Source organism: Aythya marila (assembly GCF_965140915.1).
Source record: "Aythya marila genome assembly, chromosome: 13".
Taxonomy (NCBI): Eukaryota; Metazoa; Chordata; class Aves; order Anseriformes; family Anatidae; genus Aythya; species Aythya marila.
This window is the reverse complement of record NC_139054.1, coordinates 140,728-284,906: the sequence shown is the minus strand read 5'-3', so window position 1 is coordinate 284,906 and position 144,179 is coordinate 140,728. Positions and strand designations below refer to the sequence as shown.

The 144,179-nt window shown below is 42.3% G+C and overlaps 3 protein-coding genes across 4 annotated transcripts; 1 reads left to right on the top strand and 2 right to left on the bottom strand.

The window, feature by feature from the left end:
• Nucleotides 1-34,898: 34,898 nt before the first annotated feature.
• LOC309883166 (uncharacterized protein) lies at nucleotides 34,899-72,362 on the top strand. Of its 2 annotated transcripts, XM_082771001.1 has the most exons (15): nucleotides 34,899-35,080; nucleotides 53,861-53,943; nucleotides 56,553-56,723; nucleotides 57,198-57,347; nucleotides 59,103-59,144; nucleotides 59,904-59,988; nucleotides 60,831-60,908; nucleotides 62,074-62,140; nucleotides 63,554-63,742; nucleotides 64,207-64,382; nucleotides 64,737-64,898; nucleotides 66,095-66,204; nucleotides 67,103-67,292; nucleotides 67,917-68,034; nucleotides 68,605-72,362. In XM_082771001.1, exons 2-15 carry the CDS (start codon nucleotides 53,864-53,866, stop codon nucleotides 70,323-70,325), a joined length of 3,339 nt encoding a protein of 1,112 aa, XP_082627127.1. In that variant the 5' UTR covers nucleotides 34,899-35,080; nucleotides 53,861-53,863; the 3' UTR covers nucleotides 70,326-72,362. The 2 variants fall into 2 exon arrangements, with proteins under 2 accessions (XP_082627127.1, XP_082627128.1); XM_082771002.1 differs by lacking the exons at nucleotides 56,553-56,723; nucleotides 57,198-57,347.
• A 2,266-nt stretch (nucleotides 72,363-74,628) lies between these two features.
• Nucleotides 74,629-80,880, bottom strand: LOC309883220 (adrenodoxin-like). The gene is made up of 4 exons (XM_082771118.1): nucleotides 80,625-80,880; nucleotides 76,055-76,179; nucleotides 75,376-75,505; nucleotides 74,629-75,127 (listed from the first exon to the last, which is right to left on the bottom strand). The coding sequence occupies exons 1-4, from the start codon at nucleotides 80,801-80,803 to the stop codon at nucleotides 75,007-75,009; spliced, it is 555 nt and encodes a 184-aa protein (XP_082627244.1). The 5' UTR covers nucleotides 80,804-80,880; the 3' UTR covers nucleotides 74,629-75,006.
• A 5,968-nt stretch (nucleotides 80,881-86,848) lies between these two features.
• On the bottom strand, nucleotides 86,849-132,104 carry MSN (moesin). The gene is made up of 13 exons (XM_082770895.1): nucleotides 131,706-132,104; nucleotides 105,992-106,075; nucleotides 97,276-97,371; nucleotides 96,669-96,943; nucleotides 96,153-96,236; nucleotides 95,650-95,796; nucleotides 95,104-95,200; nucleotides 93,856-94,019; nucleotides 93,257-93,387; nucleotides 92,430-92,590; nucleotides 91,844-91,936; nucleotides 91,189-91,422; nucleotides 86,849-90,109 (listed from the first exon to the last, which is right to left on the bottom strand). The coding sequence occupies exons 1-13, from the start codon at nucleotides 131,715-131,717 to the stop codon at nucleotides 89,945-89,947; spliced, it is 1,743 nt and encodes a 580-aa protein (XP_082627021.1). The 5' UTR covers nucleotides 131,718-132,104; the 3' UTR covers nucleotides 86,849-89,944.
• Nucleotides 132,105-144,179: the final 12,075 nt, after the last annotated feature.

Below are 144,179 nucleotides of genomic sequence, written 5' to 3'. Positions count from 1 at the left end.
TCCTTTCTCTTAATCCTTAATCCTTCCTTCCTCTTCCTTCCTCTCAACCCATACTGCAACACAGCAGTATTCTGGGAGAGCCCCCAGATAACACAGCCTACAACCCCAAATGCAACAGGCCGTTCTCTGAGCTTTGAGGCCAAAAAGCACAGCTTTGATTGTGTCCACGTAATGAAGTAAGTTCTTGGTACCAGGTCTCCAGCATGTGGAGGCCTTGTGGTCCTAAGACATAATCCTTAACTTTTCGTGTGTTTTCTTTCCAGTTCAAAGAGCATGAAAGAGCACACAGCCTGTGCTGCAATCCATCAGAGGAGTGTTTTCACAGCATGAAACTGTACTGCCTATGCTGCCTTTTGGCAGTGCTTCCTGATTTATGATATTGTCCAAACAATGCCCAGGCATAATTTCAGAGAGTATTAATTAGCAGCAGCTGAAACAGTGCCAGATTGTGAGCTAATAATTAAGCAGGACAGATGATCGCTGGTCCAGTGCTTAAGCTCACAAGCTGACAATGTTTTGTTTAATAACATAAACATAGCCTGGCAATCAACTGATGGTGCAGGGATGTGATCAGGGCATCATGTACTTTATGTATTGCTTTGCCAACTGGGACATCCAACAGCATCAGGAAACCTTCAGCCTTCCTAAACTGTTCTTTGTTTCTTCTATTTCAGTGATCATCAGCTGCTATATAATGATTCAAGCCCTGTAATATGTGTATTCTTGCCAGAAGCATCACAAAATCAGTTTTACTATGAAATTCATATTGATGCAAAACAAGAGTGTGAGTGATGCACACTGCATGAGGAGCTCAGGCAGGAATGGGATGCTGTGGACATGCCAGATCTGTACAGCAAGCCAAGGAAAGCAAGCCACCTAGGGAACAGGAGCGGGATTTTTACCAGGGAGTGTAGCAACATTCAATTCATGCATCACATGTAGCACTAGTGGTGCCATGCTCAGGTGTTGTTGATACTAAAGAAACTGGGATCAGGGCTGCATGTGATGATGAAATGGTTTTGAAGGCACAGAATCACACAGAATTGTAGGGGTTAGAAGGGACCTCAAGAGATCATCAGGTCTTGGCTGTTCTTCTTCAAATACCCAGCAAGCTACTTTGCTCCCACTGTTAGTAGAGAACAGAAATACATGAGCAGCAGTATCAGGACTGGGAGAGAATCTTTGATTATTTCTAGAATCCAGGCTGGTCCACAAGTGGTGGACAAGTAGTTAAAACTATTTCAGGGTCATTAAGTTAAAAAAAAAAAAAAGTCATTTAAGAAGAAAGACTTCTAATATGTTTGGAAGGGTGTTAGAATCTTTTAAATAGCTCGTCTTCTCTTGAATGCACCAGGAGCTACTCATGGTCAGTAATGTATTCAATACAGTTCACCTGCAGTCTGTAACTTTTCCGTGCCCCCATGTTATTTTCCCTAACTGACTCACTGTTTTAAATTATTTTCTTGTTCCAACCTGTGAACATGTTCTCCACTTCACAGGCAGCTCTCAGCTTGGATGTACTAGTCAGAAACTGACCTGCATTGCAAATACAACTGGCTCATACAGGGCCACTCTGCTTCCAGTGCAATGATCATTACCAGGGAACTGCCATTTCTTCTGCTATTCCATAATTTAATATTTGCTCAGCAAATCTTTGACATGAGTTCATGTTTTCTTATTTATTTCTACCAATCTTCTTCCAGGGAGCATTTATAGAACATGAGGGCAAAAGGAAATCAAGCTCTATTTCAGTTTCAAAAAGGAAGACAACAAAGAAACATCTGCACTCCATGTCATGTTTCAATCCTCACGCCTGGGGTAGGAAGATATGTATGAAAGGAAAGGCACTTTGGCCCAGCATAAGTTGGTTTCCTGATGCACATTCCCTTGCTTACCAAGCCCAGGTTAACATGATTTAAGTAATAGGGCTTCCATCTCCTTACTTTGGGAAATGATGCCAAGATTTTACAGATCTTGCTGCTAGGACACTTTTCTAACTGGGTTTCAATCTTATATGTCCTTTGACACAGTCTCACCCCAATGGTTTCAGATAGAGGCTAAAATTAAGAAGAATGATATGAAATGAAGCCAAGGGAAATGTATTAAGTCATTTTTGCAGAGTACATTCAGAGAACAGGACAAAATGTCCTTGGGAAGACAAAGAAATCGATCATTAATAATATATCTCATGGTGCAGACACCAAAGTTTTACAGCTGCTGTGAAGTCAGCGTGCATTAACCGTAGTTATTGTGCAGTCCTGCAAAGTGAATATAGGCTAGTTGGGATCAAGGTAGACTAACGTCTGTGATTAGAAAGTGTGCCTAGATCTTGTGAAACACCGAACAGGTCTGAGTTCTGCTACTACACAGTAAGTGCCAGGCACCCACACAAAATCTCCTGGATCTGCTGGCTTGCTGGATACACACTGTGTAACTTTTAGGAGCAGGGCTCAAACTCAGTAACAGTGCATTAATCTGACTTTAGGTGTTTGGTGAACTGTTTAATTGCATGAAAGTTTAATGTTAGAGAAATGTTAATGTTAGAGGAAATGTTAATGTTAGAGGAAACCGAAGCAATCACTTCATTGAAAATGGATTACTATTCCAAACCCTGGGCAGATCTGAGTCCAGCAACTTCTAACAGTAGGTGCAGTCATCCCACATACATTCTGCAACAAAAAGAGATCTTAAAACTGATTCAATCCTTCCCACTTTATGTACTAATCAAGTTTAGATGAGAGTAATGCTGTGGGTGGAAGGACAGTCTGGACCAGCAGGCCCTGGTATGCATCAGGAGAGAGAAGTAAGAAGATGGATGAAGAGAAGAGATTTGACCAGGAAGATGAACAACAAAAAAGAGAATACTGAAACTTAACAAAGACAAATTAAATGAAATGGGGATCTCTCAGTGAGTGGAGCAGCAGCAAGGCAAAGGCTACACATGCTGGAATACTGGACTTGTCCTGAACTCCAAACAATCTGAATCACTGTCAATGGTTTTCCTTTGACAGCTTCATCTACAAAACCACTGCCACAGTTGAAGACCTAGGCAGGAATTGCAGATGGGGAGATCCAAGATATCCCCACAGCAGGTACAGTACAGATGGCTGCAAGCTCAGTATCTTTTAGGCAACACATTGGAGTCCTAATGGCAGCGACATGTATAACAAATGAGGTCACCAGGACTAATATTACAACAAATTCCACAGGAATTAATCACGTTTGAACCATAACAGTAACAGAGCGTTGGTTAGTGAATTATCTCTAAGTTTCCCATCTCTCTGGCACTTGCTTGTAGTCCAGTTTCTTTAAATGGGACGTGAATTGTTTTCTTTCATACAAAAGAAGTAGATTCATTTAGCTTAACTGAGATTTATTCTCAGGTAGGTCAGGTTTACAGTGCAAGTCATTCTAAATCTGCTTTATGATATATTTTTGTGAGTTGTTTTTTTTCCTCCTTTCTGTGCAAAATACTACCAGGACCCCATGTAAGCTCCTCCACCAGGCTTATGGCTTTGAGTTAAAAGTAACCTCTTTATAAAAACATACATGAATTACACCATCCTGGTGCTGGAAGTAGTGTCTTTGTTTGTTTGTTTGTGTTTTTTGTTGTTGCTGTTTTTTAAAAGCAGGAAACTCAAATGAAAGACTGTTACTAGTCCTTGCACCAAAAAAGTTTGTGAGATCTCCAGAGGAAAATTTTCTTGAATAAATATATCACATACATCAACATAATATCAGTAAATAGAAACTCTTATGACCACAAGAGTGAAAAACCATGTAGTTGGAGCTGCTTGTGTGGATGTGAGGGAGATCATTAGGTTCAGTAGCTGCACTGACCTCCAGCATTCCCATCCTCCCTAATGATGGATGGCTGACAGACTTTAACAAAGGGATGAGAGAAATAAAGAGAAAGAGAGAGCACTTCGACCACACTCCTGGAAATCGGAGCAGTAGTTAGCCAAGTTGTAGAGCACAAAGAAGGTTAAAGTCAGGTTGGTGGCAATGGGTTATCCAGGGGCTATTTTTCTCAATCTGGCCATCCCAGAATAGCTGCTCTGCTTCAGTTTCCAATACAAAAGCTGTCTCTGTTACTCACATGTAGTAAGCAGGAAACCAGCAGGAAAGAGTGAAGATTCCACAAAAATTCCGCCTTTTCCTGTATTACTGGCTGTGCTGATGCTTTCTCTACTCAGCCCTTGTTTGACTTCTGGGCACCCATCCAGATTCACCCTCTGGCAGGAGACAAAAAGTGCTGTTCATAGACTGAAAATTGGAGCTTCAGTCTTGAGAGACCATTTGGCTGACAGATGTTTCTGCTTGCCTGTCTCCACCATTATTTTTTTCTCCTACTAATTTCTATCCTAGGAAGTGTGTGGCACTAGTGCAAAGAAGGGAGGGGAAAAGCCACAAAAAATAAAAACATTCAGAAAGCCATGAGACATGAGTTCTTAATCAAACACTGTAGGTCCAGTTATGCCTGCAGGGGTGCGTCTATACCTCTGGGTCTGGGTGGGAGTCTGCCTGCAATGAATACTTCATTCAAATCAAAGGGCAGAAGTTACACAATGTCTCTGAACTTCCATTTCACAGAACAGGGAGTGTCAACAGTCCAACTGTTTGCAGAAATGTCTTCTTACAAAACCTGCAAAGTTGTGCCCCAATCCTAAAATGGGTAGGGATACTTCTGCCTGTGCTGAGTTTGTAGTCAGTGTCAAGGTCTTAAGACCAGCAATCTTGCTGATGGATGTGTTAGAGCAGGAGGTCAGTAAAGTATCAGGTAAAGCTCAGGAGGACCTCTGCTTTCTTAGTTCCTGGAGGGGATCAGATCTCATCTTACTTTTCCTTCAGTGAGTCCTGGATGGATTAAACTAATACATAAAAAGAGAGCACAAAGTTCAGTACATGTTGTCTTTGGAAACCACCTTCACATGCACCCTCACAAACGACCTGAAACCCTAGCAGTTTTTTGGCTGCATTTCTACACTCAGCAGTGGATGTTACCATCCATCCTGTTGTTGGCTGTCCCCTGTCCTCCATTGCTTCTTTTCTTCTTGCCTTTAACTGAAGTACACTCTTCTGGAGAAATGACAGGCCATATCACTTCTGCTGTGGCTAAGGGAGCTACTCATGAATGTTGTGAAATAAATCATGAAACTGTGTTTATAAAGAAGCTAAGGAAGAAAGGTGGGGTGTTGATTTGGAAAGTGTAGCCCTTGAAATCCTCTGCTGGCATAAGCATATCAAGTGATACTTTACTTTCTCTGGAAGTCTTTCGTCTGCAGCCACAGCTTTGTTGCAGTCTGTCATCTATGCAAGGCAAGACAGCACAATCTGCCGGTCTGCTTGATTAGTTATATAAAATAGACGAGTGTTTGTCAGGTCATCCGCTGCTACACATGTATAAACATGTACCTATACTACAGCTAAGCAGAATCTGTCACTTTACACAGTTTGTGGAGACCCTTTTTATCATCACTAAATACATCCACTAAAGCTAGACTGTGATCTATTCAGCCTCCTACATCACCATGAAATAATAACTTCAGAGAACAATTGGAAATGCAGGGCTTCTCAAGAGAAAGTGAATACTGTAGGTTGTTGGTTTTCTTCTTATCTCCCCAAACAACCAATGGCATAGGATGGGGGTCCTCCAGCTTCCACAAGAATTGAAAGCAATGCCTTTTAAGGAGATGAAATACATGGCAGCAAGTGGTGTACATGTGTCAGCCATCCAAAAGCCTGAAATGGTGTCCACTGTGCAGATCTACAAAGCTACTGTAGAGCTGTTACAGAAGATAATGCTAGCAAGACTAGGGCAGTGAGAACCCAGCAGAGATTACTGACACCTAAATTTTACCTTATGCCTGTACAAATCTGTCTTCAGATGTGTGCAAGTGGTGCCACCATGCAGTGCCATGTAAACCACCCACTGCAAAAAAATACAAATGTCTGAGGGGAATCGTTACTCATTTGCAAAGATTTAATGATATAACTAAAATCATGACAAAAGAACAAAGAGAGATGTCTGCACCTGCAGCATGATGTTGGTGCTGAACCATGCAGCAGCTGACTTTGTTCCCCACTCTACTCTGCCTTTGCAGAAGAGACAGAAACCCCAGGGAAGGCCACAGTGGCAAGGCACAGGGAACCTGGAGCAGGGCTGACACACGGAAGGGAAGGCACTTGTCTCTGACAGGCCCCCTCAGCACAAATTTCTGACTGGATGCAAAGTGGAAAAGGCAGAGGAAGAAGGGGTGGTTGGGTCTGTACACCATCCACCCCTAGCACCCTACAAGGCCTGAGGCTGCTTTGCTCCTGGACTGCACACAGACCCTGTACAAGATCCTGCAAGAAGGAAGGAGGCTAACAGTGGAAACTGGAAGAATTCACAGGCAGAATTACCCTGGTCTGGGACAGGGAAATTGTTCTATTTAGGACCTGTCATTTATTTTTAACACAGGCTCTTAGATTCATACGCTGTTGTTACCAACTTTACAAAAGGAAGGTGGAGAGGTTTCTTTGCTGCAAGGCGTCTGTGTCTCACTGGGCACAGGATGGGCTTGGGAGGTTTCTAATTCCAGGACTGGAACTTTTTATAGATCTTAATCCAGGAAATAAAATCACATGGCCAACTTCTCCCCTGAGGAACACACTGTGCAGCCCTGGAACCCTAGGTAAAGAGTAACCAGAGGAGCAGAGGGGCAGGAGAGGCACAAACTTAGAGATAGGAAGAATGGTGGGAAATTGCATCTTTTGGTTGGAAGTCTTCAGCTGGGAGGACTATGAAAACTGTACAAAGGGAACATTAAACTAACTAGTAAACTAACAAGTAAAGCACCCTAATAGTGAGATATAAGCTCCCAAGGGAAATAGAAAATGCCTTTGTATTTTAACCATGCACTTTTTTATGTCATTGCAAGCCCTAAGCGATTTTAAATCTATCTCTTGGGCCTTTTAACCCTACGCTAGATAAATCATTGGAGCATATTCTTAGAGAATCACAGAATGTTAGGGATTGGAATGTTTGTTGAAAGAACATCTAGTCCAATCCCCCTGCAGGAGCAGGAACACCTAGATCAAGAATACTTCACTAGTACTGTAGAAACCTACTACAATTTATTAAAACTCCAACTGAGACAAAAGGCTGGAAATACAAGTGTAGTGTAGAATTTTTTTCAGGATTGGAAAGAGTGGCCTTAGAGGAGTGAAACATGTTTGTGCTTGCACACACACATATGCCCAGCCTGAAGGGAAGATACATAAAAAGACAAAAATAGTGCCAAAAGATTTCGATTGGTCTGGGGTGGCCTCACAGCTCCATTCCACCTTCTCTCAAGCTTTTATGCAAATTGTTGAAGCATCTCATCAACTTTAATATGCTCAGGGAGTATGACAAAATCAAACCGTTCTAATCATCATCCTATTTCAGTAGGGCCTACTTTAATGACGGGTTAATTGCCCTTGATGAGACTTTGATTTTCTTGGAATGCCTTAGCCCTTTGTAATTTTCAAGTTCTGGCTTATTCACAAGCATCTTCATGAATAACTGCAGTCCTTCATGAGTAATAAAGGAAGACACAGTCCCACAAGGGAATATGAGCTACATATTTTCTAAGTGTGCTACATATTTTCTAAGTGTGCATATAAGATACCTGTCAATTTGCTTTTTTCCATCTTCAACCTGCCTCCTCTGGAAGTCAATCCAAGAAGGCCAACACCCACTCCAAACTGTACTTCTACATGGGATTTTTTACTCAAGAAATGTTCCAGCTCAATGGAAAATAATCATGGTACCAACAGTTTTCAACAGTGAGCAAAGCCTCTGCTGCTGCTGGTATCCAAATTGGATGGCTTGAGGCTTTGGGCTTTGCAACAAAAATAAATTATAAATACATAAAGATTTTCCTGTGGTTTGGCACATGGGTAGCATTCCATTGATGTATCACAGAAATTAAAGATAGAAAAGACCTGCTGGTAGTTCTAATCCATTTTGCTTGGATAGCACAGAATTTGTCCCTATGGGACAATTTGCATTGTTTGCTTGAGGAAAGTTTTAAATTTCCCAGGTGATGAAGCTTCCACCAATTCTTTTCAGGAAACCATTAACAACCTAACACATCTCACTGTCAAGACATTTTTCTGAGATTCTTCCTATACTTTTTTTTACTAGGTATAGCTCCTAAGTATGTCCTACTGCACTTCAATAGATAATTTCCTTTCCACCTGTCTGCTTACGCTTTCAAATGTTTTTGGTGTGCTGCATGAACTGGGCAGATTAGGATTAAGCATTGTGATCTCCTTATTCAATCCTTTCTTATTCCTTCGTATAAGCTTTTCCCTCAAAAGTCCCAACTGGCAAACTGTTCTCTTCTAGATCCTCCCTGGCTGGCACAGTTTTGTATTGTTTTGTTTTGTTTTGTTTTAGCAAAATGGCAATCAGGATGAATGAAAATCTCATGAGCACGGGAGATAGCACACGCTATTCAGCATTCTACCTTCCTTAGAAAGAGTGTGCTATACCATTTTTTTCTTGGGCTGCATACCCTATATGTTCCCAAGCCATCAGTCATGTTGGCATTTCTTTTATCTTTGACCACAAGTATGTGTTTTAGTGTTGGAAAGTATGCCAAAACTTTAGCAACCACAGCACAAGCTCCTCTTCAGTACTTGTTCTGGTCAAGTTCAATGCACAGAGGAGGTTTCACCTTGATGTTTATGGAACACTTGCTCATGGAATCTAGCCACTCTTTAATTTGTCGCAGTGGATAAAAGTTAACACTGTAGCTCATGAAAAAAGCATTTTGGCAGAAGTGCTGGAGCTGGATCTAGAAATGGAGCAGCATTTAAGTGTCACAGTTGAAGAAAACAGATGAGCCCCTACGTGAAATACCAAAGCTGTTGACCAGGACAAAGCTCATTGGTGGGGCTTAGAACTGAGATAACATTGCACTATTTAAACAGAGCTGGGTGAGCAGTCAGGACTGCAGTCAGAAGATGAATGAGTTAAGACTGAAAGGCTCTGGTGGAAAGCACTTGGAAATTTTAATATTTCAGTGGAAAACTTTCTGAGACCTTAAAGACACTCTCATTCGTCTTGTTTCTTGAGACAAGGCATTCATCCACCTTGTCCCTTGTTCAAAACAGACTAAGATGTTCTTTGTTAAGTGCTGTGATCTGCAAAAGTGTGCTATTCCATTTTGAAAACCATATGCTATCCATGTATATGTAAACTGCAGAAATTATATTTCTAAGAATATCATTTTATTCCACCAAAGGACGTGTCCTTTATTCCCTCACAAAACAGTGAAAGTGGAGTGGAATGGTGAAAATGATTATGGAGTCCCACTTGGTTCTCCTGCTGCTGAGTCTGGTGATGGGTACTAAAATATTCTACAGTGAAGTTAGATGAATTTGCCTGGTAGGGGCAATTTTCACATCATCTGAGAATAGGCTTTGTCCTCTCAGTTATCTGGGGCCTCTCTGGTTGTTTGTTATCCCCTTCCTTCTGTTTCCCTTTTATCCTGGGCCTCTCCATTTGTCTGTTATCCTCTTCTGTGGACGGTTTGCAGGAGGGAACAAACAGGAATAAAGCAGGACTCATGGGATTCCAGTTCAGTGCAGCACTGCCACCCAAATATGCAGCTACATGAGAACTGATAAACAAGCTCAAGACTGACTGCAGCCAAGAACATATACATGGAGTTTGTTTAATATTATCTTTGCCCTCTTTACTGATTTTTTTAGCCTAATGTAACTTCATTATGTGCACAGGAGAACCTGAGGTTTCCTCAGTAGGATTCATGGCACTTCACTAGAAGTCCATAAATATTTTGACAGTTCTAATATAACTAAGGCTGTTTTCTATTGCTGTTCGTACAGTGAACCTCACTTGTATGTACTCTCAAGCGATAGATTTATTAATTCTCCCTGGCACTTCCTAGAAATGAAGTAGCAATTCCTAATCTGGCCAGCTTGCTTAGGGACACAGAAAAAGCTTTTTCTCTTTCACAGAGATATCAAAACTGGATCAACCCAAAGCTGGAAACCTGCATAATCAACTTCTACATTGATTTGTCAACATCAGCCTTTCCATTAAGAAGACAGTCCAATATCATGGCATCTATTGCATTCCCCCATTTCTGTTCTGTTGGTTGTTTTGTTGTTCTTGATGTTTTTAAATTGCCTATTTAATAATGTTTTTAATGAACAGAATCAGAGTAGAAAATGATTGATTCAGCCAGAGATGAAACTATAGCCTCAGCAGACTACCTTTTTTCTCCTGTCACTTCTAGAGATGCTTCAACCATGCTCCAAGCTCGGGAAACCTTGCTAGAAAAGATCAGCTCAGTAGCAAAGTCTTAAGGGTGAAAGTTAGAGAATGTATGTGCTGGCTGCCCACAGTCTCTTGTTTCAGATAAAAGAATAAATAGCCTCCTACCTTATTTTTTTGAGTCTGATTGTGATGTGAATCATCCTTGCAGTGGGCAGCTGAATGCCGTTTCCTCCATCTGACAGGTGAGGAAATGGGCATATGGAGTGCATTCTCCAATGTCAGGTGCAAATCTCAGGCAAGATCTGGAGGAGAACCCAGGACATCTGTCTTTCTTAGGCAGCCAGTGAGGACAAGATGGTGTGAGGTGTACCTCATGCCTTTGCTGCCTCAAGTCTTGCCCTCTCATTCTATGTGCCATTGCTTATACAAATGCATATTAGCATGCCCAGCTAGCCCGGAAACTGATGATTTCTTCAAGAGGGCCTCATACAACTGGGTTCTGTAAAGCCCAAGAGAAAATGAGCTTTGACGCCAAGAGTGGGTACGTTGTCCACAAAGGAGTATCAATGCTGACAGTGTAACCCAAGGACAGTTCACCAGGATGGGATCCCACTGATCTCTCTGTGAATACACTGTTCTGGGAGTGCTCTGCTGGAAGAGGGCCTGAACATGGCCCTCACACTTTTTGTATGTTGTTGAGAGGGCAAAACACAAAAAAGTGAGGCAGAAACCTGGGTCCTACAGCAGTGTGCTGTTTGTCACATCCGTTTCCCCAACACCGTCATGCTCACATCCTCTCACCACAACCCCTTCCTTTGTCTGTGTCATTCTCCAAGTCTGTATTTCCTTCCATTGTTCCCCAGCAACTCCTTGGGTAATACTTGGCCATCCAGTGTGAACTGATGGATGGGCTTTAAACAACAAAAGAGAATAAACATTTGCTTCCCAAAAGATTTCCCCCTCCAAAGTGCTCACACACTCATAAACACACTGAAGTCAGATGTCTGTCTTCTTATGTTCATTGACTCAGGGATAGAGGCTAGGAGTGGGGAGGGAAGGTTCAAAGAGATTCTCATATTGTCCTGTCCTCTGGAAAAGTTGCTCTCCTATTAGAGCTGCCAGCACAGCATAGCTCAGCATTGAGGTCCTGGGCTGCACTTTCCCACTCTTCACCATTTCTTCCCAAACATTAGATGTGAGCTGTATTCACCAAGGTGCTGAGTATCTCCAGACAAATCCTCAAGGTCAAATGGAAGTCAGAGTACAAGAATTTATTTCTTTTTTCTCCTCTCTTTTCCTTCTTTATCAGCAAAAATCATTATGCCAGTTGAAGACAGACAAAAGGAATCAGCTCCCTTTTAACTCCTCAGAAAACTAGGAACACTTGTTCAAACTAAATATTTCCAAAAACCAGAATCATTTGTACCAAATTTCTTTAGACAGAAAACCTGAAAAACTGGGAGAAGTCAAAAGACACTTCATTTTTGAATAGTTTTGTTTCAAGCTACCTAAGATTAATTCGAAAATAAATAGAAACATACAATGTTTTTATTTGTTTGTTTCTAACTGTAAACAAACTGGAAGAAAAATAATTTGGTTTGGTTTGATTTGGATTGGTTTAGTTTCTGAAATGATTTGGCCTTTGTGCAAAAAATAATAAAACAGAAATAAATATGCTGTTGTTTTTGTTAATTTGTCATGGGAGCCACAAAAATCCTTCACTGAGATTGTTTTATTCCTAACTGATATTGATTAACTCTATGGTATCCCACACATGATCCCATATAATGCTTGGGAATATGGGCAGCAGAAGAGCTGCTAGTTCTATCCAAGTGCCAATGTGGTGAGGAAGGGTATCAACATGGCCATCCTGCCACACAAGCACTTACATTATTCATTAGACCCAATGCTCTGGCCTGACTGGTAAGATATTCTCTGCCTCATGATGCCCCAAGACTCGCACAGGGACACATTTTTATTTCCTCAAAAGTATAGTGGGTCTTACTGTTCAAGGAGGGATGCTGGTAATCTTTTATATGTGATCATGAAACTTGAGCATCTTTGCAGAAATCTCCAAGGGATTTTTGGCTTCCTGGAGAGCTCTCAAAGCTACTTCACCTTTGAAACTGTGCAGGACAGTGATGTTAGAGGGAGACATTAAATTTTTGGAGCTCTTCTGTGTTCTTTTAAAGACTGAGTGAGTGAGGTCACAGGCAAATTAACAGGTTTCTGTAAGGAGATCAGGACTGCTTCTAAATATTTACCCTTTTCCTACGAGGGGTTTTTAGCATCCTAACAAGTGACCTCTACAGCAGTGGGTTGAGGGAAATGCTTTGAACGCACCTTGGCCTATCTAATTGCCAGTGATGCTTCGAGGGATTAGGCAGCTTTGCAAAACTCCTCCACCCAATTCAAAGCATTATGACTAACCCTCCTGCATACAGACCATTTCCTCAAAACAGCAATCAGAGGTTGCAGACAGCAGACAAAACCTTCCAGTGATGGGAGACTGGTCATGCCTGAGTGATGTCCTCAATCTAACCAGTTTAGTGCAGCAGAGTGGAAGGAGCATTAAGATGGGTGTGATACCATGCCGTGGAATTCCAGTGTCACTAAGTAATTATTTGTAATAACTCAGAATAACAATTTCCATATGTAGAACCCAAAAACAAGAACTGCAGGTTGGGAGATGCCTTCTCCAGCTTGTTAAATGAGAGCAGGATTTCTATCTCTTCTAAATTAAGATCTATCCTGTTTCCTATTCTGCTCTCCATTACACCACCGACATAAAATCAGCTGAAGACAGATCTGTCAGTGAGTAGAGCTGGAATTTTTGCTAGAGGCTGGAGGGAGTGTTGGCATGGGATGAACTCTCAACACCATGATCATATTTTCCTGATTAAGGAGCTGGGACAGATGCACCTTTCACTTCCAGTGTAGATGAAAATCTTTACTGTCTCCTCTAATATGGCAAGTTTTGCTCAATGAGACTGAGAAGCCTCTAAAAGAACCTTCCTGTATGGCATTTGTGCTTTTTTCAGGTCTAGCCAGAATGTGGAAATTCTGAAACAGATGGAAAGATGGAGGGGAGGTGGGGAGGAGGGACTAAAAAATTAGGACTGAGGGCTTACTGAGAACTTCCATCCAAAGAGGTTTGTGTGCTTCCCCAAATGAAGAAATGAGATTTTCCCTTACCCATCCCTCAGAGAGCTTCTTTGTCCATCTGCGCAGTAAAAGCTAGGAAGCTAAGGGTTAACGCTAACAAGGCTATTTAGCTGAATGGTGTCTTTTTTTTTTTTTTCCCCTCCACCCCACACACACATCCCTAAGCAAGAGGAAGGAATTCCCTTTGCAGCCAGATGGCAGGACATGGGCCAGAGCCCCACAACACCTCAGGCTGGTGCTGACCTCCTCCTGCTGTGACCCCTCCTGCGCCGGGAGCCTGGCCACTGGGACCAGGGACAGGCACACAAATGCTCCTCTGTTCCTTGCCCACAGCCTCATCCTGGATGTAGCCAGCACAAACCCTCTGGCTCCTAGCCAGGCCTCAGGGTTTTTTCCCCCTCTCTCTGCCAAAATAAATTGACTTCTGACACCTTCCCTTATGTTTTCATCCTTTAAAGGGTGGAAAGCTGAAAGCCTGTCTTTGCTGTACACACTTCCGTGCCTTCTCCTTACTCCCCCAGCCAGATATTAAATAAGCTCTTTCAGGGAGTGCTGGGCTCCTGGGTTAATGGTAGGCAGCTCCTTGCGGGCAGGGGGAGTGCACATCCTGCATGCCTGTGTCAGCCACAGCTGAGCCGTGTGGTCCCAAGTGCAGCCTGGCTGCCCCACATCCCACTGCAGCCCACCACAGTGGTTGCCTCTGCAATGTCTGGTGAAAAGCACTGTTTGGAGTGTAGGTGTTAGGCGTGGTGCCTAAAACTGACAGCAAGCAGCGCTTCAATACCTAACTGCTTAGTGTTTGTTCTTGCAAGATTCCATTGCCACTGTTCCTGTAGCAAAGCAGGTCATGGAAAGACATTCCAGGAGAATCAGTTAGTCATAGAATTGATTAGTTATATTGAACTGGCACAGGACAAAGGCATTTTCTCTCTTTGCCTCTAAACATTTCTGTTCCTTCTTTTCATGTTGCTTCTTTGTCATTTCAAAAACAATCACAAAAAAACTCAGACATTCGGAAATTCTTAGAAATGCAAATTTACATTAAAATTTAAACTGTCCAAAAATGAACATTGCAAGAGCACTCAGACCTCCCAGTTTTATCCTGGCAAGTCTTTGCAGTGTCAATTGAGTAATTCTTTCAGCAGGTGGTAGAAAAAAAATGTTTAGGACCTCCTTTTCCCGACAGTGAAATGCAGTGAGCTGGGAGGAAAAGATTGTCTGAGTACACAGTGACAGCACACCCCAGCTCAGCTCGATGAGGAAGATATTCCCAGGACTGTGGTCAATTGCAGGCACAGTTTGTGGCATCAAAGTCTGTCCCAGAAACCTGTCACCCAAGGAGCTGATGTTGCTGCCCTAGGATTTGTAAAGGCATTGTGTGATTGGACTGAACTGAAGCCCTGCATCTCAAATGTCACCCAAGTGACTGACTTTGTTCTGAGTTGCTGTGTTCATGCTTTTGACTTCAGCAGTGCTATTGTCCACATATATCATCACATTTATCGTCACACCAGCCATTTCACATATCCATAAAACACCATTTTAAACCTCTCATCTCATTAACCCTCTAGAAGGTGAGCTGGCTGAATTCACAGGGCTTAGACATCTAAAGGATGCTTTTCATGCCGGTCATCACTTACTTCTCTCTAATTGAAGAGACTGTGGAACAGCTGTGAAATAGCTGTTTTATGGGCCGCCATACCAGCAGGTCTCCAGCTGGAATCAATGACAAAGTTTGGAAATAAATTGCTGACTGCTTAGAGCAGGAGAACCAGGAAACCCAGCCCTGCTCTGAGATAGAAAAACAACAGAAACAGCCACCACCAGTCACCATGTCACATACCTCTCACATCTGTGCACTTCCTGCAGACCCACTCAGAGTGCCTCACTGGAGCATGAACCAGTGCACAGGGAAGCACAGAATTCAGAGGATTTCACACACATCTCAGGGAAAACTTAACCTGTACCAGTCATGAGAAGGGACTGTCTGTTCCCAGCCATGATTGCTTTTCCAAACATGAGCAGAGCAGCATTTCCCAGCCCTGGCTACTGCATCGATTTGTTGCATGTTTTACTCGGCATGCACTGAGCTATTCTGAAGCAATGACTCTTACCCATACTCCTCATAAATCAAATCAATTCACAAATCAGTCCTCTGTATGACTATAGAGAGATTTCATCCACTTTGTAATTTGCATCTGCAATGGACATGAATGCATCTTTTGACTGACAAAGCTCAATTGACAACAATTGTAGAACCAATCACATGTGCAAAGTTGCACCAGTTCCACCATGCCTGTAATATATTATAATACAGCCTATATAGTATCTGTTCTTGGAGCACTTCAGAAGTAAAGGTCAGGTTCTTACCGACTTAAAATGTTCTGAAATTGTAATACATCATAAAATATGGCCAAAAACTATAAATAGAATACTCTCTCTCCATGGGTCTTACTCCTAAGGAAACTTAAAACCCAGATAAAAGAAACCAACAGAGTTCATGCAGACACTTAACAGACATCTCACAGTTTGTCTTTTATGAATAGCAAAGGGGATCTAGCTCATTGTTTCCTAGAGACCTCATGTATTCTTAGTTTTGTCTTGTCTTTAAAAGAAAAAAAAAAGTTACAGATTTGTTAAACTTTGGAATAGTTTTTAGCTAGCTCTTTCTGGACTTTTGACATTTTAAGATAATGATGTTTCTGCAGGTTTGAAAAACATGAGGACTGAGGGTGGACAGGGAGAACTTAATGTAGCTTTCACTTCAGGAAAGTATGCAATCTGGTTCATCCCTTTTTTGACATAATAAAAAGACATAGCAAATTGTGACTGAGAGAGAAACCAAAATTATCTAGCCGAGTGGATTGTGGATCTCAGTGTCTTCTCAAATAAATAAATAAATAAATAAAAGTTATTTATAACAATACTTTACAATCTGAGATAAAACCTGATGCTGACCTTGTCCTATGTCTTTCACATTAGCAGAAACCTAATCTGCTTTATAGTCCCCAGCCAAAGAATTATTCTGTGTTTCCAGAGTATATAAAGTGAAATGTAACAGTTTTTCCTCTTAGAAAGGTCCCACCTTGACTTCATTTAATAGGTCATTGTTCTTTTAGGCAACTAAAGGTTTTAGAGACACACGGCAAAAGGAACCAAAACCAAGTGTCCATTTCTTTGCCCTCACAGCAAAGAAGACCAACAACATCCCAAGCTGCATTAGGAAAAGCATCTCCAGCAGCTTGAAGGAGGTGATTCTTCCTTGCTGCTCAGCACTGGCGAGGCTGAATATGGAAAGCTTTGTCCAGTGAACAGCTCCCCAGTAAAAGAGAGACATGGACATACTGGAAAGAGTCCAATTAAGGGATACAAAGGTAGCTATGGAACTGAAGCAACTGATATACAAGGAGAGGCTGGAAGGGCTGGAGTTGTTCAACCTGGTGAAGAGAAGGCTTAGGGGGTGTCTTATCAATTCGCACAAGTACCTGAAAGAAGCATATACAGAAGGCAGTTTCTTTTCAGCAGTATCCAGTGGCATAATGAGAGGAAATGGATAAAAACTGAAATACAAGAAACTCTACATAAACATATGAAAAACTTTTCTATCGTGAGGGTGAGCAAGCATTGGAATAGGATTCTCAGAGAGATTGCACTATCTCTATCTTTGATGATATTCCAACCCTGACTGGACACAGTCTTGATCAGCCTGCTCTAGGTGACCCTGCTCTGAGCAGGGTATGGGACTAGTGTGATCTCCAGAGGTCCCTTCCAGCCTCAGCTATTCTGTGTTTCTGTGGTTTCCATGTGCAACGCGATATATGCTACTGGTTTCACCTGGTCTGCACTGTCTGCCAACAGCCTGCTTGAGGAAAGACACAGTTTTGAACCCATTCCCTGAAAATAACTTTCCTGATTACCTAACTGTACACATAAGGCTTTAGACTCAGACTGTATGGCAGGCTACAATTTTAGAGACTAGGACTATGAGAAGGGACCATTTTAGACTGTACTTGTCTTAAACAGCTTCTGTCAACATCTGGGAGAGTGAGAAAGGAGTCATTCTCTTGATTGTGTGGAGCATTGAATGAAAACATCACTTGTGTGGGAGCTAGGCAATATTGGTATAGATGTTTGCAATTTCCAGTAATAGAAGCCAGGTGTTACTCTTAACATTTGCAGTATGTTCACATCTCACAGCACTCTCTGAGTTGCATCTGTCACAGAAATTGCACACACAAAAGTTACACACATAGTATAATTTATATGAATGAAGGCTAACAGATCTACTCATGTCCTTGATTATATGTAGTTTGCAGTAATTTTCCCAAAAGAATGAAAAAGGAAAAGGATCGGCCAATAACTCAATGAATTCTGCCTCTTCTACTCTGTATCTTTTTCTTGCATGAGATTAAGAGGGACTCTCTCTTGCTTTGTGCTTATGTGAAATTTAATACTGGCATTACCACCACCCAACCAGTAATGAACTGATTAATAATAAAGGTGATGTCAAAACTAAACAGGATCATCTGACAATTTGTTTAGCTAACAGGTGCAAAGGAGCAAGTCCAGTGTCCAGTGGAAAGCAACTGTGAACGTACGTGTAATCCAATGAACTTGACCTTACCAACAAATCCATTAGCTTTGCCATAAATGCAATCAGGATTGTATTACCAGATCTAATACATGGAGAACTAAAAAAGCACTGTGCGACAGACTAGCATGAAAAAACATGTCTTGCCAGAGTCTGTTCTTGGTTTCTAGTGTAATTTTTCCTATTAACAAAGTGGTAACATTAATATTACAGTACTTAGCTGCACACCACTGTGGTAAGGGCATCTCATCCCAGTCTGTAACAAGCTCAGGGCCCAGAGGTGTGCCACAAAAGATCAGAATGTGCCATCTGGTCTTGAAAAATGAGAAACAAAAAGCTTAAACATATGCAGGGACCTCCATGTCTTCCTGGGACCACATAGCAAGAACACAAAGAAACTCAAACATACATGGAGAGGAATGTCTCCCTTCCTCCCTTTGCATGTGCTTCAGTCAGGATGTTTGTGCAAGAAGAAAGTCAGTTGAACAATAAAACCCGTATGTCAAATGTTGAAGGGAAGTCTGGAGCTGAACATGCCAAAAAAAAAAAAAAAAAAAAGAAAAAAAAGAGAGAGAGAGAGAGAGAGAGACTGAGACCAGTTCATCCTTACAATCAGATTACTCACTCAAATATGCACATCACAACATCCTTTCTTGGGGAAAAAACTGACATTAGTAACCATGTGGTGTTTGGTACTTTGAACTTTTCAACCAAGAATTGCAAAGCACTTCACATACATTGAAAAAGCCTAAAAATATCTCTTTGTGAGGTGGAGCAGGGAGGGCTCTAAAGGGATAGTTCTGTTTATTTTGAGCATGAAAAACACAATTCCATTACAACACAAAACAGAAAGTTCTAATCCACCTGAAAATGGTGCTTTTAATGAATTTTAATGGAATTAGACTCCAAGGCTAGTGGACTAGTGGACTTGAATGTTGCTAGGAGAGTTCTAAGACTCAGTTTTTGAGGAATAAGCTGAATCCAGGGCCAGACAGAGCTTTATCTGAAGATGGAGCTACTCCATGGCCAACTTCAGACCTTCACAAAGATGTAAGTGTGAAGAACTGGACAGAAAAGTTCATGAGAGTCAAAAGATCTGCCATGAATTCTTGATGGCTTCCTGCTGTTAACTGTGGCCGGAAATGCTGCAAGAGCAACTTTTCTCAACACTTTCTTTGTTTGGGATTACATTTATTCACTCCTCAAATAATGGAGCAGGAAGGGAAGTGTTGTGGTCTGAGTCTGGCAAGCCATAATTTGAAACCAGGTCTAGACACTGGGAGTACTGAGTACATCTGAGTACTTGATATTTTTCATCAAATTTTCATCAGATTCATCAGTTTTAACTGGACAAATTTTGGCCTCTCATCTGTCTGTGTGGGAAAAGTTCTTGCTAACATGGTTTCTTTTAGCATGTAGCCCAAAAGTAATTAAGCTCATAATTAAGCTTCCAACAAAGTTCTGGCAATGACAATGCCTGGCAAAATAGTCAGCAATCCTAACTGGAATTGGGTTGTTAGGCTTTTCCAGAGAACAGCACTGAGCATCTCTCAAAGTTCACAACAAGCCCTGCTCATCCTGCCCCCCTCCTCAGCATCCTCCAGCTCCTTTTCATCTTTCTTGGCTGTAGGCAGCTCAAAGAGATGTTAATATCCTGGAAGTGTTCTTGACACCAAGTTTCTCTATTAAAACCAACTCCAGGCAGCAATCAGGTTTGCCACATGCCAGTTGTCCTCATCACTCTCAGGCAGTTTCAGCATTTCAAAGACTGGGGCTGGTTTCATTTCATGTCTTGTGCTCCTGCTGCTACGGTCCCCAAGTTCAGGAAGGGCTGTAAACAACGAAGGAGTGGGGGCTGCATCTTTATTTATCTCATCTGGTAGTAAGTGCCTTGAAAAATGTATCAAGCCAAATAAGGAGGGGAAGAGGCTGGTGAGATAGACATGTGGTGCCTTTCAGATTCTGCAGCTTCCCTGATGCATTTCTTTTCCTTTTGTATTTCTATAGAAAGCTTAAGCAAGTGAGTATGGCACTGGATGAGGAGTAAGCAGCAAGTCCCGTTACACTCCCTGCCGTGGCACTGACCACCAGAGGCTTCTGGCTTCCTTTGTACCCTTTGCCTGTATTTTTATACTCTCTTTAAAATGGTATAATCTGTTTTTTTTTTTTCTTTCTTTCTTTCTTTCTTTCTTTCTTTCTTTCTTTCTTTTTTTTTTTTTTTCTGCCAGAAGAAGCAGTCCTGAAAAAAAGAGTTTGCATGGTGATCCCAGTGTGGGATCTTACCCCAGCTCAATTTAACACAGCAAAATAATGTATATATGTTACCCAGAGATCAGTCCTGTAAGCAGCTGTGCAAGCCATCTCAGGAGGATGGTGCTACCAGAGCATCTCTCAATTGTGTCATGCTAGTCCAAACTCTTTGGGACAGGAACTGTGTCACACTGTGTATACAGCCCCCTAACATGACGTAGCACTGATCTCAGTGGGATCCTTGTATCCTGTACAGCATCACCTGTCCTTCAATGGCAAGGTGCACCTTGCTAATAATGCACACCGATACTAGAGGTAAAACAAGGAACACTAGACCTGAAATAAACATTGACATGGCCTGTTGATAATGAGGAGTAGCAAGGAAAAATGTGGTTCTACTGCAAGAGGACTTGTGACCCTAGCTATTAATAGCAGCCCCAATGAACACTTTGCCGGTCATGAGTGGACAACATTGGGGAGACAAAAGTGTTCGCAGCTGATGACTGGCATGGGAGCTCTTCATGGGGGAGTCTTGAGGCAAACAGTTCAGAGACACTGCTGGAAATGTCTTCTAGTCCAGTATGAACCCACAGGCTGTATTTTATCACAGTAAAGAAACACTGCTTGCCTCAAAATGTGCTTTTTCTATGGAAAAGATAGTTTATATGGCAGTGCCCTGCTGCTAATATAATTCATGTTCTTTCAGTCATATATCCTCCTATCATTTGTTTTTTTTTTGGGGGGGGGGGGTAAGTTCCTTTGGCTGGCACAGCCTGGAGTTATTTCTTTGACTGTGCTTAAGCTGTTCTGTCTTACAACTGAGAACTTGCTGCCACACTGGGAGATAATTTGGTGACCTGTGTAACATAAGCTGTTAGTATCAGGTGGTGTCCCGCATAATTGGTCCTCTCCAGCCCATTTGCCATCACCCTTAAGATGGAGATAAGTGCTAGACCATGGAGGCATTCCTATGTTTTTCTGTTCCCCTCCATCCTCATGAGTTTTTACAGATAAGGTAGATGTCACAGGAAAGCACGTGCTGGAAAACTTCTTGTCAAAGCTGCCTGGGCCAGATTTGTCCTGGCAAAGAAGAGAAGTTGTTTTGTGAATATTTTCGCAGTCCTGGAGTAGCAAAGGACATCTCACTACCACATCTCCTGAGCCTGAACATGCCTCTTCCTCTGGGTGTACAGGCAGGAAACAGTAGCCTACACGTAGGAGAAATTTGGGGTGAAGGTTTGGCTCTCCTGCATTGACTGTGTGACTGCTCTCAGCAGGACTACTTCCACTCCAAATGTGTTATTGCAATGAATAAACGGGAGATGGGTGTGGTTGCAGGGGCTGTATGGACAATAAAAGGAAATGCCTCTGCTCTGCATATGCTCTGCAGAGGGAGGGTGTCTGTGTGTCCAGGAAAAGGGGATGTTGTGCGAGACAGAGTATGGAGGGGAGGTGTCTGCATGAAAACCAGAGGAGAAGGAAGTATTTGAGAGAGAGTGGGTGGGTGGGTGGTGGCCAGGGAGTGGAAACGGGACGAAAGAGTCTGTGTATGGCTGTGAAGGAAAGAGTCTGCTTGAAAGGAACTGGGAGCAGAGGGTTTGTGTGAGAGGACTGCAGAGGAGAGATGAGAGACAGAATGTCTGTGGGTGGCATAGAGATGGATGCAGTGCCTACACTATGCTGCCAAACAGGACACCTTGTCACAGATGCTCTGACTGCCCCTTGCAATCCCATGGGCTTATTTTGCCCCATTAACACAGTATCATCCAATGTCTTCTTCTGAAGTTGCAAAATTTTTGCAGGTTGAGGATGCCAGGGTTCAGCAAGAGCTGTCCATCCCTGCAAATGAATAAGTGTTGCATCTTTTCAAAACTTCCTTGAGGGAACAGGGAGATTTTAGAGTCACTGTAGTACTGGTGGATTAAGGATCATTAGGGGACAGCCCATCCAGAAATGCTTCTCCTGAATTTTGAGTTAATCTTTTTTGAACTATCTTCTTCTTACCAAAGGCATGCTTTCATACAACTTTGTCATTTTGCAGTTCAAGGCTTTGTTTTGTCTGGTTAAAAAAAAAAAAAAAAAAAAAAAAAAAAAAGCTTAGGGTTAGCATCCTGTGGTGCTGATTTCTGATGTTGATGTTTAAGATTGGACACACCTCTAAGCCAGAGTCCTGAATCAGAGTTGGCATGTGCCAAGGAGATTGCTAAATAAAATCAATTCATTTGAAGCTGATAGAGTGAAAATCAAGCATGCTGACAAATATTCTGCAGAGAGTAAAAATATATAAACAGTGAGGTAGAAGAAGGCTGTATTCAAAATTCCAGAGGATCATAGTAATCTGATATTTACATTGATGTCACGTGTTTGGAGTCCTTCTGAAAAATCAGACCAGAGCAACACACATTTTATTTCAGGCCCTGCAGGTGATATCCATGCCTACCTATTATGATTCCAGTTTGCAAAAGGTTTCTGTTTGTTCCCTTGGTGGATTCTAATTGTTCTGGATCAAATTCAAATAGGAGGGAAAATGTTAAAAAAAAGATAAAAATAATAAAAAAATAATAAAATAAAAAAATAATAAAAAAAGGAGTCTTCAAAGGTCCTGAATGTTATGGCGAGCTGGTGATCTCACGGCAGCAATGACCTCAGAGGTGTGTTTGGCTTGGTTCAGATTCACAGAAGTGGCTCTTGACAAAGGTATTTTAACTGGGCCAAAAACATCTGTAAACACACCCATCCAAAAACACATGCTACATACAGTCACAAACACACATCATGTACCTTGCAAAAACTTACATATGCTCCTGACAAAAGACGTGGGGCCTGCAGTCATAGTCAACCTGTCGCTGCTATTTATCACACAGCTCAGGTGCCCCAACACACAGCTTAAATGTCAAGAGTTCAGAGCACACAAGCTCATCAGCTTGTAACTCATGCTGTGTGGTACAGCTGTCTCCTGTGCAGTCCCAGATGGGGGACTATCCCCTATTTCTGTTTGTCTTATTTTGGCAGAAAAACAGTTCTAGGATAAGCAATCTGAACTTCACTGTGCTCCGCACAGTTAATCCATTTTCAACAAGAAGGAAGGTGTTCCCAGTGGTCCATTGGGAACAAGTCATTCCTTTCATGCTAATTCCCTTCATTCAACCCACTTATTCCCCTTTTCCCACAGGATAAGTGGTCCAGGTTCAACAGATTCCAGATGTACTGCAAATGCCAAGGATGCTGCTTAAAGCTCTTTAGAATAGTTTTCACCATTGCTGTTTCATATCAGGAGAAATTCTGTGCTAGCCATATAGAATAAAACTGGTTTTGCATGCTTTTTATGACAAAAAGCTTAAGAACGAGACTTCCTAAATAATACATGCATTTCATCACCAAAGCTTCACTTACATAAACTATAAAACCTATATAAATAGTTCCATCAACTGCACTGCAGTTGACCCTGGCTTGTACTAAGTGAAAAAAGTAAGAAAAAACTCACAATCTGAATTCTGTTTTGTCTTACTCTGGATTTGTACATGTTTAACTCCAGTTAAATTCCCAGTTATTCCGAATCCACATTTCTCTTGCCTAGAGCAGAACTTTGCTCTGAATAGGTCACAGAATACCAGCCCAGGCCTTGCAGCATTTAATAAGGCATGCAACGTGCACATTTCTGAATTGTACCAGAATATTTGTTACCATTTAATAATTCCAGACTACAAATTAATCCAGGTTTATAGATCCACTGCATCAACAGATTAATCAGAGAGGAAACCAACAGAAGGCACACTAAACTTAAAGGCTCAAAGCTATGCAGTGAGAACCCCTGTAGGCACGTCTTTGTCCTGATCCTGTTCCCAGCTACTCGTCTCATTTATGATCCCACTGCATGAGCAGTGGCCTTGCCAGTTCATCAGCTCCCACCTATCTTCATACAGCATAGGAAAGGCAGAGGTACACAATGAAAGCTGCATGTCTGTGCTAGAAACAGATGATTTCTGTTAGTTGAGCAGACATCAAACCAAACCATTAAATGAAAGCCATAGTCCTCTTCAGAGAAAAATGTGGTCTAACAGCCAGTCTTAGTATTTAATATTTGCACTAGTAACTCCATTCACTGTTTTGTCCCTGTTGTACCAAATGTGGCAGACATGGGGAATGGTAGCAGCTATTTGCATATTTCTGAAGTCACATTTATATACATCTGAGTATGAACATGAACCCAAATTCTTGCTTTGTGCATCCCCAAATTGTGAGGAATGCAGATATCCAGATCTGTATTCCCCATCTGACTTCTGTGTTCATGTGTTTGTAGCTCAGCAAATTTGAAATGGCCCCACGCTTAGAAGCAAACAATCCTACAGAAGCCCAAACTGTCATCTAGAGCCAACAGCAGAAGTAGAAAAAATGGTGAGGCTCAGAAAATGCAATACTCAAGAGAAGCTAAATCTCTGGATAAACAGTAGGAGGTAATACTGTAGATTCAGTGTGAAATACTGGCAAAACACCACAGAACCATAAAATAATTTAGGTTGTCAGGGACCACTAGTCTGTTCTGCCTCTCAAACTAGATCCAGCTAGTTCAGATTGCTGAGGACTTCCTTCAGTCAAGCTTGGAATATCTCCAAGGATCAAGACTCTAGAACCTCTCTGGATAACCTTGTCTGTGTTTGACTTACCCTCACGATGAAAAAAATGTTGAATTGAAATTTACTGTTTTGCAGCTTATATCTGCCTGGCATCTGACCACTGTGCATCTCAGAGAACACTGACTGTCTTCTCTATACCCTCTCCTTAGATATTGTAATATTTAGGCAGTCCCACCCTCCAAGTTAGAAAATATGGAACTGAAATCACAGCAATGTGAAAGCAGAAAAGAAAGGAGCTGGAAGGAAGGTAATCAGAGCCACAGAATGATCCTATCCTAGAAGGTGACAAAGAGTGAAAGGAAAAGAATGGAAACCCTAGGCTTTTTTTTCTGAACATTGTGCTCCTCACAATCGTGAATGGTGGTTGCTGAAAACTGCAATAATGATTGAAAAAAAAAAAAAAAAAAAAAAAAAACACAAAAAAAGCACAGGTTGATCCCACAGGGGGAGCCCTCAAAGCCATGCCTGCTTGACATTCTTGGTGCTCAACACATGCAGTAAATCATTTTCACAAGCTGCTGTGCATTCCTCTCCAAACACACACAGGATGCACCGATTGCCTTTTCCTTTCCAAAGGCTAAATCATGTATGCAGGGCCAAGGCTGAAGTTGGCAAGAGGAACAGCCCTGTCTGCGTGGGCAGAGTGCTACCATGGCAAAAGCTCCTACTCTCAAAAGCACATATTTTCCCATAAATGGCCAGTCACTAAGACACATCATGAACTGATAGGGGCGTGGGGAGGAGCCTTTATGTCCATTTATGATGAGGGAGCAGCTCTGTGACATGCTTGGATTGTAGGTGGCTTCATAGCCACTGAAATGCACACAGAGAGAGTTTGGGGTGCTGCAGCCAGCACACAGGGCTTGAGACTATCTGCCAAGTGTTCCTCCAAGGGATGTGGAGGAATCAAACCACAGCCATCTCTGATACCAGCACTGTTCTCCCTGTGGGTCACTGAGTTAATGTGTGTCGAGGCAGAACAGATACCAAGCCTCACCACCTCCTTTGGGAACAGGAAGGTGGCAACCATGGGCAGCACCATGCTTCTCCCTCCAGCTGGGGAGAACAGAGGAAGCAGGGCAGCTGGGCCCCAGGGTCTGCGGGCCTCCGGAAGTTTCAAGGGCAGTAGGTGCTTGGCTGGGTCCGAGTGGCACCATGCCCAGCGAGGAGCCGTGCTTGTCCCGCCACCCCAGCCAGCCAGGGAGAGCAGCCAGGCCCCGCTCAGGGCCATCACAGCCACTTAGTGCCTTGCAGGCCCTGGCAGCATGCTCTAGCCAGTGGGTACAGGAGGTGGCTAACCACCAGAGGCAGGCAGCATCACACTTACCATGCTGTGAGAGCAGCATGGGGAGCTACCAGGGAGTAATTCACATGCAGTCAATTTAGAGACCTTGTTTAGCGCATGTAGGTTCTGCAACAGTGCCCTGAGTGTGGGGACTGAGGAGTGCACTCCACTGACTGCAGCACCACCTGGGTACTGACAGTGTGGGACCACATCCCCTGACGTAAATGAACCACATTTAAGTAGATACAATGTACCAGTATACTCTAACAACCATAGCAATTATTTTAGAAAAAAAAAAAAAAAAAAAGATAGCTTTAACTGTTTTCACTATTTTTCAAAATCTCTGGTGCACAGTGAGTGTTGAAAAGCCTCCCTTAACTTTCTAATATTCAACATATTTTGTCTCAAAGTGGCACGTATTTCAGTGTGTTATTATGGCAGATACCAGACTCACCAAGACAAGGCTGCAAAACAATGCTCATTGTCATCCAACATTTGCTTAGGATGCTTCCATTGAATATTTGACCTCATATTTCCCATGTTTGGTCTCCCTCAACAGAGGTCATTTTGTTTTGAAACTGGGAACAAAATCCCAGTAGGTATTTTCAAGTTCAAGGAAAGTGAAAAGAAACAAACCCAAACCCCCCAGTGTGCAATCTTCTCTGTAAAAATACTGAGGCTGTACTTTTTTCAGACAGCCTCCAGCAAGGAGAGATGAAAGGCAGTTCTCAGGATCAGGTCTGGAAACAGTATTTAATCCAAGGCTACTACATCTTTCATGCACATTACATTACATTGTTACATTGAGGTGCTGAAGGAAAGGTTGGACCTGGTGCTTAGGGACATGGTTTAGTGGGTGACATTGATAGTAGGGTGACGGCTGGACCAGATGAAGGTCTTTTCCAACATTAATGATTCTGTGATTCTATGATTCTAAGAGAAGGATGGAATCTGAAGTGAAATCATTACCAGTGCTTGAAAATTCCCTCTGAGTGTGTCTGTTAGAGTTTTGTAATGCACCTTAATAAAGCTTACTGTCCTCAGTCTTGTGGACCAAGTCACTATGGATTCAGGGCTCCTGGTGGGACAGTTTGCATGAAGAAGACTTCAGCACCAGCTGCCCAAATAGAATCCTCAGCATACCTGTCCCCAGGTCAGGAATCAAAGAAAGTCACTGGTCTCCCTGCATGTAGGGAACTCCTGCATTTCATTTCCATTCAACAAGAAACAGAAGAGCGTGAGGAGAGAGACTGCTGGAGATGTGCTTATCTGAGTGGGGAATCAAGCCCTGGATTTTTATCTTTTATTCTACCTGAGATAAAACAGTTACAACATAAACAGACATACTCCTGTCCTTTCAAACCAGCTTTGTGTCAAGCTTTTTACAGACAGGCAATAACAAGAGCGAGCATGAAGAAAGAGCCCTCCTTGTGCCCTCACTATTAAAGACCAAATGTTCTCCAGTTCCTTCACTCTCCAGTCTCTTTGCACATCAGTGCAAGACTTTAGAAAATACAGCTTTCCTAATCTGGTGGCATTCTTGTCCGAACTTGCAGGACTGCAAATATGAAATACAGGCAAGGCAAAGCCTAATTAATCACATTACAAAAAATCACAGCCCAAAGCTCACTCAGTTTACTCATGTGATTAATGTTTCATTGAAACAGAGAAAAAAGGAGCAACCGATGAGTTGTCCCACTGGTCATCGATATTTGAATGAGTATTTCCAGCTACTCTTATGCTGAACCACACTGGAACTGGCTAGTTCAATATGCATGGAAATGCACAGGACAAGATTACAAAAGTAACAACACCTTGGCCAAATAGCAGGTGCAAGGTATTTTCTAATCCTTTTTTCCTGTTTAATTGTGTGGCAAGGTACACTGAGTGTTTAATTGCAAATAGGAGCACAACTCAAAGTAAGAGATGGTTTTTAAAGATCTTCATGATGTCTGATTGTGTTCGTGCTAGGAAGGAGCATGGGGGTGGTACCTGTGGGAGAACTTTAAATGTATTGTAGTCACATTTTTCTCCTAGTCTAAATTATCCCTTGATTCTTTTTTCCACTCGCCTTCTTGTTTGGAAAAAAATAAAAAATAAAAAACACCTTTCATAAAGCAGAAAATCAGTCCTTTTCCTCTTGGCTTTTGCGGGACCCCTACGGACACATATACATACATACACACGTCTAATATTTTAAAGTACATCTAGTATCCATTCTCCCTCTGGCCCCACCTCAAAGAAAGAGGCCTCCGAAGCATCAGCCCCAGAGTATGATCTCTTCTGTACACTCACATAGGGATGTAGCTATATTTGCACTCTTCCATAGTTCCACATACACTCCCAGGCATATTCCCTTACAGCATCCCCTCCCTTTTTATTGGCCATGGTTCTGTGTGAGATCACAGGCTGAGTGTAAGAAAGGGCAATGACTGGAAATTGCAAACATTAAAAGGTGTTTAATAAGACTGTGGCAAGAAGGGCTGTTATAAAACAGACTTTTTGCCCTGAGGAAGGAAAGAAAAAGTAGTATCTGCCCTTAGGAAACATCTTAATTCAGTAGCCTTCATGGTCTTCAGACATGCCAAATCATTGTACAGACATCCTAATGGTATTTTCAGCTCCAAATGAAGCTACAGCAGAAAAATGAACCAGGCGAACAGGATGCCAGCAAGTCCTGCTAAAGGAAACATGATGTAAATCTGGGAGAGGAATACACAATGAATATAGAATGCATTTTTTCTATAGCAGGGGACAGCTAAACCTTTGGCTTGAGAACAAGATCCAGCCTAAGCAGCCATGTTAAATAACATTGTGTAGGAAGGAGGTGATGAGTCTTCATGTATCAAAGGTTATCATCAAAATTCAGGGCACAGGAACACAGACCTTTGTAAAGATCTAATCCATGCCCTGGTTAACCCAATTTCCTACTCCCAGTCACAGCCTGTGACTTAATTCTTCAAGGGAAGGAGGAATTTCCCTGTGTTTCAACTCACAGACAGTGCAGCACTAGACACAAATAAGTTTCTTAGGTGATCCCTACTCACCTCACTCTGTAAGCGTCAAATACAGACTGATGGACGTCAGTTCATTACAAATACAGGTAGCAATGTTAGCAGTATGGCAAATAGCAGTATGCAATAATGAGTCAAGTAGTATTTCTTCAGCACTGTAGTAAGGAAAGCAAATCCAGGAGCACAGTAAATTTATTTGTTGATCACATGTGTTGGCAAACTCTTTCAAATGGCTTCTCAGATAACAATAAAAAAATAAATAAAATAAAATCCAATCTGTTGAGAAATTTACTTTTAGCCAGCACCAGCCTGCTTCTGGTTGAGTTGCTCATGCCATACAGACACTTCATCATCTCTGCTCATGCAGCAGGGTCAAGAAGTTTGGAGAAAAAAGAAGTTTTCAGCCATGTCCCATAAACTAGAGAAGTATTCCAGGGCTTTCCCCTGCCTTCACAGGAGAATGAGGAATGGACTACACTCTGTTTTGAACCAACTCCATAACCAGCAAAAGAAAGAACTGTATTGTAGTGGAATTGCCTGACTGGTCCTTTATTTTGTAATGTAGATAGGGCCAGTTGTGTGGAATTAGGTCAGACTGAGATGCCTCCAATGTGATAATCTATAGTTTGCATCTTTCCAAAGCACAACAATTTGGAACAACAGTTGCCAGGCAATTTCTCTTGAATATCCTTTTGAAAAAGAATTCCCAACAGTTGCTGTTTGCTTTATTTTGGTGTGGTTTTTGGTTGGTTGGTTGTGTTGTGGATTGTTGGTGGCTTTTTTATTTGTTTGTGGGTTTTTGGGGGGGCAGGGAGCAGTGAATAATTCTAAAAACTTATTCTGAGTTCATTTTGATCTTTTTGCAAATGGGCTTCTCTGTTGGAAAAGGCTGTTTCAGTGGTGCACTGACATTTGGTGCCCCTTTGAAAGACATCAGGGACCTAAAGATCATTGATGCTCTCAGATTTCAAAAGCTGAATTCTTCCTCAGAATATCCAGGCTTGCAGCCGATTTGGTTGTCTTGGAGCAGTTTAATCTTTAAAAATGCTTGATGTGTATTCACATTAAAAAATAAAATACAAATACAAATACAAATACAAATACAAATACAAATACAAATAAAGGAAGAAATAGATTGCAGAATGATTCAGAAAGACAGGCATATGATGGAGTGGAACAACAAAGTCACAAGCAAAGAAAACCCAAGAAGAAATGACCTTCCTTCCTAAATTCCATACCATCAGTTCTGCCTCTTGGAGAGAGTGCCTCAGCATTTATATCACAGTATGATATTTCCTTTCTCCATATCTGATCCTCTACACAGCTGCTGTGATATCATAAAACAAAACAGTCTGAGAAACCAGCAGGCTATATCTGAGCCCACTCTTATGAAGATGTACCACTCTCCAGAAAACGATTGTTCTTGCATGTTTCTAGAGGAGGATTCTAAGGGGAAGGAAGAAGATCCTCTAAGTTTCCTTGAAAATTTAGGAGAAATGTTCTCTTGACAAACTTTGCTGATCTATAAGACACACATATCCTGAAATCCTATGCCCATGCAATGGAAGTAAAATAAAACATAGCTGAACTATCTTAAGTTACCGCCATAAGTATAACAAGCTTAGAGGCTCTTGAGCACCTATATTTAATATAAAGAGTGTTATTCAACTCAGAAGTCAGAGGAACTTCCAACTACAAGGAAAAAATTTTTATGCTTTCTCTATTAGGAAAAAGGTACTAGCACTTTGGAAAGAAATGCTCAATAAATTTTTATCTGGAGATCTCCTTTGGAAAAGGCTGTACTATTTTCATTATAGTATTGTTGCTATAACAAGATAATGGGTAGAATTGTTACAGGATTGCAGATCAGGTACATAAAAATACGAATGGAAAGCACTATAAAGCACTAGAATTGTTTGAAATCTTAAATTTGTCTGGCCCATTTGTACTTTTGGGCCTACAGGAAATGCCTCCAAAGGTATTTCCCATGAGAACGCAAGCCGATAGGGAGGGATTACATGTGTGTTTTTTTTTGTAATACTCCGTGAACATATGCTGGCTGCCTTGTTTTTCTTTTTTTCCAAAAGTATCTCTAAGTATCCTATGCTGAAAAATATTTGTAAGAGTTGTTTAGAGACAAAGCAGTGATGTCGTTACGGAAAAAGATCAACTTTTCAAATCTCGTATTCATAGAACAAACATAAAGATCAGATCACAGCATATCTGGCAGCAAATAAAGCATTCCTCATCTTTCGTTATAGTTTTTAAAAATCACTTGATTTTCCAAGACAGTCTGTGTGACTGAGATGTGGTGCATTTTTTTTTAAGAGTTTAGTTTATTTAACACTGTAAGTATGTGTTTGCATGACTGAACTTTTAATGTGGAAGAGATCAAAATCTTAGCATAGATTAGAGTACATTCTACCTCTTTAATGTATTCTTTTCAGTACATCTCCAGAGAGGATTTTATAGAACAGATATTTCCCCAGAGTGACAGAACTGTGAAAGCATCTGCCCTCGGTACATGTTTACCTTGAAATAGTCTCTGAAGCGGCTTCTTTCTCAACACAAATAGAGTTCCCCTCAGAGACAAAATTTTCCTGCAGAGCAAATTAGAAAGCTTTCTAAATAGAATTTCCTATTAAAAGGAAAAAAAAAAAAAAAAAAAAAAAAAAAAAAAAAAAAAGAGGGGAGGCGGAGTTAAACTTGGTTCCTATTGCTTTTCATGTCTTCTCAATGGTAAACGGTCCCAGATACTTCAGCATGTGAGACATCCACATGGGCAGATCCCACTTTAAGCAGCACCAGTAATGAAGGATGGCAAGGAATTTGGGCATTTACATACCTCTCAACTCTGTTTATGATGGCAAAACATTCCCATGACAGAATCTTTAAAATCTTGGAGTAACGACTTAGTAGAATACCTACTGGCTTTAGCTTAACTTTCAGCAGGACTTAAGTCCCTGCTTAACAGTCTCTTTCAAAAAATTCCAGCCTTATACATTATGGTAACACTAACAAATACCATAATGATAAAACCTATTATCACAATTGTCATTAACTTGCTTCCTTGCAGAAAGATAAAGGAAGAGGTCAAACAAATATAGGAAGGAAGATAAGTAAGCCTTTCTCATAATGAGATAGCAGCTCTCCACCTAGAGCCAAGCATGAAAAGGGAATGATATAGGAGAAGCACGTGTATTCAGTCTGCATTGTGGTAGCACAGTAAGCTCCCTTTGCAAGGTCACCAGTCTTCTACCTTCTATAATGCACAAAGACTTGTTTAAAATATAAATAAATTAATACAGTTAAAAAAAAAATCATACACAGTAAATAAATGACAAAATGTTCCAAGTAGATATTTAATAAGAGAGCTACAAAGGGGAACAATACAGGCTTTGCCAGCACACAGAAGAAAGATGAAAGATCTAGAAGAAATGTTGATAAATGATGGCTCCCCACAAATATTCACCTAGTAATAATTAGAAAGGAAAAAGCAAGAGGATAATCTAGAAATCTTTCCAACACAAGAATCTGCATTGCTAAATGTCTTTCCTCTTTTACCATAACTCCCTTTGAGACCCATTGTATTTCTCATCCATCAGCCCTACCACAGGGTTGTGAACATTACACGTATGGTTGCTTCAAGTAGCAGGGAGGATCGCTGCATAGCAAGTTCTCCGTGAAAGACATAGAAGAGTAGAAAACTGGATGACTGCCAACATACGTTATTTCTGATCCCATGAAATGTGCTGCAGTCATGACTTTTGTCAATACAGGGGAAGCTGTAGGAATTTTATATGCTTTCCACAGTAGTTTCTGCCCAGCAATCATGGTGGAATTACAGAATTAATGTATGGAATTTCTACCTGCTCAGGAGCCCAAGGACACTGTAATTTGTGTCTGTTTTTGTAAGCCATCAGAACTGCCAGCAAAGAGACATGCCCCTCATGGAAACATTATCATCATAGATCCTTGGTCTTCCTGACCAGATACCAGGCATCAGATGCCTTCCTTGAAAGTAGGAACCCACTCACAAGGCCCCTGCATCTGATTGACCCACAGAAAACTGACCTGGTCTGTACTCATAGGCTCTGGAAACACAAAGTTTTCAGATAGACAGCTGTGAAGCTGAGCTGAGCTGCCCAAGCCAAAGTTTTCCCTTAATGGGCTTTTGCCCAAGTTCCATCAGATTTGCCAGAACAAACATGTTTCCCCAAATGTGAACTATTCATCTGTTTCCACTGGGGAGAAAAAAAAAAAGAAAAAAAAAAGAAAGGAAATGGAAGGGGAGGGGAGGGGAGGGGAGGGGAGGGGAGGGAAGGGAAGGGAAGGGAAGGGAAGGGAAGGGAAGGGAAGGGAAGGGAAGGGAAGGGAAGGGAAGGGAAGGGAAGGGAAGGGAAGGGAAGGGAAGGTTCTGCTGGAAAATTTCTGACCATTTCTTTAGTATTTGTATTGCAATAGATTGTAGACAGAAGTAGGACTGGTAGGTTGTGGTTGCAGTCTCTCACCCAAACAGCCACAATCTAACTGGAGAAAAGATGCAAAGTGGAAAGCCTGAAATGAAAGAGGTGAGAAAGCTGGAAGGAGGAAGAGGGGGGGTCAGCAGAAGATCATGTGATACAGAGGAAATGGCTACAACTTGATGGTTGCAAATACACTGATGTGTACCATTGAGCTGTAACCAAAATTTTCCTCCCGAAGGAATGAATGGACTGCTATGTTGGGCCAGATTTTAGGGGACTGTCTATGGAAATATGTAAGGAATGATACAGCAAAGTGGGAAGCCAACTGGTGTTAGAAGCTGGAAAATCAGGTGAGCAAGGCTATTCCGGTAGATCTGGGCATGAAAGTGAAGGAAGAAATTGGCAATACCTTGTAAAGTTATGCTGAGGTGCCTGGACTTGTAGGGACAACTGCTTTCCAGAGCAAGAACATGACCATCTCTGGCCCCATCAGTTCTTGGCTCTTCTGCTCAGTATGCCCACAAAAGCTATCTGTTAGCATGAATTTCTGTGTAGCTTTTTCACCATATTTAGCCCCTGACTCCACCCTTGGGCAATACCCACAGTGAAAAGTGAGTTTCTGCACCACTGGGGATAGCAAAAACATCTCCTAGCCCGCATTCTATGCCAGGTTCTCTTTGCGTTGCTTTGTAGTTTTCCAGCCTGCAACAACTTGTGCTTAAACCCTGCCCAGAAACACTTTCAAGAGGCAGATCCTGCCCTTTTCCTCCAGCACGACTCCTTTTTTTCTCTTTTTTTCTCCTCAGTGCTTTGAGCAAACAAAGGACCCTCAGGTGAACAAGGAGATGGGTGGATTCATCCCAGCAGGATGAGTCTGGCACATGCCAACCCACCACCCTCTTCGCGCTGGGTGAATTTTCCCACTCGTCGCGTTTCTCTGGAGGGAGCGCAGGCTGGGAGTGCCGGCAGACCTCGCTGCAGCTGCTCGCCCGCGGAGGACCGGGTCGTTCCCCCGGGCACCCACAGCCGGGCGGGTGAGCGGGCGAGGACGGGGCTCATCCCACGGGCCTTCCCACCTCCGCCAAGCTCCAGCCCCGCGTCCCCCCGCCGCCCGTGCCCGAGAGGAGCAGGGCGCCGCCCGGCCCCTCCGTCCCTCCCTCCGCCTGCCCGGCCCGCCCCGGCCGCCGCGCCCGGCCAATGCCGGCGCCGGGCGGAGCTGCCCCGCTCGCAGCGGCTCCGCGACTCCGCGGAGCTCCGCTCGCCGCCGCCGCCGCCGCCGAGCGCGCAGCTCCCGCCGCCGCCGCCGCCGCCGCGAACCATGCGGCGCGCCGCGCCCCGGCCGCGGGCATGACTCGGCCGCAGCGCCCCGAGCTGCGCCGGGGGCTCCGCGCGGAGCCAGGCAAGTACCGCGGCGCCAGCGCTGCCGGCTGCCGGACTGGCCGCCCTCCGCCGAGCCGGTGCCCCCCGCCGGCCTCCCGCCGAGCTGCCCGTGGGTCGGGGGTCTCCGCCCGTCCCCCGGAGGTGGCGGCGTCCCTCGAGTAGGTGGGCGCCTTGGAGGGTCCGCCGAGCCGGGCGCGGAGGCGCTGGGGCCGGGGGAGCCGCCGGCAGCCGGAGGGGAGGCCGAGGGGCTGGCGTGCTCAGCCCAGCTGCGAAAGGGAAGGGAGGCAGGGGGAGGCGGGAGAGCTCGGGTGCGGGTGCGCACGTGGAGCCGGGGATCCGTCTGTCGTGGGACGGGTCAGGAAGGAAACAGCCGGAAAATTCCTGCAGCACGCAGTTTTGAGAGCGGTTTTGCTCGATGCATGTTTGCAGTAGGCTTCTCCAGAGTGGTGGCAGAATCACAGCGCTTTTGCCTCTACGTGCTTTTGCAGGAGACCCGTCGAATGAGTTTTACGTTTGTGTCAGGTCATTGTGACAGGCAAAACAGCCCTTGTGTTACTGCCTTGTGTTTTTAGACCCGTGTGTCCTGTGGTGTGAAGAGCATGTGGCGGTGGCTCCAGCAAAGCAGAAAGCGTGCTGGTGGGGAAGAGATGCTCAGCCTGTACTGAGTGGCAGTTGCCTCTAGTGATTCTTTTAAAAGCAGTAAAGCAAACAATAGAGTATCAAACTAGCTTGGAGTTAGGCTGAAATAATGGAAAATAAGGGAAAACCGTAAACATTACTCAAAATGCCAGTTTGAAATTCTGAGAACAAATCATCCAGAACAAACAGTAGCTGAGTGGAACAATTTTCTTTGGAGGCTGTTTCCAGTGGAATAAATAGCAAGTTCAGTTAAACAAACAAACAAAAAAAAAGGTCTGCAGTTAGTTGTAATACTAACAGTGCTTGCCAAGGGCTGGAGAGTGCCCACAACCAAGAGAGACTTGGAAAGATCCATACAATCCAGTGAAGTATTATTGCACCTTTTACTGCCTGTTCTGGGGATGCTTGTAGCTTTTACCTACAAAGCCCTAACTGGAGCAGTTGAGACTGATGTCAGGTTTTCCCTTTCCTTCCTGTCTTCTATTTTCAAAACATCCCTTAGCATTCCTTTTCCTAATGGGACCCTCTGCTGATGCCTTCTGTGTAATCCAAAGCATTGCTGTGATCTATTTTACCTGCGGATACAGAAAGCAAGGGCCTCAAACAGTCTGTTCTTTGCCTCAGCACCACAGCTGGCTGTTAGCTCACGCAGCTAGAGCAGTTGGACTGTGGGTGCCCACTTCTGCAGGAGCTCACAGCTCCTCCATGAATTGTGCTCCCTGGGATGCATAGGACGCCACAGGGCACAGCACCCCAACCTTCCCAGTGCTTTCTTCAACAACCTGATCATCAGTTTGTTCAGCATGGCTTTAAGCTAATTAAGCCACTGTTACTCAATGGGCTTTATATTAATGGCAGTGTTCTGTCACAGGACAGCTGCCCCATTGTCTTGCTGACACCTGACACAGCTCATGCCCAGCTTCAGGGAAGTTCTGGGGTGCGTTTCACAGGTCCCTGGGTGTTCTCCAGGACACACACTTAAAGAGAAGCATTTCATTTGTGAATATGAGAGAAAGTTGTCAGGAGGTCATTGTGATATGCACAGATGTTTGAACACCTCTCCTCCCAGCAAGGTTTGCAGCTAAACAGCTTTCTCCAAGATCTCACCGCCTATACGAACAGTTGGGTTGATTGGGAAATCTATTTATTTATCGCCCTCTAGTGATGTTTTAAAAATTAACATAGATTATTTTCAAGAGGAAAATATATTAAATTTTATTGGTTAAAACAAACTTACATTTGCTGTGAGTCTACTGCTTCAGGGAATCCGTATCAAACACGACACCACATGCTGGGTCGGTGTACAACCTCGTTATTGACAGGCATCTCATGGAGGCAATATTCCACCATTGGACACAGTTGCTTTTTCTTGATTTGTCTTTAAGTGTTGCTGCATTCTAGGTTTTGGCTGAACCCACACACAAATCACTTAATGTGACTAGGCTTGGTCAGCACGGATTGTCAGAAGGGACAATTTATGCTTCCCAGTGCTTCTGCTTTGTTCATTGTACTTCAGCTGGCCCAGAAATGGGAAGCCTGTGGCCTTGTCCTTGAAGATGAGGCTCCAGGACCTAGAACTGTTCTAGACTGTAATGAAGGGATGTGACTCAGACATTTGTAGTCAGGCTGGTTTTGCTTCATAGGAGTGTGAGATGCTGAGCAGTGTGAGGAGATATGGATTCTCTTAGCAGCTTTAAGATCTAGTATGCATTTGTTCCTTATGACTAGCCATGAGGGAACCTAGATTGCCTCATGCTTGTAATATGGGAGACTGATTTTATTTTTTTTTTTAAAAAGGGGAGGGCATTTTCCTTGGTAGTTTGTACATCAGTACACCAGCACTGTGAGACTGTCTTCTTAATATGAAAACTGTATCTTACTGTCAGATGTGAGAAGTGAAGCTGCTGGCAAATTTGCGGCTCTGATGATCCTTCTCCTGGATCCTTTCCCAGTCCCTTGTGGACAGTATCACATCAGTATGTTGTACTCTAACATCCTGCCTACCACAGGTTCACCACCCCTTTGCTCTTTCACCCTCTTTCTCATGCCAGAACCCTCACAAACACCCCAGACTCCTGTATTTGTGGAGTTCAACTTCTTCCAAAAGTACTCATTACTCCATGCTTGCTGGTCTGACCATCGCAGCAAGTAGCACCCCAGTAGCACACATCTCTGTAAATTCCTACAGTGGCACTCAGTCACTCGTACTGTTATTGCATCAGCATCCCGCTTACAGCTGTGTAGTGTCACACATCTGACTGTACCCATCTCAAACAAACACCCTCAGCAGCCTCCAGAGCACCAGCAGCACATCACCCATTTGGCAGCACTGCTCAGGAGACAGCCTGTATCCTCTGGCTGGAAGCTGATATGCAGAGATCATCTAGAGGAGTTACTACAGTATGGTACACAAGTGATCTGCATGGTCACTTTCTCAGATAAAACATGGAAATCTAGCCTTGCCAGTTCCCCGCCTCTCCATGTCGCTCTGGTAAGGGACCTGGCATCTCCTTAGGATACTCACTCTGATTTACCTGTGAAAGCATCTTCACTATGATTACTTATGCCTTGAATAGCATATAGAAAGTCTGCTTAACAGCACCTTCTCCATTTCAGCCAAAGACCAGGCAGTGATGAAAACAAAACAAAACAAAACAAAACACTTTTGTTCATCTTCTTCTTGGCATTTTCTCATGAGGGGTGTTAGAACTGTGGGAGAAAGAACTGGAAGAGGGATGGGTGTGCATGGGCATGGGGTCAATCCCTCTGTTCTTGTCCACACTGTTCTACCCCTTCTCACATTTCTCTGAGATCAAATGGCGGGACAGATAATGACATGAAAGTTTCCAAAACCTGGCACTCATAGTTAGCCCCTCTGAAAACAGTTAGGGTGGAGTCCAGCTTGTGGCATGTAAGAGAGAAACTGAAGCAAAACAGGATGTGTTTGTGATTTAAAACTTACTTTTCATAATTCCTATTGAAAGGCATGGTTTGATTTGGTTTTGAAGTTGGCTGCAGTGTCTATCGGGAAAGCTCAAAAGAGCTTTGTGCATGTATGTTTATGTGTGCATCTGTCTGTGCACATGTGTTTGCATAGGGAAAGCAAATAAAGAGGCTACACATGGCAATTTTTTCCATGAAAAATTAATAAAGCTGATAGGGGCTAACAGCTAAGTGGTGGAAAAGATAAGCACTATCTTTATAGCTCTACTGTAAATTCTGCTGGATAATTGTTTTCTGCTCTGGATTCCTCAAAATCAGAAACATTCTGTCAGATTATAAAGTATTTTTCAAAGACCCACAAAAGCGCTCATGACTGGAGGTATGAGTTTACACATAAACCTGTATTAAACCCAAGTGATGGGGAATGAAGTATAAGAGGCAGGTTAGGAAGCTTTTGGGGTCTTGTGTGCCTGCTAATGTGCCCTATGTTTGTCCTAGTTTAAGATGATAGAGTTTTCATGCTAGTTCCTGTAAAGATTAAGGCAAAAATGAAAAAGAAGTACTGGGGAAAAACAAAGGTGAGGAAAAGTATATGAATCAGAAGAATAATCTTTAAATAGAATGTTTCTCAGAGTTTTCCACTGCCAGTTTCTTTAGGCTGCACCAGAAATACAGGCATAGAGAGTGCTATGTCAGAAAAGCACCACGGCCGCTTGCACTCCCTAGTGCCAGTGCAGGCTGGGTGCAACCTCTGCGTCCCCATGGCTACTTTATGCCTGCCTGTGCTACAGAGCAAAAATGCCTCCCCAACCCAAGCCTGTGCCTGTGCATGGGATATGCAGAGTCATTAATGTATGTAGCCTTTGTCTGATTCATTGGTGGTGCTGTACCCACTCTTATAAATCATAGCCCCTGTAAAGCACTGGCATTGTATCATGGACTTGAGTGGAACAAGGTGTTTTCTGCCTTAGTCATTTCTTCTCCTTGGCTCATCTATGACTTTCTGCAGTAGCCTGCAGCAGTTGCTCCCATGGGATAATTATTACAGCCTCGTGCAAGGATCTTAATGGGAATAATTTCATTCTACTGCTTATCTTTTTCCATCTCTTCTGCCATCCAAAAACTGGAACATGTTCTTTAACACCACACAACTTTACTTGCATTGGTTCGTAGCAAGAGTTTTCTTTTTACTGTAAGAATGTACGTATTTCCTTGTGTGCCTCACTTGGCCAACCATCCTGACTTCCAGGTTATTTGATCTCTGAGCTATTTGTCCTCTGTAATTAGCTTCTCTCCTTCCCTTTCTCAATCCACTAGCATTTCTTTCAGGCTGTGTTTTCAGGCCCCTCCTTCACACCTTCTTTTTTACATGGACCTTAGCCTACCTTTCCATTCCTAATCTTTGCCTAGCTGCTCAGTGATGTCTCTCTTGGCCTCTTTCAGTGTTACACCCCTAACGTCTTCCTGCAACTACAAAAAAAAAAAAAATGGCAAAAATGTGCAATTGTTTGAGCCAAAGTCTGCTTATACTTGCCCAGCTCGTGTAACTTTAGACTTGCAGCTCCACTGAAATTCATGATGTTTGGATCCTCATTTTCATCAACTTCAAAATTCTGTGGGATTAAATCCTGCAATTCAGCACAAACCTAAAATGAGTTTTGAGGAGGGGTTCAACAGGGGATATTACTAGCAAGTGTGTTAGCCGTCCTGTTTCTGACAGGCAGATGAGCAAACAACAAAAAGCAGAAATTGCCTTTCATGGTGCATGCGCTAGAAAAGGTGTTGGTTTTGGCCCATTTTTCAGCCACCAAGCTCTAAGAATGCCATTTAACAACTCCAAGTCTGTATAGCGCTAACAGGATACTTATAAGTCATAAAGGGATTAATGTTCAGCTCTAATGCAAACCAGATGCACAGAGCTGCCTCTTTTCAAGTTCTATTCCAAGGCTAAGCTGCCAATAAAATGATCTAATCATTCTAAATGCATGCGAAACACCAGGCTTAAACTCACAGGCACCAAAGTCTGCTGGCAGTTACCTGTTGGAGAGGACTGAGTTACCCACTGATGCTTTGCTTGCAACAAGATTGATTATTAATTAGGTGGGAACTTGGGACCTTTCCTGGGGACCACCATTCATGCACATATTTTCATTCAGGCTGAGGGAAGGTGGCTTGGAAGTAAGTCTGCTTCTACCCCTAAGAGAAAGCTAAGGCAAATATAAAGCTGATGTGTGTCTAGTCAGTCTCTGTCAGGGATCTGTCGGAGGTCAGCTAAGAACTTGTCAGCTCACAATGAATGTGCGTCCTCTGGGGTGGCAGGCAGAGGGAGAGGTGTGTTCAAGTGGAGATGTGCTGCCTGCTCAGTGGGCCTTAAGTGCTGCTGTCTCATAACTTTTTGTAGTTAACATTTTCACTTCCTCATGCAATTTGTATCTTCTTGTATCACATGCTGAAAACAGGTACTGTGCATTTCAGATGCCGGTAGATAATCTGGTCCCTAGTGGAGGCTGGGCCTGCATACTCAAGCTTAGAAGCTCTGCTTTGGAAAGACTGAAGTAATTCTGTAATTGGGCAGATCCAGCTGTCCAGCTTTGAATTTTTAATTTTTAATATGGCAGGAGGAGGAGTTTTGAACCAGGAGAAGGAAAGAAAAAGGGGTTATTTTAAAGACACAAAGGAATATTTTACATTCTTCTGTTCTTCAGGTTTGGCTGCTCTGCAAGCTTTTCATTTTTCCAAATCTCAATTCAGTGAATTATTTATTTGCATTAAAAAAAAAAAAAAAGAAAAAAAAAAAAAGAGAGAGAGAGAAAGAAAGAGCCTGGTTCTTAATTTACTTTGGCCTTAATGATGAATTTTTATGCTCTGAAATCCAGTAAGCTCCCTCCCAATATTATATATATAAATCTAACTCTAAAATAGAAACTTCTGCTCCGAAGTACCCACCTGCATTAAATGGTTTAACAGGCTTTTTAGAAGCGTGCACCCACTAATTTCCCACGAGTCCTGTAATTAGTCACCTGATGCTAGAGATCAAATGCACATGTAGAGCTATGCAGAGGTTTTCTTTCGAGCTATAGAGGCAAGAAGGTGTTCTTGCTGAGAGGTTCCTGGGGTAGCTTTTGGCGTTGATTCAAAGGAAGGAAATAGATAAGAAAAGAGTCCCTTTACTACTATGAGAGATTTTAAAGTTGTATCAAAACACGTGAGTGAAGTCACTTGCAGTGGGTTTTCACCATGGGCATGAGCACTGCAGGAAAACCCCAACAGGTGACGATGTCTAATCTGTTGTTAGTAAATATTTCAAATTTACTTGGCCCTGGACATCAGAATTACTGCCAAACCTTCAGGACCTCCAAGAATAGATTAAAATATTTTGCAAAACAAGGTTTTACTTTTCCCACTACTTTTGGCCTCCTGAATTGGTGCTAGCAGGGGGAAGTGCTTCCTTCAGTGGCTTAGTTTTTCTGCAGCCCAGATGCACAAAGTACAGAAACATTTCTAAATCAACATTGATATTTATTTTTGTTTGTTTGTTTGTTTGTTTGTTTTTAATCTTGTATTCACCAGTTATCACATCTGTCTTGTACTGGATACCATAGCAAGGAAGTACAGAGCTCCGTTTGGGTACCCAGGTGTTTACAGAGGCACAGTTTATTTTCCTGCTTAAAGCTTTTGGTGACCCTTTTTAGGTACCTGTCCTGCAGCTTGAGTGGCAGCTAAGAGTTCTGCTTGGTTTTAGGACACCCTGGGCAATGTTAGAGCAAGGGACCAAAACCTTGTACTAATCTCCATCCGTGCACGCTCTCTTGGTGGAGGCTGGCACTATGCAAGCAAGGCTGGGTTCAGTAACTGGAAACACAGGTCCAAGCCTTGACAAATTCAAAGTGTTTTGATTTGGGATCCAGTGCAGTGTCATTTAAGAACATGGGCCAATACATCCACTGTTCAGAAAGATCAGCTTCAGTCTGGAAGGCCTGTGGTGTTTCCATGAGGTGTCAGTCCTCTGCGTTTTTCAGGACATCCTCATTCTTTGCCATCTGCTGTAAATGTTGTGCCAGTAATCCTAAGGAAGGAAGGCCTCACAGGCACAAATAACCCATGAAAGCAGGGGAAAAAAATGAGATGGAATAGATTAGCGTGAGTCAAACTAGTCCCCAGTCACCTCTGGGTGGAAAACTCACTTGGCCTTTGGCAGCCAAGAATTGTTTCTCCCAGACCCCTTATATGGGACATTTTAAAATAAACCAGCAGGGCTCCATTTCTTGGAAGGAAAAGGAAATGTTTCAAAGTGTGTCCTTGCAAACTGATTTAGTGCCATCAGGCTCTGCGTATTTTAAGAAATGTTTGCATTTGTTTGGAGCTGCTTTTTAACAGTGAGGAAGAGGGAAGCAATTAGTGAAACAACATCTGAAGATGAACTTGTGTAAAACGTCTCAGATAAATATTTACACCCAAGTTTCGTAGGTCTGAGTTCACATTAAACTCTACTCCATCTCTTTGAAGGGACTTGCATCCACAATAAAATATGGTGCTGTGGCCACTCAACATTATTTTACTCTTCTTCCTCTGATTAAGCTAACTATGAATCTAAAATAGGTCAAAGGGTTAAAGTGGCAGGAGAGCTAAAGATTCTCCATAGCATTGCAAGGAAGTGTTAATGCTTTACCATGTGCCCTTGCTGACAAAATTCACTCCAAAGAGATCATAAAGCAGCTGCACTTCTATTATTTTTTCCCTATCTTCTGTACCCTGAATTTTCACCCTGTTTGGAGCAAAGTAATGTGAACCATTAAAATGTAAATGGACAGACAGGCACGCCCTTACCCGAGTGCAGTAATATGGAAAAAATAGGCTGGATGAACTGGAACAGCATTGCCTTATCCAGAAAACGTAATGGACTGCCAGTGTCTCAGTGTCAGGAGGCATGGGGCAGTTACTGTAGTGTTAATTGAGCTGCGTGTGCACTTCGAATTGCTCCTTGTTAGATGGAATGAGTCATCTCTGTTACAGAGAAACTTCCCCAGTGTTAATAAAGGAGCCTGCTTCTTCAGACAGGTGGAGGATGGCAGATTTTTAGGTATCAGGAATTCCTAGTAATATGCCATGAGATTTGATCTGTTATGATTCTGTCTGCTCACAGATGTCGTTGGTTTGTGCTTTGGATAAGCTCCTTGGGCAGGAACCATGTAGGTCTTGTTTTTGCAATGAAAATGTCACAATAATAACTTTGGGGGAATATGTAACTTTTGATTTTAGGAGAAAGGAGATCTAGTTTTGACCTTTCACAGAAGGAAGACCTAGCTTCCAAGTCTGGCTCTGTCAGTATGTTTCTGCACCACTGTGGACACGCTCCTTAAGTCTTTGTTCTGAGCCTCAGTTTCTCCATTTTCCAAGCAGTCGCTTTGAAGCTAAAGTAGACGTGTAGGATACGGATAAAGAAGTGCTTGGCTGAATAAAAACTGTAGTATGTTTTAGAACCCATGAACTAGAAGGAATCATGGTGAAACAGTTATATAGAGGGAAAAGCAGAAAGCCACTTTGCTAAGGGCATCAGTATCTGGCAAAGAGACTATGCCAGTCCTTGTAGCACTGACACTAGTCTCAGTCCTAAAAGAGCTCCTCACTTGGCCACTTGTAGCAGTAGGTATTCCTCTAGACATTCATGGTTTGCTTCTCTTCCCCTATTCACCTGCCCTGGAGTGTATCTAGAGCAAGCACAAAGGACTCACACACTGCAGGGATGCCCACGTGGCATCCATTTGGGAGCTGGGCATGGGGTGGTGTCACGGCACAAGGCGTGGAGCTGCTCCTACAGCTGCTGGAAACGTTTCTGTCCCTGGAATTAGAAGCTGGGCAGTTGGCACATGAGCGCTATGAGCTGGATGTCTGAGCCTGCTTCATTTTCTCCTGGTTATTCTGAGTTATGGGAAAAGGCTCATCTGGTATCTTGGGGTGGAATATATGACAGAGGTGTGAAGCTTGCCTGCAAAGCCCAGCTCTGCACAGAGACAGAGAATGTGCAACAACTGCAGCTGTGGATAATAAGTTTAGAGGTGCTGTAGGCCAGGCACCAAGCAGGCAAAATACATTAGTTTTCGGCTGGCTTCCTCTCAAAATGAGGTACTTGCTGTCACACTGAGGACTGAGAGGGGATTGAACCCTGAGGGGATTGCTCAGACCAGCAAAGTCTGAGCTTGTTGGTGGGCAGAGAGGTCTCAGCAGCTGGGGAAGTGGCAGTAGACTCTGGAAAGGAATCCAGCTGTGGCATCTCACAGCCCTACTGCTCTGAAGGGTGATCCTGACACCCCTCCCCCCCCCTTGGCAGAAGATAGCCACAGGTAGCAGAGTCCCACTTAACACAGTTCAACCTAACTAGTGATGAAGTTGTAGGAAATAAACTGAACTGTACAGCAACATATTCAGCCCTCTGCCCTGAGATTTCACATGCTCCGTGGTGAAGCCAGCTGCTGCAGTTGTTGACACTCGTGGTCGTCATATGCACTCCAACTTGGGGGAAACTAAGGGAAGGACAAATACAGGAGGTCTTCTTTAAAATGTGCTTCTCTTTCCTCTAGTCAACACTTCCATGAATGTTTTCATCTCCTGCCTGGCTCACTTTGTCTGCATATGCAGGCTCACTCCCTGTTACATGCCTTACAGCATGTGCTGCAGGCACTGCTGATCCACCTTCTGACATCATTCCTGTTTGCTGATGTCAATAGGCACTGCACTTCCACGGATAAAAAATGTTAGGCATAGCATACTTTATGGATGTCTTCTGAAGACACCTACATTAAATGTGCGTAATGCTACTGACTATAGTGGACCAGAAATGATTTACCTCAGCTGAAGATCTGGTCATCTTTACTGGCCTCTGCTCAGTCCTGGAGATACTCAGCAAGGTCTGTGACAGTCTCCTGTCTTTCCATTTCCCTCCTCCTTCACAAAGCCCCTGAGACCTTCCTTACTGCAAACACCAGATCTGGGGTTGTTTTCAGCCTGCCTCTCGAGGCCCAACTTCTCTGGGAATATCAGTGAGGTTACATTCATGCCGGGATGGTGGAGCAGGAGGGAGGGGAGGTCTCAGGCCAGCAGTCTGTGCAGGACACAGCTGGTCCTCTCAAGACCTCCAGGTTCACACACAGTGTGTTTTTTGGAGGGCCTTCTCCCTTCTGGCCGTCAGGCTGTACTGGCCTGCCTGACTGGCAGCAAGCTGGAAGGAAGCTGATTAACAGTGCCTAATCGTGATCACCATCATAACAGATCTCTGCTATATATAGCATCTTCCTCTGACTGGGAACTGGGCAAAGATGGGGAAACCAGCACGGGAACCGAGTCACAGCCCAGGCTTTTGTCTGTCCTGGGACTCCAAACACTTACCTTTTAAGGGATGCTTGGAGGAGAATTAGAGAGGATTTATCTTATTATGGGTAGTAAGCTGGGCAGGAAATCAAGGCTGCAAAGAAAACAAGTCCTCTTCCAAGGGGCTGGTGGAACGGTGTAGGAAAGAGTGTGGCTTTTCAAGCCTATATCACCCAATATCAGACTGGCAGAGAGTTGTATGGGCACACCTGGATGAGATGCAGAGCAGGAACACGTATCTGAGGCTGCTGCCCAGTAAGGAGATACTGGGCATCTTGCAGGGTATTTTGCCATCTAAGGGCAAATAGAGGATGATATCAAGGCAACAGCTGTTAGAGCCCCTGCTAAATCTGCTCCTGGTCATGGGGTTACATTCAAGTCTGCAGTTTCTCAGGTGACAGATGAAATCTGGTAACAAGGGGGAAGGACGCAGCAGCTGTACAAACACAGTACACAAGAGGGTGGAAGGACTGCAGCAGCAGGTAGTGCTGGTGTTGCAGGGAGGGCAGATAGTACATGGCTTCATTTTCCTTCCCGCTGTGCCTGGTGAATTATGCCAGTGGACCACTCTGCTGCACAGTGTTCCTCCTGGTCTTACAACAGTCCTGAGGATTGTGGGAGGATTTTATTTGTAAAGTTATTAATCAAGCACTTTTTTCTCTACACTAATTTTAAATGCAAATCAGCATGATAAAATGACAAGCCCACTTCTTGTTCTTGTAACCTAGTGCGAGATGTCCTTTTTTGCAGTGAGCAATCTCTTCTTTTTCTTTATCTGTCTCTAATTCAATTTTCTAACTAGAAATGCAACTGCAGTATTATACAGGTACTTTGTAAAGCATTCTACATTCACATAAACAAAGGATATAACAGAGCTGAAGCCAGAAGTGTTTCGCATTATCTCACATTAAGATACTTCTGCAGGAATTCTGCTGCTAACATAAACTCATTGGATGGAAGAGCAGCAGCAGTTTTTTTCACATGGATGAATCTAAGCCCAAGCCATCAGTTAATTGTTTCTGCACTCTTAAATGGATTCTTTAATATTTTTAGAGCTAAATAGCCATGTGCTACATTTCTGCAGTAACTTTTGCTTTTATGTGCATTTACTGGGATCAGTTGATTAATAACAGAAATCAGCTATCTACTCTAACACAACATACAAATACTGTGATGAAAGTATCCATAGGAAGAGAGTGTTTCACAAGATCTATCCAAGAGTGAGAATAATATTGGTGTTATTGGCTCTGAGCAATCTGTGATACTCCAAATAATCTAAGACATTGTAGCTGATGTATTGTTCTCTCTGACAGTGTCCTTAGCAATGTAAGCCTCCCTAACTGATCTAAATGTCAGCATGGAATTGACTTGGAGTCCACATTTATGAACACACATATATATATATTTAAGAGGATGTGATACCCTTTCACTGTTTTCACATTAGAAAGTAGACTGTCTAAGACTTTGGAGATTGACATGGAGAGCCAAATCTTCCACATGAAAAAGTAGCAGAAATTAAAAGGTCAGAGTGGTGGGAGAAGCGAGTTTGCTTCGGAATTGTGAGCCGGGTACCTACAGCCATACTAGTGACATTTTGGTAGGGTTGCAATCCTTTTTCTCTGTTCAGCAGTATGCAAAGAACTCATGGTGAAACATCAATATGCTGAAAATAGGGGTAGACCTAAATTAGCTATCTCCCTACATCTGATCATACTGCTTTTAACTCCCCTGAATACAGGAAAGCTAGTCCAGTGTCAGGTGTGAAGTTGGTCTAAAATGCAGTTTCAGAGCTCTTTAAATCCTACTTGTCAGTGTAAGAGCTCAATAAACAATCACATAGAAAGGAACAGAGAGGGAAATGGTTAAGCTAAATTCAGAGCTCATTGGGGTAGATGGACTTCTCATTCACAACAGATTAGATACTGATGGGTGAATGTCCTAGATCTAAAGTCATGTCTTCATTTTTAGACTACGTCCATCTCTAGCAAGGGTCAACTAGTAAAGTCAGTGTACAATACTTCCATTGTCCAGAAAAGGGAGGCGGTAGCAATCATCTTTGCTTCAATAGAGAGCACATGGGATGGACATAGGCTAACTGACTGATCTTCTTCTGTGTTCAGTGCTCATAAAGAACATGTTTCCACTACTAGCTGCAGGGTGGCATGGATGTACCAGGCTAGTTTTAAAGCTGCTAGTTAACCTTGTGTAGTGGCAGAGGCTCTGCAGAGCTCCATACTATTATTTCTACACTGCTATTTGTTTTCAGACTGGCTCGACAATCTGTTTTAGTGATGACATACCCCATGGCCAAAGAACTATCCACAAACTTTTTGATGGTGTATTTTTTCCCTGGAAAATGCAGATTCATTGAAAACAAGCATTTTTATGGAAATACCGCTTTGGAAGTGCCTTCCAGTAAACTGAAAAGATGGCTCTTAGAGAACTCTTCCTACCACAATGGATCTTAAAGCTTTTTGTCCAGCACGTTTCTATGGGAAAACATCCTTGTTTTGTGCCAGCTTACCCACCCTGTGTCATAGTTTCTACTGTTGCAGAAGCCTGTATTGTATGGCTTAACATAGAATTCAAAGTCCTGTAGATCTGCCACATCTTACCATGCAGGTAGTCATAGAATGGCCTGGGTTGAAAAGGCCCTTAAAGATCATCTAGTTTCAACTCCCCTGCACAGTGCAGGGTTGCCAACCGCTAGAGCAGGCTGTCCAGAGCTGCATCCAGCCTGGCCTTGAATGCCTCCAGGGATGGGGCATCCACAACCTCTCCGGGCAACCTGTTCCAGTGCCTTACCACCCTAAGTCCTGGGCTTGCAGATGGCCAAGCCAACCCACTGTCAGTCTTGGCTGTCTAGCTCCCACATTCAGTCAAAAAGTAGGATCTCTGATCCATGCCTTTATAACCTACAGTCTTCCATAGCATGAGAAGCCTGTGAGTGATAGAGATGTGTTTCCCTGCTGCTTTGCACTGACCGATAGAGATGAGACTGACCAGGCAGCTTCCCACTGCTGCTGGCAGAATGCACTGGTCTTGTCAACTTGCACCAGCTGCTGGGGTCCAAGAAAACACATGGTGTTTTTGTAAACATGTGTCAGTGTTTCTGAAACAAATATTTTAATTTATGCTTTGCAGAGAAATTGAACTATTAAAAAAAAACTATTTCTGAATATGAGCTAAACCAGACATTACAAACTTTGACCAGCTATCAAGAGAAGGAAAATCTACCCTGTACTAAGCAGGTGTCATTATTTTTCATCTCCCTTCCACCTTAACTATCTGAAGAATAACATTCAAGCACAGAGGTCAGGGAGGGGTGCGGGGGCATGGAATCTGCTCGTGCTGGCCAATTGAACCGATATTGCAGGCCTTACATGGGTTTGGAATGAGGGGTATTAGACTCACAACTTTCCCAGAGCCAAGAAATACGCAGCTAAAATTGGCAGCTCTGAGATGAGTAATGCACAAACACAGTCCGGAGTGTTGCAAGTGTTCAAGCACTTTCAGAGTATGTTGGGTAAATGAGTATCTGTTTCCGTGGTAACAAAACAGCATAGATTATGGCCCTGTGAGTGTTCTCTAATTCAAGTGCCTGGTTAGTGTGAACAGAGCTGACTTCCAGCAAAAACACTCCCTGGCTCAAACATGACGGAGCACAGCAAAGTGTTCTCTTCATCTGAAAATACTGCTTTTGTGGAAATGTGTGATGCTGTCCCATGTCCAGGTGAGCCCCAGCAGCTCACCAGCAGCAGCCTCCAGGCTCCAGCAGTTCTGAAGGCAAGGAGGCTGTGGCCATGTAGAAAGCTCCTAACTGAGACAAAGGCCTTGTGGTGTTTCATCCATATAGTAAGATGGGATGCAGGTGCTGGAGTTGCCCATTCCATAGAGTGCATGGGAATGAAGTGAGTATCTGGGCCACCTACCTGCTGGTCAGAGATGGCTATGCTGGTTCAGGGATTCCAGTTCTGGTTAGTGAAGAGCATCCATTAGAGGCAGTGCAGTGTGATGTTTCAGATTTGTTACAGGAGTGGTCTCTGAGCTGTTCACATGTATGTTAATAAATAATTAGCCGCAAGTATCGATCACGTTAAAGAAAAACATGACCTATTTTTCTCCTATTGTTGCACCTGTGAAAATGCTTACATTGCATTTCAATTTAATTCTCACAAATGATTTCTTGACATGTTCAGAGATCACCTCAAAGAGCATAGCTTACATTACCACCATCAATTGCTTAAGTTTAATCACAACCGCGTGAGGCAAATAAAAGTACTGCTTCACTTGCTAACAGAAAAATGAATGCACCAGGAAGGTGACTCTCCTTAGTCTTCTTACTATCGTTAACAGCCGAGCAAGAGCAAGAACCCAAGAGTTCAGCCTCATACAACTTTTATCTGTCAGTCCGTAGTGTCAATGACCTGTAAGACAAGAAAAACATTCTAGAGGGCTGATTGTGGTACAAGGTTTCCCTTAGGGCCCTGGTGTAATGAAAGCCCAACCAGACTCCTGCAAAGATTTAGGCTAAACATCTAGAGGCAAGACTAGTCCACCAGTTCTCTGCAGCAGAGCTAGAGCAGAGAAGCATGAACTGAATAGAGTGGCATGTCCTGTCCTGTAATCGTGAGATTTAGAGTGCAGATAATATCAGATGATAGAGAGCTGTCATGTGTGGTTTTTTAATGTCCTTCCATTAGTGACATACGACAACAGATGTTGGTATTAGAAGTCATATGATATTTAAGCAGGCTCCAGAGCACTTTTTACATGTCACTGAAAGAACACGCAAAGTGTTAGGAGACTCTTTCCTCGTCTAGCAGCTTCTTAAAGATACATCATTTACATTGGCTAGCCTATGCAAACCAAAATTGCGTGAAATGGGGTACATAGCTAAGGAAGGAGGAAATGAGCAACTGATTAACCTTACACAGCTACAGAACAATTTATTATTCCTCTACTAAATATGCAAATAAAATATATTAAACATGAGATTATGCCATTCAGCTGTGTCCTTTTCCCTCAGTAAGATGCCACTTGTGTGATCTCGTGGCCATCATTTCAGTGGTGTCCTGCCAAGGAGACTCAACTGGCTGAGATCACAGAGACTCTCGATGAGGATTTGGAAAGAAATTTGCTCGTTTCCCTACAGTCTGTTTTGCATCAGACAACTGGACCTCTGTGCAACCAGTGAGCAAAGTCTTTTATTTGGAGATAGTGAGTATGGGGAATAACTTGTGTCTTGTAGTCACATTTCACAAAAAAAAAAAAAAAAAAAAAAAAAAAAGTTCTGTCTTGATTGAGAGGCTTTCATAGGTAGTCCAGTGGCTGCTGGAAGCAGTACTAGTGAACAGGTCCTCAGACTTCTCTGGAGAAAGCATGGGCAAAGACAAGGCTTCTTGGAGGGCATTGCTGCCAATATTCAGGTACAATCTGGAACCATTCCTGATGGTCAGAAGAAGAAATCCACCAGTACTTTTCCCTCTATCAGCTGTATAGTAAATCCCGACTCTCTAATGTCTCCCATGAAATGTATTCTGAGTAAAATGTTCTCGTACGCTACACGCACATCATATATATCATTGCTACTCTTTACCACCTTATACCACAGAGAAGACTAGTTTTGGGGTGGCCAAAATGATTGTTTTATCTACAGTGTGATTATTACATGCCATAGGATTCTTCAGAGCAGAGGATTCCGTCACTTGCAAAGTTTTTCTGCCGTGGCATTCAAAATGTTAAAATAAAGTCCCTGGCTTAGAGATGCATTAGATCTCCCAGCATGCTTGCTTTATTCATTCAAGAGACCTTTGCAGCTGACAGCCACTCAGGGTTTTCCACCAAGCAACCACACCCTATGATATGGCATGACTGATGCTTTACTGTACTATGTTTTGTAGGAACATTTTATCTTATTAAAGCACTTCTGAAAGGCAGATGTTCTCTTTCAGTATGGACTTTAAAATTATATATATATATATTCATGTTATTTTTATTTAGTTCTGTATGTGAAACTTCCAAGGAAGGAATATTGTTTGGCAAGGTCATATCAAGCAATGAGGGAGAAACTGCTGTCCATCTGTCCCTCAGTCTACATATGTACTCATACATAAAGAAACTACTTGGAGAGCATTAGGGATGTTGCAAAGCTGAGCATTCATACATTAGAAAATGACTTAATTAAATTGCACTTGTAACCCTACTCCAACTTTGAGTTATATGACCATACATTATCTTTCACAAAGCCACCTGTACTTTGGAGGGCTCAGATGGACATGATCAGGTATTATTCAGCAGTCTGTGTTGTAGAAAACCGTTGCCTGTTGAGTTCCCTGGTCTCTTGTCACAGGAGTCCAGAAGCATATTGTAAACTAAATGCGATGTGAGTAAGCATGAGCCTTCTCTGGCAGCTGTATTCCATCCCTCCTCTGCCACAGATTTTCTTCCTTTAGTGTGGTAAATAATTTCCACCAACTTTTGAAGTGGTTACTAATGTCTTGTTCTTAATTTGGGGGATTCCTCACATAAATGCTAGGAGACAGACTTATAGATGTGCTGAGCCCTTGTAGCTCTAGCAAAAAACGAGCAAGGAGAGTGCTTCAAACAAACCCCCTAATCCACCCTTTCTGTCTACACAGAAAAAGCAGATCCAATGTGTAGAACAGTGGGCACCCAAATTCATTGTAATCCTTTGTTCTTGGCCTTTTCATCAGTGAAATGGGGATAATAACTTCCTCTAACATCATAAGAATGTCATGTTAACATGATTAATATAAGGTACCAAGCTCTAATAGCGTAAAGTACTCAGAGATTGTACTAATGAGTTCACATGAAATGACTATTTCTACATCCAGCATAGTTTGAAAAGTATGTGGTTGATAAAAGGAACACACTTTATCCGCAAGATTTCAACTAGCAATCCTAGTTTCTTTTATTCTTTGGATATTCCATATTTTAATATGTTCAGAAGTCAGAAGATCAATAATTCTGAACATAATCTTAACCTCCTGGTACTTAAAGCTCTAGCACAAGCGAATGCTGAAATTAGATATGAGGTAAGGGAAAGATTTTCCCATGCTTACTAAATATGAGGCACTCAAGTGCTGATTTGTTTCCCAGGCTAAAATATGTCATCTTTCTCCAGCACAAAATTCATTTAGCAACTAAAAGAAGACCCGTGACCTTCTGTGTATATGTTGACATATACGTATGGATGGTTATCGGGTCTAACTCACAAGTCTCACCATTACAGTCACCTCATTTACGTGTCATACAAGACTGTGGCTAAGGTGTTAAAAAAGATACACATGTCTTGAGGTTACGTTACCTGCAGAGGATATAATAGTCTATTTGATGAATCTATAAATCATGGAAAATAAAGAGAGAGAGAGAAATCTAATAAGTAAACTCATCCATTCCTTCAGCCCATAAAATATGGGTACCTATGGCATTAAATGCTGTCCATAGCTCTGTTCAGTCCAGTTTTAAAGTGGATTTCCTTGCTCTTCCTTAAAAGACTATTCCACTGTCTACTAGGTAAGAGTGTTAGGAAGTTTTCCTGACCTTCATCCCATGCTTTTTTCTCTGCCTAATTTCATGTCATTACTTTGAATTTTGGCTGTGAAAACTGGAAGTGTTTCAAGGTAGGAAAGATTTAAGTGTCCCACATAAATGGGAGACTTTACAAGTGTTTGAAAAGTAAGTATGGAAGGGAAAGTGTCTCACATCATGGCTTTCAGTGGTGAGGTATGATAAATTTTGGCAAGATAAAAAGAGAAATTGTAGAGTGCAGTAAGCAAATCTGCTTCCAAGGTGGCCAGACTAACTGGAAAGTATTTTTCTCTTGCAGAAGATGAAGCCCATAGTCCAAAGAAGACGATCTACGCCTTCTGCCATTACTAAAGCTCTCAGCAAGTCAAAGTACCATTCCAGGTAAAGGAAATACCTTTCGGACTCCTTTTTCACTTTTCTGCCTATACAGGCTGAAAAGAAACTGCTTTTAAAATTAATTTAACAGTGTCAAGGGCAATTGGTTTGTGGACACATCTGGAAGATTTTCTTTTTTACTGCAACATACTTTAAAAATGCAGTGCAGAGGATGTAAAGTGCCAGACAATGACATGAGCTGCAAATGAGACAAACTTCCTGTGCCATTCTAGCTGGGCAGTCAACGTGTGTTTAGCTGACAGATTCATGGCTGTTTAGTCTGCCATATAACCCGCAGCAAGCAGCAGTATGAGAAGGTGAACAGAGGTACTCTAAGAAATGAAACAACTGATGTCTTAGGAAGTGAGACTGGTACATGAGGGCCTCCTTTGTTCAGCAGTGCATTGCCGTGGGTGAGAAGCACAATTGCAAATTGTCAGAAAGCAGACTTCAGTGCAGAGAGGCTGCATATGGGCCTGCCTGTGTTCTGCAAATGTCCACTGATTTGGGTGAGAGCAGTCATCCCCATCCCCTCAGTCCTAACTGCAGTGAGGGGCTGCAGTTTGGATTAATAGGAAAGGGACCATAAACAGTCCCCAAGTGAGCAGGTGTGGAAGGAGCTGCTCCAAGGAGAAGAAGGCTGCACCAGCCACAAGTCTTGTCAGGAGAACAGGCAGCCCTGGGGACACATCCTGGCCCTGCAACCAGGGGGACTCTCCACTGGGGAACTCTCCACAGGAGACCTCTCTGCCCTCTGCTCTGCCTGCTAGCCTGTCTGTGGGAAGGGTTGGCTTTGAGATTTGGCTCTGTTTCAGATACAAATTCACTTGGGAGTGTGAGGAGGCTGGGAGCTGCTTTGGGTAACAAGGGGAGTGCTGGGAGGTCTCTACGAGAACTGTGTGTGTGGCATCATCTCTGGCCATTTGCTGAGAGAGGTACGAGGATCCATCCTTCCTCTAGGACAATCATGTCCCCTGTCAGAAGACAGCAGCTTCCTCTTGCTACTAGCTTGGGTGGACAGGTTAAGTGACAACCTTAACATGAAAAGCTCCCTCTCTTGCCTGCAGCTCCAGAGTCATCCAGTGTTGTCCTGATGGTTTGCCCATTAAGATATAAAGCACCAGGAGTGTCAGCAGATAGAGCTAGGTACAAACATGCCAGATTTGCAAATCTTCCACTGAAATATCAAGTGCTAGCTATGAATTGAGCTCCTTTGTCCTTACATGGGAACTGAACCCTAGTCAATGTCATGCTCTCTTCCTCCTGCAGCACCATGTAACTACTAGACATAGCTAAGGGGACACCATGCTCCTTTCTGCCTTGCACTAATAATGATCTTATAAATAACACTTCCTGAGGTATTAGTCTAGTTTGATCTTTTTTTTCTTTATAAGAAAAAGTTGATAAAGCTGAACTGCTTTACATTTTGATGCTGACCAGCCCTTCTGAAAAATACACCTTTTATGTTACACCATAGGTAATTGATGCATAGTACATCCTGCTTTTCTGAAACAACTGTCTGAGGTCAATCTTGCGGGATCATTTAAAATAAAGATCAGGACTGATTTTCATTTGGTCATCTCCTAACCAAATTATGTGGCTTCTTTGCTATTTCTCCCTCCTTTAAGTTGCACTAAGAAAAAAAAAAAAAGAGAGAGAGAGAAAGAAACAAATTCTTGACTTTATTTGGCTGAAGAATATCCTCGTGAGGGAGGGAAATTTTAAACATTTCTCATGATGGATTGCTGTAGAAGGAGCTGGTACAATGCCATCTTTGCTTAGGCCACCAGAATATCGGTGAGATATTCTTTTTTGCTGTCCTGCTGTGTAAGCTGTGTAACTCCTCCAGCTTTAGGACATCCACTGCTGAGCTTGTGTGATGATGTGGCTCCCACTGCTCAGTTAATGCACATGGAAAGCTTTTAATAGCAAGTTTAAAGGTGATTTAACTTCTCACTTGCAGTGGCAACAGATGTATAAGCCAAGAATTCACTTGTTGGTGACTGGGGTGAGGAGGGAAGAATGTAGTTTTTCTGTAACTGGGGAATGATTTTCAAAAGCAGTTAATAGCTAGCTTTAACCTCAGTCCCATGAAATCAAAGAGGCCTCGTTATGAGATCAGTGGAAATGGAGTTAGACTAATGATGTCAAAAGTAGTACCCCTAAATTTCATGTGTTTTCTGATTTGCCTGTATAGAGACTGCCCTCCAACTAGAGAAGTATTGCAGAGGGGTGTAGGGATGGCAAGTATCTTTTACATGCACCCTTGCCTGCACGCAAGGTGCACATTTTTGTCTGTGTAGAGACAGGAGGATCTCTGTTACTCTCGATCTACATAAATCTAGGGCCATTTCTCAGAGGTTAGCTAGTTCAGTCGGGATCAGGTACAAAAACAAGGTCTTTGAACAAGACTCAGCCAGGAACTATTGCTTGTTAGTTCAGCACAATCCCACCTGCAGAGTGAGGGTAGACCCAGGAAATGATGGTGTGGGACCTGGTGTATGGTCTGCACTGATGATGACAGGCTGTTTGTTGCAAAACAGTCACCAGTGTTCAGCCACAAAACCTTATGAGAAAAGCTGCTGACAGTCATACAATTTTTTGTCCTCTTCCAGGGAAACTACCCTCTCCTCTTCCCATTCAGACAATGGGCTGCCAAGTTGGATGTTCAGCAGCCCAGGCTCCACTTTCATCCTGGATGAGCGAGTACAGCTAACTGTGGGCTTACAGACCCAGGAGAGACATTTGATCTTGTTCAGTGACATGCTGATCATCGCCAAGTCCAAGTAAGGAATTTGCAAATTTTGGATCTAAAATGTGGCATCTCCCCCTTCCACCTAAAGAAATTCTTCTTGGTATTAATGTTTCACTCCATTTTTCTGAAGGACAAGGTAGTTTTTGCCCCATTCCTCATGGGATTTCTTGAAGAAATCACATGAGGGTAAGAGACAGTAAGTACAGAAAACAGATTCTTGGTCTCACTGTTTCTGCCACATTTTCATGTAACACATGGTTACAACAATAGTTAGCCCAAATCATTACCTGCCTGTGGCTCTAGTGAAACACATTGCCCACAAGTGGAGCCGCCAACACCAAAATCCACTTGCAAAACTTTCCTACAGGTCCTCCACATCCCCAGACATTTAGTTTTAGAGGACTGCTAGTGTTGCTGTATCTGCAGGACAGGATGGTGGCACGAACAAACGTTGGAGGCATAGTTGTTAGAATATGGCCTAAGAAATTCATAATTTGAATTGCAGGTCTTCTGCCAGCCTGAAGCTGAAAAAGCAGGTACATCTGAGTGAAGTGTGGACTGGCACCTGTCTCAGTGAAGTGACAGAGAAAAAGATGAGTCCTGAGAATTCGTTTGTCATCGGCTGGCCTATCATCAACTATGTTGTCACCTTCAGGTATCACATCAGACATCAGACCTCTCTCCAACCAGGCAGCTGCCCAAGTCTTCCATGTGTCAAGAGAAATGATGACTGAGGATGCAAGACCCTGAACTCTACCACAGCCCTTCTCCCCATTGAGTGCATGACTCACATTAGGCAGTGTGGTAAAAATTTAGATCTTGGGAGACAGTCGTATTTTAAAATTATCTGCAGGCTAGTCCATGAGAGACTTTTAAACTAGAGGACCATGCCTTGCAAGTGGTATTGTAACAAGAGCTGGCCCTGCCAAAGAATATACTGGAACATCGCATCCAAATCAGCCATAGCAAACTGGCTTGTGCCATCATATAACCTACATACCTGTTGTTTCAGCACCTGCCAGCAGACATTTCATAGAATCATTGAACAGCTTGGGTTGGAAGAGACCTTAAAGATCTAGTTCCAACTCCCCTGCCATGGGCAGGGACACCACCTACTAGATCAGGTTGCCAAGGGTCTTGAACACATCCAGCCTAGTCTTGAACACTTCCAGGAATGGGGCATCCACTACTTTTCTGGGCATTTCTGTAGATTAGTCCTAGTTTGGGAATTTTTCACTTCAAAGGATGGTTTAGTTACATTAATGAAAATGCCAGATGGCTTTGTTCAGGGATTAAATTCCTTTATGCACCACTAATGTGGCATGGACAGCTTCTGGGTAAACCTTGCTGCTGGAGTCATCTTCCAGGATGTCTCGTGCCCACAACAATAGCCTGTAAAGATGACAAGGATTGTCAAGATAGGTCTGCAAAAGCAGCACAGTCCAGACCTGTTTAGTCCTTGCTAACCCCAACATCAGAAATGCAGGAGAGTGTGAAGCAGGCTAGAGAGAAACCAGATCATGTTCAAATGCCATCTGAAAGGCTATTCAAGTGTTGATCCTGAGCTCATAAAGCTCACCAAAAAGAGTGTGACTTTTTTTTTTAGCTTGGGCTCAGTCTAGCCTGGCCAAATTGAATCTAGAGCTGGTATATCCACAAGGAGCTCAGGTCACTGCTAGCTCAGGCATCTCCACTTCACAGTCTGTTGCGAAACTGGGAGGCCAGCAATCTTCAAGGGTCATTCTGACCTTAGGGGTCTGCTGACTTGGCTAGAAAGACTGATCTAGTGTGATGCTTTTCCTTTTGTGGGGCAGCTGTCCTTGTGGGAAAAGAAATGGGAACCATACCCTACTTTCGCACTTGCTGCCTCATAATTTCCAAGGGTCAGGATGGTCTCTTCTGGGTGATGGATTCCTGGCCTTAGGACTCATGCTCTGACATGCAAGCAGTCATTTTTTGTCTTAGTCCAAACTCAAAAACAGTTGCTATTCCTTCATGTCACTGAGACCTGGGTAACCCACGTTGGCAGCAGAAGCTTCTAAGAACAGCAGACATTGGAAAGGAAATAATAGTAGAAACAAAATAGTAATTAAAGGTCACCACAAAAATAATAAAGGCCCACAAAATGAGTTAACTCCAGAACCACACGAAGATATTTGTTCCTTAACTGAACACATGCCAGCCTGGGCGGGAAATGTAGTCTAGTTTGTTCTTGGGATTTTTTTGTTATGGTTATTATTGTTGTTTGTTGAAATAGGACAGAAGTAGGAAAGGACTGTGCTTTTGTTCCAGGGCTTTGCAGGAAGGAACTTTGACTTACAGCTATATATAAATGAAACTGGGTAAAGTTTCCAAAGGCTGTTACCCACTCAGCACTTGTTTGATGATCTGCCTCCCTTTTTATCTTCAGCTCAGCTGACGTGAAGGAACAATGGCTGTCTGCATTACTATGGTAAGTGACTCTCCTTTTATCCTTCTTCGGGGTGGTTCCTCTACAATACTCAGGAAATTTGTCATTCTTGATATCAGATTGCTCTCTGATTTTCAGCACAGTGAGTGTCTAGCTACTGTTTGAAAAATCTACCTTTGAAGTCTGATTGTAGAATCCATTGGTGAAAGCAAAAGTAGTGTTTACAGTCCAGAAAATATGAACTCCACTAGAAGATATTATTATTGGAGCATCTTTATTCCTTTGGTGCTGGAGGTTGGCTTTCCTAATCACTGTGGAAATGTCGTAACTGGTATTGATTCTTCAGATGTTTTTTTGATTTGATTTAAAGTTTGTATTTCATGGCATCTGGAGGCTCCAGTTGTTTCTTTTTAATGTTATGTTTTTATATGTCATTTCCACGAACATTCAGGCAGAAGTGTTTGTATATGTAGAGAGAGGGGAAAAGGTTATCTCCCGATTCTTGGAGAACAATAACGATCCAAAGAATGATGGAAGGTGTTAAGTTAGGCACGTCTATCTGCATTAGCATTGCCATGTGGAGTTTTCCTAGCCTGTGGCCTCAAAGAAAGATTAATAAGTTAGTAAAAGCACATGACCACTCTGTAAACATTGCATGTTAATAATACTGTTGTAGTTGCTCTGTATTGATTGCAGTGCCAAGGAGCAGTTCTCTTGCATCTCTTGGATTCAAACTTTAGGGTCCTTCTTGAGTTTCCTTAGGAAATTATATTCCCCCCCTCTCTTTCCTTTGACTTTCAGGCATATCAGTGAGATAAAACAGAATGAATATCTGAAGAATCTAACCCTTCAAATCTTTGTGCTGGATGCTGATAGCTGTTCTTCTGTAAGTAAAACTACAGCAGCTGTTGCTGCTACAGCTATCCTTGTTTAAAATTCAAGTCCCACCTGAAGAGATTTTACAGGGTGCATATCTGTGTAGCTGCATACTTCCTGCTGGAAGCCCACTCAGAGGGTTTTGGCTTGGGAAATCATGAGGTATCCAGACCCTTATCAAAGAATACTAAAGTCTTAAAATTATTCTTGGCTGCTGGCTTCTGTACTCCTTTTGCTTTACTTCAATATTGGTGATGCTTTGTGGTAGAGTGACCAGTAATTCCTATTTTCAATGCAGTAAGTGAAGATACTGATCCTGAAAGAATCACTGGCTTACTCTCCTGAATTATTTTACTAGAATATGTCCTGGTCTCTTCATATTTATAGCACTTATTTCTAGGCTTGACACCAAGCTTGGTGGGTCACCTTTACCTTTTAGCAAGTTGTCTTTCAGAGAGGGACCCCAGGCCATTTTGACTTATTAGCTTTATGCCATGTTCACCCTTTGAACTAACAATGGCATTGTTGTCAAATACCAATGTGATCAAATACAGTATCTGAACACCACCCAGTTCTTTTGTTTTCTACAGGATGAAGCCTTTGTATTCTAATAAACCAATGATGGAAATAGCTGACAATAGTTTTCACAATGTATAACCATCACCTATAACAATGATTCCAATGTAGTTCAAATTAATGCAACTGTTCTAAACATTTAGTTTAGAACATTTAGGAAAGACAGACAATAGACAGATGAGTGATATTTTTTGCCAGATTTTCAAGCTACAAGAAACTGCAACCAATCTCCATGCCTTCTTAATGGCTTCCCACATTTTCTCCTTTCCTTTCTAGACCACTGCAGTCAATGTGTCCAATGTGGAAACTGCAGAGAGTGTGATGAAGAAGACACTTCTACAGATTGGACTTCCTGTAAGTGACTGTTGCATAGATTTGCCAGATCTTAGCTAGGGGAGCTGGTAACATCTGGGTTTCAGGACACTGCAGATACACTGTAGATAGGTTTTGGGACAGTGCAGATAATAAGTCTACATTTGCTGTAGTTAACCAGTAAGACATTGATACTCTCTGGACTAGAAGATGAAGAAATTGGTTTGTGTGGATGCAAAAATTTACAAAGACGCTCATGCTTATGTTCCTACATTAAATTCAAACTTTGTAAAGTGATCCAGCATTAGGCTTGAGTCTAGCTTGTCAAAGAATTATTAATATAGCCATGAAATAGTGAACAAATCAGTAATGTTATCAGATGAGTCTTTCCCATTGCAATGGTCCAGCAATTACAGTGTTTGGTAGCTTTTACGGTGTCCAGTAATATAATACCAAGGAAAGGTGTGGAACACGTTGCTAAAATAGTCCTGGAAAATGCTCATTCTCTTTCTGTAAAAAGGAAATCACTTCTATTGTGTCATATGCGTATGTGTAATTATGTGAAAAAGTGTCTGGGCATACTCCATATCATTGCAGTCTTAAGAGAGACATGAATATTTCTCATCTTTCTTCAGCTTGCAGAACACATGATGCCAATACATCATACAAGTATGGCAGTGCTGTGGCATGCTAGGGGATAGGGAAGTAGGGAATAGCTGTGACAGCAAGAACCCAAATATGCCAATCTGTAATCTGACCTGGCAGCCACACCTAAATTCATTGGACTGTTGAGGCTGAAAATGGTACTGCGCTCTGTGTTCTCCATATACAATGTGGGACACCAGCATTCCTGAAAAAGCATGTCGACTTGACTGGTAGTGCTTCTCTGGTTGTGTCAAGGGATTTCTTCACTCAGAGCCTACTGGGTGGACGGTCAGGAAACCATTACATGGCTTTACAACCTCATGGCGCTCAGTCTGTTCTTCTTCTGAACCTTTTCCCTTTCACTCTCTATCAGACAGCATGACCCAGAGCACCCATCCCTCCCATCCATGTGTCCTGCAGTTAGCTATACACTTCTGCTGCTTCTTGGCCTGTTCAGACATTATCTCTCTCTGTTGTTTTCTGAGTAGAATGCAACTCCTTGGATCCTCATCCTGGTCCGCTTCACCTGATATTTTTCTCTTTTCTGTTCTTCAACCACCAGGGCAGGACAAATGACCATCATCTCTGGGTGATCTCAGGAAAAGATGAGCCTGCTTACCCTCTCATTGGTAAGAGCTCTCCCATTTTCTCTTAATTCTAGCACCACAGAAGTAAGTGAAAAATGACACTGGTGTATGTAGCAGAGAAATATCTGAAACAGTGCATTCTTCACATAAAAAAGCAATTGTAGGGGGACCGTATCAAGCTGATGTAGAATGTCACTTGGCTCTTATGGTGTCAGGATACACATTTAATGAAGGTATGTTGACATCTTTGAATATCTTCACACTTACTTCCCTTTTTCAAGCAAATCTGTGCATGTCTGGACCTGAAATCGTGACACTTCTCAGTAGACAAACCAAATTTACAGATTTTTAAGCTGGGTGAAGAATCTCTTTCCTTTTGGTGCTTGTGATGCAAGGGGCTGTAGGTAGGACATAGAAGAAAGCTTGCTCCTATCCCCCTGGCTGCTGGTATGAGCTTTCAGGTTGGTTTGCTTGGTGACTGGTCATTCTGTCCAGCACTTCTTGGAAGGCTTCTGCTCCTTACAGACAGTGCCTGTGGTCTGGGGCAGCCTCTGTCTGCCTTCACTGCCTGTGATAGAGATATACACTGATGTCCATCCAAACATCATCAGGAGCATCTCTGGACACCTTCTCAGCATTTTGTATTGAGGCCCTATGAGAAGTAAAACAAGTCATTGCAGTTAGGTGGCCACTCAGCAGAAGCATGCTAGGTCCAGGGGAAAGCAGTTGAGCAGCTTTCCCCTGCAGACATAACAGAAGAATGCAGAATTTTTAGGTGGATCCACTGGTGATTTGTAAGCTTTTTATGAAGAAGATAAGATATTTGTCTAACTTTTTTGGTACGTATTTATCTTTCATTTCATTGCAGTTCACAAATAATGAAACTGTTTTTTATGGAAAATCTTTATATGGAAGATCAAAGCCAATTTGTTTCATAAGGCTCCTTATAGTTGTCCTCTGAATCTCCACTTTAATCCAATACTGATCTGATCACACAAAGACATGGGCCACCGTAAGCAATGCCCTTTGCAGGTTGTTTATTTGAAAAGTTTGCTTTTCCAAGTTCTCATGCCACATGCTTATTTTTTGTATCTGTCCAGTACATACTAGACTATCATAGGTTGCTGACTGCAGCACAGAGCAATGCTTACAGTATTTTATTAGTGTAATGGGGTTCAAAAGTCTATTACTGAGGACTTGAACCATAATGTTCTGAAGAGCTGCTAATGAAGCTGGCCAGGTTTAATTTGATGAACTTATTTGTAAAGCAATGATCATATATGCACAGAGGCACCCTAGCCTCTTTAGTCCTCAGGTGGAGCTTTTGAGCAACATTGCTTAAAGGCCTGGCTGCAGTAAGAGCCATTGGATGTGGCTGCTTCCTCGCGCCCAGATTTAAATCTGTTTTCACGTCTGCATCTTTACTTGCCCTTTACACACCTCTTTGTTCCACAGGGCACGAGCATCCTTTCAGCATTGCATTGAACTGTCTCCGAGATTCTGTTGACCAGCAACAAGGAACCAACAATAACACCCTGCTGGCTGATGGGTCAGAAGCCTCCTTCCTTGAGCAGCTTCCAAAAGAAAAACAGTGTCAGTTTGTCCTGAAACCCAGGCTCCAAGTTCCATTGCAGCTGAAGAGAGGTAGGAGCTGCAGAAGTGCCTCACGACCAGACAGATTTTTCTGTTTTACGGGGCAGTGCCAAATTCTTCCAAGCATTGTACATGTATCCCAGAGTCACTCTCATACCTTACTGCATGCATAGAGGATGGGATTGCAGAGGGGCTAAAAAATTGTTGGTGCAAATGTTCAGAATTAGCTCTCAGTTCCTGAGTAGCTTTCAACTGCAAGCCATTCAAAACATTGCATAGATGATAAAGTTCCCTAAAGAACAGTGAATGAGTAAGACTTCTGATGACGGTTGAGAGATGAACAAGTGTTTTCACTGCAGTGGTTTCTACCTGCCTATCCCCCTTAACAGTGTATTTATTATCAATGAGATGGTAGAAACTTCTTGCTTTGCTGGGAACTCTGACTCCCCTGCAGGTCACTCACTGGCCAGTAGGAAGGACAATCACATGTATAATGAAGATCTGTTTCCTTTTAGAGTCACTGCAGAAACACACCAAGAGGAAGAAGTCATTGATTGACTGGGCCCTGCGCCGTAGCACCAGCACACCCACAGACAGCCCTCCTTCACAGTCACCTACCACCCCACGGAAGCTCTTTGGCCTGTCTCTATCCTCTGTCTGTCCTGATGGGATCCTTCCCAAGCCAATCATGGTAAAGAGCAGCCTACGCTGTTCATTCTGACATAAATGCGATGCGTTCGGTCAAGAATTTAAAGAAGACAACCAACATTTGCCTGTGGTGTCAGTGGACTATGTACATATACGTTGTCTAAATCTCATTCACTACAAGAGTCCACTGGACTCTCGCTTGCCACAGGATAGGAGTGCCCATGTGAACTGTACATGCAACTAAGGCTCTTGTCCCTGTTCAAGTCATGACAAACCTCTTCTACGTCTGTCCTCTTCCCAGTGCTGACTAGGTCTTACACTAATTATGTGAGGGATAATATACACAAACAACATGATAAAGTATTAGGTTCTTACATATAACTGAGCTTTCTCTTAGGATATGCTGCTCCTGCTGTACCATGAAGGTCCCTCCACTAGGGGCATTTTCAGACGTTCTGCCAATGCCAAGACTTGCAAGGAATTGAAAGAGAAGCTGAACTCTGGAGATGATGTCCAGGTGGACGGAGAGTCAGTCTTTGTGGCTGCAGCTGTCATCACGGTATGTTGGGCCAAGTAACTCAGCTGTCTGAGCTAATCGTGCCTTCCTTCTTTTAGTAAGAAAGCAACATGAGTCTTTACGGGGAGGGATGATTCAAAGCAGGGCAGGGCAGGGGGGTTGCACAAACCATTTCCAGCAAGGCACATTCTCAGTTGACAGCTTTGTCCTCTATGTGCACAAACGTATCTGTCTGACCCAGTGGTGGTTGCTTTAACGTGCAGGTATGTGCAGTGGCCCTCAAGCCAGTGTTTCATTTTGTACCTCCCTTGTACAAAACAGCCTCCACCAGCAGTTCTAGTAACATCTACCTCCAAAGTAACTATGGCTACTGTGCAGGAATTATCTCACAGTGCCAAATACCATGACAGTGCCTGAACTCAGCAATTCAGATGCTAGACACAGTAGGTCATTAAGCCCTGTGGTGACAGCACCGTAATTGTTTTTTGTCCTTTTCGGACACATAGAGGAGCGTGGAGGGAGATGTGGGAGGACTAGTGCCATTTGACTGCAACCACTCTGTATTCCCCGCAGAGAGGCCATGCAAAGGAGATGGCTTGTACAATCTAGGCTCTGAGCCTTCACCCTCTAATCAGACAGCAAGCAAGAGGAAAGCTGCCAAGTCCAAGCAGAGGCATTGTAGTGGATGGGGGATGAAGCTTGGAATAAGACACAACTTTTGATAAGAAAAAGCCTATCTTTTGCATTTAATTTGCAATTAAATGTGGTCACAACAATTCAGACACTAAAGTGCCAAAAACATTCCTACATCTTGTTCTAGTTGACCTAATATAAAAAGCTGTTGACTGGGAGGATATTCAGGCATTTTACATGCAAAACGTATGTTAAGTTGTTACAAAGTCCTCTCATAAAAACAGCAATCCTTATTGATTAAAAATATTTCAGACAGAACTATGCATAGCCTTAGATACCAGTCCTTGGCTTACTGTAGCAGAGATCAACCCTGTTCTGGAGGAGGGGCAGGCATGAGCATGTTCTTCTGCCATAAACTGTAAACACAGTTCTGCAGTGCTGCAAATGAAGAGCTTGGTGGAAGTGGGGAGGGAAGGAGAAATGTATTTGTGTCGCGTCTCATTTTATCTTCTTAATATGAATAAACACTAACTATATGCATCATGAAACCAAAACAAGGAATTCAAAACTGACCAGACTGCTCTGCATATATATATTTAATTCAGGATTTTCTCCGAAATATACCTGACAGTGTTCTATCCTCAGACATGCACGGACTGTGGATGGAAGCTGTGGATACAGAAAATCGGGCACATAAAATTGAAGCTATCAAAAGGTTTGTAAAAGCCTTTGTAAAAGCTTGTTTTGGTGGGAGAAGGCAAAACATAGGGCCCTAATCATAGACTTCATCTTCTGGGAGACTCCTGTTGCTGTTCCAGGCCACAGTAGAGCTGTTGCTGGTTGCTACTGTCACTGGTCAAAACCTTTCAGTGGTCTTTTGTTAACATTTCTGACGCAGGAAAATAAATTTCTTTTCTGATGACCAATTCAAATTACCAGAACCAGCAAACTGAAAAACCACAGTAATTCAGTCACCAGAAGTACATCAGATATTAGTGGAATTAGATCTTTAGCAATGGTAACTTTTTTTCTATGTGCACAAAATAAAGATAATCATATTGGCAGTTAGAAGAAATACGCCTACCAAGATGGTGACTGGAACCTTGAAAACAGCTCTACTGCCTTGAAACTGCTGCCCCAAGCAAGAAAAGTGTATTAGGAGCAAGCAGGATAAGCAGTATATTGAATCTCTTCTTGATAGTGGCTTTTGACCCTTGCTGTTTGACCTGGATCTCCTTCTTGCATTGTCTCTATAGCACAGGACACGGGCAATGGCATTGTCTCATGCGCTGCTGGCATGGAGCTGTATGCAACTCCTTTGGGTGGTCTTTATTTTGTTAAGACTTCTACCCACAAGTTGTGGATATAAGTCCCTTGGTCTCCCCCCCCAGGCTTTGTGAACAGAATGGTTGGGCAATATGAATGTAAAACTGTGGCTCTCACATACATTGAAGAGGGAAATGTCTTACTTTATTATCAGATGAGAATGTCTCAGACTGGTTATAAAAGGGCAGAAAGGGACAAAAGCTTTGGGAAGCAACCTCCAGTACTTGAAGACCAGATTTTTATAGTCTGTTACATTTGCTGTTTTCCTGTTATCACTCTCTTAACAGCCTAGTCAATCAGCTCCCAGACGCCAACCTCATCTTACTCAGACACCTCTTTGGAGTTCTTCATCACATTGAGCAGAATTCTGGTGTGAATCAGATGAATGCCTTTAACCTGGCTCTTTGTATAGCACCCAATATGCTGTGGCTACCTAGTCCCACTGGGCCTGAGGAGGAGAGCAGGTCTACAAAGAAGGTAATTTCTCATAGGTTTGACCTCATGATTGTCTTTACATTTTGTCACTTTTTATGGGCACTGTATTTTGTAGACTAAATGGAAGCATAGTTATCAGTGATATTGTAAGCTGAGTGGCATCAGAGCTTCATCCTTTCCCCTATGCAGTCATGCCCAAGCTAGTGAGTCAATTTAGCTACTTAGGTTATGTAGGGTGGAAAGGGAAGCCGTGGTTGCTTTACCAGGTGAAGTCCTTTATGGACAAGCATGTTCAAGAAAGATGGGGCAGCTGAAGTTAGACACTGCCAGTTCAGCTGAATCTAAAGCTATCCTGCAGAGACAAAGTGAGCAATAAACATGATGGAGTATCAGAGGGGAGGAATGCTTGCTTGTAGTTTGTGAGGTGTTACCAATAGTAAGGAAAATCATAGAATGTTCTGTATCTGGCTCACTTCACCAATGCACATAGTTCATATTCCTTCCACAGGTGTATTTAATAAATAAGTATTGCTGCATCCTTAACAACATTTTGAGCAAATGATTCTGTAGGAAATTGCATCTTTGTCAAAGAAAAAAGAACTTTTGGGGACTTACTTGATTTGCTATATATTCATGAAACTGACTGTAAATTCATGTCTTTGCCAGGTAGCTATGTTAGTGCAGTTTCTGATTGAAAACTCGGCAGAGATTTTTGGAGGTGACATTGCTTCCTTGTTTCAAAGATCAGACAAAAAGGAGTCCAAAAACTCTGAGGAATCTGTGGGTAAGTTGGCCATACTGTATCTTCAAGAAAATGTTAAAATCTTGTAATAGATAAACTCTTCATGCAGAAGAGTTTGTTTCTCCTTCACTGCCAAAGAAAAGCACTGAAAAACAACAGGTTTGGATTTTCTCTTTCCCTGTAAGACATAGGCAAAAAGCAAAGGGAAAACAGAGGGCTGAGGTGTGACACCTCAAACACATCCCTGAATATGGTTGTCTTTCTCTGTGGCTGCTGTTCAATCTATTCCAGCCATTCCAAATTAAAGCACTATCACAGGAATTTAGTGTAGCCTTAGCAATGCCATGTTCCAGCAGTCTTTCAGATTAGTTCTACAGAGCTAAATCATAAGGTTGTATGGAAAGAGATACAGTTGTTGACTACCCTGGGTTGTCAACCCAGAATTTTTGGTATTGTTCCCAGTACTGTTCTAGTCCCTGGGAAAATAATAGATCATCCTTGCTTTCCTGTCGGCAAAATGTGGATGATAATATTTCCCCTGCCTTGATTGTAAGGTGCTGTATGCAGTTGGGAGACATAGGCAGCAGATAAATTTTGTGTTCTCTGCCCTAGGCATAGGCTTGGCTCAGAATGATGATTCCTCCGATGAGCTGGAATTTTCTGCTTGTGACCCAGAAAGACCAAAGCATTGTCTGGTACCTGAAACAGATGCCATTTTTGAACAGTCTAGCAGCTTGTTACTCGATGAGGAGCAAGAAGACTGGGACTTGTTCAGTGAGATCACAGCCTGCTACCAAAGCAAAGTCCAGAATAACACCAGTGCGGATAGCTATGACCTCCTAGAAGAGGAGGGCTCTTTCTGCTCCATTGGCTCAATACGCTCACTCAGCCCAGCCAGGGACCGGTGCTCGTCAGAGCCCAGTGTCTGCCTTAGCTCCCAGCTTCCTGCTCAGAGCCATGAGCCCGTGGCTCGCCAGTCTAGCTGTGATGCAACCATCATGCACAGCCATACAGACTGCATCCACAGGCTCAAGCAACTACAGGTGGAGAGCCAGAAGTTGATTGATGAAGGCCTAAGCCCTGGGGGTAATAAGGTCAGGCAGAATTTGTGGCAGTCACCTCAGACCAGCTCTAGGGTGAAGAAATCCAGCCTGTCCAACAGGTCCAGCTTCTCTAGTCTGTCCTCCACCACCACATCTCCATCTGCCTCTTCACTTAGCTCCTTAGACAGTGCTTTCTCCTACTGCTCAGAGTCATCAGCTGTTAGTCCTACAGATGGCTCGTCCCTGCCATTCATGTTTGGCACATCTGCCAGACTTCATGCTGTGTCTCCCAAGATTGCCAAGAGATCTCCAAAGGAGTGGCACAAGTCTTTCACCTCTCCTATGCCTTTACATCTGTGTGACGTTGACAGTTTCAATGAGTGTGAACCCAAGGCTTTAGACAGCAGCCATTTTGGGGGGGAGAGGAAAAGTTCTGCATCTGTCAGCAGAGCTGCAGTGGGAAGCCCACTAACCAACACTGACTGGGAAAAAGAGGAGAGACAGCTGAGTTCTGCAGGGGGCTCTGGTCCAGGGCTCAGAAGCCAGGATTGTGCCAAGGAGCTAGAACAAACTCCCGAGCCCTCAACTGGCAGCCCAACTGGTGATAAATTCCCACCGATCAGCCAACAGCAGCAGAGGGAGAAGGCAGTGAAGCACATTGAAATCAAAAGCATTGATGACTGCCCTCCAACTCAGGAAAGCCTGAAGCGCACCAAGATAACCTTTTACATGGCCCCAGATAAAGAAAGCTGTCGGGCATCTCCAGTAGAAGAGGAGCGTTCCAAGACAAACACCAGCAGCAGCAACTCACCCAGTAGCAGCAATGAGCAAAGCCTGTCTAAGAGCTTGCAGACTGTGAGAGTCCATATCCCCCAGACAGTTTTCTATGGGCAGAATACCCCCCTTGTCCTGCAGTCCAGCTCCAGGCGACACCACCATGAACCAACAATCCTGTCCTTACAGGCAGAGCACAAAGAGAGTCCCCAGAGTTTCTCCACTCCCAGTGAGCTGGAGAGCAAGCGACTGGAAGTGGTGCAGGCACCAGTCCAGAGTAGGGGCTTCAACACATTCAGCCACACTATCCGTATCATCCTCCCTGCCTCCATTCGAAACACTGTCAGGGAATATTTCAAACACAATGAAACCAAGACCTGTCCCATGGCTGAGGCAGAAGCAGTGGAAAATGAACTTCTTCGGAGCAAGATGGAGTGGCTCAGGAGCCAGCCACTGGCAGAAGTGACCACGGAGGAGTGTGATGCAGTTGCATTTGCAGAAGAGACACTTGTCTAGAGAGATGACGGTGGAAGAACTGAATATTTTTTGTGTATATGCAGCAGAAAATATTCTGTAAGATATGATCAAGGTGTGAAGAATCTAGTGGGCTGCATTGGCAATAAGTGTAAAGTTACTCTAATGTGTATGTAATATAATGTGGGGGTCTACAATTCATTTTGATTGGGCTGGGGGGGAGGGCATCTTGTTTTTCCTTTACATTTTTTTTATACTTCAGAGACTTCACCGACTAGGTGTCAATTGGTCTGAATGCCACCAGACTCCATCCGTGAATTAGCTGACATGTACAGAGTCTGATCCATTTCTTTTTAAAGCAGGAAAGGGAAATTCTGCTTTGTTTTCTCCAGTCACCAATGTGTGTGGATGACTGGAGAACCAGGACAGCAAATACTCTATCAGAATTAAGTTAAAGAATTTAAGCTTGCACAAAATTCTCTACTATTTGCTGTTCATTGTTACATGAACAGCTAGTGCTGTTCATTCATCCAAAAGAAGACCCTTCACCCCCATTCCACAAATCACTGCTTCTCTCTGCTCATCTTCCTTTTGTCCCCCAGTGGTAACAGTTTGCGTTCATTACTGCTTGAGAAAGAAACACCAAATGGAGCCCAGCTTTCATTGACAAGGCATATGTAATGTTTAACCCCAATATGTTTTGTTTGTTTGTTTGTTTGTTTGTTTTTTCCCAAGCTTATATTGATTCTCTCTTGTCATACCTCCTCCAAAGCTAGCATTTGACAGAGCCACAGTTACTATAAAGGGCACAGTTACTATAAAGAACATCAGTGAAGTTCTGTCACTTCAGAAGGGCTAAGAATATCTGTGTTCTATGGTATTCTCTGGGAGCAGATGGTCCTTTCAGTCTCAGTAAAAGGTGACATTTTTCTGTGAATGATGGTGACATTTCAGACAGCCCTTTCCAGAGGCAGCGTGAATGGGACTCCTAATCAAATCCCTAGTCATTCTGGGAAGGACTCGAGCAGTATTTGGCTTTAGCATGAAGTTAAGGAGTTGTGGAAGTAGTCAAGAGTGTTGTTAAGTGGATGCTGCAGCAAAGTCCCATCCAGCCAGAAAGCTGACAGACACTCTATAGGCTAACTGTCCAGGTTTTGACAGCACTGATGTCAGAGTAGTCAAAGTAGTAGTGAGATCCCACACATCAAAGACCATAGCCCATGGCACTCCAGCAGAATTAAATATGGAAAAGTGACAGGCAGGGATGTGTTAAGAAGCCTGTTTATATTTTACCACTAAAGAAATGCAGCCAGTAAACTCCTGGAGCATCCCCATGATTCCACTCAAGACAATGCTCAGAATGGTTTTTGCCGTGATGGGACTTAATGGGACTCTAAAAAGACTTGTCTAAGAAGATGCTAAGAGCACTACGTTAGCTTGACTGGTATTAAGAAAATGATGGGAAAAGTCTCAAAGGTTAAAATGTTCAGGATGCTTCATCTGAAAGTTACGTAAGAGTTTTCTACAGTGGTTTCTCTCAGAGTGAGACAGCCCTTTTACTCAGTTACTAGTGAATGGGTGAAGGACAAGAGAAATACATGAATCTTAGTGATCAAATGGCTATCCTTGTGGAGTAAGTGCCCCATGCAGGTTGCCAAGTATATGCCATAGCCATGCCTGGGATTGCTTGTCATCAGCTGTGGTTCAGCCCTTGCACAGAGAGGACATTACCTTTGTAAAATGATCCAGTAAGTATCTTCCAGGTGCCAGTGACAGGGCCTGTTAGCTGGCCCAGGACTCAAAGTTCACACCACATTCCTCTAGGGATTGAAGGAGCCCCAAGTCCACTTTATAAGGTGTATAGAAAATGATTTGTCCTGCTTAGTGTTTAATTCTCAGATGTGGCATTCTCTGTCCCAGCTCACCTTGGTGGCCCTTGTTGATGATGAACGGTATATATAATTGTAGTACAAACCACCTGCCATCATTTCTCTGCACTCACAAAACACTACAGAGTCATTCAGTTTTTTTTTCAAGAGCTATGGTTGTAACTATTTCAATAAAAAGAGACAGTTTGCATGTGATGTGGCAATTGCCTTTTGTTCCCTCTTTGCTCCTACTTTCCGTCTCTTCTGTGCTTGGGTGGTCGTGCTTGCAACCATGCCATGAACTGAACCATGCCATGATACATGCACATGCATCCCACTCAAGCTGTGACACTGGGTCTTGCTCACAAGGAACCCTCTCCCAGCTCCCTTGCTTCTCTAGCCCTCATTATTTGAGCTCCCCTCCAGGGGAATACACCTACCCACACTGCATCAAGGAGAAGGCAATAGATAACATTACTGCTGTTTTAACAAAGTAGCCCACAGAAGGCTTTAACCAGAGTTAAAGGACATGTTGGTCTTCTTCAGGGAGGTTTAAATGGATGTGAATACTTCCAGGTCAGGGAGGGCACATTGAGCCTGACACTGACTACAGCACAGTGTCTGCAGCACTGTGCCCTGATAGGCCAAGCAAGTCCAGCTCATTTGCCTTGAGAAGACGAGTCATGCACTTCAGCCTCTTCGTTTCTGTTTGGCATGTATACTTTGTTCCCTTATCCCTCAGGCTGACTGAAACTGATAGAAGTGCCTAAGGGCAACTACAGTTGTTTATTTTAACTGTCTTAATTCCACTTCTTATATGCCAATAGAGTCAGGAAAGTCAGGTATCCACAGGCAAATTCAGAAGGGATTCTACCCTCATCCTTGGCAGATAGCCCCTTTGTGCAGCATACTCACCTGTACCCTATAGCAACTTTGAGTGTTAGACTTGCAGAAGGGAAGCATAGGCTATTTTTGCTACCTGCATTTCAAAGCAACGTGCCCTAGAAACCTTTTCTTTGAAGGGCAACAATGCTCTGAAGAGGAATGTGACAGCCACTCAGCCATTTTAAGCCAGCAGCTAGTGCCTCACTTGCCCCCCCCAACAGCACATGGCTTCAATGCCTCTGTGCAGGGAAGTGACATCTTTCAGCCGCAAACTGTGGTCCAGCTTTGGGCTTACAAACAGGAGGTGACTGATGAGAGGGACTGCAAAGCCACAAATCATCTCTGCTTTGCAAATGGATAGTGGCAGAAACAGGGAGATGTGAAGTGGTACTGAAACTGGTGGCTTCACTGCTTTCATTTAACCTCTTTTACAACCTATGGTAAATCACAAGCAAGTGTTCAGCACCAGAAAAATCCCACCATTGTATACCCTTGTCTTAGTCTCCCAGCATAAAATTTTGTATGGATGAATGGACCAGAGAGGAAACCAAGGTTTGTACCTGGGGATATACAGGATGTCACTCTTCACCTGTGAGCCCCACACTGACACTGGACTACGCTTAGAGGGGCAGAACTCATGTCAACATTACTCCTGCCCTGGGGAAAGGTATGGAGGTAGCAGCTGAAATCAAACATGAATAACTGCTCTGAGCCTTCCAAGACAGAGCTAGTCATGACTCAGTGTAAGAGATTGAGGAAAGAACAGAAATAAAACGAAGTCAATGAAATTCAGGTTCGAGTCACATCCTCTTCCCTTCTGCTTGCAGTTTCACGAGTTGCTGATGTAGAGCGAGCTCCACCTGGTGTCTGTTTGTTCAGATGCAATCTGACACTGTGAGACACGCTGCATAGTCTTGGCATTTTGATGCTAGAGACCAAAAAGCTGTGGGAGGAGAGAAGATTATAAAAATTAAAAATAAATAAATAATGCCCAAGACAATTGTGAACACCCTAATATCAGCTAAAAGTACTTTAAATTTATAAGCCTTTTATGCAGTTGATACCTTGCCTAAGAACAGTAGATTGTTTATTTAAATTGGCTGCTAAGTACAGCCTGGGTTATAATTAAGTCTGTAGCAAAATGCTGGAAAACTCAATTGTGTGTCATGGATTCTCTACAGCATTCATACTTCACATATTTGCTTAAACATAAGGAGGAAAAAAAAGTCACAGATTATTCCACATAAATTACCTTCAAACTGATTGGACTGTAACCAGGCTGATGTTACCAGGAAAGTACAGGTCTAAAAGCCTGAGTAGTAGAATTTTGACATACACAGTAATACAAAAATTTATTATTTGGAAAAATTATTGGATCATGGCACATAATTCAGTGACATGTAACATCTCAAATTTATAGAAAGTGGTTCATTCTTACAGGAAACAAATATTTATCAGTATGTCCTTGTGATCCAGACTCAGTTCAAGCGAAACAGCACACTGTCTTGCATTGGGAACAACTATTTCTTCTCAAGCTTCCCAAACTGGGAAAAATCTGCTCCAGTTAAATAGCCAAGCCTTACAAAATTTCCAGTAGTTATTTAGAGAATAGCAGGTTTCCCTAAATGTAAAAGGGGAGAGTGATTCACACACAGCACAGATGTTTACTGTCACCCACCCAAGGAAACGTAAAGCCATATATTTTCATCCAGTTGCTTCAGCAGAGCACAAAAGCAAACACTTAAAACACATACTTAATATCCTAGTATCTTTATTTAAAGAAAAGCTTTATTTAAAGAAGAGCTTTCAATCAACCTTTATTTAAAGAAGAGATTTGCTGAACAGTCGTACATACTAAGTCAGACTTCCATTGTCTACTGCAAGCCAGCCCCAAAGAGCACCAGTGTTAACCAAAAGCAAAGTGCCCTGCCACACCTAAAGGAAGTGGGTTGGGCAGGAGTCGTTTCCAGTTACTGTTTGCTTTGCTTTCCGACCTCCAGCTGCCTCCTGATGTCTGATACCTCCATGGGGACCTGCACTGTCAGACCATCCATCGACTTCTTAATGCGCACCTGGCAACCAAGGCGAGATCTGAGAAGAAAAAGATTAAGTGAGGTTCATCAGTTCCCACAGTAAGGGAAGAAATTCCTAACCCACGTCGGAATGTCTGGTCCAGGCTTGCTTTTCATGAAAGTTCCTGTTAAAGATAAAAGACACAAGAGAAAGCAGCTCTACAGGCATAATTGCAATACAGGATATAATCCTGTCTCCTTGGAAATAGGTGCTGAGATTCTGTCTGAGAGGTTTGAGTATCTACTGCAATCAGTAGGGATGCTTACGTCTCAGTGAGTCCATATGCCAAGTCCAGCATGTCCATCTCTTCATCTGAGATGGCATCCAGCTTTTGAAAGGTATCCTTCTCAAAGATGAGGTGACAGGTGGAGCAGGCTAATGTCCCTTCACATGCACCTGGTGCAGAAGTGGGGGGAATAACAGCAAATCAGAAAAAAAAGATGGTAAAGGGTGATCATCTTTGGAAACACTGGGAGGAAGTGTCCTTTAACAGATCTAGAGCATGTCAAAATAGATGCCGGAAAACAAAATAGATGTAGGCAGACGTCAGCCTGCCTCTGCTTTGAGAGGATCGCATCAGTTTTCAAATTCATACTTCAATTCCAACCAACCACAGTACCACTGAAATCCCAGCAGCCAGAGGGTTGAAGTCACACTGCCACGTCAGTGCAGTAAGCCAGCCCAAGCAAGCAGCTGTTGGGGAAGAGAAGCTTGCCAGTGGGTGGATACAAATCAGGGCTCCAAGCTTAAGTAATTTGAGTAAGCTGACTGAAAAGCAAAAGTGCTGATGACCAAATTAGCAAAGGAAGCATATGCATCCTCCCTGTGCTCCATGCTCTCACCAGAGCACAGTAGCATGTGTACAGTTGTACTATTCCCAGGTATTCACTGGTCAAAGCACAAACACAGAACTCTTAAGAGTACATACCCTTCTGCAACACCTACCAAATCCATCAATGGCCAAGTTTTGATTGACTACCACTTCTAGCAAACTCTCCCCTTCTTTGGCTGTGGTTGTAAGTCGCTCTCCATCCCGATTTATAAAATGCACTGTCACCTGGTCTGCAGAGCTGTAATAAAAATATGCAAAAGAAAAAAAACATCAGAGGAACCTACTTTCTTCTGCACATCCACTGCCAAGGTCTTTTGTGTGAACACTAGAGCCACAGCATTCAGAGATAAATGTGTATACAAATAATGTTTCCAGAAGGATTACGCTACATGTGCTAAAAAACTTTAAGGTTGTTGGTTCTCAGTGGAAATAGACAAACTTGAACAGTTCAAAAATGAGCTGACCAGAATATTTTCCATTTTACCAAACTTCCCTCAAAATACATGTTGGCTGTGAGTCAACAAGTGCAGATGTTCTGCACTGACTCTGCCTTGGTCTGGCTGGCAGAGGAAGCGTTTGTAGACAAGGAAAGCATTTGCAGCTCCTGGAGCCTGGGATGTAATCCTGGTTGGAGTAATAAAGCCTTTAGGATCAGTTACTAATAATGAAATAAGGGATGCTGTCATTCACATGGTGCTTCCCAAGGGGATTACTTGCTGACTACTCCTTTTCTGCTCTTTGTTCTTTCATGAAGCATCCACTCTTTCCCTGAACTCGGTCTCAGGGAGCCTTCTTGTGATGAGACATGCTTAGCCCCAGTTTACAGAGCAACCATGTTGAATAACCTTCTCTGAGCTAACACAATCCTTGTTCGTGAGAAACCACTAGTTGTATTGACAGCCTGCAGAATTCAATCTGGTAGTGTGTTAAGGACAAGGTCACCAGCATTGCTCAGTGCTGACTTGCAGAAACTGTGTCTACAAACAAGAAGGAAACAGCGTCCACCTCACCTCCTCCAGACCAGGCCCTCCCTACCAGTGTGGAGGCTGCCACCCTGAAAAGCAGTGTCAGGGATTTCTCAACAAGACCGTGTATTCTGAGACTGTTTTATTTGTCATGAAAAGCACCAAGCAACAGCAATCTTTCTTAGTGCCTGTACCCAAATGGTCATGTAGGAGCAGGAGGTCCCAGTTATCCCAAACCCTACCTCCTGTGCTGACACTGGGCAGCACCCCAGAAGCAGTGGGTATTTTGTTCAGTATCTCAGTGTGGCACTGCCCAAGTGCCCATCATCTCAAAGTCCAGGACACTGTCCAGTGGCAGAAGATGGGCCACATTCTTCCATGAGGCCAGCGATGCAGACCTGTCTCCCAAATCTCTGGAAAGAGCCATAGCTCTCCCCCACAGCTCTGGTATGCTTCTGAGGACTGGAAGTGTCAGTGTTGCCCCCATGGCCTTTCTGCTGTCATTTCTGACATCAGAAGAAAGAACTATGGCCTTGAAGTGAGAACAGGCCAAGTTTACAATCCCCTGATGTCCTACTTAGATGAGGATGAATGAAGCAACATCCACCTTTTTCCAATAAAGGTGTTGCTTGGAACACTCAGTAAAGCTTGGTAAAAATTACTTTTCTGGAAGCCCTGGGGCTACTGAAACATGGAGAAAGTGTGGCTCAGAGCTCTGAGAATTTCGAATATTATGGCCTGATTTCTAGCAATTTGCTGTACACAATGAATACAAGCTGTCACTGCCAAAAAAAAAAGACACGTTACAGCAAATCCTCTGGCCAAGGAAGCATGACAGCACCTGCACTCCTTGTGCTGAGCATCCTCATGAAAGTCACAGAGATTAGGAGGAAGAATTGGTTGAATGGGTTGTGTCTGAGATAGCAACAGCAGCAGCAACTGGAAGGACTTAACCTGTCTGCTCATCCCTCTCTGCTCTGAGGCAGATGAAAATGAAATGTGCAAAGATCTCTGCTCATGTAAATTAAGAAAGAGCAAAGGGAATTGCTCAGACTTGATTCTTATATATTTCTGTACTTAAAGGAAATCAGCACAGTTGGAGTACAGGGGATGTGTCCTGTTCAGCTGAATACAGGAAAGAAATTCCGTAAAAATGTAATGGAGAAAAGAGAAGAAATTTTTTTTTTTCAAGTTTGCAGGTCAGTTTATCCCCCTTCCCATAAATCACAGTCACCATATAGGTCTAATCCCCTTTACCTGCTAACAAGTCGTTGCAGGATATCTCTGAGTGACTCAAGATGCCGTCACTTAAATTGCTGACATACAGATTGTATCAGCAAGCCTACAGGAGTAGAAAATTTCAAATAATTCTCACTTTGGAAAGGTGGTCCTATTTCACTGAAATTTAGAAGTGGAGAAAAGAGATTAATATTCTTGCATTCTCTGATCTTTTTTCAGCTGTGGCTTGATTCAGTTAAAAAGAACGGAACACAGGGGCCACTGTACCTTCATGTGAGGAGATCAGCTTCCTGTTTTTCAGAAAGCTTAGTCAGAAAACAATGCCTGGGTCATTGGTCTGTGACAGGGTCCCCTGGTTATGAAAACAGCTGTGAAGTTAGCACTAAGGCCGTGCTGCAGTGGGAAGTTTCCCATACACAGAAAGAAAAGATCATCGTGTTGCAGTCACGTGACCAAGCAGGACCCCCTATTTGACAAAGCAAACAGTCAAAGAACTTCTCCAAGACATTTCAGTCTCCTTCATAACAAGACCCACAAATATTTCTCTGTAAATAAGCAATAAATAAGTCTAGTTCTCAATTGTCAAAACAAAGCAAAAACACCCTTCCTCTATTTTGATGAAGTGGACCCATTTGTTTTTATTTATCTATTTACTTTTAAATCACAAATATCCACGTTTCCCTTCAATGTTTGTTTTACAGCTATGGGTGAAATAATTTGTTACACAATAGGTATGGTAAAATCATAGGACTTCACTTACTGCTACAACTCGACATATTTATCACAAGGATTATAGAAGGCAGCCACCTGCAAGAACAGACTTCTGGATTCAACAGTCCCCAAAACTGCACAGATACTTATGCATAGAAAAATCAATTCATATTATCTTGAAGGCAACCTGAATCTTGAGCCAACATCCATGCCAGAAGGATCCCTGCACTTGGGATCCCGCAAATGCTAGGGGAATTCATTCCCTGCAGTTGCAGGGTTTTAGTTGTTGCCACCAGTTAAATGAGCCATGAGAGAGCAGAGTTGCAGCCTGAGAAAGCACACAGGGTATTCACTTAGATACAAGAAAGTACAGATGCTATTGTCATTGATCCCCTGCATAACTTTGGACAAGCCTGGGTGTAACAATTTACCATTTTAGAGAACAACGTAGGGATGATGACAAACACTTATAGACCATTACATAGAAAGCACCTGTAAGCATCTTCTGCTGGCTGTAGGGGAAACTTAAGTTGCTTGTGTTTTTAATATAGATGCCTTTGTTGGGGGCATAAACCCAACCTGATTAGTCCCTATTTTTACTGTTCAGTTATCTCCTGTAGATCCACTCGTACTGGCCTAGTCATCTTCATATTCCCCTGAACTAGTCCCAGTCTCAAGTCTCCTCTGGTGGACTCCTGCTTTGGGCACCCAAGGTTTCAGGAGAAACAGGAAAGAAAACATATCTTTTGTTTTCTATTTAGCATTTGATTTTGTTTGAAGTTGGTTTCAAAAATACCAATAAAAGAAATCACGAAGAAAAAAAATCCTTTCACATTTTGTTAATAATTTTGAACCAAGATTTTGAAAACAACTCAGAACTGATGAGATCGACTTTTGCTTTGTTTAGGCTGAACTATTTTACAATGGCATTACTGTCAGGCACATTCAGGGCTTTGGAAAGATGTTATCCAGACATAAGCTCAGCCCTGCAAATTCAGCACATGCCAACTGATTACTCCCCTTTAAAAATCTTAAACTTTCTGTGACAAAGAGAGCTAGTGGAGGGGTTCAAAGATGGTGTTTCTTCCTTGACAGTGTTTTTCCCTAAAAGATTATCTCCATATAGGGCATATACTGCCAGCAATAACTTCATATGCAACAAAGAAATTAGAAAGAAAACCCATTGATAATGAGACTTCATAAATCCCATTAAGTAGGATTATCAGCATAATTTTTCAGGAAGAACACGCCAGGAAGACATGAGAGCTTATAGTGGGGCTTCCAATGACCTAGAGAGGGTGTTTTGCTCCCTGGGACTGCAGAAAACATTAGCTCCCCACTCCACCTTTCCAGCAGCAGGTACATGAAACCTGAAAGAATCTGCAATTCCCAGAGTAACCCAGCAGTCATCCCAATTTCTGCCCAGCTGACTGACCTGCTATGCCCACCATTCCCATTCCTCAAAGGCTCATGACTGGACCCCAGCAGTCCATGGACTCATATGTCACATTGTCATCTCTGTGCCACTAGTGGTAGCCTCTGTGGCTCCAGAGGCAGGGGAGCTACACCTCTCACATCAGCTCCCTGTACCATCTTCATCTCATCAGCATCTGCTTAGACTACACTTCCTCATTCACCACCCCTTTACAGGTCATGTTTTGTATCAGCCTCTCCTCTCCCTTCTGTGGGGTGAGGTAGAGGTCAGTGCATTTCTCTCTTGAAATGGCCCTTCCCAACACAGTGATGTATGGTTCATCCTTTTACTTACCTTGACTCTCTGGGGGCACCCTGGAGATTGCACGTTGAGCTGAAACCCCTTCTTGACACCTGCTTTGCTGGCATACAATTCTGTTCTGTCATCCCACAGAGAAAAACAAAGCGAGTTTTGCTCACATTCAGTCCACTGCACAGGGGTCGCATGAACCCCAAGATGCCTTGAGCTATCATGCTACTTGGGTGTTGCTTCGTGTCTCCTGGGCTGTCTTTTGTTGCAAGGCCAGCTAGATTAAGAGTTATAAATATGGCTGGGAAGGGGAAGAAAAAAAAAAGGCAACACATGAGGACAGCCTCCCTGGGGGTGGAGGAAGGGAGGGAGGAAAATGAGGGATGGATAGTGGGATTACACTTTGATCTTGCTGCAGTCCAGCCCAGTTGTGGATGTTTCGTGGCACAGGTATTGAGAAAAGTATGGTAATAAGTATTGTCACCCCATACCCACCCCCAAGCCAGACTCATCTTGTTTTGCCTTACAGACTTCCCTTTTAGGAACTAAACCTAAATGCAAGTTTAGGCATCAATATTCAATGCAATGTCTAATGACAGAAGGGGTTGCAAGCTGAGGGTTGGTAGAACAGACTAACAGGAACACTGAATGCCTGGATGATGCCACCTTGTGAAGGCAGGTTGGGGTACCAGTTCTTACAGCAACAGAGTGAGAGTTAGGCTTACGGAGTCTGCTCCTGACACAGATACCATCTGGCCACATAATTGCCTTCCCCAATACTGCAGGCTCAGTAAATATGTCCCAGTAATACTGCCTTCCCCAATACTGCAGGAGATGTAATATGTGATTATTCACCTACTTTGCAGGACAGTCATGAGAAGCAACCACTGTTTATTCATTCATTAAATCCTGTTGAAAAGTGACAAAGATACAGATAAGTATCACTCATTTCAAGCTGATATTTCATGCAAGTGAGACTTCCTTAGAAGAAAATGCTTTATTTTCTATTTTTACTATTTACATTAGCCTACGCCCTCTGCCCCAGGCTAATTAAAATTTCCCCTGAGGACCAAAATGCTACAGTAGAGACATGTTCACTTCCTGTTTTTTGTGGAGTTTGAGAACAACTCTCATCTCAGGACCCTTAATTGCCCCTAATACCAAACTAACAGCTCATATTTTGGTAGAATGCTTACACAGACGTCCTGCCCAGTCTTGTCTTTACTTTTCAGGCACCATGAAGAGATGCAGCAGGCAGCTCAGTTATCCAAACAAACAAACCACAGAGCATCTTATCTCTCTAGCAAACCTTGAAATGAGAGATACAGTAGATATATGTGCAGCAGTTCTCACAGCAAGGACATTCATGTGTTTGCTTGGCACTGACTTCTCTCCTTGCCAGGAACTCTGAACACAGCAAGTGAGAGGTCAATGCCACCAGAGGAGAACACAGAGAGGGAAGTTAGGTCAGAGATCAACACATCCAGTCCTGTAGGGAAGTGAGAAGCAGCAAAGAGGACAACTGTCCTCTGGTGAAAACAGGAACACCACCACTAGTGCAGGATAGAACCATGCCCTGCACTAGACTGGTATGTTATTTTAAGGTTTTTGAAACAGGGCAAAGAAAAAACAGAAGTAAGGTCTGTCTTTCCCTCTAACAGCAAGCCTAGAAGTAAAATCAGCATTTCCAGAGTAAACCCTTGTTCATTTAGTCCAAGCTACAAACAGAAATCCAGACGAATAAGTATTCATCTCAAACAAACAAAAAAAAAGAAAAAAAAAAAGAAAAAACCTCAGAACATTTTCTTTTTTCTTTTTGTGTAAAGAATTCTACACAAAAATTCTACACAATTCTTTATGAGCAGGACAGGCAGAGCCGAAGTGAATCTTTAGCTCCATTTCATAGAAATTTGGCAGGAACCATGTTTCTACTAGCAACCATACACAGACATGCACACACACATCCCATCTCACTTGCCAGCAGGTCACACTGCCATCAGTGCAGTGGCTGTGCTGATGTTTAGTAATGTCTTAGCACACACAGGGAAGGAAGTGGTTTTCTAGCCTGAAACACATTACCCAGTTTCTTTTGCACCACACAAAGAACAGTTTCCTCTCCTCCCCAGTCTAGGGACTCTCACAAAAATGGACAAAACAGCTAAGAGGCACCATTATCCCCCTTGTCCCTGATTGCTACATCAGATGTAATTGCTACATCAGATGTAAACACACTGATATCGGCACAGGACTGGTCCAGCAGGACATTATACAGTGGTGCTGCAGCTCTCCAGAGCCAGAACCACTCAGACTTACTGGATACCAGACCCAGCTCCTCTGACCACTGTTTCAATCCTTCTGAGGGACAGTTCAGCAAATATGTATGCAGTCAGCACAAGGCAGACTTGCATCTGTTCCCTTAGGTAGAAAGCACTGTGTGCAAACAACTCTAACCAAAAGAGCTCTTCTAACTTTGTGGCTTGCAGGAGACCCTAGATGGATGGTTCAAAATTAATCTACTAGTCTACTGCCTCTCTGAAAGCACAATCACAGAATCATCTAAGTTGGAAAAGACCTCCAAGATCACCTAGTCCAACGTCTGACCTAACACTGACAAGTAATCCACTAAACCATATCACTAAGCTCTACAGCTAAACATCTTTTAAAGACCTCCCAGGTTGAAAATAAAATCATGCTTTAATCCTGTAGTTATTAATGTAAAAAGCCACCACAGTTCTGTCAGAATAAATCTGCTACCATTTGAATCAACATTTCACAAATCTAGTAAATTAAGGTAGGAATAAGTCCCTCCTGAGAGAGAGAGGGAGGAGGGATCAGAAAAAGCAGCCTGTTCTGCAGCAGATCAGCCACAAAGATGGGAGAGGAAAGAGCCAAAATCAGACGCATCAGAAATAACCTCGTCCCTACCCATGAACAAGCTGCAAGACACACAGGAGTACAAATGTCATCCAGGTCAGCACATCAGCACCCACTTGCTCCAATGTGCTCAACAGTGGATCAGGAAATGTGTCTAGAGGAAAGAGAGAACTTGAGTAAACAGCTCAATAAATTGTGGCAAAGCTGAAGGCCAGCACTCTGCTCCAGTAAAGAATTGGCTCCATTCATGTTTGGAGCAAGCAGGACTGATCCATGCTCTCCTCCAGGTTTGTGGGAAGGCAGGCAGTCTGGACATGCGTGAAGGCAGAGCTGGAAGTCTGAGCTGAGTTCCATGAAATGGGTCATGAGGTTCCTTCACAACTCTGTACTGCCATGGAAGAAAGGCATCATCTTCTGTGCCATGTTTTACCTAAGATAAATGGAGAAAAAAGATTCCTGGTTGGCCTCTGAGAAGCATGAATGAGGGATGATAGATAAAATGGATACCTGAGACAGAAATTCTCTTGCCAGAGTTATACAGAGCTGCTCTGGATTAGTCCCTGCCAAGAGGCAGGGAGAGAATCAAGGCCTGTGCTGCTCCCACAGGTGAAGTCTCGGGGACTGCAGAGCAGCAGACACAGAACCAGGAATAATGAAGGCTACCAGAATACCTCCTACCAAAGCCCATCACCTCACAAATACTGCAGAGTAAGGAAATTGATACAGGCTGCTTACACAGACAGAACTAAGTCCACTAAACAAAACCAAAATTCCCAATCCTCATAATCACCACAAAAACCCACCAATGACCATTTCCTGTCCCCAAACAAACTGTTAATAAAATCAAACTGGACAACTTGTGCTTATCCTGCTTTCTCCAAGCCCACAAGCCCAGGTACAGAGGACTGCCCCAAAAACAATATGTTAAACTCAGACCTGCAAAGTGCTTACATCAAGTGTTTTCAAGTCTCAGATACTGAGCGTTATAGGCTGGAAGGTATGTGGGAAGGCTTTCAATGTGCCTCAGTTTCTACATCTGTCAAATGAGAAAATCTGTTGCCCACTCTGACCTCTTTCTAGATGTTCAGCAACATCTTTAGTATTGCTATAAACAAAAGAAGCAAGGGACAAATTTTCACCACCGGAAGCAAGAGGACAGTAATGCTATCACAGATGAGCTAACAAATCCATAACAGGGCTCCTTGATAGCAGCCACCCCTGGCAGAGCAGCTGCTGCCTGTCTGGGTGAAGGCCACTAGAAGTTACAGTGCCCCGGTCAAGGCCTTCATTTGCAACTACAGCTGCTTCTCCTTGTCAGTCAAGGATGCTTCAGAGATGGATGGGAGGGCAGTACTGCTACATGTGGAGTATAGACAAGCTTTGCTGTAACCTCTCCACTCAAGAGCAATACATTCCACATTCCCTTGACCCTTAAGTCAGTCTTGATGGAAGAGCAACCCTGGCCTTAAAAGAGCACAATCAGAGGCAACAACCATGATGAGGACTTGTAATTTTCCAACTAGCTCTGCTCACCAGCGAGCTGTATCAATGGTATTAACATCTATTCAGAGCAAGCACATTCTCAAAAGAAGCTGGAGGTACAGCCCAATATTCCTTATAAGTTCCCAGTATTCCTTATAAGTCTCAGAGATGGTCTTTCCTTTCTCCTCGTTAGTCTTTACTCCTATTTTCTGTATACCAACTTCATCCTGTCATCTATTCTGAGAATATCTATCCTAAAATTACTAGTAACTTTAAGAGAGCTATTACTTAGCACCAGATGTTTGTTTGGGCATTGCTCTGTAGTAGGAACCTGCATGTTTGTCCACAAGCTGCACTTAAATTAGAGCTGCAGACCAGTGAGACTACTAAAGCCAGCCTCATTTTAATGCTCAATACATTGAGGTCCAACTCATTTTTCTTACAGATGACCTGTATCCTGCTTGTCTATTCACAGAGAATCTTGCACCAAATCACTTCCAGTCTGTCCCTGTTCCACAGACAAAAGCGTCTGTGTCCCCAGCAGTTGCAGGTGTAGCCTAGATTAGAAACATTATCACTGACAGAACAGCGAATAACAGCAGAAGCTATCTACGTAAACTAGAATTTAAAGTTTAGAATCAAATTTGTATTTATCTTCCAACATTTTAGAACAGTCTGGTGTTTTTTTTTTTTACTATATGGCCTTGCATAGCAACCTTCAGCCATTAGTGCTTTGCACTTCCAATTGTTCAAGCACAAATTTAGTATAACTATACTTTTTTGGAGATTTAACTAAACATCTTAAGTTTCCAAATTAAGGGTTGCAAGGGAACACCATGAAAGCTACACCATTCATGCAGAAGAATAATCTGACTGCAAGCACAGAGCCTAAGCACAGAGCCTTCAGGGACTCCAGAAATGTAAGCACAGGTGGTATTGTTCATCTAGAAGTAGATGCATTAAAAGACAGAATTTCATTTGTGAGAACTGCATTCCCAGGCCAGCATGCATTCCCTTGAATAAGGCAGTACAGTAGTATTCAAGTAAATTTGTTCAATTCATCCAGTGGTGTTCAGGTTTTTCAGAATCCTGGAAGGAATAAGGAAACTCACCTACAGAAAATAGATCCATGTCAAGCCTGATGTGGATTGCAGAAGTCTCTGTTGCTCCACACTTCACATTTAGTTTGTAGACAAGTTCAAGTTTCTCCCACAGTAGCAGATCTCTGAGCACTAACAAATTTTGATGAAATCTGCCTTATTTTACAGTGCAGCAAGCATGAGGCAGTTTCTGCAAAGCCCCTCTTGACAACCACATGGAAAGCAGATACAAATGAAGATCACACAGCTCATTAGCAGAAAGGTAGCAGTAGCCTTGCTCCTCCATCACTGGGACCTGTACTGAGACCTCATGAAACACAAAAGATGGGAAAAAATACCTGTGAAACAAATGAGATTAAAATCTCCAGTACAAGGCTAGTCTTGGACAGACCCAACAGCAAGACTGGGGCATGCAGCAGCAGCACAGAGCCTGGCCACCCTCATGTGCTCACCTGGTGCTGGATTCCTCATAGGTCAAGGCATGGCAGGCACTCACCAGTGAAAAACTACTGCAGCAGCTCTTCCCCAGTTTGACAGGCAGTTTGCAAGTTAAACATGATACAAATACACACTCAATTTTTCCACACAGAAATCTGAATTCCAGTACTAGTTCCAGTCAGACAGCTGGGAAGGTCAAAAGGGGCATTACTTCAAGCAGTTTCTTGCTTTTGAAGGATGCAAGTAAGATATCCCTATTTGTGATAGTGATATGATCATGGCTGACCTCTCAGAGGTCACATGGCAGACCTCTAACTTGGAGACACATTACTAGACTAAAAGCAAGCCTTAAGCAATCATCCAGACACCATCTGCTGAATTTCTCTAAACTTTATTGGCACTGTAGGAAGAACAGGGTATGGATTTTTAACAACTCCTCCAAACATGGGAAAAAAAAGCCTTAACATCAAGGTTCTCTTTGCAGATAACCACATGGACCCATTAATTACTCCACAACCCTAAGGAATTGAGATTTTATTATAATCCAATAAAAAGACTGGTCAAAAAAACAAAACAAAAAAAAAAAAAACAACAACACACCATAATTTACAGCAACAACAAAAAAGATAAAGCCAGGCAAACACTTGATAAGGTATTTCCCTCCCCCCCCCACCCCCATTAGGAGTAGTTAACCAATTAAACTGGGACATGGAGAGGAAGAAAAAAAATTCACTGTATTTTAACAGATAAAAAAAAATGTGCCTACAAATCTCAACATAATACTGAAAGCTTCTTACATTAGTTTTCTTGCAAAATATCATTTCTTTACAATACAGTATACATTTCCAAGGGAAGGGGGACCATAAACGTATCCTCCATCCCATGACTAATATTTTCTAATTGTGCATAGCTAGAAGTATTGAAATCAAATATCATTAGATACCACTGGAATATAATACTGGTTAAGAAGAAGAGAGGGCTGAAACAACTACAAAGAGTTAGGTGGACTCACTGGCACAAGCCGTTCTATTCCTATACTGGAACTCTTGAAATTAGAATGACATTTAACAAAAAAAAATAATCAAAACTCTATAAACAGAAGTTATGCCAGCATCATAACATGAGCTCAGCAGTGTTGTGTGACTCAAAGCAGTAAGGCTTACTAGTTTATTATTTGAACACATATTTCAGGCACTGTGTATCAGCTTGTTAGGAAATTGTTTAAATGCAATAAGGGCTTTTTTCCCTGCAAATGCACCAATAGTTGCTACAGACAGAACAGAAGTGCTGAGAACCAGCTTTAAAGCACCAGAACAGAAGTGTAATGGTTGTCTGCCCTGCCAGTAATGAGACTCACGCAGAGTCAGTGCCAATAACCCTTCAGTACAGAAATACACAAATCAGTTCTGACAAGTTTTACTGCAATCTTTCATTTGTGGCTTTCAAAGGACTGGAGCATGTGTTTTTGACCAACCAAAAACTTCCTGGTTCCCCTGCCCAAAAGCATGCTATATTCAGGGGAGAGAAGGGGGCTCTCACATGACTAATCTGAATGTTCAGAAGTAACACGCTAAGTTATGCTTCCAACAGTAGTTGGGTTGGTTGGTGTGTGGATTTCCACAGACTTGTATTGATTCAAAAAAAAAATGCAGCATTGGTGAGGTTGTTTCTAGCAGCCCAAGGAATTCTTGGGGAAATACTGCAGTTTGTTAACACTGACATGGACATTTCTTTTTGGCACATTCCCCCTTTGCCATATTTCAGGGAGCTGAAAATACTTCAGCGATCAAATACTTTCCTTCCATCACCATGAACAGTGACACCATACAGACAATGGAGGCATCCACAAAAATTAGAAAGTCACAAGATTTAGGATCATGTTAGGCAAGAAAATAAGTCACAGGCTAGCCCAATAACTTCCTATAAGGACAGGCTAATCCAAGGAGGGTAAAGCAAAGGAGGACTCCGTTGTAGATGGAATCCATTTTAAGAGGCCTCTTCTAAAGGTTAAGGTTTCCTTCCATGAAGGATCAAGGCAAAATGCAATTCAACCCTGAGCATACATGGCTGTTTTCTCCCCAGATATGGGGGTATGGGGGTGGGGCAGAAGCATGGGTAGGAATAGATAGCTTGGAAGACCGGCGGTGATGGGCATTAGAATGATTGATACAAATGGTTCCCAGGACCAGTCCCCCCCCACAACCACTAGTGTCCTGTTTCTAAGAGACAGAGATACTGTGTTCAAAGCTATAACAGGGGCAAAGCATCCTTCTGGAGAAGGAAAACCATTTGAGCCAGGGATCTGGCAAAACTACTGAAGATTAAGGCAACAATTGGACAAATATCTCATGACCCTCTCCCATCAAATGCTGCTGGTAGCCAGGAAGACAGCTGCAGTCTTGTTTCTACATGACCCAGATACAAAAGTAGTTTTTGGTCCCCAGCTGCTAATCACTTTTTATGATTGTATCTGGTTTAAACAAAGACATCTGAGCTATAGTAGATCTATACACCATCATAAGGCACTGACAACTATGTGCTAAAAAGACTTCATAGAAAAAACTGAAATCCCATTCACATGACTGAAATGTACTGGTTCAGCAAGAGAAAATATAGTTACAGGAATTTGTAGACATTTACATTTCTGCTTACCTCTTTTCATTTTCAGTGGTGACCCAGTAATGGAAGGCAGTGTTCTTTAGCTATCTCTGCCTCCATAGTTACATTCAAGTCAGACAAATGACAGTGAACAAAGCCATTTACCCAGAGGAAAACTTCTGGAAAATGGGGAATTCAAGGCTCTGATATACCCCTCATTAGTGGAAATACTGCAAAGGCCTCCATGTGACTAGGAAATTCCAAGTTTCATCATTAAATAAGAAGTAACACCAGCAGGAACGCCACAGATTCTGTTTGGTCTGCTTAAATTTAAAGGACAAAAGCTTTGGTCTTTTATAAAGAAAGTCCATATTCTACCTCCAACCCTCCTTCCTTCTTCCCACACTCCAGCCTCTCCTTCTCAACTACATGATTTGGACCCTTAATGAAGTCAGAAATGGCCTCTAGGCTTAATAATGAAGCTTGTGCAAGTTAGTAGGAATGTCAAACTGTTAGCACTTTACTGTACGTAATTCAGTAAAAAGTATCTGCTGGCCTCCCTACCCAATGGGAGAGGACAGCAACACAGCTATTTCAGTAAGCAATACAAAACTAAATGCAGTAAGACTTTACCCAAAGCCAAAGAATTTCAGATTTGCCCCAATACAAGTTTGCTTTCCCAAGCCGCCCCAGGAAGGTGTTAAATGATGTTCTTTCTTCTGTCGCTGAACTCCAGCATTTGCCCAAAACTCTATAAATAAGACCATGGTCACTCTTCTGTAGTGGTTCCAGCACAGCACAATTATGAGTGAGTGATGGGAGAGGATGGGAAAGGGGAGAAGAGAGTGCAGGGCAGCAGGTGCAGGGGAGAGTTTACATGGACTCAAACTCATCAATGCGCTGCTTGGTGTTGCCCTGCCGAATCTGACGAAGGGTCTTGTACTTGTCTCGGCCCAGACGCATATTTTCAGCGTGGATCATATCATTGGCTGTCTTCTTGGTTTCATCCCGAGCATTTGCTAGCTCTGAGGAAAGAGCCTTTGTAGAAAGGGAAACAGACAGCAATGGGTTAGCAATGCCAGAGACTCAAAGTTAGACAAGGAGTTTCCTTGCTGATCCTTCTAAACAGGAAACAGATGAGCCCAACTGCATACAGTCCTGGGCAACCTTGTCTAGCTGACCCTGCTTGAGTGAGGCAGTGGAACTAGAGGATCTCAAGAGGTCCCTTCCAAACCAAACATTACTGTGGAAGTTGTTAATATTTTTCCCTAACATTGGAAGGTAGAAAATTTCGGGCACTTCCACCTTACTTATCTTTGTCTAGCACAGTAACAAAGACAGCCATCAGTTTATTTCAGAAGAAGAATGAGAAAGTCCAGTGGAGAAATCCCTAAAGACTTCAGGAGCATTTTGCAGAAATGAAGCAGTTACAACCTTCTACCATAGAAGAAACTTGCTGTAGATGAAAAAGGGCGTATCTCTATCACTCTGCCTGTGCATAACCATCACAGCATGATACAGAACAAAATCTGCTGCAAGCCAGGCAGCTAGAAGGCAGTGTGGAGAAAAAAAAAAAAAAAAAGAGGAGAAAACTAACAAAAAACACCTTGTAAGCATCAACACTGTAACACTGGCATTCCCATTCCTTACAAGGAGGAGGTGCAGCATTGCTTCCCCCATGCTGAGCCCTATTGAACTGCTCTCAGGATTTTGCAGTGAAACCCATTCAGACAAGAAAGACAGCCAGCTTCATGATAAGAACTTGACCAAGTCCTCTGATACTTTGCAGCCAGGGCTATGAACAGCTGTCAGATGGCTGTCAAAACTTACACAAGCACAATACATCCAACAGATACTGCTTCTTGGCACTGTTTGAAAACACTTTGTTTCAAATGAAACGGACATCAAGTGTCAGGAAACAAGCTATGCCCCCCTCCCCAGTGGTAAAGTAAGCAGCTATCTGATAAGATAACAATCATCTTACCTCATCCACCTCTCACCCCCCTCCCTTTTTTTTCCTTCCTTCTGAGGAATACCACTAAAACCTTCCAGCTGTACTAATGGCAAGAACAGAAGCAACACCCCAGCACACACTCACTCTCCTGCCAGCTTCTTACCTTCAGGTGTTTCTGGACCCGTTCATTCTTCTCTGCTTCAGTGGTACGCTGCTCCTCACTGCGGTCCTTGATGGTGGCCTCTGATCGTAGCTCAGCACTGGCTTCTGCTGCATTCTCATCCTGTTCATCATCATGCTCATTCTCAGACTGCATGGGTTCGGTGACATGAGGGGTGCTCATAGCAGTCTTCAGTTCCTCTTTGGTCTTTTCTAGGTCCTCCTGCACCATTTGTGCCTGCAGCAAGACATGCCACAGTGAGTTAGTGAATGCAATCCAGAGCGTGAGGGACTTCTCACACAAGTTCAGAAGCACTACTTAGTGCTTATTATATCAAACCTTGCAGCTCTTGCACACTGAAATGGTACTTTCCATAGCTACCCAGACACAATCACTTGCAAAATTTTCTGCTGGCTAGCAGATTTGAGAAATGCTTATAACTCATGGAAAATTAGATATAGATTTAATCAGTCAAATTGTTTCTAGATATGGGTCACTCATTCAACTTAAAGAAGCAAAGCTAGATATCCACAACAGCCTCAAGCTTGCAGACGATCAATCAGTCTAGTATGGTACCTAGTGCAGTAGTTTAGGTCACAAAACAAAACAAAGATTAACCCCACAAAAAGTACTGCTGTTTGTTCACATTCTGCTTTACCTTCTGTTGCCACTCCTGGGCCTCACTCTCTTTCTTCTGCCTAGCCAGCTCCAGCTGTGTGATCCTAGCTGTGAGTTCAGCCATCTCAGCAGCCTGCAAAGGAAAGACTTTCAGTGGGGACAAAACACATACACTTGCTAAATGAAGCATTAAAAAACAGTATCTCTCTAATATCGTTTTGTTAAGGAGAACATCTTTACATATACTTCAGTCCCACTGATAACTACAGGATTAAAGGGAAAAGGAAGTTTAAAAAAGTTTTGGGTTTTGTTGTGTTTTTGTTTTTTTCTCCAAACAGAACTGGAGAACTCACATCTTTGAATCCAAGCCAGGGGAAGCAATTAGTGAGTTCTACATGCTGTTCTCAGCATCACATACTGTTGTAAGCAAAAAGCACAACAATCCAAACCCACTGTACAAAGAGATGCAAACACCTGTATTCAGATATAAGCTCATCTACCTGAGGATAAAAATTAAGGAACCATACTATTCTTCCTTACTACATTCATAGCTTGGTTTGTTCTATGAGTTTGAACCCCTACATTGTCACTATTTGCCCTACTCAATTTTCAGCTCACCCACTTACCAGCTGTTCCTGGGTCTTTTGTTGATCATGGGACGCTTTCAGCAGGGCCTCCTTTGCCTCTTCTGCTTCTCTACGTTCTTTAGCCAGTTTTTCTGCTTCCTCTTGAGCTCGTTTTCTTTCCTGTTCCAGCTCCATGGCTCTGCGCGTCTGTTCTTCCAGTTCTGAAAGAAGAGCATAGTACATTGAAGAGAGATCAAGTAAAGAATGGCAGCAGAAGAGGAAAGTGTTCCTATCTCTACCTCCTAGATGAGACCTTTCCTTTAGGAAGACAAGCAGGATGCAAGAAACTGTCCCCTTTCTTCTCCTTCATATTGTAAATTGAAGCTGGAAGACCAAGAGTCAAGCCTGTTCCAAATCAGCAGATTACTTACCTCATTGATTTGTAGGGAAGTACCTATCCCAAAATGATGTCCTTAAAGACAGAGAAGCATACAGCACTTTGATTGGGCAACACAGCGTGGCCAACATTACTATGCAACTAGACCATAAGAACCAGAGCACTGGCTGGTAGGACCCCTGCTATGCTTTTTTACTCCTTCCTCTATAGGTGTGCTGAGATAAAGCTTCCAGCCATTAAATGAACAACTGCAACATAGATTGGCTGACGGAGAGGCAGCTTAGCTGCCACCTACATCTTTAACACAAGCCATACTTCAGCAGGTGCAGTTGGAGAAGTTATATTCAGCTTCAGAAGGCTAAACTTGGGACCTACCACACCAATTTGGACATAGAGTCTGAATGGCTCAGAGATGCTTCTAGTTTTACTCCTTGAAACCTTCTCACTCAGATTGTGCATCTAAATGGAATACTGGAGCATTTCATCTTACCTTGCTGGGCTTTCTTGGTTTGCTCCTCAATTTGCTTGAGTCTCTCCATTAGTTCCTCCTTTTCACGTTCAATCTTCTCCTTCTCCTTTTCTGCCAACTCCCTCTTCTTCTTCTCATTCTCCAGGAGGGCTCTGATGACGGGAAAAATCATAATACAATTTACAATTAATAGATATCCAGTCTGGAGTGCTTCCTAGTGAAGCTATAAGCACACAAGAGATGTGCACTAGATCACTCAGCTGATGAGCTTTACTCCAGCTGTATCCTTTTAAACTGAAGCAAAGAAAGAAAAAGCTGTGTCAGCATTCACCTCAGTGGGAAGTTCTCAATAGCAATGATACTAAGAGAAAGCTCTTTATATCAAGATCCAGATTAGTCCTTTCAAATAGACAGACACATTTTTAACTCCAAGAAAGTGTTAGTGGGTCACACTTGTGATGAATGCTGTTTCCATCCTCCCATTATATCTACTGAAGCAGAAAGAAATTTGCCCTGTTTTTGGCTCAAGAAGATTAATGTGCTGCCAGAAATTTATCTAGCACATGGTACTATTATGCCGTGACCAACCAAGTCCAGGTTACTCAGAAGCCTACACCAACCTCTCCATCTGTTTCTGATGCTTCTCTTCCCGGGCCTGTGCTTTCATCTGCTGCACCTCAATGGTATCTGGTTTACGTCTGCGCATGTAGAGCTCATGGTTCCCCATGCAAAGTGCCAAGATTCGTTTGTTAATCCGTAATCGAGGGGCGTAGAATACAAAGTCCTTGGGACAAGGAAAAGGCAACATTATACTTGTTCCTTTAGCATAATAACCCCCTGAGTATGCAATATGCTCCAAGACCCTAAGCTTTCTAGAACTGCTAGCCAGCTTTTCTGCTCAGCATCTAGTTCACTCTTTCAGGAGTGAATTTCAACCTGATAAACACAGGGCAAAAGTGCCCAACTTCTCCTTGCAGTGGGCTCAGTTTCACTGTAAAGCATTTCTAGTACACGGAGTGCAGAGTGACTTGCTCCATTGTTTCATTGCAAACACAATCAGGAGTTAGTTCACCAGGCATATTGAGACTATACCTTCTCCCACCTTTCTTCCCACTTAGCTCTTTAATATAATAGTCTGGCCATCCACATCAAGCGTAATGCTTTGTCTTATGTCAGAAAGGGTGTCAAACATTACGCCCTGCAGATAAATAATTTCGTTCTGTTAAAACAGAGCAACAGCAGTGGGAAAATGCTTCCAAACAGCTGTGAAACAAGAACAGCCAAAAAAACAGAAGGTATCAGCTCACACAAAGTTAATAAGCCCTAAAGATCAAACAAAGCTGAATTATGTTTATTAAAAATTTCTAAGAAAAAATGCTCCCAGTGTACCCTACAAAACAACCTGAATCTTCAGCTTCAAATAAGGTGGAAAACTGTGAAAGACATTCCACACTACTAAAGCCAACATGATGCAACAGAAGCTTTCAAGGTTAACATGGGTAGCTCAGACCAGTAATTGTATCAGAAAATTGGTATGGTCTTAGGAGAACCAGCAACCCTAAGCTGAAAGCCTCTCTTTCCCACTGACTTCATACAGCATAAGGTTACAAGGGAAGAAATTTGTTCAGTGTGGCCAGAACCAAGCTCCATCTATCCCCTTACTGCTATTAGATCCATTCTGGGCATACTGCCCCAAACGTATCAGGTAGTAGAGCACTGCTTAAGTCAATGTTGACATTACTGATAACAAGATAATGTACAATTAAATAAAAAACACACAGCAAGAAAAAAAAGCTAGCAATCAACTGATTATTCAGCTAAGAAGAAACTGAAAGTTTAAAAACTTCAATTTGAATGCTGCTTCTTACCGGTGCTTTCTTGTCAATAGGCTTGATAACAAACTTCTTGTCATTGAATGAGATGTTTCTGATCTCACTCCAAGGGAATCCAATTTTTGGTGTTAGCCTACAGAAATAGAAAGCAAAGGAGATGAAAGTCTCAAGTCATTCCAAATTCTTGACCTACAATAAAAAGCTTAAAATTCTGCCAAACCTGCCTTCATATTTCAGTATTCTTAGGTTGACTCGAATAAGCAAACAAAATTAGAATCATTTAAATGAACTACAAACAGAGAGTAGTTTTACACTTATTTATTTATTTAATGAAAACATAACTGAAGAATTCATCCGCATCATGAAGACTAAGGATGCAAGTAAAACTAACTTGATAACATTTGACAATGTATTATGTTTTCTGGTCCAAAGCACCATGTTTAAGGGAGCATTCTGGCAGCATCAAAAATACAGCCAAGAATGATACAGAAGTAGTAGAGTTTAGTATAAGACCAGAATTCCAGAAAAGACTACCTTTAGTAGAAAGGAGTAGAATGTAGTGATGAGTGAGGGGTTAATTACCTGTCATTCTGCTCATAAATGTTGAGTCCAAGAGCATCTACACCTAGCCAGAGTTCAGAGCCCTTTTTGTTCTTAATGCTGAAGTAGTTCACACCATACATTTCCAGATCCTGTGCAATCTTCAGGTACTCCAAAACAGCATCTTCTCTGCAGCATGCAAAAAGAAAGCAGATATCCCTTCTGAGTCAACATTAGATCAAGAAGGTGCTGGGCGCTGTCTTCCTACACGGCTAGAGCAGCAATAAGCTGGCAAAGACTCCAAGAACCATTCTTGAAGACAATAGCAAACAAAATCTGCAAGCTTGTTTTTTTGTTGTTCTTGTTTTGTTTGTTTGTTTTTTACATTAAGGACAACCAGCTGGGCCTAGTTACTCCCAGTGGAATAATCTGAAGAATGCTAACTCATCCTGGAGTAAGTCACAGATTTTTATACGACTTCATACTTCACGTGCTAGCATATATCACAATATCTTAAATACAGCAGTTCCACATGCATCAGTTACCTAATCATTCCTCGATGTTCCTCATGCCACACCTGGATCCTCTCTTCCCACTGGTCTTTGTTAAGCTTATGCTGCTCCAGAACTCTAGAAAGAACACATTGGATGATTTAGACCAGCCACTGCATTTATGCTGACACAGTCACATCACTTCAGAACACCACATTATTAAATACGCTGTGGGCATCAGTTTCCCCACAAAAATGTTCCAAGAAATAGGAGTTCTATAATAAGACTAGGTAGAGACACACTAGTCAGTATTCAAGACTTCTGACAAATGACAAGCTATGTTCACCTTGCACCATAATATTTTTGTTTGTTTGTTTTGGAGCTTCTCCCACTACCTCTAATCAGAGTTTCTTCAGTAGCAATAGGACCTTTAAGATTAAAGCTCCTAAAGAGCTCTCATCCTCAGAGAGGCACCAGACTACTTTATTCTGAAAAGTGCAGTCAAGACCACAAAAAAAACTACAAACCTTTTAAGGCAAAGAAAAACTAAGACTGACTAAGTTCACTTACCTCTGTGGAAGCAGTTTGTCACTAGCAAGGTAGCCAGACTTATGAACCTCTTTGTTGAAGTCTCCATATTTTGACTGGACAGCATAGGAAGCCAGCAGGACAGCTGTTTCTGGAGGACAATAAATGTCATCGTTCAGAATTGCTTCCTTTACTTGGAGGAAGAATAGGCGCTGTGTGATGTCCTGGATCAGCTCTTCTGCCACATCCTCTGGGTAGAACTTGGCTCGGAATTTGAAAAGCAGAGGGCTTTCTTTGCGTACATCTTGTGCTGTTACCTGGAGCAACAAAGTTATTCTGTTTTATAGCCCACATACCAAGTGAAGATGATCAGGTTTATGGACAGGAAGAGAAGACAAGCATGCATTTGAAAAAATTTCTCCTTTCCAACACAGTAGTGAATGGGCAAGTATTCACATGAGCATCATATTAACAATTCTTGGGGTGGGTAACAGATTTTCCAGGGTGGGGAAGATGGACTGAAGGAAGGTGGTATCAACTTGCTGTAGTTTCAGGTGTTTATAGAAGAACAGATCCCTGATCAAAGTACAGAGACTGAATCTCCAACAAAAGGGAACCAAGGATAAATGAGAGGTTGAAGCAAACATACCTTTTTATTTAATTTCAGCCATGTTGAGAAACCTTTTGTGTCCTGATACTGGAGTCCAAAAAACCAGACCTCTCTTAGACCAATTGTCTTGACAACCTGGAAGAAAGATAATTATTAGGAATCCCAGTCAGACGGGCTGATCTCACTGGTGGTGGAGAACCACCGGGAGGGGGGGGGGGCAAGACTACTGCAGTATTATGCTGGTATAAAGGAGGGGGGAAGTTTCTTGGCAGAGCCTGTTCACTAGCATGGGGCCACCACTTTGTACTCTGTCAAGTCTGGGACCCGCCTGCCATGGGGTTCAGCAAGTCAAGGGAGGTTCAGGCTGGACATCAGGAAGAGGTTCTCCACCAAGAGGGTTGTTGCACACTGGAACAGGCTCCACAGGGAAGCAGTCACTGCACCAAGCCTGTCGGAGTTTAAGAAGTGTTTGGACTGTGCACTTGGTCACATGGCCTGCATTTTTGGGCAGACCTGTGGTGACATGAGTTGGACTCGATGATCTTTGTGGGTCCATTCCGACTCAGGATATTCTATGATTCTAAGTCTAGAAACTGAAGTTCATCTACATCCTTCCTGATCTGCCCCCCCAAGTTGTTCTTACACCTGTGAACAAGGCACTTACCTGTAACCTCCAATACTAGACAATAGAGGAAGGAGAAGACAGTTGGCTTTAGGTCTACACTGTACCTGGAGAACTGCTTTTAACACAGCTCCCACCCCTTGTGCTCCCTCACAGCTTCCCTCCTTCAGGGTGCAATGATTTGACAAATAGCTGAGGTAGATTTAGCACTGCGTTGTCCCATGTTCTATATGATCTCTCCCCAACCCCCTACTTTCTTTTAAGTTGATTCCACGCTGATTCTGATTCCTAAGGATGCACTCTATTTCCTTCTAATGTGGTCTCCAGATTTGTTGATATACAACATTAAGGTCACAGGTTCCCTGCAAACACATTACTAACTAGTTAGATTACTTAGGGCTTGGATCAGACATTTCTTCTGGCTTTACAGAAGCAGCGGTAGGGCACAAAAAAAAAAAAAAAAAAAAGGAGGGGGGAGTTTTCAGCAGAGACATGCTATTAGTAGCACATACAAAACTTACACAAGGCCATGTAGTGTATATACATCATTCCATTGAAGTCCATTAAATTATTCAGCCTGTCCTTGCTTGAATATGGAGAATTGGCATTAAGCCCAGAGTAAACAGGGATTTGTGGGCCTTCACTTGCACATATCACATAGTAGGATGCCCACAGCTAAGGAGGCTTTCAGAATAGCATTAGACCTTGCTGTATGTATTGAAAGTACATGGTAGGAGAGGAAGAAGGGCTGTCCTAGAGCCTAAGGAAAGCTCTGTTCTCGGCAACATTAACATTTGAATGGGATGGAGGCTCGCCCCCCACTGCTGCATGTGTCTGCTTGCCTCATTTTCATTTGTCAGCAGCTTAAGCCTGGGAATTCAACAAGCTGAACTGCCAGCAAGGAATTGAATGGCATCGCACTGCGGCCCCGCACAAAGGGGCTTTTATTCCATAGCAGAAGTCTGCAGAGCAATAGCGGTGATAACAATGGCCCGGATGGGGCGGAAGAGCACAGCACACAACGTCACACCCCCAGATTGCTATTGAATCAAAGTAAAATGCAGTGCAATTCCTGCTCTACGAATTATGTGAGCTTGTAAAGCAAGGCATGTTGTGGCTTCTTAGCCTGAGCATAAATCTGGCCCATTTAGCCTTCATCCTGAAAGTAAAGACGCATGATGGTAGCCTCTGTCAAGTGGGGAGAAGGAAAAAAAAGACAGCAGTTAGCAGCTCAATTTTGTTTGGGGGTGTGCAGCATTTAGAGCCCTGATGAACTGTGAGATATTCCAAAAAACAAACAGCTATTGGCAGTAGCTAGGGCTGGAAAAGGGCTGGTGCACAGAACAAGAGAATACAGAGTACTGTTTAACGCATAGACCACTATGCTTAAATACCAGAGTTTACTCTCTTGGCTGGACAGTGACATCTTTTCTTTGTACCACAGAAAATACTAAGTCAGTCCCAGTGTCTTGTTTAGCATGCAGTACAAGGTTTAATATACAGTTGGCAACAGATTACAGGCAGACTTAAAATCCAGCTGTTGCACAAAACCTTGACCAGCCACAAGGCTCTTCAAACACCTTTAGCTTAAAGGCCACTTTGTGAGCAAATTTGTCTCTCTGCCTTAGGGTAGGTGGTGTATTTCTAGAGACAATCTAAGCACATAGTACCTTCTTTACATATGTTCAGAGTAGAGTCTCAAGGTCTTCCCGACAGCCTTTTCTCTCATTTCTCCTTACTCTACTTTTTCCAGGCCTGCATGGCTCCTGAACTTCCCCTCACCAAACACTAACCTTCCTCCCAGCTACAGATCTTGCCATTAAGAGGTGTCCCACAGCAGCAGGAGGGCCATAATAGGCAGGTCTCCTAAATATAGATTTTAGCATCAAGATGATTATTGAAGATTGCCCTTTTTCTCAGCCCCAGGAAATATACCACCATACTTGCAAACAAGTGGGGATCTTGCATGAAAGCAATGTCTACACAAAGATAGCAAAGCATTCAAGCAGAAAGATGTTCCACTCAGAACAAGTTCCTGCTCTGAAGGCCAAAGCATCCTGGACTATTCCACAGCACATAAATCAGACTTGAATCTTACCTGTTGTCCTGCCTGAAGATGAAGCAGGTCTTGACAGGCATGTCAAGTATTTCTAAGAGTAAGGTGCTAGCAAATAGTATTGCTGGAGTAGCTCTGACCTGCTGCCACACCTGCAGTTTAATATGCCATAGTTATTCTGTTCAGGCTAGTAAACAAGGGCAATTTGGAATGGTTTATGAAATTGAACATATATCTAGCCCACAGGTAGATTGCACTGATATTCGAATCATGTCTCTCAAGAAGACTCAAGTTGCTTCATCATGTGTCTTCAGTCTGGCTATGGGCACAGATGAAGCCTGCAGAGATTAATGCCAAAAATAATCCCAGAGATTAATTCCAAGAATCCCAAATCATTCAGTTCGTGCTACTGTCACCATGCTGGTTCTTTTCCTAGCCTTCCTACATCCCAATTGCCCATGCAAGATTACCATGCCTCAAGAACTTTGATCATCAGATAACATAACCATCTTAATGCTGAAGCCACTATCTCTTAGACTTCACAATATCCATAAGATAGTATTGGAAGGACTGAAGTTTACATGGTCAGCTACAGGCTCAGAGAGCACAAAGCATATCATCAAGGAGCAAATCTGAAGTCAGGGAAGTGGAGTTCATTGTAGGTTGGAGAAGGAAGCACTGACTAAGTAGTTTAGTAACCACAACTCATCGTTAAAAAATAAAGCCTGATGCAAGGCCTATCAAATAAGTAGATCCTCATCTATCTATTGTACTTACCACCCAATAGATCTAGTATGGCAGACAGCTAAGCCACTTCTACAAAAGACTAGAAGTAAGAGGCTCTAAAGTGGGAAAGAACAAGAAACTAACACAATCCAAGGTCAGAAGTGATCAGAATCAAAGCATTTGAGAAGCTGCCTTATAGAAGCAACTGGGTACACAGAAGAAGGAGTATGTTTTCATACCACAGAAGTGCTCAAAACAGAAAAAGGTTTTGTGACTACAGTTTGTATGCAGGCTGTTTAAGGAGCTTGTAAAGTCAGTGTCCATTAAACCAGGGCATTTCTGTGAAAAAACCTTCCAGCCAGCCAGCTGTGAAGCACTTGGGCCAGTGAATTACTGTTACCTCTCCCGCCCAAGGCATAGGCTAGTCCCCCTGCCTCTGTGACAGAAAACATCTGCTAGAATCAGTTTATCCCCTCCCAAAAAACAAAGTTTCAGAGGGAATTGAAACTGGGGGGACACAACTGCAAAGCAATAAGTAGTTAAGCAGTTCTACCACATACACAAAAAAAAAAAAGTTATTTTTTCATAGAATATCCAAGCTGGAAGGGACCCACAATGATAATCAAGTGCAATTCCTTAGGTCCCCAAATGACCACCTGAAAAAAATCTGACAGTGTATGTATAGGAGACATACAAAGCAAAGCAATGCTTTGTTTTACAGACTAGCCTCCAATCTAACTAGACTTCAATTTGATAAAGAACAGGGTCAAAGAAGGAAAACAAGCAGCTATCACTGCTGCAGTACCTGTACGCTGCATCCCAGGAAAGCGATATTCCAAGCTGCCCATGAAGTAACCAGTGATTCACTGCATGAGGGGTAAGCAGCCCTCCCAACAGCCATAGCCTATACTTAACCTTGGCAGAACTGTTTTTCCTGGTGAGTTGGCAAGCACTAGAATCCAGTATCTGATGCTAAGAGGCATGTAAGCAAAGATGCTAAAGGTAGGTTTGCATAATCTTCCTGTCTCAATGAATACAGGTTTTGTCCATGTAAACTATTTAAGATAATGCTATACAATTACAATCCTAGGGGATGGGATGATGTAGGAAGACCTCTAGTATAAATCATTGTGTTATTACACCATATGTCAGCTCATAAGGATACTTCTAGTCAGGTACCTTGGGGCAGAAGATGACAACACTACAAAACTTCATCATGGAACTTAATCAGGCATGATAGAGGAAGACAGGACCTTTCCTACCTCAAGCCCATTCACCTACTAATACTATGGAACTTTATCTCTAAACTCAAATTGTTCTTGCTCATGAAGCTACATAGACATAAGCTTTTCCAAAAATCCTTTGAATCCCATTCGGAATAGGACAGAACTACATCTTGGATGATGAATATATTTACTCTACCTTTAGACACAATGAGTGGAAACAAATACTCTCTAAACATTACTGAACAAAGCCAGCCGCATGCACTAAGACAGTTGTGTGGCCAGAAACCTTGGTAAAATTTAGTAGCTTCCTTTTTGCTTAATTCAGAACTGACCATGCATTCAAATTGAAAGGGCACTCGGGGGCAAAAACATTCAGGATCTCTAAAAATTCTTCTGTGAAAGAGTCAAAATCAGGTTTCACACCAGAAGGTCAATATGCTGCAACAGCAAAAGCATGAACTTGCTTTGTAGAGAAAATCCCTACCCTCAAAAAAGCCCTCATGAAGGCAGACATTTTTTCAGAACCAGATTCATGCAAAAACACTAGTTTAACACCATAAGGAGTGCATGATATTTCAAGGGAGCTAGAAAATATAGTTGAAATATCTTTTAGGTATTTCCTAAAAAGGAAGGGATAGAATTGTCCATAGAAAAATAAAAGGCGCGTTAAGAAATAATGAACAAACAGCCCAAAGTTGAACTGCACATTATTTAAATTTATTTAAACTTAACACAAGCTAAATTGAATTCAGCTATAACTTTGTTCTTACACATTCCAGTACGGGACCCATGAACACCTCAGGATGGAAGCCAGATAGAGTGAGAAGATTAGTCAGACAGTCATTGCTTAGTCCCTATTAGTAGTGTCAGCATGAAGAACAGCTCTGGACTAGTCCTTTACAAGAACTAATCTACACAAACAGCTCAGCTATTTGAAATATTGAATACATGCCTGTTGACAGTTAAAAAAAAAAAAAAATTAAGAGAGCAAGGCAAAAGTGGCTAGACTACAAAAATCTCACTTTAAGTTCTCTTAAGAGTGAGGTGAACAGGCATTAGTTTTTGAGAATCAATCATCAGATAAGATGATTTGGTTGCAACATATGAAGTGTTCTGGTATAGTGGACAGAAGTATTTGCATCACAGAGTAGCACTCCCGACTCATGCATCTGCCTCCAGATGACTTTTGCTAGATAAAAGAATACTAGAGGCTCCTCGTGATTTATGACCATTTCATTGCTTTACACTCAGCAAGAGATTCCTCACATACTGATCAGTAAATTTTGTACTATAATAGTCCAATATGTTCAAAGCTCTCTTCCTGTATTAAAGGGAGTAAGTCAAGCTATGCACTGTCAGGTCACTATACACTCTCGTTTTGATATACAGTTAGCTCTTTATGCACAGATCAAGAATATGTTTGAGCTTGTGCCTAATACAAATACTTGCTCCCCCCATCCCCAGTATTTTCAGCCCCCTTTATGCACAGGTCTGATTATGGATAGTCTCTTTTGCAATAAATATGAGCCTTGATCATTAAATAAATAAAAGATGGACAGACAATTGTCTGTTGCATATTTGCATTTTGAGACCAGCATGAAATGTTTCCTCATTGTTTAAGGAGTTGAATACCTACTTCCTTTGCAATTACTTTCTTTAATAGTAAAAGAGTAAATCGTTAGATTGCAGGGCACAAGAGAAGCTGGGATTAGGTTCCCTGACCACTCACATAAAAATAGCCTCCAAAATTCTGTATTTGTGCTAGAGGTGAAAGACATTCAGCATCCGCACATCTTCTGCCAACTCCCCATGTTACTGCTCAGAACGTTCCCAAGCCATGGCAGAGGGTTAGTCTTTCTATCATCAGCACTGTTGTGTTAGGTCTTTGACTAACCGTCTGCCAATGGTAAGGCTCTAAAACATTCATTTCAGAATCAGTCCTATCAGAAACCAGAAGCACTGCCTCTACAAAGCATATATGCTAAGATATATGCTGAACTATTAAAAAAAAACTTTTAAAATTTAAAAAATTCTTATGACTATAGCACCCATCCACCAAGTCTCTGATGTACGGATAGTATAAAGTGACAGTGTACACCAGATCCTTTAAATATAGCAATTGTTTAACAGCTAGCTTCTGAAAGTTTTTTCCTCCCATAGTATTTCTTCTTCCAACTCTATCTACAACCCAAGTTAGAAAAAGTAAACAGTCTCATCTATATCAGCAACTTCAAAACTTAGTTTTGCAGCAGCATTTATTTTCTCCCTTCACTGAGGGTATGATAGAAAAAAAAAAAAAACACAACAAGACTTCTGTTTAGACAGGTGCTGTGTGAAACACATTGCACAAAGAAGAATGTACAGCTGTTCCAGAACATGACATGAAGGAGTGAAATCAATTACTAAGACACAAAAAATTCCCTTATGGGAAACACGATTAGATGCCTCTCAAAAACAGACAAGTTGCTGAAGTCCAAGTTTAACACCACAATTTCAGTTTGTACTTTATGTCAAATGAGGCAAAAACTGAAGATGGTCTAGAGCTGACTGAGAAGTTTATGTATAGATTAAAAAGTACTACTGATTTCAGTAGTAACACTTCTTAGTTCATAATGCTTTATCTAGAAAAGATCAGAAATTATTTAATGAAAAATAATCATAGAAAGCATTCAGCTGAGGAACATACTCTCTAAAGGAAAACAGTTCACCCTTCGATGAACTTTGAAGTACGTCATGTCAGCTTTATCAGAATATGGTTCCATAAACTAACTGTGGTGGAGCTCCATGTTGCACACATATATTTTGGATGGAATCCAGTACTCACTTCCATTGAACAAAAACTGTCAGACTTGAGACCACAAAGGGCTAAAATACACAGGACCTACTACATAGTAACATGCAGACATGAGAAACCACTTTGCAGCACAGAACCTTCCTGAAAGCATTTTTTGCCTTTCCCATCATGAAAGGGTGCTCTTCACTAACCCCTACAATCTCTTTATTCCACGTACACACATGCCATTTCAGGGCTGGGTTACGGACAGCAATACAATATCTAGTGTTAAATCATCCAGATGAGTATGAGAGAAAGTAGTAGTTTGTGGTTAAGCATCTAAAAAATTAAATTTGGTTTGCTGGCCCCATATGAGACAGCTGACCTCTACGGGTGGGTCAGGCCTTAAGTACCTCACTTCATTAAGATAGAGCTCTACGCTGAGCCTGAACCGCATACATATCTGGTCTGGCAGCTCCTTCATCTTGTATGATGAATCTTAGATTAATGACTTTTCTTTAAGCTATAAACTTATAGCTCAGATTATTCTCCAGTTCGGAAATGCTTGATTTCTTCCTCAGAGTTCTGACAAAGCCTCCACTGTCTATGAGACAAGAATACATCATTTCCTAGTAGCAGATGCTTTGACTGACAGGGCAGTTGCCTAGATAGAGCCTTTGGGATTACAGCAGATACACATAGTGGAGCCTGTCAAAGTTTCAACAGCTGCAATTGATAAAAATCTGTCTTCAGTTGCTCCTAATTTGGAGTGCACTTGACTCCCTGCTTCAGTTTGGGTCAAAGTAGGAGGAAATATGCCTAGTCAGTGAATGAAGAAGACGGCTAAAACACAAAGATGGCCTAATACAATACAGTACATAACTTATCTTAAAATCTCCCTCAGGCCCTGATGAGAGTATAGAATATCACTTGCACTTAAGAGTTGCAGCAATGTTTGAAACACCAGCTAAAGCTCTCCTGTTCTACAGAACACCTATTATTTGAAATCAATTACACAACAGATTCAAGTAAGCCAACCAACAATAGCTTACTAGCTCCCCCAAAAGACTGATTTTATGAGTTATGACTGCAGATATCTATCCAACCCATATTACGAGCTATAGCACCAATTCAGTTTGTTAAAGGCAAGAATAGCTTCTAACACATTTCTAAAGCTAAAAAAATGATGTAGTTTTGAAAAGTGTGCCATTTCTTATTTTGCTAATTTCTCTCAGGATGGATCCACGCACTGTCATTTAATCTTTGAAGCCCTTAAGAAATTGCTTGCTGTTGCCTTAACAGAATCACAGCACCAATATCAACTTTAGATCTTCTGCAGCTCCATCACTTACCTGATCAAAGAGTTGCTTTCCTGTAGTGTTGGGCTGGATTGCAAACTCCAGCTCAGCATCCATGGTGGTAACACGCACACTGATCTGGAAAACAGAAGAGACATCATTACAATAGATGCTTCAACTGACACTACACATAATAATGAACAACATCATTCGCCTCCAGCCAGGGACCTGCTCCCAAGCCTCCATGAATTCCACTGCCAGTGATTATAAAGTCATCTGTACTGCCAGTACAGTGTTCCCAAACCCCATCACTTCAGTTCACTCACAAAATGTAACCTTCCTGTTTTCTAGTGTAAAAGTTTATCCTATCTGTTCCAATTTATATTTCCATCTACATACTTATACATGAGACAATGATTTACAGCTTATTTAGTTGTATTTCTGAGTTTAGAACAACACCCTGATATCTTTCATTAAAACAGACATCCCAGTTATACGCAACCAGACATTCAACTTCTTCCATGTGAAGGATGAATGTCAAGGAAGTCCCCAGATGCATTAACAACTCAGACTGCTGCAGAAGATGAGTGAGTATAGAACAATATTGTTCTAGTACTCCCTGGAGATTTTAAGAGATTATAAAGCACAACCCCTGGTATACTCTAAGGACTAGTGGTACAAAGCAGACAGGATGCAAGGATGACTTCATGTGCTAAGGCAAAAAGGATGCACACTGAACTAACACACACATTAATATGTGCAGGCACTTCACAAAGAAGTAGAAGGATCGCTACGTAATTGCCTACTACCACCCAGTTCTTTCAGAGAGGTGAAAGATCTCTAAACAGTGAGGAAATGGTTATGTTGTCACTTGTTACACAGTCAAATTTCATAGCTGTAGATGCCTACACAAAAAAAAGTGAAATCATGAATCTGCACTAGTTAAGTTTAAATCAAGTGCTTAAAGAGACCACCACATCCAAACACATTTTGACGTTTCCCAAAAGCCTTCTTGAACCTACTTGGGACTAGTCATGCCACTACTTGGTATTTGATAACCCTTGGTGATGAACCATGGAGTTTTCTTGTTTTAAGTTCAGCTCAAACTCTCAGTATATGCTATAAGAAGTTAAAGGTAGCACAGCAAAGCTGAAGTCATTAAGAGCAGCTGTGCACAAGGAAAACTATTTAGACATTGCTGTAGCAAAGATCATCAACAAGCACAATAGGAATAAATTGATTTTGAAATTTCTGAACCTTTTGACACAAAAGAAGTCAAACTGCAAAACAACCATCCCTTAGAAGTACTAAGGAAAGAGAAAAAGGTTGGTAGCTTGTATTGAAAAGTAAAAGTCAAAGTATTGAAAGGCCACAATAAGGTCTCCCTGGAACCTTTTCCAGGCTGAACATGCCCAGCTTTCTCATCCTTTCTTCATAGGAGAGATGTTCCAGCCCCCAATTATCTTTGTAGCCCTCCTCTGGACTCGTAGCAAAAATCATTCTCCCCAGATTCTAGATGGTTGACAATTTGTTAATTTCACAGTGCTTCAGTGAACCACAAATTCAACTGCTTGCTAGCAGGGCTGCAAACCCCCAAACCATCTTTTCTAGTTATAATTGGAAGCACTCTTTTGAACCAGGAGTGATGGCTTCTAAGACTGTCTTGCCTAGGCCACATACCAGCAGCATGAGTAAAGATGTCCATAAGCCACCTAAGAGAGCTTAATTAAACTACTCATTAAGCAAGAATGTTGCTTTAAAGTTGCTCCTGTTCACCTACACCACTAATGTATCAGCTACCATGAAAAGAAATTGTCTTTTTGCTCCACTGTTTATGGGATTAAAAAACAAACAAACAAAACAACAGTAGCTATCTTGGCTGATAACATCTGTATAAGTGATTGAAGGTTAAAGTATCTGAGCACAGCGGAAGCACCAGAAAAACATTTGTGGCAGCTCTTTGCAACTAGTGCCTGAATAACTTTAAAGCTCTTCATCACAAATTTTAAAGTAGAGCTGCTTCAGTAAGCATCATCACAGAATTGCATAATTCTTGCAGATTTGTAAGATTCAGATCTTTGTTAGCACAGTAAAATACAGACCTATACTACAACCAGTACAATTCCTTCGTTGTCTTTCACTTAAATGTAGTTAAGCTCCCTGACCAGTTATCATCCTTCAGTTAGTATGTTCAGTAATTTGAAATGTACTTTTTTGCTTAGTAGAAGCCTTCTGTGCTCGAGATGAGTAGCAATCTAAGGTTTAGGAGCACTACAGTCTTGAATGGGGTACACACTTCCAGTTTCAGGCTATGCTATTTTAGAAGACAGCATGAGCTAAGATACCACAGGAAACAGCCTTTTTTTTTTTTTTTAAAAAAAAAAAAAAAAAAAAAAGAACCACACCCCAGTAACGTTAGCTTCCCTAATCTGAACAAAGTTTTAACACATTAAATAGCAGACTGCTGTTAAAGACCAGGGTGGTGGCGCTTTGAAGCGAGTCCTGGGATGTACCACTGACATTTCATACAGGGCTGAAATGCTGCTGTAAATTTGAGCTTTGTTAAGCCTCATTGATGCGGGGGAAGAAGGAAAAAGAACACACATACGTATGCTACCAAACGGAATTTTTAAGCCAGTGGTGAACTGAAAAAACAAAGTGAGGTTTCCACCATTACAGGTAATGGCAGCCAGTGGTCTGCATTCCCAGTTAGCAGATAAGAAGTTCATTCAGAGCAGATGCAGCTTTACCGGGGTGTTTGTTTTTGTTTTGTTTTTTTCTCATTTCAAGAGCCTAAGTACTGGTACAGAAATACAAATTGGTTCTTCCAGTATGTATAAAAGCCTGAAAAAACAAAGAGGCTTTGTTCTGAAAGATACCCAGGGATCACTCTACTTTTGGGCAGTTCCACTGTTCCCTTAATGGGTTCTGTCTGCAGCTCAGACAGAAACTACCAGAGATCTATAGATTGCTGTAACCTCTGCCTGACAAGTAAATGCCAGGCACTGCATGCTTGCCTTCATTCTCCTCAATCATCTGAAATACTAGTTTCAGTTAAACCATCATACTGAGGCACACACAGCTGGGTACTGCCCAACACAGATGTTGCATACCCCTTGTGTAACAATGCTATAGCAGAAGAAAGCCAGCATAAGCCAGTCCCATTATAGTTTAGACTCATCCATTTGTCCTGTTCCTTGAGTTACCCTGCCAAAGTGCTTTTAAACCACTAATTTAACATCAGTGCTTACTCTAAGCAAGAATAGTCTCAAGATTCACTAGCATTAAGGTTTTATACTTTTATTTCTAAACCATTTAATGAGGTTTTATTAGAATAAATATCCTAGCATCTACATTTATTGTTTCGTAGATGCATCTCCCCTTAAGAAATAACTGTAGTGTATATATAACAGCTCTGTTCCCAGGAAAAAAAAAAAAAGTGTCTTCCAAGTAACAGTGCAGAAATGGTTAACCACTAGGCCTGAATTAAGACACTGCAATGACCCTTTTGTCTACAGGTGCTCAAACTTTGCCCCATAAAGACATGCCTGAAAAACTTAATTGCTTTTCCCAGGGGTGAATGTATCAAGACCACTAAGAATACTAGGATACTCTAGAACGCAGTCAAACATGGAGACTGAACAAGACTATAAGAGTCTGATTCCTCATCAACACCTTCATCTGAGAGCACGCATAACCATCAGTGCATTTACTGTTCTGGCTGCAAACAGAATAAAATGCTGCTCAGTAAGATAATCACCTTGGACTGCTGAGCATACACAGCTCTAGCTCTGTCATTCCAGACAAGCAAGGCACATACTTCTTTGATGCTAGCAACAGGAGAAAACTGTGACAGAAAGACACTACCCACAACTGATCAGATTACAAGCACCAGAGTGGCAGCACTCATTCCCATTCCTTTTTCCAGAACTGACAGTTAGTAAACTCTTTTCTTAAGCTTCCAACTTTCAGGATGTATTTTTAGAGGACTTACTGAATTTCATCAACAACCAATTTACCAAGAATGCTATCCTAATGCAGTAAGTTATACTGAAGCTCTATTTAAACTAACTGAATTTTTATCATCTTAGCATATATAATGCACTCAGTGATGCATCCAAGTGTCTGCAACCCTCAAGTTCTGCTTAGATCTTAAACTAGAAGTTTTACCATGGCGGGTGGCCTATGAATAGGCTTTTGTTTTTCCATTATAATATAATAAAGTATTTTGTATACAAACAGCTAGTTATATTGTATGATAAGCTTCTAGAGAAGGCCATCTTGCACATTACATGAAAGTTTAACTATTGCATTTCAACAGGCAACTTTACATTCACCAACAAAAAAAATACTCAAGGAAAAAGCCCATATTTAACTGATTCATTTCATAATGGCTACAGGAAAGAGATAGAAACCTAGCAACTCTTCCTCTTCTCTACTTGAGGAATTACCATTGTTTTTACCAGTCTAAGCACAGCTACAGATTGCCACTACCAAAGCATATTAAAGCACTTCCTGTAGCCAAGGACAGTGGCTCAAGGAAGACCCCCTGCACAAACAGAAGCTCTTGCATGGAAAATACACTGTTTTAGCTCCAAGAGCAGTCAAAGAAAGCTCTTTTTTGGTAGAGAAAAGCTTTTGTAACAGCACCCTCCTCACATGGTGTCTAGCAGACCATGGGAAAAAGGCATAATACCAGTACCATGCACCCATCTGCAACGTCTTTTCAGAAACATTAACATTGCCCACCCATATATCCTCAAGTTCCGCTTTTTTCTTTTCACTTTTTGTGGTACCACTCAGATTCCCAGTAAACTAGCAGCAATGATTATCAGTTCTCTTCCAGGTCTCTAAATGATCTTTACTAATAACCTGCTATAATTTCTTCCTAAGATGAGAGTTTGTAGTTGTATATGAAAGAACAAACAGGAAGGACTGATACCATCACACTGAATAACAGATGTATTACTTGTACTAACACCACAGTGTATGAAGCAGTGCAAGAGGTAGAACAGATAATTCTGTTTGTCAGATGGAGACGGGAACAGAGCACTAAGAAATTAATGTCAGAGCAATAGGTAGAGTCAGCACAACAGAGTATCAACCTCTACAGAACTCTGACCCTGAGTTAAAGCTTCTTTCCTCCCTGGATTTCCTGAATGCAAGGAGGCTGTTACACAGTACTGGTCTGGAGACCTCAAGCTTCAGATACTGTTTTCCAGGTTCAAGCCACCAAGTGGAATATTTCTGGATAAAGTGGCGTAACTACAACTAGGGAAAAATATTTTTTTTATTACTCATTTGACTGTCAAAGAAAAGAAGTTAAGAAGAAACTCCTAGCTAGCCAACTCTTATAGAGCATCTGTTCAACCAACAGTTGATGCAAGTAAAGATACTGGAACTAACACCATGCACAAGTGGCACAAGCTATGACTGAAGAAGTGCATTATATTCAACTGAAGATGCAAGAGGAACTCAAGATCTCACAAGGTACCCCAGAAATCTAAAAAACTTTCCCAGTTTTGGCTTTCAGCAAGACTAACAGCAGTCTCATAGGTATAATTAGAATCATGTCACTATCTAAAAAAAAAAAAAAACAACACTTTTCTGAGGTGACAAGTACTTCTCAGGGCCACATATTTCACTCCCTGCTGCAGCCACCTAACATGGACCCTGCCACCTTACATGCTTGTGGGCATAGTACCCTGCTGGAAGGACAGGAGTCACACACCAATCCACATAGCACCTTGATTTGCCTCTAAGGAGCATCAGAGGTAATGACCCCCACCTGCAGCACCAGCAATACTCACAGACATCTGGCTCTTTTCCGAGTACCAGCGCTCTTCTGAAAACAGTCCTGGGTCCTTTGTGTCAGGGTGAGGCTGGACTCAGGTCATATGAAAGTGCTTGCAATTTCTAAAGGGATTACATTTAATTAAACCAGCCCCCTTCCAGCAGTCTTAAAGGGCCTTTTCATATCCCTAAGTTCATCAGGAGCAGAACACCAGCAGGGAGCAGGCACACCCCAGGTGCCAGCCCTGGCCCTGCCAGGCTACAGCCCCCACTGAGAATTAACCCTGCAGATGGCTCCCCAGCACTTCACCACTCTCTCAGCTACCTTTCTCCCCATTCAACTGGGAAATGGCACTACTCACTTGACTGGAACCATAGGGATCCTAACATGGCCAAGGAAGGTGCCCCGTTCCCACTCCACTGTGACCGTTTGAATAGAGTCACCATAATAAAATGGAGGAGGAAGCTTGCCCACCTTTGACGTACTCAGTGCCAGTGAGACTGAAGTATTACTTAAGTGGTACATAATATCCCAGACACCAATTCTGTCTTGGCCTTGTTTTGGAAGGAATTCACACTTTAAGGGATTTCTAGTGGTTTTAGAGCAGACTCTGAAGATAAAGAGCTGATGTTAAAGAAAAATTCAGCTGCCTTCCACATATATCTCTTAGCCATCTACAGGTAAAACTGAAAATAGACACAAGCAATCATCATTATCCAAAAACATTTCAACAAGTAAAGATGCCGCCATAATTGTTGTAATAGGGAAAAAAAAATGTCCTTTCCCCATCCATCTTCTGTTCTCTTTCCACATTTGACAGCACAGCACGTAAGCTCATTTTACAGAAGTAATAATCAGTTAGAACTATTTTTAATGTCATTTCCAACAAAACCATACAGATTTTGAGTTGACTGTACCTTTCAGTGATACACTAATTATAAATGCATCCCAACTTCCTGCATCTGCTGCATACTAAGAAGCAACCCATGACAGTCAGTTATAGACTGTGGCTCACTTTTCTGAAGGTACTGAGATGCCTAAGGATCTTGTAAGCATACTGCCTTTCTTTAAACCACTGTTTAAAACTAGCTTAATATTACAAAATTCAGACTACTTTAGACAAACGAGACATAGCTGTCATTACTGCACAACTGTAAGAGTTGGACTCAGTAAGAAATAGCAGGTTTACACAGATCTTACAGGAAAGTTTCACTTATTGTTTTGCCGAATTCCACACTACAGTGTTATCTACTGAGGAAAAATTCAGTTCACGCCTACAGTAAAACTAAATTAAAAACACCTGCAGAGGGACAAGTGGCTTCCCTGTAAGCAGCCAGATACAAAAGGAACAACGGACTACATATTTGGATCTCAGTTAATGGGCTCAGTTGCTGTCCAGGTTGAATCTGACAGAGGCATCAAGAGCTGTTGTCTGTAGGCTATGAAAGATGCTCCACTTACTACCTTTAATAACAGATATTTTGCTGCTCTGTTACCTTATCCACCATCACCATCCTTGTAGGATGGAAGGAGACCATACATGCAGTGTGCTATGAAACACATCACTGGGCTCTAGACCAAGAACGTGAGAAGCTGGCAGCATCCTCCAGACCTCACTGGAAAGTGCATATTGCTGCTGAGTGACCTAATGTGATCTGACACAAGTCCTCAAGGAGAGTGCATTGCCACTGGCTTTATGTGCATAGCCCTGTGGTAACATACACAGGGTGCTGCTGCTCTATCCTAGGTATAATCACAGAATCACGTGTTACATGTAAACACATGTATTACTTAAAAAACAACACATTTCTTAATTTGAAAATCAAATGGTAGATGTGCTTGAGTCCCTTCAATAAAATCTCATACTTAGGTCAGTATCTGAACTGAAAATGATAAAAGAACAAATCATTTGAATTGCAGCAAGATTATTATAGAAAAGAAAGTTGGGTGAATAGTAAACTGAGGAAAAGCTAGGAGAAGGCACCCCATGAGCTCACATCTCCAAAGGACACAGTTACTGGTAACTGCGGTACCCTCTGAAGCCACTGAAGGCATTGTGAGCCGTGTGCTCAGCCCCACTTCCATGCAGACCAATCTGGAGGCAGGCACAGGTTGCAGCTGCTGGAGCTCCATTTGACTGTGAAACGCTGTTCTCACAGGTGCAAGCACCAGCAAGCCAGGCTAGAGAAGTGATATGGATACATCTAACTAGATTTAGGCTCAAAGAGTCCTGTTCCCTCTCCATGAATAAGCACAGCAACGAGCCAGATCAGTTCCAAAAAAACACTGTAGAACCACACATCAAAGCCACATGACAGCTGAAGCCCCCCTCCACTCCTTTCTCGGTCTCCAGTCAGGCAAGATGGTCTATGTGGGCAGCAAGTTGCAGCTTTCACACAGATACTGAACAAAGTTGTTGAGAACAGCAAGACTATGAAGCTGCCACAGGAAATGAGCTGCAGTGACAGCAGTGCAGATTGAGAAAGTTCACAGCTTTGAAGAGTCTACTTGCAAAAACTGAACCGAGAAAGGGTGGAGCAGGCATAGCCTGAGCAGGAGGAAACCAGACATGCCCTGACACAAGTACATGTCTGACAATTTGTCTCACTTCAGCAGAGACACAGGAGGAGCACTGACAATGTAGAAAGCACTCTCTGTAACTTCCAGCAAAATGCACCTTTCTGGATGGATTTAGCACCACTGGTGGGGCAGGGGAAAAAGCTGGTTACAACACACTGACTAATAAAATAATAGCTACACTATGGATTACCCACTCTTCTAAAAGACTTCTGCGTTAGTCTCCAAGTTGTAGAAGTCCTCTGCCCAACACAGAGCTTGGAAGAATAGATAATTTTTGCTTTATCTAACAAAGGGGTTCTAAATAAGCCGATTCCAGGGCCACTCTAACAGCATTTTCTTTCCAAGTCTTCTCACAGGATTTATAGCAAGCATTGTATCCAGTGGTTGAAAGAGCCAATCCCTGTTCTTGAATCAGATGAGAAAAGACTGAGGCTGCACCAAGAATCTGGTAAAATATGATGTTTTCAAAAAAGGAAACTGAGCGATTTACCCTAATACAAACCCTGTCAAACTGTAATGTCAGTCCTAAATATTAATTTACTTAGCTGTTACCACAAGAGATGATTTTTGAACCAATGATTAAAATGGCAAAAATTGTTTGTCCACTTGAACATAAGAGTAGAATTCTAGGATTATCTCTACCCCCCTCCCAACCACCTTGGACTCACCAAGAGGCTTTGCAAGTCTAACTCCACAGAATTTATATGTTAATGACCAATGTTTACTATACATTTAATCCCCTACTTGTCTACTATGTGGAAAAAAATCAGGCCAGTTAATAATAATGGTACAAAACACGTTCTACCTGCATGAGTTTTGTCTCTATTCTTTATTCTGCTCTTTCAGCAGATTGAGATACATACTATAACCAATAACAGTTCATCATGTTGGCAAACATCTCTTCAAGACCTTTCTTGACACATCATGGAACTTTCTAGCTGAAGAGCTAGACCTCTATACTTACTGGCCCAGCAAGTAGCCATCTAAGCTACACATTCATGAAAATACTTATCACAGTATAAAAAATAACTCTTTATTAGACTTATGGTGGCAGGAACACAATCTGTTCACTGGAACTGCGTGCAACAGGCTTAAGAAAATAAAGCACTGAAAATAAAGATTGAGTTACATGAAGAGGCCTATCAGTAAATGCCCCATGCTGCTGGTTCTCAGCAGAACAGCCTTTTATCGGAGAAGGTCTACCTATCTGCAACACTGAGCAGTACTCCAGAGCAGTAGCAAAAGAAACTAGTTACCATGACTGCCCCCATCAGCAGAGCTACAACAGACAGCAGAGACAAGGCACAGATTTTTTTTGATCTTTTCTGTACCAATGCATAGCAATAGGTTCATGGACAAGATACTCTACATTTCAATTCCTCCTTCTCATGATCAATTTCTCACAAATCCATTATGTAAAAGTCATAACAATAAAATGCAGCAATAAGCTGTATCTTACAGCATCAATTCTAGCATTTAAACACGTATTGCTGCTGCATTATTTCCATTTTCCATTACTTCCATCCTTTCCATTATGAAATGAGCTGGAGTGCTCATCCCCCAGTGATAAGAAAAATAAAATTCTTCCCTACAGCAAGGAGTAAACTTTTTTTTTTTTTTAAAAAAAAAAAAAAGCAGTTTCCTTGAAGACACACTCTGCCGTTGAAAAATTAATGTCTACAGAACAGAGCAACACAGCAGTACTTTGTTGCTTTTCTGGTTCTTGAAACCAAGTGTGAGAAGCCACAAGTCGCTTCCTGCTGAAATCCCCCTTTGAAACTGATCAATACCTGATATTCATAAGGTCCTGAGTACAGGGTAAAAAAGTTGAATGCAAGGAGATCCTGCCTTCAGGACAAGCCAATTAGACAAGAGATCAGTTACTCATATCAAATCAGGGAATCTACTTCAGGCATCCTTATATAAGCTGAGGCTTTACCCTCCATTCCCCCACCCCACAAGAGGCAGAGAACCAAACTTACTGGTTCCAAACTTCAAAACTTATGCTCCAGAGCAGTCCCTTCAAAAACTCAGGTCTTCTTCAAACCACATCCACAGAGCTCACAAGAGGCACTCAGAAAAGCTTCTCCCTTATCCAAAGGGGCTGGCATTTACAGTTGCCTTTCTTTAGAGGCTACCTTTACTGAACCACTCTGCCTCAACTTTTCTGTTTTCTCATAATCAGCATTTCAAAGTCCAGGTTTCTTTCTACAGTGCTACCAAGCATGCACTAGAATGTGGGGCCATGCAAAGCCAGGGCTATATATCAACACTTCTTAATGGGTTGGAGAACTTGGAATTTTAGAACTCCGTGGACATCATTTACCCAGCTTAACTAGTGATCAGATTTGGGCTCCCAGGGAACATTTATTCCTGAAAAAGTTCTACATCATAAGAAGATTACTACAAAGTAAGTCATTCAAAACAATAAATAAGTTTTAAAATAAAAATTAAAAAGTCACACAGGGAATTTCCCTGCACCTTGCACATCAAGTCTTCCAAAGTCATTAATGTTTCCAAGCTAAAGCTACTTGAATATAATTCCTTCCTTTTCAACCAGGCAGATAGTAACTAGCTACACCCCAAAAGTGGTATTTCAACATTGTGGCTGCTAATAGCCTACAACCCTGTCTGAAGTGCAAACAAGCTTCCGTTTGACAAGAGGAGTTGCGAGATAAAAGCACTAAGCCAGTAAAAGAAGCCACGGGTGGATCCCCAGATTTGCAGTCAAGTACAGATGTTTGCAGGACATTTATTACACAACCTATTCACAAGTTTGTGCAACGGGTCAATTCCTCTATTTTTGCCATTTCCTCTCTCATAAATAGATTCTTCATACATCCCTTTGCTTTCCTGTAGCTGCTCCAAGCCATAATGTTGCCATTCACTATTCCTTTAGAGCTAGTTTGAAGTCAGGCCTTGGAACAACTATTTTTGTATCTGCTATTTGGGCTAGAGACAACATACTTCATTAGTCAAATCCAGAAGGAGGTGAAAAACTAATATGGGGGGAAAAAAACTTCCCCCTCTTCCACAACTTTTGCATCAAGAAGGAAAACTCAAAGCAAAGTCTAGCCACATGCAGTTGCCATCGTTCAAATTCTACACTTTGAGGTAGATTTGGGTTTGTTTCGCCTGTTTGGAGTGTTTTTTGTTTTGTTTTGTTTTTTCGTGGTGGTGGTTTGTTTTAACACTCATTTGCTTTGTGCATGTTAGAAGGTGCTGTTCTCTGGAGAAACCGTATATGCCTGTTTTAGCCTTTGTACCGTAATAGTGGGGTTGGCAGTTGTGCTTCACATGTCTGAGCTTAACCACATCCCTCCTTAAAGCTCTTCAATTTAATGGCAGTCAGCAGGGCAGTGGGCATGTTTGAAATGCCAGCAGTGGTATGTGTGACATTCCTCACAGCTATTGCATGCACCCCCTAGACAATCCTAATCACAGGTTACAAACAAGTATTTCGCTCCCTCACCACCACTGGAGTAAAATCTATGCCATACACTAGTGTTATGGCCCTGTCTGTTACTGCAGTAACTTAACTCACAAAACAGTTCCATTACCCCACCCCCACCACCATGGAAGCATATCAGATTTTCTAAGAAGACTTAGCAGCTTGTTCCCCCCCTAAACTTGCTTAAGTCTAGTTCTTCCCTTCCAGCAGGGGATTTCCCAGTATCATTTAGCAGCTGCAAAGACAGTGCAAGTGTTTAAAACAGACAAGCCTAGTGGTCAAGATGCATTTCCAAACAGCCAATAAGCTTTCCAAACCTAGCATCCAGTGGATACCTGCCAAAATTACAAGCAGCTTTCAGCTAGAAATAACTCAAAACAAGATCAAGACAGGATGATAACAGTACAAGCGTGATCTGTATAAAGGAATCACATGTACCATAAGTACTTTAGGTTCATGAGCTAATAGACTAAACAAGTCACTCCCTATGTAAAGGTCTTCAAATTCACCTGTGGTTAAGAACTGTTTTAGCAGTAACTTGGAATTTAGGGCAGTAAAAAAAAAAAAAAAAAAAAAAAAAAAAGCCATGCTCAGAAGCTCCACTTATCATTCAAGAGACTTTTCCATGGGGAGACAGCACAGAGATCACTGCTGTGACTGAGCTCATCCTTCCAAAAGGATTCTCATGTGTGTATGAACAAGTCAGAAATGTGCTTAACTGTTTCACATGCTTCTCTGTTCTTCAACCAAGAGTCATCCAGCACTTAGGCTCACTGATAACAAGAAGGGCAGCTGCACACAGGGGCTGCCTTTTTCAGACATCCAAGGCAATGCCTGGGTGTGGCATTTCAAGTTCTTGGCCAGCTCACAGAGCTCACTGAATATCTGAACAATAGCCAGATTTCTAGGAGCTAGAACACAGCCTTACTGTGGGATCTGACTGCCCAGACTATGAGCTATCCCTCCAAATTTAACTGCAGGCAGAGTCAAATGTGAGGTAAAGCTGTTTCATCATCCTGTGATTATCAGTTTTATCATATCCAGTGTGCTAGACAAATCCTGTAACTTCCTTTTAGTACAGGGTCTCATGTAGGCTCACTGCCTTTTCACATCTATTTAGGTCATGGTTCCCTAAAATACAGGATTTCCCTGGAACAGCTCAGTTTTACACTACTTTTTAAGTGTAAGTTTCCCCACCCACATTCACTTCCCTCTCCACCAACCTATTTTCGGTTTTAAATAGTTCTGTTGGGACTGTACATAGTTTATAAAAGACTAGCTTGTGATTACTGAAGTACCTTTTGTTATTTTAAGCTCTGTCTAGTTCAAACACTTGAGTTTTCCTAATATAGAGCAGAGTAGCTACAGCACCAGGATAGAGAGAGCCCAGTGTCCCAGAAGACTCTCGAGTGGGTGTAGAGCTGCTGGCAGCAGCCTGGAGAGAGCAGTGCCAACACACTCTGGGTGTGGTCCCACCACCACAAATCATCCTAAAAGGCCTGTCACCATGTTGCACACTCCCACTGCCTTCTTTGGACCAGTATTAGCACTACCATGACTACACAACAAGCAGGATCAAAGAGTAAATCAGGCTGAGAATAACTTATGTTATTTTTTCCAGCAAGATCATTTCCTTGGTCCCATTCACTATACTGACAGAGACACTGCTATTAGCACAGATGACAGGAAGGTGGAAGTGTAAGATGACTCTCTTTGGGTACAATTGGAGAAGACAATCGCTTCTTGTTCCTCACCCCCAGGCAATCCTATTTTATCCTGTTTTATTGCAGAGAAGAACAATAAAGCTGGTAAAGGGACTAGAAAACAAGACTTATGAGGAGAAACCAAAAGAACTGGGGTTGTTTAGTGTGGAGAAGAACCTGAGGGTAGACCTCATCCCTCTCTACAACAACCTGAAAGGAGGTCGCAGTGAGGAGGGCACAAGCGATAAGACATGAGGAAATGGTCTCAACTTACACCAGGGGAAGTCTAGATTGGATATTAGGAAGAACTTCTTCACAGAGAGGGTGGGCAAGCATTGGAATGGGCTGCCTAGGGACATGGTAAAGTCCCCATCCCTGAAGGCATTTAAGAGACGTGTGAACATGGCACCGAGGAACATGGTTTATTGACAGGACTTGGAAGGACAGGTTGATGGTTGGACTCTATTATCCTGAAGGTCTTTTCCAACACAGATGATTCTATGATCCTTTGTAGTGACTCAGGTTCTCACACAACCCCTTGCCAAGATTTACCCCCTAATCAAGCCACATGCAAACTTGCCATTAACCCAGCTTTCTGTTGTGCTAGCAAGTCGGAACTGATTCACTGTTGAGTTGAACTATCAGAGCCAATGTAAGGCAGGACCACAGAGATGTGAGCAAAACTCTTCAGTGGCAACAAACCATCAAATCTCTTAAACAGGAAATCAAGTTAATTGCAGCCTTTAATAAACCAGATCAAGGAGTTCATACTTACACGATCTTGAAATGCATTGCTTAAAACTGAATTATTTGAAAAGAATGCATGACATCAAGTATCAGGTATCACTTTGTATTAGATACATACATGAAGACACAGCTAAATGCCTTGCAAACCAAATGGTCAAGTAAGATTTGTTAACAATATGTCTTCCTTTTAAGTTCATCACACACCACCTTTACTACATGCAGATTCACATGCAAATGATAGTCGACATTTTATAGATTGGGCACACACCACAGGATGCCATTATGAAACCACAGTCAAAGAACAGCTGTAGCAGAGGGCATCATTTAGACCAACAAATAGCATTCTGCATCATGTTGCATTTCACAGATAGCCTGACTAAACAGCAGGAAAAAAAAAAAGTTCTTAATGTAAGAAAGTACTTAACTACCCCTTCCTCTCCAGAGTATTTTCATCTTTAATGTTTCAGGGTGTTTTAGCAAAGCCTATTTTAAAAAAAAATGTTACAGTTACCTGAATAGTATTTGTATCTGGTAAACTTTTAATAAAGTCTAGTTGTCTCTACAGTTTTATAGAGAAACTGAATTACAACTTAATAATAAAGCTTTAGACTCCCAGTGAACTGCTACTGAGACAAACTATTCCCAGTTTGCTACAGAGGTGCATCTCCTGAAACAATGCTATAAACAATGTTAAGAAGCTATCCTGCTCAGGGTTCTGACAGTTTAATGTGATCTCCTGGCCTACCCTACCTTCCTGCGGGAAAGTGTTTTTAGATTACTGCCTGAACATGACCAGAGACATCACATGGATCAACTGTACCAGCAAACAGAACAGATAAACTAGCTATACTTAATAGTAACTGGGCTTATACTATGTATTTCCTTTAAAAGGGGTTACTTTTGATACATTTTTGTCATTATACATGACTAGCTCCTTTACTGTCTCCACGCCTTTGCACTCCTGAAGACAAGGTTAAGAACCTCCAGTCACCTACAGAATATTTTGCAAATCCAAGTACTTTCCTAGCTATGCTTGTGAACAAGTCAAAGAAGTATCATCTCAATTCAAACAGCTCAAGAACCTGAACAATCCAATCCAATTTAGAAAGTGATCCAACCTTGAAATCAGCCTTGCTCTGAGCATTGGGTGGGACCAGATTTCTTCGAAAGATCTCTCTTGGCTTAACTTTTAATAATTCTAAAAGACCGCAGAAGTTGCTGCAGAGCTACGCTGTAATAACATAAGTCATTACAATGCTCATGTTGGAAACTGACTTCTTGTATCAAGTGAGCAGAAGCAGTTTCCTCATATGATTTACAGTTTCAACATCCAGGTCTTTCAAATCTCCTCAGCAAACAGAGATAATGTGCACCATCTCCACAGTCAAACAGATACAGTAGGAAGAAAAATAGCCAAACACTGAGCACAGCTCCCATCACCATTCATGCAAGTATAACTTATGAAAGTAAGCAGTAGAACTAACTAGACTAACCTAAGGCAAGGAGCCTCCAGAGCACCTTCTGCAAGGGACATTCAGAGTTCAACTTGAGAACTTAGGGATATGGTTTAGTGGGGATTGTTAGCGTTAGGTAGAGGTTGGACTCGATGATCTTGAGGTCTCTTCCAACCTAGAAATTCTGTGATTCTGTGAACTTAGCTCTTTATTCAGACCTGCAGTATAGGGTTGGTTTTCTTATATTTTCAATTCCTACCCCACCCCCCATAAGCCAAGGAACAGCAGCAAGGATTTACAGGCAGTACTTCAACTCTGATCAAAGCCTGGAGCTCCTTCAAGATTCCTGCATGCAGACACCTCACACCAAACTGCACATCTTCAGAACACTGGAAACAGTAAAGCTGCTTGCTAACTACTACTCTTGCTCAGACTTGTCATGAAAACAGATAGATCCACATGAACGCATCTAATAACCCTTCCTCCTCTAATGGAATGGCAGACCAACAAAATTGCTTGTTTTACAAGATTTTCTGAACCCCTTCAGACTGAAATTATTTTCAAATCCTTCCTAACACTGCCACACTAAAGCTGCCATTAGAATACTATAACAGCATTTCACTGAAAAAGTCCTTTACACCAGACTTTCCTGAGACCAAGGTGTTTGGACATAGTCATTTGCAGAGAGATGAGGAAAACCTTGAAAGTACAGAGTAATGCAGCATATAATAGCAAAATACAAAAAGAAAGTCATGTGACACCTGCCTCCTCCTCCCCTCACCAAGAGGGAGAGAATAGGCTTACTGAGAAGCAAATTATGATTGCAATGAATCCTAAACTCAAAATGCTTCATGCAAATTTGAAGGGTTCTATCCAAGAAGCACCCACAAAACAGCCTTTTTTTACATGATAATTTTATGAATGAAAGACACTTTCATCAAAGCTTAGCCATGAGAGAAGTAGCTGGTCACTTCATCTGCATTTGGTCCCTGCTGGTAGAAGAGGCTTTGCACAGAGGTGAATGAAGTACAGAGAAATCAACAAAACTTATATACTGGATGTCAGAACTGAAGCAGCAAAAGAGAAGCAATCCAGACATCTGTCAGATTTTTACTTGATCATTCAGCATTTGTCAGAACAAATACTAATATAGCATCATATTTCCTGTGTATGATGCTGAAGCAAGTATTGTTCAGTACTGCCTCTCATCTTCAGCTGATCGCTCTGATATTTGCTTAAAGTCCTTTCATTCCTTCTGTCTTTTGACAGAGAGATTCAGGACAGACACTACACGGAAACGTTCTTACTGCTGATGATGGTGAAATGCACCCACATTTGAAATAAATCTCTATTCTATTAGGTGTGCAAAGAAGTATTTAAACAAAGTGTAATACATTACATTGCAGCTTGCAGTAGTTTCTCATCTTGAGATGTTAGCAATGAACTACAGAAACAAGATAAAGCAAAAGACTTTTTTTATGAGCTTCAACTCACTTCTCCATACACATCTATCACCACAACTTCCTAGGTATACATTGTGCCCATCAGTATCCACTGATTTTTTGTAGCTGGCAACACTTACTCTTCTTTTAATGATATACTGTTGCAAGAAAATCACAAGTCTTCAGCAACTTAATGTTAGAACTTACTGCTTTCAGGTTTGCAGGGGCTGGGTCAAAATCTCATCGGTTTGGGTTCATTTTAGTGTTTCATACAAAAAAAAAAAAAAAAAAAAAACAACTTTTTTTACTTCAGGAGACACTAGACACTTCTAGATTTCTTGAGCACCAAATACAGGAAGAGAGGGTCCTTGCTTGTTTTTTCTGAGCAAAGCACTAACACTGCAGTAACAAGGAAAGCCTGTCATCCCAGGAAAGAATATTTTACAGTCCAGCCACCATGACAAATATACGCCTCTTGCTTACTTGCATAAAAAACAATTCACATAAAAACCATTCACTAAAATAGGCTTATTGATTGAGGGAGTTGTCATACCAAAAGGACTAACAGAATTGTTCTCATATAAGAAGACAGTGAATTATAACATATTGTGTTGATTATGTATCACTATTTTTTTGTAGAGTGACTTGTATACATTGGCAGTAGAACTGCCTTACTTCTTTAGATGGTACCTCCAGAACCATTTGCCACCATCCTGCAAGTCCTGGGGATGATAACCATCTTAAAACTACAAGTTCTGAATTTTAATAGAGAAAAAAGTACAACCAGAAGCCTCTTGTCCATCCAGCCTGAAAAGGCACATAGTATATTGAGGAAACAGAATCAGATTTTTTTTATCCACTATTCCAGAATAGCATATTCAGAGGGTAAAAAAATTCCACTTCATTATTCTTAGACACATTATGAACAAAAAGCCACAACTCCATAGGGGAAAAAAAATACTGGTATGCGTGTTTGCCGAGGGACCTGACACTTCACCCTAATAATTTGGGTGTCAGCTCAGTTTTTGCACTGTAAAAAAGTGCAGAATTAATACTGGAGAGCCAAGTTCAGTACAGTTTAAAAGCCACAGCAAGGAGATTTGGCCTATAATTTTGTGCTTTATTAGACTGTTACATAAAACCAAGTACATTTATTAAATGGTGCGACTAAATGATTGATTGGACTGTAATGGCAGATTTTTTCTCTGCTTAGTCACTTCCCCACCTTAAATCCAGAGAAAAAGAAGGCTGTGAATCATAAGGGCTTACTAACAATAAAAGGGTAAGTCAGTGATATACAGACAGACAAGAATGGCTCATGGCTGCAGGAAGACATCAGTTTTGCCTTTAAAAGAAAATACCTGGAGAACACAGGAATGCACACAATAGCAGAACTGCAGTTCTCCAATATGCTGTATGCAAGATTTTCTGACACTGACTTAAATCTCCAAAAAAAATTGTGATTTTGTAGTATTCACACTCCAATACACTATTGAAGTAAGTGTCCTTTTAAGTAGTCTCTCTAAGCAGCAAACTTACTGATCAGCAGTGCTATAAGCTTACAAGAGAGAGCATAGATCAGTCCAGACCAAGCATACTGCGCCATTATGCTTCACTACTTCACTAGTTGTCCCTTTCCTGATCTTCTCAGAGACTTCCTTCACTCGGAAATTCCTTACGCGGAATTGCTGCTGGCAGAGAAAGGAGACTGTCTCTTCCCTCCCAGACCACCATCCAATTCTTGCCTAATCACACCTCTCCACAGAGCTGATCAGCTTCAGTATTTTTTCATTCATTCCTCCTTTTGCAGCACATCTGCACTTTTGTCTGTAGCTATTAGTCAACCAACAACGGCAAAAGGGAGAGAAACTAGTATGGCCAAATACTCGTATTTTTTTTTAGCCTGGGAATGGGATGAGAACAAAACATCATTCCTCAACCCTAAATTTATCTTTTTGAAAATTGGTTCCTCAGGACTACAGCTTCAGAGATATCAAAACAAACAAGGAAAAAAAAATTGCTCAAATCACATCACTAAAAAACACTTCAGAGTAGTTTCTCCCCAGGTTCAAAAAGCTGCTATACATAGACCAGGAATATCTGACGGCCCCACTACTCCACAGGAGGATCGGATCACAGATTTACAGAAGATATCATTTCACAGATGCACAGGAGAGAAGCAACACTAGATCGCTTGCCCTTGCATCCATGGTTGCTACAGCCGTAATTGCCTCAGGCAAATGTAAGGCCCAAATCTCTGCATTTTCAGATTTGAAACCTCTAAACAGTTGCAGTTGATCCTACGGTTTTATAACCACCAAGGCCGCCAGCAACTGTTTTTCTTCCTACACCACTGCCAAGTATCTGCTGCACAATCTATTACGTGTTACAGTAAGAGTCAGCATTAATTGTTGGAGTCAGAAGGATGGGTTTTATGCCCACAACTTCCAGAACACTTGAATGCTCCACCTAGACACAGCTATAGGTGTTGTTATGAAGAGGTTCACCCAGGAGTAGCTTTCCATGAATCTAGACTTCAGTCTGCTTTAGATGTTTCAGTTGGGATAAAAAATAAAATAAAATTCTTTGATGCAGTAATATTGCCTGCACTACACAAACTCCTGCCATTCTCAAACACCCCCAGGGAAAAGAAAGCAATTAACTGGCTGCATACCACTGCTCTTCATTTACATCAGTTAATTGCCCTGGATTATTCCCAGGCAGGGAGGGATTTCCTCTTTTCCAGCAATATGTCTACAACAGCAGGGAAGCTCCTCACAGGATGACGTTGATTTCTAGTATCATTATCTAGCAGGCAGACAAACAAGACACCTGGGGGGGGGATCAGGAGTTAAAGCTGAGATCTTGGAACCCTTTTTGAAGCAGATCCCACTGCAGTCCTCAGAACAATGATTAAGCACAGATAACAGTTTTATTGTGCAAATTCAGGGAGGCCCTCTTGCTGTGCAGAGGCAGAAAAACAAGTCAGCCAAATAAGGCTGTTTGAGCTGTACCAAGCCAGGAAAGAGTCCAGGAGATGACGTAGTTAGAGGAAGCTTTTAGTCAGTTTCCTTTATAACCTGGAGCAGGGCCAGAGCTACCTCTTCCAGACAAGTTTCTCAGTGAAGTGTCAGTTGATCAGAAAGGACATGGAGAGCCCAGCAACTCAAGAAGGGTCCTGTTCCCCCCTCACCCCAGCTTCACAAGAAGCAAATGCAGAAGGTATTTGAAGCATTCAGTTTCGGTTTGCCAGCTGTCTTTCATATAGCTACCTAGAGACTTCAGTGAGCTCTGCACAAAGAGAAGTTCACACCAGCCATTATACATAAAACAACTGAAACAAGTTTCCTCTAGAGGCAGCGATGCCATTTCCTGTCAAAAAATGAGTCCATATTAAGACATCTTATGAAGTATCCCCTTGAGAAAAGCAAGAATTGTGATTAACATTCAGGGGTGATTAATCAGATGAGGCAGTCACCCAAAGGAAAGTGTTGCAACCCCTTGCAGGTCCAAAAAAGGTAGTGCCTGTAAATGCTAAGGGGACAGGGTATATGCTAGAAGTGATGACCAGCCCCCTGATATTAGGCCCTATTTTCCCCCACAGGATTCTTACAGCAGAAGTAGTAGATCTAAAGCTTTCCTTAGGCTGCTTTTATTATATGCACCTCACCAACCTTCTTCTTGCTCATTTGCCTCATGTAAGAAATTAGGAGGTCAAAAATGAAAAAAGGACTCAACTAACATTCAGTCCTATGGAAACTCCGGTACCATAAGCACTCTTAACCCTAATAATCTGTAATGTTAGTTTTACAAACTGGATCATGACTACCAATTCATATCAGGTACTCAGACCAGTTCTTGCTCACTACAGTTTAAAAGAATTGTAACTGATGCCTTCTGCAGCGCACTACCAGTTAGGTTCAGGGCTTTCTGTAAGAGGGGGGGAGTAGAATTTTACAGTTATGCATTTACAGAGTGAATATAGTTTATTTTTATTCTATAAACCCCCTGTTTAACTTCAGCATAGAAGGCTTGGAAGTACTAAACAGAAGCTTTTGCTCATTGTTAGTGTTAACTGCTTCATCTGCACAAGAAGTAAAAGCTTGCTATTCTTGCATAATCTAGGAACCAAAATGATTAATACAATACAAGCTGGGGTGTAATTTTCTTTCCTGCTTTCTTACACCCCACAACAGGTATTTTACTACAGGTAATTCATTGTACTACAAATTGGTAGTTTACCTGGTTTCAGAGCACTCTCAGCATGCTTTGTAAATTACTGTTGCTCCCATTGTACAAACTTATCTGAAATTCACCAACAGGGGCAACACTGGCTTTTGTGTAAAGCAAGGTCTTTTGGAGCTCTCAATCACACTTTTTTACTGCAATTCAATGCATGCAATAGTGTTAGAAGAAAGATACAAGGGATTAAGTTCACCCAACAAGCTAGCACTAGTGCCAGACCAAACCCTACCTAATTTTGATCAGTGGTGGCAAGTTTCTCAGGTTATACTGAGGGACAGAGAGAGGGAAATACAACATCTGAAGACCAACCCTTGGGTAAGAGAGAAGACACCTGAACTGTTCCTAGCATAGGAACATAGCTCCTATACTAGTGTAGTCATATTTCATAGCACAACAAGATTCAAATCCTGGGCACCAGAAGTACAGCATCCATCCATTAAAAGTCATGGTTTGCATCACTGTCCACCGCTGTCCTTCCAGCTTTCAAGAGCTCTAGCAAATTCCACAAGGGAAAAAAAAAAAAAAAAGGCATTACCCAAACATAGTGCTCTGTTTACAATTGTCATCTTGCTATGTTTAGTAGCAAGATACCACACCTCAGGAAACTAACTACCCAGAGGGTTCTCCTCATACTTGATCCATAATCTGTTACCATCCTTCTAACTAGACCCATACCATTCCAAAGAATAGAGGGAGATACGCTTCAGGGACCTTTGGATTCCGATGGGGAATTAGGACCATCAATTTTCACTACAGTGTCCTTGAAGGCCTTAATGGCCACCACTGCAATGAATTTTAGAAAATAGAGGAAAAAGGCAGCAGTAATGAAGAAATTTTAAAAGTCTGAGCTAGCATAACAGAGCTGAAATCCACAAATCTCACTGTTCTTTTGTGCTTGTCCAAGATGACTTTTTTCTGCAGTAATACTCTGCCCTAGAAACCTGGAGACTTATGTTCTCAGCATCTAGAGAAACACTTAGTTCTGCTAATAAGGTAAGGAGGCCAAACTTCACTACCTCAGTTTGAAGCTGTTTGTAATATTCAAGCTCTGATTAAACCCATTTCCCTACAGTGAGCGAGGACTACATTACCTAATACTGAATTGTTCAATTACTAGTGATAGGACAGTTTTAAGAGTTGAATACACACTTTATACAAGGCAGATGCTCACATTTCAAGTTCTCAGTGACATATCCATTCATATAGCCACTAAGCCAGTATGTTCACAGACAAAATATTTAACAAATCCTGATACAGAAATGCTGCTTTTTCCAATAGTAAAAAACACTGAAATATCACCCAGTTGTCAAACACGACTGGTACAAAACTGTGGCCTTCCCCTCTACTACTCCTCTCCAGCTAAAATGTTTTTTTGTAATATTAAAGTGATTAACAATATGGCTTGGCCCAGCTGTCAATATGACATCTCATTCATTTCTATCAGGATTTGGAACAGAATGTGACATTCAGCTCCACCCATCCCAAAATGACTCAGGACCAGTCAGTGAGCATGAGATCAGAGCCTACTCATGACCATACTTCCCACAAGCAGGGGAGTTTTGGAGTTGACAATAGCTTGAAAGAGGTATCTTACCACCCAACCGCTTCTACCCCTTTGCAATACAAATTGTGTGTGGGGATTATATGTCCTCTTTCATGTGCACTTTAACTGTTTACATCCTGCAAGTTTTTCAGAATAAAACAGTTACAAACAGGAGTTGGTTGCCTTACTGTAAGAGCACTCAAGATAAAACAACGAAGCCTTCCTGTGGAGAGCATGGCAGGATAAGCAGGCTAATCTGGGATGGACTTCCTATAGTCTACAAGGTCTCCAACAACCAAACCCACTCTGACTGTGCAGACATTACACTTCACAACAGCAAAACCATGTGCCACTAGTTCAAAGGTTACCAAAGTTAATCTTGAATTCCTATTAATAGTGCACTAAAGCATAGTGCCACCGAACAAATCTCACGTAACAAAGAGGCAATCTCTAGCTACATGTGTTAACATTTAGCCTAGCTTAACAAAGAGTAGGGACTCAGAACTCAACAGGTTTTGCTGCTCAAGCCACACAGCAGCTGCAGCAGCATGTTCTGTAAGCTTGGTGAGATGAATGATAAAAGCTACCAAACACTTTAGACACAAGTGTTTTTCCTGCCCAGCCAGAGTTGTTCCCTGGAACATTTCCTCCATCTGTCTTCTTCACAATGGATTTATTTTTGTGATGAAGCCTACATATAGCTACATCTAACTGCTCAGGTTTCACCCACATTTGACCTCGATCAAGGAGACTCACTTGCATTTTACTGTTTTGTTAATTAAGTAGCTATTAAACAAATCTAAAGCTAGCACACTAGCAGCCATGTTTCTTTCACATGAAGAACTGATTACACAGTTATGCCAGCATTTCCTGTTCCTGCAAACCACAGCTCAAAAAATGATGTTTAAAATATTATTTCAGTTGGGTCTGCAATTAGGGCAGATGGGGCAGGAAACCAAAGTGGCTGATATAACAGCCACTCTCTACCTCAACAGGCACAAACACGTGAACTGCTTCTGCAGAATCTGCAGCATACAGCAAAGTACCTGAATGTCTTTATTTGTTCCAGTTTTTAAAAGCTCTTGAAAGCAGAACTGCTCCATCACAGCCAGAAAGCAGCAGATTGTGAAAATGAATCTGGCCTAGGGTGTGTCTCCAGATTCAAAGGCTAAGAGTACCTTGTCATGCAGTGGCAGAGCACTTTGATTCAGCCTGTTAGCAGGGAATCCTGCCTCATGAGCCTCTCTGCAACACATTCAAAACTTTTTGGCTGATTCATACTAAAAGAAGTCACTCCACAATTGTAAACTCTCCTCTGGCTAAAACATCTCAACCACATTTTACACAAGAGTTCCCTAACCTGGGCCACTTCTGTTGATCTTACTTCTGAAAAAAAGGCGACAAGTTCAGTGACTCTTCACTAACAGTTGCTGTTTGAAAAAGCAGTTTTCAAAATCTTTAGAAAATATTGTCTTCTCAACCTTTAAGTGATTGAGTTTGGTATCCTTTAAGATGATGTTTACAATTAAAAAAAACTTACAATAATCCCAGATTTTTTTGTCAGATACATTGTCTCAGACTGCTTTTAAGACAGCAGGAAAAGAATTCAAACACATTCAAAAAAAAAGACAACATTCAAAAGTCATTCAAACAGGCACCTAGTATCTAAAGGGATAAAATTAAACTACCTAAAAAAATTGAGGGTGGATTCCATTTCAACTTCCACTTGTATAAGGGTGTGGTTTTTTTGTTTGGTTCTTTCCCTATTCCCCCCCAAACAAGTTTATTAGAAGTGCTTAGGCCATTTCAGATCATTCCTAGTGAGGAAATATCCAGAGCCTTCCAGCCTGCTCCTTCCTGTGTTATCAATGAAGGGCGAGGACCCATTCTTTTACTCCAACCAGAGAAATTAAGTTGGAAAAGAAAAAAAAAAAAAGCTCCTTATTAGTCACTGAACTACTGCTGTGAGAGGGAGAGTCAAGTACAGACTTGAACAGACTTTCTAAAGCACCAATCTCTCTCTAGCCAAGAAATACTTCAAGTCAAGCTGGGACAAGGCTCCCTAACAACTCAAACTGACTAATTAGAAGTTGTGAAAACCCTAAACGTCTCTCTACAAAGCACACGAGAGGTAGCCATAGATTTAATTAGCTCCCCACCACGCTCTCGTGTGCTCCGACTCGCCGAGCTCGGAGCACACGTACTCGAGCAGCACGCCCGCGTGCAGACTGCGGAAGACACGGGCGAGGCAGGGGGGAGGAGGAAGGCACCTCTTTATTCAGACATGTTAGGGAGGAGAGCAGCGGCCAGAGGGAGCTGCCCGACGCGCCGTTACTCAGGCAGCCGCGGTGCGGTCGCCGCCGTGGGGTCCTCCGGCCCCGGCCGCCCTGCCCCCGGCCCGCCCGGGCTGCGGGGGGCGCGGGGATGCCGCGACGGGCCGGGAAGCGGCCGGAGGGGAGGGGAGCACAAGATGGAGGGGCGGGCGGCTCCGCTCCGCTCCCCCCCGCCCGCCGCATCCCTGCCGCGTCCCTCCTTCCCTCCCTCCCTTCCTCCTCCTCTCTTCCTCCCTCCCTCCGGGGGTCGCGGCCGCCCCGCGGCTGCCGCCGGCTCCGCCAGAGCCCCCCGGCCCCCGCCGCCGCTGCGCTGGGGCGGCCCCGCCTGGGCAGGGCGCGGGCGGGAAGGGAAGGGAAGGCATTCCGGCTCTCCGTCGGGCGGGCAGCCGCGCTCCGCCATCCCCTGCCGCCGCCAGGCCCCTGGGGGAGCTCGGGGCGGGGGAGCCGCGACTCCCTGGCGGCCGCGGGGCGCTCACCGTTTTCGGCATCTTTCCGGCGGACTGGGCACGACAACTCGGTCCTCCTGCGCTGCTGGGGCTCTCCGCGCCGCTTCTAACGGGACTCCGCGCCGCGCCTCTCGCCCGCCTGCCCCGGCACAGACCCCGCCCCGCCGGCGGCCGCCCTGCCCGCCCCCGGCCGCCTTCCTTCGGGGCCGGAGCAGCGGCGCCCCCGCCCTGCGCGGCCCGGCCCCGAGAGCTGGGCGCGGCGCGGCTCGCTCCGGCCGTGCGGCGGCGGGAGCCGGGCCGGGAGGCGCCGCCGGGGGAGGGGGAAGCACGGGCGTGCCCCCCTTCCCCGTCTGTCCGTGCTCTGCGAGGCAGTCTCGGAAGGGGAGCGGGGCTGGTGGCAGCGGCCCGCCAGGGCGAAAGCCGCGGAGGCGGGGGTGTCCCGCATCCCTGACATTGGGTACCCGAGAAAGCCCTGGACTCAGAAGCTTATTTACATGCCAGCTGTCGCTGAGACTTCTGGTCCTTTCTAAATGCGTTATTTTAAAAATAACCGGATTTTATGGGCGATTGCACTCTTCAAAATAAGACCACGGCGCTGGTGCATGACAGATCCTTTTGTCTTGCATTTCGTCTGAGTCATGCACGCTGGGTACTGCTCAGCCGTGGAGGTAAGTCAGTACTCTTCCCGGCTGACCGGGGCGTTTGCTGAGAATGCTGTGCTTTATGGGGTTTTCATAGCTGTCTCTAACTAAAAAGCACACATCCAGCTTCAGGTATTTGGAAAACAAAAAAGACACAAGGGGCTGCGGCTTCCAGAAGCTCGGCAGGCTCACCACTTCTTGTCCTCAAGCCTCCTCAGAGGCCACTACCAAAATTACACAGAATAGAAGAGCAGTCAAATTCATGGACTGAAATAGGCTGAGGACCACTTGCCAAAGTTTCCCTTGTCATCAGTGTTTTGGAACCACTGACAGAGGGAATCAAGGTCCGACGTTTTCACAGGGTTTTAAAGAACCCGTTTCATCTTATTCGGGACTTTGAAAATAACTGTCAAACAGTGACACAAGTTCTACTACCAGAAGAAAAAAAAAACAAAAACAAAAACAAAAACAAAAACAAAAACAAAACAAAAAAAAAAAAAAAAAAAACACTTTGTTTTTACAGTTACCAGCTTGGAGGACAGCTTGTGTCCAGTAGAAATAAATTAATTTTCTCAGTAAGCTTCATATCTTATTTTTTAAGGAAAGTAGAAACCTATTTTCCTATCTAGCTTGAGTTTTATCTTCATGTCAAATCCGCTAGATGTTTTCAGATCTATAAGTCTTTCAGATCTTTTGTGATGGGAAGACCATTCAAAACTAGCTGTACTTCATACTCACTTTTTCCCTGCTTATGAATAAATATTGTGTTAACATGAGAACACATGAATTCGGATATAAAATGGAAAAGATGCAAACCAAGCTCTACGAGGCATTTCAGCACAGACTCCTGCTGAGTAAACTGTTTTCTGGAATTTGATTACAGGATTCTACTGGGATTAGTATTAAACTGAGGCACATTGGGAACTGATTTCAGATTCATAGTAACACTTTGTACATCTTTAAAATTGCACTTCATTCAAAAGGTCTCAAAATGCCTTGTAAATACCCATAGTGAAATCCTAACCATCTGGGGAAAAAAAAAATAAAAGGAGTTTTCTCTTTTTTCCTAAGGAATAATATTGTTGTAGAAGTATATGTAATATAACACATAATTTTTAAACTAAAGACTTGTAAGTTGTGTTGATTTGCTTTTCAGTGTCATGTTTCCTCACCATACAGCATTATGTGGGGAAAAAAGACACAATAGTCTCACCCAGAAGGAAGGAAGGAAGGAAGGAAGGAACAAAGCCTTGCTTTACCCCAGAGTAAAATGGGAGTGATACTATTAAGAGCAATGCCATTATACCTGTACTCACCTGAAAGGAGATAGGAATGAGGTTCATAAGCTTTGTTTACTTCATCAGAATATGCAGGTTTCACCTAAACTAGAATCTCTATACTGTCTATATACAGGGGGAAGATTAAAAATATATACATATTATTTAAATATATATTATTAAATAAAATAAATATGTTTTATAAATAATATATTATAATGTAAATATATTTTATAAAATAAATATATTTTATTAAAAAAATAATTGCTTTTACACTGGTATTTGTTTGTTTGTTTTTCCTTTTCTTATTTTTACACCAACTGTTTCTTAGACTAGGCCGAACAAGACTGAGAAATTAAAGGGTCCCACTTGTTTCCCACAGAAAAATATTACTGACAAAAGATATCCATAGTACCAAAAATACTTGCTTGTGATTTTGGCAAATGATAGAGGGCACCCACAGTGTCAGGTTTGGATCCAGGAACACTAAATGTGAGATTTCCCCCTGAATTCAAGTGGTTCTGTGAACCACTATATTCTAACAAAATATTCTAACAAAAATATCAGTGATGGGTATATTCTAACAAAAATATCAGTGATGGGGAGAGTCTGATTCTGCTTCTACTGGGACTTGTATTTCCAGGTTCCTTCATGAGACTGAAGTTACTGTTTGGAGGATTTAATCATTCTTTTTCACACAGATGATAGAACTGCAGATGATAAAAGTATATTTCCTTGCCATATTTAAGGAGCTACAGTTTAGCATCCAGGGAACTGACCTTTGCTTCATAGTACTTAGGACAGGAGCCATGATTCAAAGGAAGTCCCTTGCCAGTGAAACAATCAGATACAAAGCAGTCACACTCGTGGTGTGTCAGGCATTGGCTGTGTGCACAGAAAGTCACAAACTGTATGTCTTCTGTCTACAAGCAGCCTGAAGGGGTGAGACAAAGCAAAGGGAAGTCTCCAGCATGATAGACACTTCTCTTGTTGTTTTCTACTGCTCATAGCAATAGCTAAACAAAAGACTATACATGCCACTTTGAAAGACAAGGGTTCCTGTGACAGGCACATGAATCTCCAAGCTTTACTTCCTCTCCTGCTTCTTCCTTTCCTCTTCCCCTTCCCTGTTAAGCAGAAGAATAAGACATCTGAAAGGTCTGCACTCAAGGATTCTCCAGCTACACTGTCACCAGGAATTCCTGCTGTGGAAGTGCTGCACCAGGATCTGATTTCACCCTCAGATCTCTTCTGTGCTAGCTGCTGGGGAGGGACTGCAGTATCAAGCAGTCCATTTGCAGAGCCATCTCTGCCTGTCCATGTGTGAGAACAAGCACAGCAGTGGATTCCTGGAGAGCCACAGGCAGGGGTTATCTCTCCTCCACAACTGAAGGATGAGATTTCAAGTGTCAGCTGACTAAAGCTCCTCCTGGGAAGAGTCTGAAGTAACATTGCCCAAGGCCTCAAAAGTGCCATTACTTCCAGCCTGCTCAGAGCCTAAATAATATTCGAGTATTTCAGAATTAGATTAGACCAAAATGACGTTAAGCATTCTCCTGGGAGAAGGCCTGATATTTCACTAGGGATTTATTGCCTTGGTTTTGTTTAGATCATGGATTTTGTAGTACCTTCTTTTAGGCGGAAAAAGTATATCAATGATTTGGTCTGAAATAAAAGAATTATTTAGTATGAACTCTTCAACAGGAGCTGTTTCTTCAGTATACAGTTTTCTTGGACTAATGCTGGGTGACTTGAACTGCCCTTCACGTAGCTTTGACAGAAGACAGAGGACTCATTCCATCCACGATATGGCAATGTAACAAAACAAACAACAACAACCAAAGAAAAATTAAAGGTATTCCATACTCAAAGGTGTAATTCAGAAGGCTGAAAGAAAGTTAGCTTTGATTTGCATAGCCAAAGGAGGGCACAAAATGAAATTGTTACTGTAGTGTGAAAACTACTCCTTCAACACACAGTAGTCCTAGATTATCCTCTATTCATTCTAAATACCATTTGCCTCCTTAGCACTGATGCCTTGAGCATCAGGGTAATCTTTTGCAGTGATTCTCAAACTGGGAGGATGAGAGGGGAAGGAGAGAACACACCATACCTAGGGATGCAGGATTTGAAAAGGGTGAGGATAATTCCTTGCCCACTCAGCTTCTGGAACACTGCAGAAGCTGACGGGGCCATCAGACATGTGGCCCCATTTATCTGATCCACTTTCTGCCTCAAAGAATGGATCTCACAACAGGGTGTGCTTCCAGCTCCTTGTTTGTCCATTCCACAAGGCAGAAATCATAGAATCATAGAATCATAGAATATCCTGAGTTGGAAGGGACCCTTAAGGATCATCAAGTCCAACTCTTGACACCACACAGGTCTACCCAAAAGTTCAGACCATGTGACTAAGTGCACAGTCCACTCTCTTCTTAAATTCAGACAGGCTCGGTGCAGTGACCACTTCTCTGGGGAGCCTGTTCCAGTGTGCAACCACCCTCTCTGTGAAGAACCCCCTCCTGATGTCAAGCCTAAATTTCCTAAATTTAATATCTGGATTTGACTGCCAGATGCTCTGTAAAGACCTAGTTCCTAGTTCCCTCCTGCATATAAGAACCCCACTGCCAAGGAGGCCCCTATAAGGAACAGGGAAGAAGGCAGGACTAGGGACATTCACTGTATGGCCCACATCACTCACCTCACCCTGTGTGTCTGGGGACATGCTGTGTTTGAGCAAGAGGAGGTAAAAGAGGAGATTTTCAAACCAGACAAAGTGTGTGCAAAGTACACAATGGCCGTATGAAAAAAAAAAAAAAAAAGAAGAACCACACGTCTGCTAGAATTGCCTCTTCTTCAGATGCTCTTTTTATGTACCATATGGGAGTAAATGGTTGTATGTTGCTTGCTTTCTGCACCTTGTAACGCTTGCAGCAATGGGAGGAACAAAGAAATCTAATGGATATTGTGGGACACAACTCCAAATATTTACATCTCAAATACTAGATAATATAGCTAGCAAGGACAAAACAAAGAATGGGAATATACTTTGCCTGTTTGGGTGAAAGGTACTAATGTAAAAAATTCTCTGAAGCCTTTGTAGAATTGGAACAATGTGAGCTTTGGAGTCTGACACTGCCACCTTCTTCTCAGACCAAGAAGTTGGGAGTAAGGACTGCTGATCTCTTCCATCTCAAACTAACTGAGAGAAATGATTTCTGTGGATGATGGGGGAATCAAGTTATACTATCTTAACAGGACATTCCAAAGCTTCCTATGCGTAAAATCTGGAGAATCTTTTATTCAACACAACTCAGACCAGCAAGAGCTTATATGCAACACTGACAGGCTTTGTTGCAGAAAGGGAGGTGACTTAGAGTCTTCAGCAAAGACCTTCCATTGCTGTGCCCTGAAGTAGAAGGCTCTTTTCTCCTCTCCCCCTCCCTCTCTCCTCCTCTGCTTCCTCTCAGATGCTTGATGTGTGGCCAAGATGATAGTTCTGGTGTAATGACCATGTAGGACACGTGGATCACCAACACACACAGTGAGCTACCACAACTGCTGTCAGAGATCAGCAATTCTGAGATTCTAGTGTGGGCCACCAGGTGTGTCCTTCCATATCTCCCAGAGAAAGTGAGTGCCCAGCCCAATCGCTGAGTACTAGGCTCTGGTTTGCTCTGATAGAGGTGGCCGCTGGATAGCAGACTATCAAGAATGCATTTACTTACACTGAGGATTTCTGAAGGCTTTGAAACCTAGTAATTGGGAGTAAATGTCTACAGAGGCAGTTCAAGAGGGTGAAAAATGGGCCATAGAGACCAAACAATCTTACTGAAAAGGAACCAGGGAGAAGCCAGTTCCGAAAGGGGTTTTCAGGTCAGTAGGTTTTGGCAGTTTAAAACAAAAACACACCCAAGAGCAAGTGGATCACCAACACCCGCAAACAGATACCAGTGTTGCCATCTCTAGCTGCAGAGAGAGCCTGATCATGACAAGAGATAGTGAAGGCAGGCCAGTGATGCTGTGACACATTGGGTAGGGTGTGGTCATTGCTACTGTTCATACACAAAGATTTTTAGTCTATACAAAACTCTGGAGACGGGCAGGGCTTTTTCTGTTTAGTTCATGGCGTGACAAAGAGCTCTATGATCAGGAAGGAAAGAGGCCTTGTGAAATATATTTGTCCTTTATCCTGTATCTCCAGTGCAATCAACAGAATTATATGAGGGAAGAATTTGACCAACTGAGAATAATGAAGTGACAGCAAATTATTTTTTCAACTGTTGACAGCAAATTATTTTTTCAACTGTTGCTAAACTTATTAGAAATATTAGAGTTCTTTGCACAAGTGCCAGTACCTTGCCAGCCTTGGTTCAGGGGGATGCTTACGAAGCATAGACAGTGACTGATAGTCTTTGTTGATCTTTCATCAGATGCTCAACAGATCCTGTGACAAGATGTCAATGATCTTTGTAGTCCTAACTGATTCATCTCTTGTCAGCCGGAGAGCATGTCACAGATACTTCTTCATCCTTTACCCAACCATTTTATATAATGAAATTTCTTTAAAAAAAAAAAAAAAAAAAAAGACAAGTGTTAAACTTCACATTTGTCATCATCAGTAGTTGAGGTATATCAAAGAGGCAGTATTTACTGAAGTATTTAATTTCCCAACACACATCCTGCCCTCTCAAGCTCTTCATTTCCCAGGCTTTATCTTCTGGGTGATCATTCAAACAGTATTCTTGCACTGCCATGTTTGCAGCCCTCAGACATCACAGCAGGAGCTCAGTCTTACAGAGCTGTACAGCTTCCACATCAGGACCAGCTCTTCACCACATGGCTATCAGTTTCTTAACTTTTGCAAGGGCTTGAGGAAATCCTGTATTCATTTCCCCTTTAGTGATGGGTGAAACAATGAGCTGTCATTTATGTTGGTTACAAGGGCTGTAAACTTAGATTTAGTGAAACCATTGGAAAGACACACTTCTCACATCTCTGTTCACCTTCTATAACCTATTTTTCTTGCCTGTCCCTTCTTCACAGATGCACATATTTTTGTTACAGAATTGAGTTTAAACTGGATCTAACTTTAACACCAGCCAGGAACATGATACATAGAGATGAGCAAATCACCAAGTGACTTCCTCAGAAAAGCTTCCTGGAGGAGTTAAAACGGATCTAACTGAACACAAGCGCACATTCAATGCTGGTGCAGGGAAAGAAAAATCTACTGACTCAGCATGGTTCATATTCTCACTTTCACTGTCTTCACATTAGAGTGATTATTAAAACTTACTTGCAATTGACTTGAAGTATGGAGACTGTCACCAATCAGTTAGGTAGCAAAACAGCTACACTGAAATGGCAGTAAAATGGATTCTGTCTTGAGGTTGATGTCTATTCCAAAGAACATGTTATGAAAGAAGAAGCAATTAAAACAAATCATTCCTAACCCTCTTTTTTTTTTTTTTTTTCTTTTTTCCCAATCAAATAAAATTCTGGATTCTGGCATTCTCCTAAACCTCATTAAAGATTTCCCTGAGCATTGTACCAACATCCATTAAAGTGTCTTCAAAAATCATATGAAGGGGAGTCTCTGGCCAGTAAGTCACTCTATGTTGCTGTAGACAATAAAGGAGAAAAGGATGGGTGGACAATTAATTTAAGATCCTGTTTTATGGGGATAGAAAAGAAAAACGAACAGGAAAATGAGAGCTCTGCAGGGATGGCAATAACAAACGTCATTTCTTAAGAAAACTTGACACTGCCACCAACACAGGACCTGCCTATACTGTTCAAACACCAAGGTTTCTTTTTTATACAAAAATGACAAATTTGCCTCTCCCCAAGTAAAGTAAAAGTATCTGAGGTACTTAAAATTCACAACTTCCAGTATAAGAAAAATGAGGTTGTTGAAGTATTGTCCTATGGATTAGAGACGGAGACTAGAAGATAACTCTCCTCAGTCCTATGAGCTATGCCAGTCACTACTGGATGATTTCTTGTTCTTTTTGATTAACCTGTCTATAAAACTTATATAATAATATTGTTTATCTTAGAGGGGCAGACAAAATTGTCTTCAGGTTTTGGTCAAGAGTGCAGATGCTGTACTTTGTGTTAATTATTTTTTAATAGATGTTTGTACATAATGGCTACATTCTGAATCTAAAATAATTAGTTCCTGAATATTTTTGAAAATAATTATTTCTCCAGAATCATCTATCATAAGTAGAAGTTATCTGCCCTGAAGCAGTAGCCAGCAAATAAGCTACATGCTAACACTCAGGCAGCCCTGCTTCTGAAGTTGTTGGTGGTTTGGGCTGTTATGCATTCAGCTGCAGGCCAATGTGGTATTCAGGATGTATTAAGAAGTTGGATTAAGAAGTTTTCTCCCCTCCTATCATCACTACATATAACTCTCCTGGAAATTAACAGTTCCTCAGGCAACAAGACCGTGTTGGTAAACTGCATCTACACCAGCCTTTTAGTTCAGATCAGGAGTTCGTTTTTGAAGTGAATTTCCTATTCACTGCACTTTGTTTCCCATCATGGTGTAGTCTCAAACCTGGTGAACTGAATTCCATTTGGATGAAAATAAGGCAGAAGATGCTCTTCAGGAGTACACCTAGAGTATTCCAGCTATTGGACAGCATTTGGTTAACAGGACCAGAATAGAGCAAGTGCAAAATAAGCTCCCTCTAAAACACGTTTCATGTGAATGTTCAATATTCAGCAGCAGCTGTTTTGTTTTCCATATCTGCTCCTATTATACCACACTACTTGTTAATGTTGACACACTGACCTGTCAAAATGATCCCTGCTTGCTTATGGGTCTATTGAACCTGTTCAAGCATTTTTAGCGGGACAGATTTTAGCTTGGATCAGAGCTGGAAGAACTAAGCTAGGGAGCAAGGACACATAGATTTACTGGCACCTCTGTGGGGACAGTAACCTCCAAGGTAGCCAGTCTCGAATGGAGACAGAATAGCACCTTCAGTCTCAGGCCAGCTGAGACATAGCTGGGCACCAGGCTAGCCCATGGCTCACTTACCACCAAACTGAATGGAGGTGGCACCTAAATTCTCCTTTCCTCTACAGAATGGCACAGGCTCACCTATGGACTCAGGCTTCACTAACTGAAGTCAAATTCCTCCTGGAACAGCAGTGTGCACTTTCCCAGAGGTCTTACCCTTCAGTTAGCCCTAGCTCCCTCTCATTTGATCTTTTTCTCTTGCCTGCTGTTGTGATTTGAAAGCCTTCTCTCCCTCACTCACAGAGTAGCTGCTTGTAATCCAACTTCCCTCTGCTTCTCCAGGGCTCCACATTAACTCACTGCTCCAGGCATTCCAGCTCTCACAGCACAGGAGCAGAGCAGGAGGGAACTCTCAGTCTCTCCACTAACATTAAGTCAATTCTCCCCACTGTACTGGAACTTTGTCAAGTGAATCAATGCACTGGAACATAGGTCTTAGCCATAATGAGGAGAAAGAAAACTGGCCCATGTTTCCAGGTAGTGGTGTATAATGTGGATGATGATCTCAGCACTAACTGTTTCAGGCAAACCACCCTTTACTAGTTCTTTCCATCCAAGTCTTGGCTCCATTCATTTTGCCTGAGATTTAGATCTATTTTTGGAAGTGTTAAAAATATACAGGGAGTTGCCAGCCATTTTTATTCTAGTGCAGGAACATTATATACTGAAGACAGTAGTCTTGTCTCCTGCTTGAATTGCTTTTTTTTTTTTCCAGATGAGCACCAAACCCTGACACATAACAGTGTTGTTTAGGTAAGTGTAGGTAAGCTGTTTCTACGCTAGGACATGGAGTAGACTCAAAACCCAAACCAAACCAAAAAAAAACCAACAACCACCCACAAAATCCAGAGCACTATTTTGCAGGAGATGCCAAGGTCTGAAGTATAATCTGGAAATGTTTTTGTTACCTCTCCCACCCAACTGATTCACTCACAAGTGAAGGGAACTCCCTCCCACCCTGTTAACACTACAAGGTGTGATCTACAGTCAGGGTTGCATGGCTGTGGCAAGCAGCCCCTGGGCAACACTAATTCCCCCCCACATTCTGCAGTCAGTTCTTCTCTTTCCCACAGTTGAACACAATGACGTACCACATAGCACACACACGGACATGACAGATGGCATAATTTATTTTTCCTAGGTTTTTACTAAATACTCCCTTGCCATTGCATCTCTGATCCTAAAATGCAGAGAATTAAGGCATTTGGGATATTTGTTCCAGAAAAGTGAATAGGTAATAAAAAAGAGGAATGGATAGGTTGGATAAATAGATAGATAGGTGAATAGCAGATGGATATGTAGGTAGATGCATAAATACATACATATGTACACAAACAGTTCTTAGCTATTCTCCTCTGTCCCAGAAGTGGCTGCCATTCAGTAACGGACATAAGGAGAATAGTCCTGATTTGACTGCTCTCTTTCATGGTAATTCTTCTCTCTTCATAGGGAACACAGACTTAACTTTTTAAAATCCAGCCATAACATTTTTTCTTTGTCTTGCAATTTTTCTCTCACTCAACCCACTTCTGATTTGGAGGTTTCTGTTTGTTTGCTTGAGTGATTGATTTTAAGAAAAGAAAATCCCCTGAGTTAAAATGACAAGGAAAAAAGCCCCCAGAGTCAAAACTAGTCTCCCAAGCCCAAACATATTTTGAGATGATCCCCAAGCCCAAGGTTGTCTTTTCCCACCCCCACCAGAAACCTTCACCCTCAGCAGCGCTGGAGGTAGGGAGGAATAGCTGGTGTTTGTACAGTGCTTTGAAAACACATAAATCCTCTGGATAATTCTCTTTTAGAAACCACACAGCCATGAGGATACCAAAGTTCCTCCCAGTGAAAGGCTAGTGCACAGCTAATCATTAAGCAAAATGGATGGCTCCTCAAGAGCACATGAAATATCGGAAGTCCTCACTGCTGCCAAGGAGCTAGATGGTCTGTTTGAGGTCTGAGTCACAACATATCAAATTTGTGTTTGTGCATGGGTCTTCTGACTTTCTGTGATAATCTCAGCGAGAAGCAGGGGCTGAGTCAGGCTACCTCTTCCCTGAATCACAGCACAAGGCTCCACTAACAGGTCAGCAACTCTCCCTGGGCTCAAAGTGCAGCATCCTTTCAGAGGGATGGCAGGGAAAACAGAGCATGCTGCTGCTCCCTACAGCACCAGTTACTGGCGTATTGGTGCAGGGTGCAGAAGGGAAGGGAAGGGAAGGGAAGGGAAGGGAAGGGAAGGGAAGGGAAGGGAAGGGAAGGGAAGGGAAGGGAAGGGAAGGGAAGGGAAGGGAAGGGAAGGGAAGGGAAGGGAAGGGAAGGGAAGGGAAGGGAAGGGAAGGGAAGGGAAGGGAAGGGAAGGGAAGGGAAGGGAAGGGAAGGGAAGGGAAGGTATGATATCCACATGTAACCAGTTCCAGGAGCTCAGGTTCATAAAAAAATGCTGAGGATATTAAAAACTCAAGATTAAATCCTAAAAGCTGGTAATATTTCTTCACTATAACCTAATGAATACCAAATTCTTTACTGGTACAGTTCCAGAGTTAAAATAACAGAAATTTTGGCTCCACGTCTCTGAAAGTGTTTAAACTACCATTAAACTCTAAAGGAAGCTTTGGTTCTAAACTTTATGCTATATTGGATATTCTCACTGAAGCACTGGTCCACACTACTGATGGTATTCAGTACTTTAAAACTACAAGCCAGTCTCTAGTAAACAATTAGGTATTTCATAAATCATGAGGTTTGGCTTTTTAAATAATTTTGTCATTAAATAGTTGTTTTTTTTTCTCCCTTGTATGTGACATATATCAACATTATAAAGAAAAAACATATTTTTTTCGGAAGTGGAGCTGAGATTCTAAGCTGGTCATAGGAGTCTAATGGGTAGATTTCTATTTCAAGTAAAGATTTTTATTTTAGATAAAAGCAGCAGAAAAAATGAGAAATTTGTCTCCAGCTCTCCAAGTTATTAATCAGAAGTTTTTTACTGTGTTCACTAGGAGTTGAGGAATGATGTAGCAGTAGCTTGTTGGGTTGATACTCCTCCACTGTGACATTTATTTATAATGGTGGACTTGGCAGTGCTAGGTTAAAGGCTGGACCAGATGATCTTAGAGGTCTTTTCTAACCTAAATGATTCTCTGATCCTATGATATTTCCACCTTCTGCTAAAGCTGATACCCGAAGAGCTAACAAACTTTCATAGGCCTTGTTTGCCTTTGGCAGCAATGAAACCCTAATGCAGCTGTAATGGTAGGGTTTCCTTCAGTTCACACCCAGGCTGCTTGTTTCCTCAGGGGATTCACACCAACAAGATTAAAATTGCACAGCTGAAATATACAAAAATCATTTTTTTTCTCTTTTTGGCTAGGAAAAATCAACAATAAGGAGAGCAGAAACCACAGCCCATTAGCTCTTTCTTTGCTTACTGGCATTCACCCACATGGTTGTGTTTGCCTTAGATTATTCTGCAATAGGAGCTGCTGACAATACAGGTGGAAGCACAATGGGCTGCCCCACAGTGCTCCTGAGGTGAAAATAAAAACAGAGTGTTGCC

Coding starts and splice junctions, on each gene's coding strand:
- LOC309883166 (XM_082771001.1), top strand. CDS start 53,864: ATGAAGCCCATAGTCCAAAGAAGACGATCTACGCCTTCTGCCATTACT. Junction 53,944..56,552: donor AAGTCAAAGTACCATTCCAG/GTAAAGGAAATA, acceptor GTCCTCTTCCAG/GGAAACTACCCTCTCCTCTT. Junction 64,383..64,736: donor TCCTTCCCAAGCCAATCATG/GTAAAGAGCAGC, acceptor GCTTTCTCTTAG/GATATGCTGCTCCTGCTGTA.
- LOC309883220 (XM_082771118.1), bottom strand. CDS start 80,803: ATGATAGCTCAAGGCATCTTGGGGTTCATGCGACCCCTGTGCAGTGGA. Junction 75,506..76,054: donor CTTGGCCATTGATGGATTTG/GTAGGTGTTGCA, acceptor CTTCTGCACCAG/GTGCATGTGAAGGGACATTA. Junction 75,128..75,375: donor GCATATGGACTCACTGAGAC/GTAAGCATCCCT, acceptor TTTTCTTCTCAG/ATCTCGCCTTGGTTGCCAGG.
- MSN (XM_082770895.1), bottom strand. Junction 93,388..93,855: donor CATCAGAAACAGATGGAGAG/GTTGGTGTAGGC, acceptor TCCCGTCATCAG/AGCCCTCCTGGAGAATGAGA. Junction 92,591..93,256: donor AACCAAGAAAGCCCAGCAAG/GTAAGATGAAAT, acceptor CTCTTCTTTCAG/AACTGGAAGAACAGACGCGC.